The sequence below is a fragment of the Pelobates fuscus genome, chromosome 10, assembly GCF_036172605.1.
Source record: "Pelobates fuscus isolate aPelFus1 chromosome 10, aPelFus1.pri, whole genome shotgun sequence".
Classification (NCBI taxonomy): Eukaryota; Metazoa; Chordata; class Amphibia; order Anura; family Pelobatidae; genus Pelobates; species Pelobates fuscus.
The window spans coordinates 129,697,291-129,841,469 of NC_086326.1; the positions used below are offsets into that span (position 1 = coordinate 129,697,291).

Below are 144,179 nucleotides of genomic sequence, written 5' to 3' on the forward strand. Positions count from 1 at the left end.
TCGCGAGAGTGAACTCTAGCCCTGGAGACCGGGGCTAGAGTTCACTCTCACCACATGGACCACCAGGGATTCCCCACCAGACCACCAGGGATCGAGAAATGTCCCCCTTCCTCCCTAAACAAAGGTGAGAAGGGAGGGGAGACATTATGTATATTTTTAATAAAAAAAAAATCATTTTATCAAATTAAAAAAAACATTTAAACATTAAAAAGCCCACCATCCTTATCACACACATACCCTACACACACATACACTGCCCCCCCACACACACACATTGCCCCCACATACATAGACTGCCCCCATACACACACACTGCCCCCACATACATACACTGCCCCCATACACACACATACACTGCCCCCATACACTGCCCCAATACACACACACACCCTACACACACATTGCCCCCCACACACAAACTTCCCCCCATACACACATTGCCCCCCACTCACACACACTGCCCCCCTAACACACACTGCCGTCCTCACGAACACACTGCAAATGACTCTGGGAGAGGGTCCCGGCACTACTGGCACCATAACCACTACACTGAGCTGTAGTGGGTATTGTGTCTGGATTATTTCTCTAAATAATCTGCAAGTGCCCCTCCTGAGGTCAGGCTCTGGATCCGCCACTGCCTCCCACATATATACACAAATATAGTCAAAATCTTCTTCCTATAGTTCCTTCTGACTTTCTCCGGCTGATCACGATCAGGGCCGGATTAAGAGCCCATTGGGCCTGGTGCTGACAATTATGATGGGCCTAATTATGGAATCTGATCGACCAAAAACAGTCATACCTCCCAAGCCTCATGTATCTGATGGAGATGGTGCTGGAGGGAAACTCATAGGATGCAGCTATAAGAAAACACATGCTCTATGCTAATCTCTCTATAATTTATGCTTTTATCTTTCAAGTAAATCCAAAACCCCTAACAGCCGTGTCTAGTAAAGCAGGAAGTCAATGGGCGGGGTAAAAGGGTGGGCCACTGGTGCGACCAGACCTGCCAAAAGGGGAGAACATGACCAGGCCTGCCAAAAGGGGAGAACACGTGACCAGGCCTGCCAAAAGGGGAGAACATGCCCAAAAAGAGGACATGTCTGCCCAAAGAATTAGAAGGCCAGCCTGGCATGAATGCATGTCAGGCTGACTGCCAATCATGCAGCTGGCCAACTAAGGGCATACTATGCAGACAGCACCCTAAGCTTGGCATAAATGCATCTAATGATGCGCTCGCTCAACGCTTTCTAAGGACTGTCCCCTAGCACTCGCTGGTCCACTTGTCTCCTTACCTTCTTACTAGCAAGCAGACCCTCCTGGTATATAGTCTGGGACAGAGAAAAGCTGTGTGTAGTTAGTGTAGAAGAAAGGGAACATGCCACCGTGTTAGAGAGACCAAAGTCAGCATTACCTTAACCCCTTAAGGACCAAACTTCTGGAATAAAAGGGAATCATGACATGTCACACACGTCATGTGTCCTTAAGAGGTTAAAGGATCACTATAGGGTCAGGAACACAAACATGTATTCCTGACCCTATAGTGTTAACACCACAATCTAGCCCCCCTGGCCCCCTGATGCCTCCATAAGTATAGCAAAATCTTACTGTATTCAAGCCTGAAGCTGTAACTCTGCATGCTGTTAGACTCAGAAACACAAGCAGTCTGCTGACATCATTAGAAGAGGTGGCCTGATCCAATCACAGTGCTTCCCCATAGGATTGGCTGAGACTGACAAAGAGGCAGATCAGGGGCAGAGCCAACATGATTCAAACACAGCCCTGGCCAATCAGCATCTCCTCATAGAGATGAATTGAATCAATATATACTCGAGTATAAGCCGACCCGAATATAAGCCGAGGCCCCTAATTTTATCCCAAAAAACTGGGAAAACTTATTGACTCGAGTATAAGACTAGGGTGGGAAATGCAGCAGCTACTGGTAAATTTCTAAATAAAATTAGATCCTAAAAAAAATATATTAATTGAATATTTATTTACAGTGTGTGTATAATGAATGCAGTGTGTGCGTATGTGTGTGTGTATGAGTGCAGCGTGTGTGTATGAGTGCAGTGTGTGTGTGCATGAATGCAGTGTGTGTGTGTATGAATGCAGTGTGTGAATGCAGTGTGTGCAGGGCCGGTGCAAGGATATTTGCCGCCGTAGGCAAAAAACATTTTGCCGCCCCCTCCCCCCCCATATGTCCTGACTTCCCCTCCTCCTCCCTCAGTGGTCCTTACCTCCCCACACCCGTGTTCCTTCACCCCCCCCCCCAGTGGTCCTGACTCACCCCTCCCCTAGTGGTCCTTACCCTCCCCTCCCCTAGTGGTCCTTATCCCACCCCCTCCCTCTCATAGTGGTCCTTATCCCCCTTCTCCCTCCCATAGTGTTCCTTATCCCCCCCATCCCTCCCATAGTGGTCCATATACCCCCCCTCCCTCCCATAGTGGTCCTTATACCCCCCCTCCCTCCCATAGTGGTCCTTATCCCACCCCCTCCCATAGTGGTCCTTATACCCCCCTCCCTCCAATAGTGGTCCTTATCCCCCCCCTCCCTCCCATAGTGGTCCTTATACCCCCCTCCCTCCCATAGTGGTCCTTATACCCCCCTCCCTCCCATAGTGGTCCTTATCCCCCCCCTCCCTCCCATAGTGGTCCTTATACCCCCCCCTCCCTCCCATAGCGGTCCTTATACCCCCCTCCCTCCCATAGTGGTCCTTATACCCCCCCCCCCCATAGTGGTCCTTATACCCCTTTTTTTTGTTATTATTAATTTTTATTTTATTATTATTATTTTTTTATTATTATTTCTTATTTTATTTATATTTTTTTTTCGTCCCCCCTCCCTGCTTGATACATGGCAGGGAGGGGGGCTCTCCTTCCCTGATGGTCCAGTGGCAGTTCAGTGGGGGGGGAGAGGGGGGCTGGCAGAGCTGTACTTACCTGTTCTGCAGCTCCTGTCAGCTCTCTCCTCCTCTGCGCCGTCCGTTCTGCTCTTCTGTCAGCTTACACTGTAAGTCTCGCGAGAGCCGCGGCTCTCGCGAGAATTACACTGGGAGCTGACCGAGGTGCTGAACAGACGGCGCGGAGGAGGAGAGAGCTGACAGGAGCTGCAGAACAGGTAAGTTACAGCTCTGCCAGCCCCCCTCTCCCCCCAGTCTGTATTATGGCAATGCAAATTGCCATAATACAGACCTTGACTCGAGTATAAGCCGAGTTGGGGTTTTTCAGCCCAAAAAATGGGCTGAAAAACTCGGCTTATACTCGAGTATATACGGTATATTCATTGTCAGCCAGTCCACACAAGTTTTGTTCCCATACATCCCTCTTACGTTTCCATACTTAAGTAAGAGTATGTGAAAAGTAGTTAGGGTTGCCACCTTTCTTGGAAAAACATACCGGCCTTACTAATTTGCATTATTAAATATGTATGGGTGACATCACATGATGTAAATCACAAGGAGTGACATAATAGAAAATGCTGTAAAATCACCAAAAAACTACTTAGTTTGATTCTGCTGTATAGATGGATTCCTCCCAGTGCCCCCATGTCTCCCAGTACCCTCATGACTTCGTGCCCCATGTGTCGATTACTCCAGGTCTCAGTGTTCCTATGTATCAGTGTCTCAGTGCCCCATGTCTCCCAGTGTCCCCTAGTGTCGTGTCCCCAGGTCTCCCAGTGATCCTATGTATCACAGTGTCTCAATGCCCCATGTCTCCCTGTGTCCCCATGTATCCCAGGGTCCCCATGTCACTAGGACACTAGGAAGACGGGGAGACCTGGGGACACGGGGAGACCTAGGGACACTGAGACACCAGTGACACTGGGAGACTAGGGGACTCTGGCTGGGACACATGGGGACACTGGGAAAATAGGGGACACTTGAAGACATGGGGACACAGACACTAGAGACACTGGCTGGGGGACATGAGGACATTGAGACATGGGGGCACTGGGAGACAAGGGGACACTGAGACACCAGGGCCACATACACTAGGGACACTAGCTTGGAGACATGTGGACATTGAGACACTTGAGGCACTAGGAGACATGGGGACAGTGGGACACTGGCAGACTGGGGGCACCGGGAGACTAGGGGTCACTGTGAGACTAAGGGGCACTGAGACACCACGGACACTGGCTGGGAGACATGGGGACACTGTGTCCCCATGTGTCTGTGTCATAATGTCTTCCAATGTCTTTTAGTGTCTCAGTGTATGTCTCCTTGCAGCCTTTCCCCCATCCCTTACTTCTCTGAGCTGTAGGCTGTCTCTGCAGGGTGGGAGTTGCTGTCTGGACTCTCTGTAGCTGCACCCCTGCAGATCAGTGAGTATAGATAGGCAGGGAGGGATTTGCTTGAACTTCCTATCCCTGCCTGTCTCCACATACAGTGACCCCTGCTGGTCAGTGCTGGTATTGCATAGTAATCTCTTGTTTATACTGAGAAAAATACCAGCATTTGTATTGCCAGTATCACTGCAATATTGGCACCAGCCAGGCAGCCTCAAATACTGGCTGTGCCAATAAAATAAAAGCCAGGTGGAATCCCTAAGAGTAATGTGTGAAAAAAAAAATGTAAAAAAAATATATATATATATTTTTTTTTTTAATTTTTTTTTTAAATCAATGGGCCTATTCCATGGGCCTGGGCCTGGAGCTGCAGCTCCATCAGCCCCTATGTTAATCCGGCCCTGATCACGATCTTCCCATGATTACTTCTTGCTTGTGTCCGCCTGGCGTCATTGCGTCCTGTGTGTGATGACGTGATGCATTGCACACATTGGTGACTTGATGCTTATTGATCTGCAATAATCTTGGGGCTGGAAACACTAACCTCTGGGATTGGAGGACTGAGGTTAAAAATGGTAGATTCTGGGGTTTAAATTAAGTAGAATGGGGAGGGCTTACCCTTTCTGATCCAGGCCCTCTTACCTCTCTTTGATCCAGGCTGAAAGACTAATCTAAGTTCCACACAAAATTGCTATTCTTTATGGCTTCTTTCCTATATAAAATAAAAAGGTAGGGGGGCGGAGCCAGCTGAGGAACAGAGCGGACACGTTTTCCCCGAGCTCCGAGCAAAGACAGCCTCAAAACCTACTAAATTCCGTGAAAAAGGCAACTTTTATTGACGAAACCCATCATCAGAGGTGCAGGAAAAAGTATGGGTCGGAAAAATCAAAAACTCAAAGGTGATCGGACCCCGACAAGCCGAGACATCGGCGAACTACTGCGGGGTGCCCAGAGGGCCGCGTGGGACAAGATGGCGCTGGAGGGAGACGAGACCTCGTACTCATCGGGAGACAACCCATTCGATATGGCTGAGGAGCTACCCCACAATGCGCCCAAGAGACCCACGATCCCTAAGCAAGCCCTGGCCGAGCCGGTAACTGCCGCCCAGCTAAAGGACATGCTCGCCGAGCTGCGAACGAACATCGCAGCGGACATGGCATACTTCAAAACGGCGGTTGAAAAAGCCACCTCACGGATCACACTCCTGGAGGCCACAACGAGCACACAGGACTCCAGACTCACCGTGGTAGAGAGCCAAATCGCTGAAATAATAAAACTACAATTGACTACCACGGATAGAGTGGACGCCATGGAAGACCAAAAAAGGCGATACAACGTCAAACTCCGCGGCGTTCCAGACTCGATCGACCTGACGGACTTACCACATTATATCCGCAGGCTGCTCAGCACACTGCTGCCACCCAAGCAGGTGAAAGCGGTGAGATTAGATGGCTTATTCCGTCTGCCGAAACCATCCACAGCGCCCACAACCGCATCCGCAGACCTCATCATCTGATTTCAATCCATGACGGATAAGGCCCTCCTGCTCAAAGCTACAAGGGGAAAAACCCCATTACATTTTGAGGGCTCATCTTTAACGACATTCCCAGACCTCAGCCGGAACACCATTGCATGGCGCAGGTCACTGAGAGCGCTACTACAGCTTCTTCAATCAAAGAACGTTTCATACTGCTGGAGTACACCTAAACAAATGATGTTCACCTACATGAACACTGCCTATAAGGCACAAAGCTATGCAGAACTAGAAGCTCTCATGCGCAAGCTTGGTATCACAGGACTGCAGAGTGTGGCCGGTACGGAACTGACACACTTGGACCCCTCTGCCATCGAGGAATTCATACCCCGCACGACAAGATGCCCAGGGCCAGAGAGACTGACCTGAGAATGATAGCCCGTTTGGCTACCCTTCCTTAAAGGACTATCGGGTTCCTTCCAACTCCACCACCGATGGACGCTCAGACGCCTGATCTACCAGGCTCACTTGAACGCACTCTGTTCCTTAGCTGAATAAGTTTAACAAGTTGTTTTCTCATTTTATTTAGGATCAATATTTTTTATGTCTTACTTTTGTTTTTCTAATGGCCAACATGTTCAGACCGTCATGACCATTACCTGCAACGAGTTGGCTCCCGTTAACACTCACATCCTCTGCACTTCTAAGCATGGGCACACCGTGTAAGAAGCAACCCCCCCCCATCCTGCCCTAGACGATAGTGCAGCACAGAACGTGACTTCTTACTGACACCAGGAGGGAGGTTGCCCCTGACAGGAAACTACACGACCCACATAAGCGACAACACATAAGTACCCTGGGGAAAATACTAAACGAACCCCGCACCGACACCACTTTTTTACTCATTAAGATGTTCACATAGACAGCCTTAAACTCACTGGCACATTATTTACTCTTTCTCGCGCCTAGCTGACGCATAGGGAGTCTAGCTGCCCCACTCTCGGACCTACTCACTCACTGTACAAGATTATGACCCCCAAACGCTGTCATGCTGGCTGAGACCCTCTCACGTTTGTCCTATACTATGTTTTTATTGACTTTTCAAAAAACAAAAAACAGTGCAGTATGAATAACCTTCTACTTTACTTGTATGTATGCCTCGTAACATATATATATATGCCTTTTGAAATTTGTCTACCTCCTACTGCATTGTCAAAAATAAAGAATTAAAAAAAAAAAAAAAGGTAAAATGTCTGTCCCCAGCTCTACCCCTCTGTTCCTTGAGGACTCTCTGCTGGCAGACCTTCAGGCCCATGTCCAGGCCCAAGACACCTCTTTTTTTACTCTTAGAGAAGATGCAAGCAGGGCCAGACTTACAGTAATCAGGGCCCCCAGACAAACTTAGTTCCAGGGCAATATACACGCATACATATACATATATATATATTTTTACTACATATGGAATATTATAGAACTAAAATAAAAAAGAAAGTGTGCTGTGCCTTTAAGACCAAAAGCAATTGACAAATAGCCTATACAAGTGAATAAAAATCATATGAACATCAAAAATACATGAATAAATAAAGTGCACTGTGCATTTAAGTCAATAACTAAATGTTATAAATATCACATACATGTGTGATAACATAGATGACTTGTGCTAATACAAACTCAAAAGTGTTACAGTGCACTAGTGATAAAAAAAACCCTTAAATATGTGAAAGATAGGGTCAAAATTAATACCTCACTTTTGAGAAAGTTCTTGAAAAAGCTTCTGCCAGAAGTTCTCAAAAGAAAAACAAAACAAGAAATTCATAGGGCAATATGTATAAACAATAAATATTGTGAATATAGATTATAAACACTCACAAGAGTAGAGCAATTCCCAGATTTTACTAGTAACATGACGTAAAGTCATGATTTTATTAAAGACACGGAGGCGAGTATTATGCATAACTCTTTCTTTATTTCCTCAGCAGCAAAGATAGAGGAATATAAATATTATCAAAAAATGAAAGAAAAAACTGTACAGGCATAACAGGTAGCCAATCACATAATAGAGGAAGTAGCTATATAAGTCCTGTGTCTCCCACAATCCCCCTCTTTCTTGCGAAACCGAAGACCAGGTAACATAAAACGATGTCCCACTTGATCCAAACAGGAAACGGGAAACAAAACGATAACTTCAAGCTAAAAAAGATAGAGAAATATGGTAATTTCCAAACTCAAAACTGTAGACTTACCAAACATAACCGTGAGGAGTTCTACATGAAACAGGATTCTGGAATAGAAAATATAGAAGATTAGAAACCAATATAAAACTGTCAAAATCATCTAAGCATGATAAAATTACATGATATAGAAACATGATCTCAATACAGACCTAATTGACAACATACCTGTAAAGCATCGAAGCATCTCTTATCCCAAATCCTCACCGGGAGGGTGGGAGGGAATAATACTCGCCTCCGTGTCTTTAATAAAATCATGACTTTACGTCATGTTACTAGTAAAATCTGGGAATTTTATTAAAGACACGGAGGCTCATATTATGCAAGTTCAAAGCTGTGCTATCACTTGAGATGCGATGTGTTCAATTGGTCTGAAATAGAAATCTCTGAAGGTCGATTCTCGGGACCAGTCCGCTGCGCGCATGATGTCTTCCAGACGGCAACCAACTGTGGATGCCTTCGAGGCCATAGCACCTCGTACAGAATGAGGCGTAAAGATAGACGTGTCTATACCCGCTAGCGATAAAAGCCAACGAATCCAACGCGCTAGCGTCGGTGTCGATACTGGGCGATGAGGGGCCTTAAATGAAATGAATAGGGGATGTCGGTCAGATGAACGCAACGGTCGCGTAGCCTCTAGATAGGCCTTCAAACCATCCACCGGACAGAGTGCCGGACATAACGAGAATCTAGGATATACGAAGGATTTGGATGCCGACTTAGTCCTCCTAGATATGTTGAAAGTAACGCCTTCAGGAGTAAACACAAAGGCACCCCAATCAAGAGCCCTGACATCGGAGACTCTCTTACAAGAGACCAGGCAAAACAGCATAACCATCTTGGAGGATAGTTGTTTAAGAGTCAAGTCATGGTTAGGATACCACTCCGACAGAAACCGCAACATTATGTTGACGTCCCAAAAGGCCGAAAACCGCGACCTAGGTGGACGGACGAAGCAAATACCCTTGAAAAGACGGCATACAAAAGGATGTTTGCCGACGGGTAAACCTTCCAAACCTCCGTGACCGGCAGATATGGCCGAGCGAAAAACATTGATAGTCCTGTACGCCTTGCCTGAGTCGAACAGGGCTGTGAGAAACCCCAGGATCAAATGGAGAGGGGCAGATACGGGATCCACTGCCCGTTCCATGCACCAATCAGACCAAGACTTCCATGCAGCTCGGTAAGCTGATCGCGTGCCCGGAGCCCAGGCGTTATCGAGGAGCAAGAGAGTTGACTGTGGAACGTCAGGGACAAGCCAGCGTCCCCTGAAAGGAACCACGCTACTAGGGGCAACTGGTGCTGTAGCACCAATTCGTGCGAGTTCCCATCCGGATCCAGAAGGAGGTTCTGGAGGTTCGGTAACAGACGAGGGAAGTCTATGGACAACTCCATCAAACGAGGGAACCACGGACGGGATCTCCACAGAGGGGTGATCAGAGCCAGACAACAGTCGTGACGAACCAGCTTCGAGATCGTACGAGCAATCATGTTGAATGGAGGAAAGGCATACAGGCGGCCCGGAGGCCATTCCTGAAGAAAGGCATCCGTCGCCACAGCCGCCGGGTCCGGTCTCCAACTGTAGAACTTCGGCAATTGAGTGTTCAGTCGAGAGGCGAACAGGTCCATCTCGAACCGTCCCCACAGCCTGGTTAGGCCTTGGAAGACCGAGGCGTGCAATCGCCAGTCTCCCGAGTCTCTCAAATGCCTGGAGTTCCAATCCGCACCGGAATTGTCCAGACCCGGAATATGTTCCGCCGTCACCGAATCGTTGTTGAGAAGGCAGAATTGCCAAAAGTCCTTCGCCAGTAGAGCCAACATCTTGGACTTGGTGCCGCCCAGGTGATTTATGTATCGGACCGCCGATACGTTGTCCAACTTGAGGAGAACACAACAGTTCGCCCTTCCAGGGGTAAGGCTGCGAATCGCAAAGGCTCCCGCCAGAAGTTCTAGGCAGTTGATGTGTAACGACTTCTCTGCGTCGGACCATCTGCCCCCTGTGGAAATGTTGCCACAACGAGCCCCCCAGCCGTGCAAGCTGGCATCTGATTCTATGATCACGTCCGGAACGGAACCGAAAATCGCCCTTCCGTTCCAGGCTTCCATGTGTGCCAACCACCATACCAGCTCGTCTCTGGATTCCTCGTCCAAACAAATTCGGGATTCGTAGGATTGACCCGAACGTAGGTGTGACCCCTTGAGCCGTTGGAGAGCCCGGTAATGCAAAGGGCCTGGGAATATCGCCTGAATGGAGGAGGCCAGTAGACCGATGATCCTTGCCAACTGCCGGACCGACAAGTCCGAAGCACGAAGAGCTCGACGAAGCTCCTTCTGGATGGCTTTTATCTTGGACTCCGGCAAGTACAGGAACTGCCGTACGGAATCCACCTGGAACCCCAAAAACTCCATAGACTGGGCGGGTTTCAGGACCGACTTGTCCCAGTTGACCAGAAAACCTAGGTTCTGTAAGAGGTTGACCGTCCAGTCTAAATGCAACCTCAGGCATTCCAACGATTGGGACATGATTAGGATGTCGTCCAGGTAAATAAGCAGTCGAACCCCTCGGGTACGGAGGAACGACACCACCGGCTTCATTACCTTGGTGAAACACCAAGGGGCCGAGGAGAGACCGAACGGCAGGCATGTAAAACGCCAACGCCGTCCGTGCCAGGTGAAGTGCAAGTAGTCCCTGGACTCCACTGCTATTGGAACCGTGAAGTACGCATCCTTCAGGTCCAACTTGGCCATCCAATCCGACTGTCTCAGAAGGTCTCTGAGACAATGAATGCCTTCCATCTGGAAATGTTGGTAGCGCAGGAAGGCGTTGAGAGGGCGAAGATTTATCACTGGGCGGACACCGCCCCCTTTCTTGGGTACAAGGAAGAGATTGCTCATAAAGCCTGGAGTGGCGAACAGCAATTCTTCGATGGCGCCCTTCGAGAACATCTCCGCAACTTCCGCGGAGATCATCGCGTCCTGCTCCTGTGGGAGAGACAATTCCCTGGGGGTATACGTTTGAACAGGCAGGGAGACAAAATCTAGTTGATAACCCTTTTACGCACTGCAGAACCCAAGCATCTGAGGTTATAACTGCCCACTTTGGGTAGAATAAGGCCAGCCTCCCCGCCACCCGAACCCGATCGAGAAGGGAAGAAGGGGTACTCACCATAAGGGCGTCTGCCCGAAGACCCACCACGGGGGTATCTGGAGCCCCACGATCTCCCTCTAGCCGGGAAGAAGGGAGGCGTTTTCGGATCTTGGAACCCTCGAGAGGGGAAAAAGGAACCTCTGGTGGCACGGAATGAGCCTCGGAAACCACGGCCGGGTGGACGGTTCCTGCTACGCCCGGCCCCACCGAAAACCTTGGGCGCGAAGACGCGCTTCATATTTGCCTGCGCCTTGTCGATAGCCGTAAAGGTCTTAACATAGGACCCCATGTCCTTCACAAAGGATGTGCCGAACAACATCCCCTCATCGGCTGAGTCAGGTTCAGCTACGGTCATAGCGGCCAGTTTAGGGTCTATTTTCAAGAGAATAGCCTTGCGTCTCTCGGAGGACATAGCCGTGTTGGCATTCCCCACAAGGCAGATAGCTCGCTGGACCCACCCGATGGCCACATCTACATCCAGAACTGAGTCACCATTACGAGCGGCATCAAGAAGCTCGTACAGCTTAGACAGGGGGCCCAGCGTATCTAGAATTTTATCTTGGCACCCTTTCAGGGAGTGATCAAGACCCTGTTTAGGCTTCCACCCAGACTTATTCAGAAATTGGGCAATTTGAGGGTCAACGTCTGGGGTTTTACAGGCAGCGCCAGGGAGGGAAGGTCGTGGGCATTCGGCGCGCAATTTATTGCGGCCTTCCTTGGACAGAGGTGTGCGAATCCGTTTAGCCACATATTGGGCGATATGGTCCGGAGGGACCCATTCAGCAGACCTCGGGTGACGTAGGTCGTCCGGGTCGAAGAGGGGGTTACCCTGTGGGTCTAAAAGCCCCTTATTATCATCCCCAGTGGGGTCTGGTACTTTTCCTCGTGGGTTGGCAGAGGACCCAGCAGGGGTTACACCCGTAGGGGGTTGATCCTCGTCTGACTCGCCCTCAACATAGGAGTCATACTCCATAATATCGGAATCATCTTCCACACTCCGGTCGGTATCCGACCCATTATCCAGGGCTCTAGCCCGTTTCCATAACCTAGCCTTTTTAGCCCGGCCAGGGGCTCTTGTGCGCGTGGGATGCGCGCTATCTGCGACCGCCAGAGGCGTGTCAGTCATGGCAGGCAAGGCCTGCATTGAGGAGTGGGAGCTGATATGGCGAGATTTTGCCTTAGCCTTACGGGCACCCGGCACAGTTTGGGCAGGGGAAGGGGACCCCACACCCAGGGGGGTAGGGGTAGCCATGGGAGGCAAAAATACAGAGTGAAGCGACTGGGTGAAGGAGGATGAAACAGCCCCCATAGCGGAGGCAATAGCCTTCTGAAGGGAGGACGCCATGGTGGCCTCCAATAAGGCCTGGAACTCCTGAGAGGCCATAGCGCCCTCAGGGTTGTCTTTCGGGAAATCCCCAGAGGGGTCAGTAGGCCCATCCTTATTATCCTGCATAATGGCGGTAGTCACTAAGGGTAAAACTGCACTAAGGCAAACCTAAAGAAAATTACCAGACAAGGGTTGAGTAACCCAGCAGAACAGCAAAACTGATTATAACCCGATCGTTGGTGTAGCAGGGGAACCCGAGAAACAAGGACCGACCGCACGGCAGGACAGGGCGACACAAGTGACCGCCCAAAATGGCCGCCGCACGTGTCAGAGTGCGCTCGCGGACCGGCTCCTGGCGGGGGAAGGGGCGCGTGCACCTACCCGCGCGGGCAGCCCGCGAGAGGGGAACGAGCACACTCAGCCGCGGTCGCAGAGAGAGGACCGTCGCGGCAGATTAACCACGCCGAAAAGCGATCAGAGAGAACAGGGACGGGATGGAGGGGAAAAACACAGCCCGCGATGGCGGGCAAAGTCCCAGGGGAGAACACCCAACTACACCAACGATGTGGTCAAAAACAAACGCCAATTACAGAAGTATAATAATAATAAGAGCTATAAGCAATAACTGCAAAATACATGTAAATATCACAACACAAAATGCAATCAGTAGTAGAGCTCAGTAAGGTACTTAGCTGTCTGAGGAAGCAGCAAAGAAAGAGGGGGATTGTGGGAGACACAGGACTTATATAGCTACTTCCTCTATTATGTGATTGGCTACCTGTTATGCCTGTACAGTTTTTTCTTTCATTTTTTGATAATATTTATATTCCTCTATCTTTGCTGCTGAGGAAATAAAGAAAGAGTTATGCATAATATGAGCCTCCGTGTCTTTAATAAAATTAAGTCTGCTCTGGACTGTGTTGGCATCTCAAATAATGTATGCAGAAGCTTGAGGCTGTGATGAAAATATAAATTCTTTATTAAATACTCCAATGATTAAAAACAATTGCCAGGCTGGTAAGTCCTCTTCATATGTCTCCTCCTCACAAGTGTAGCTAAGTCCCAAATGTTTGCGCCGATTGTTTCCAGGCTCCAGGGGCTGAATACACTTTATCTTGTTCCGGGAGGCGGGGCTTACGGCCGTTGAACGTAATGACGTAATAACATGATGACGCGTTTCGTGGACGTGCTCGGCTTCATCAGATCTACCCACTTGTCCATCACAGTCTCAATTTAAGGCATAGAAAGGGGGCGTGGCTACCCGAAAAGTCCGTGAATTCTGCCTTATGATTGGTTGTCTTAGCCAAGCTAATTACCATACATAATAGATGCCATATCATACTTAAATCCAGCTTAAAGGGGAATATTCACTAAAATATTGCAAACATTCAAAAACCACAATATAGTGAATAAATAAGGATAATAATAGACAAACTACACTTACAACATAGACTTGTCTCTTTCTAGGAACAATAATATGTCTGTACTGTGTATTAAATGAAAATAAAATTATATATATATATATATATTTGAATATAAAACGCCCAAGTACCTACTTGTTAGAAGGAAAAAAGAAAATGAAATTAGTTATATTAATTGAACACATTACATGAATTACAATTTATAACCACATCCACTGTGCTCATATGCATAATATAGACAAAAACTGTATATTCAATTATTTAAAAAAATTATAAAAATATGTAACAAACTATATCAACATACTGTTACTAAAAGATGTTTTAAAAAGATACCAAATTCCTTATAAAAAATTAAAAAGATCAAATTCTATGTTAAGACCACGTGGTTCTAAGGTTTTCAACCTATGAACCCACATCATTTCTTCTCTTCCTATCTTAGAAATATGATCTCCACCTCTATATGATTTATTTACTACTTGAATGCCCAGAAATGTTAAACCCCTAGAATCCATATTGCGCTTTGTTTTAAAAAGTGCCGAGACACTATGATGAGTGACTCCCCTTAAAATATTATTTATATGCTCTCCTATTCTTTTGTGGAGTGGCCGTGTAGTACGGCCCATATATTGTTGCCCACACGGGCAAATTAACAAGTATATTAAATTTTTCGTAAAACAGGTGATAAAATCCTTAATATCAAATTCATTATCGCTATGTTTACTTCTGAATTTGTTTATACCTTTCAGGGTCCTGTTTTTGCTATACTTACATCCTGTACATTGTCCACAGGAGTAAAAACCTTTTCTATCGTTCATAAAATGTTTTTGTACTCTTTTCTCCGGATATTTATGTGTTCAGATTAAATTAAAATTAGGAGCACCCATAAAGGTTATGAAAGGTTTAGGTGGTAAAATTTTAGCCAATTCTGTATCCTCCTTTAATAAATACCAGTGCTTATTGATTATCTTTTTTATATCTTTATGTGCAATATTAAAATCAAATACTAATGGTGCATTGTTGAGATTTAGACTTCCAGCATCTAAAAGTTTTTTTCTTTCTATAAGTTCATCTTGAGTAAGTTTAACCGTTTCCTCGTAGCATCAGAAACTAGGTGTTCAGGATATTTTTTATCTAAAAACCGCCCTTTTAAAAGTTGCGCTTGTTTTTTAAAAACTTCAGTGTCAGTGCAATTTCTCCTTATACGTCTGAGTTGACCCTTTGGAATATTATTTAACCATGGGGTATAGTGCCCACTGTTGTATAATACGTAATTATTAGCATCCACTTTTTTGAAAAATGTTTTTGTTTTAATCACCATATTTTCAATATATATTTCCAAATCTAAAAACTCTATTTTAGTCTTACTATAAATACTAGTTAATTTACAATTAACTAGTATGAGTGAGACGCACGCGTCATACCGTAAATGACGCAGCGTCATCACATGGAATTGTATTATGCGGGGGGGCGTGGCTTGAACGCCGATGGAGATGGCCGCCTAACTGAGGAGCTCCGTCCCGCTAAGCCATAATAAGCGCACTACACACTGCATAACCTACCCGATGGGACGCACCAAACGGTCGGACTCTCACCCGACGAAGAGGGGCTCCCAACATTCACCCCAGTCGGGCACGCTAGACGGATACCTCCGCACGCCGGGCAGGCAACAACGAGCTACACCAGGCCCCAAGATGGCCGACGAACAGGCCGCGGCGCCACATGCACAAACGCCCGATCCACAGGGACCCTCATTGGCGGATATTAGAGCTGACATCAGGGCCCTCACTGCCGCAATGGTCACAAAATCTGACCTACAAGCCCTATCCGATAACCTGAATGAAGCGATCAGGTCAGAAGTTGCCACACTGCAACGAGATCTCACAGCCCAAGATGGCCGCCTACAAAACCTGGAAGGCACCCACCACAGCACGGTGGGACGACTCGACGCAACATGCACAGCAGTGACCAGACAGGGTAACATGTTACTCCAATTGAGGAGGCAAACGGAAGACCTGGACAATAGGGGCCGCAGGTCCAACATACGGATCCGCAATGTTCCAGAAGCCCCAGGTGAGGAAGACGTAGCAGCAGTACTGTCAGAACTGTTCAGCGTAATTTTAGGCCCAGAAGACCCAGGGGGGTCGGCGGCTGGGGATGTTGATAGGGCTCCCTACGCTGGGCCGCCGTCCCGCGGGTGGACTGGTGGGGGGGGGGGGCCGGGGGGGAGATATGTTATGTGGGTCTGCGGAGCAATGTGATACTGTTAGAAATGTAAATGCGCTAGGTACTATTTAGCCAGCAGAGTTATAAGACATGATTGGAATCGTAGATATTGTAGTTGCTTAATGTTGTTTACAGATTTGCTTGCTCACCTAGAGGTCTGACCTCGCAGGACGCTCTCCCCCTGCCCTCCTCCCCCCCCCCCCTCCTCCTCCCTCCCTCCTCCTCCCCTCCTCCTCTCCTCCTCCTCTTCCTCCCCTCCACACCCCCCCCCCCCTCCCCTCCCCTCCCTCCTCCGCCGGCGGATCCGGTGCAAACTGTGCGTACGCCGCCCCCCACCAGCTGTAGACGACTCCCGAGACCTCACGACTTCAATGACAGACGGGCGACGGGAGGGGACATGGCAAGATAACACGGAACGGGCTGATACTCCAGCCGTCGGACGCCTGCGGACAGGGGCGCCCCGCTTAATTAAACCTAAGTTAACTACATCCCTATTCGGGCCACATACCTAACACATCCGTAAGACATAGCACTGTGCACCCACACCGCTACAACTACCGCGGTACCGATAACTCCCGAGACAAAGACCGATTCACCTCACGTTACACCACCAGACATAACGGTGGACGACCACTCCAACAGGCACAAGCCACCTCCAACTTGATACCCGTGTAGACTACCCACTGGGAGACCCCTGCCGAAGCCTTGCTGGGCAAGCTACCCAGCGGTACGGCATTGTCTATCTCCCCAGATACACGGAGACACCCCGCACTGGGGTGACACCATACCCCTACCGGAACCGACCTCCCCCCCCCCCACACGCCCTACTGCCGACACAACAGATCACCTGGTAACGTCAGCTCCACACACACACGCACCCACACATTACTTTAAACACGACACATCACACACAACCAAACACTCACCAGCCACACTAATCTCAACTACATACCCCCCCCCCTCCCTTCACCTCCTGCCTGTATCCCTCTGACCCCCCCTTTATTTTCCTCTCCATGAGCTTCCTCTTCCCCCGTGTGTGCCCGGGTGCGCCAACCAGAGAAGTGTACACCGCCCCTGTGGAACCGGTGAGGTACACCTGGAACTCCATACCTGGAAACGCATAGATGGCTTATACGCCGTCCCCCCTGGTGGTCCGCTCGCAAAACTGTAGGGGTCTCAATGCTCCAGAACGAAGGTCCCACCTTCTACGTAGCCTCAGGCAACAGCATGTGTCAGTCGCTCTGCTACAGGAAACGCATCTCAAACCCGAAATGAACAAGCTGTTAAAAGATACCCACTATGTACACAATTACTTCAGCAACCATCCGACCGCACGCAAAGCTGGAACGGCGATCCTCCTAGCGGCCCACCTCCAATTTACTCCCATGGATATGCTGTCAGACGCTGGAGGCAGATACCTCTTCATTAAAGGGGAGATAGCGCGCAAAACATATACGTTCGCCACCGCCTATGCACCGAACTCCGGGCAAGCCAGTTTCCTCAGACGAACCCTGACCAGATTATCACGATTCACTGAAGGCACCCTAATATTTGGGGGTGACCTCAATATACCATTGGACCCTCGAATCGATACCTCCACAGGTAGCAGCAGTGTCCCAGACTCGGCGATTCGGACGATACGAAAGGCGCTCAGAGACTTACGCCTGATAGACGCGTGGAGAGCCCTGAAACCTGATACCAGGGACTACACCTATTATTCCACATTACATCGACGTTATACCCGAATCGACTACATATTCTTACAACAAGAAGGGCTGACCCATCTACGGAAAGCTGACATCCTCACCACGCCGTGGTCAGACCACAGTGCGGTACAGATAGATATCACATCACCCCTATTCAGGCCGAGCAGGACCTCCTGGAGAATGAACGACTCCCTACTCCTGGACGTGACCACGAAGGCTCAGATCGCGGAACACCTCAATCAGTACTTCGCCGAAAACAACACTGAGGGAATGTCCGCCATGACGCTCTGGGAAGCCCACAAGAGTGTCATGAGGGGACACCTCATTCAGATGGCATCCCGACGGAAGACAGAAGCCTCTGCGCAACTCAGGGACCTCACACAGAAGATCTCTGATCTAGAACTAACTCACAAACGAGATCAACAGATACAGACCTACAGGGACCTAATAACCGCTCGGAAACAATTAACGGATCTCCTCACCTCCAGATACGCCAGAACTGTAAGACGCTCAAGGGCGTTTTTCTACCTACATGCCAACAAGGGAGGCAAGCTGCTCGCCCGAATGCTGAGGGGTGCGCAGGGGAGAGCGCAAGTACACACCCTACGAACTACACTGGGAACATCGACACAATTCCCGGAAGAAATAGCAGATACTTTCAAGCGATTCTACACAGGTCTATATAACGTCCGAGAAGGAGACACCGAACCGAATATAGCCGCACGACGGACCGATATCAGGAACTACCTCGACAACCTGCCTCGTGACACTTTAACACCATTAGAAGCTGAAGAACTGGATGCCCCCATCACGGAGGAGGAGGTACGCCGAGCCCTGAAGACGACCAAATCCGGGAAAGCTCCAGGCCCTGATGGCTACCCAGTGGAATACCTCAAACAGTATGGACACATTCTAATACCGCACCTCACTGAGGCTCTCAACGGGGTAAAAGACGGACACACCTTTCATAGAGAGGCTCTGGCGGCAACCATAACAGTGATCCCCAAACCGGGAAAGGATACTGAGCAGGTAGGGAACTACCGCCCGATTTCTCTCCTTAACACGGACATTAAATTATTCTCCAAGATTTTAGCGATGAGGATCCATCCTCACATGCCCAGACTGGTGCACCCCGACCAAACAGGATTCATTCCGGGACGGGAGGCTCGGGACAGTACGTTACGACTGTTTACCATCCAACACCTAGCCAAGCACTCGTCAACCAAACTGTTACTGCTTTCCACGGATGCCGAGAAAGCATTCGATAGAGTCGACTGGGACTTCATGACAGAAACCCTACGAAGGACGGGAATGGGTACGGGCATGCTCACATGGATCTCGGCACTCTACGGTCAACCTACAGCTCGAATCAGGGTTAACGGGGCACTCTCCGAAAGCTTTAACATTAGAAATGGCACAAGGCAGGGCTGTCCACTGTCACCCCTGATATTCGCACTCACCCTGGAACCGCTACTGGAGTATATAAGGAGAAATGAGCAGATCACGGGCTTCCGGTACAAAACGACCGAACATAAAGTAGCCGCATATGCGGATGATATGCTCTTCTTCCTTAATAATCCAGTGGACACACTCCCCAAGCTCATGACCGAGTTCGACAGGTACGGCAGGCTATCTGGACTCAAACTAAACCTCCCCAAATGCGACATCCTGAACGTCACGACCCCGAAAGCAGATTGCGACAAAATAATCAGCAGGTTTCCTTTCCACTGGTGTAAGGACAAAATGAGATACCTCGGACTGTGGATACCAGATGCGACTAAAGAGGTCTATACCCATAACCACGCCCCGCTCCTGGCTAACATCCTAGCGGACCTTAAACGATGGAACTATCCCCACATATCCTGGCTAGGGAGGATCGCAGTCATAAAAATGAACGTCCTCCCGCGGATACTGTACGTCCTTCAGACAACCCCGCAGACAGTCCCGCAAACGTTTTTCGCAACACTAAAAACAGCGCTCATCCGATACGTATGGCGGGGAGAAAGAGCGAGAGTCAGCTATGACAAACTCTGCCTCCCCAGGACCTGGGGCGGATTGGCACTACCAGATATCAGAAAATATCATCAGGCAACAATCCTACAGAGGATCAAGGAACTACACACAGACTCACCACACAAAAGATGGGTGACACTATGGAGGGAAACGGTAGACAAACAACTACACACGCTGGTCTGGCACAAGGACGCAGATGCACAAACAGTCCTGGAAGCCGACTCGCCTATCGCGCACACCCTAAAACACTGGACCACCCTGAGGAAGGACCAACAAATCTCACCCAAACCTAGCCCCCTCATACCAATCACGTACAACCCAAACTTAGGAGACAACCTGCCACCAAGTGCCTGGCCGATGGCCAATCGAGCCGGATATATCCCAATTCACGCGGTCCTTCATAATTTGGGGAATACGCCAGCTCAGGGACATTGCGACGGTGGGCCCACCAACGCTTATGCACCAATTCCACTACGCCCAACTCGCACACTATTACCACAACATGCCGCGCAGGGGATCACTACACAGGGACCTAACTTGGTTCGAGAGTCTCTGCACGCAGACGCCAGAAACGGACAGCAGGGTGTCAACCATGTACCAAAAACTAGTAACGGGACATCGAACCCACAACTCTCTCTACAAACGGCAATGGGAAGACTGGACAGGGACTACGTTCACAACCGAACAATGGGAAAAAATACTGCTTCTACAACACAAAAGCACATCCAGCTCGCACCACCAAGAAACAAACTATAAGCTTTTATCCCACTGGTATCGCACACCGAGTCTGATACACCGCTATAACCCAACGATCCCTAACACCTGCTGGAGATGCGGCGAAGACCCCGGTACCCTACGACACATATGGTGGGACTGCGCTAAGATCAAACCGTTCTGGACCAGTGTTGAGCACGAAATAAAAGAGATCCTGGACGAGCCAACACAGCTGACTACGGAGGCAGAACTCCTACACCACACGGAACTCCCAGTGCCGGCCTACAGGAGATCAATCCTAAGACACTTGCTCAACGCGGCCAAGACTCTCATCCCTCTACACTGGAAGTCGGTGACTCCACCCACACTGGAACACTGGAAGCGAAAGGTGGAAGACATTAGGACAGCAGAAGCCAAAATCGCGGAACTACAGGGGAGATACGAAAAACACATTACAAGCTGGACACCCTGGATACTATACACGGCCTAAACGGCGGCAGGGATGATCGTACCCACTGAGGGGAAATGGTTCGAGAGACATGGAGGAGGGCTTGGGCACACCCCGGGGGGATTTGGCAACATCCTCCCCCCCCCTCCCCCTCTTACCCCCTCCCCCCCCCCGCCCTCACCTCACACCCCCCCACACCCTCCCTGATCTAACACACACAAGCAACCACACACACACACCGATCAAACCTCACCGTACACACGGGCATTATCGGAGGACGATACCAGGTTGATACACTATAACCCCCATTACGCCCAAACTGACAATGCCACGGAACAGGCGCGGTTGCCCACACCCCAACAATATATACACAGGAGACCACTCCCTTAGATACATGATAACCGCCGCTAACCATCGCCCGACAAACCACCTAAACCCAAGGCTGGAACACAAGGACGGTAGACATGGGCGGAGACACTACCGTCAGACACCGAGGTAACAAACAAGAATAAAACAAGTACCCAGCCCAGGCCTCTTAGGCTCTCCGGACTTGGGGACTAAAGTACACAACACCCGCCAACTACCCGGACATCCTAACACGTTGTCATAGGCAACGGGGCCCAACACGGACACTAGGCGGTACACCTCCGAAAAGACTAAAATTACGATTCACCATTCCCTCCAGACACACTTCCCAGAGGCAAGCCAGAGACCCACCTCTCACACCAGTCGACACCTCACTCCTCCCCCCCCCCCCTTCATCCCCCCCCTTCATCCCCCCCACCCCTTCATCCCCCCCCCTTCATCCCCCCCCCACTGTGAAATACGATCTGATTTGATCGCTAACACTCATAAACTCCTAGTGAGTAAAGTTTAACTAGTTACCATACCGTTGCAACATTACCTTTATCAGAAGCGAAAATTACTAGAAGATATTAGAGGCACTTTGTAATGGGGATCTGTGATACACTGGAATGAGCACTGCATACCACCACCAAACCACTAGATCCCAATTTTATTTATGTTATAACCTAATGTTATGCTTTATTATAAAAAAAAAGGAAACAATGAAAAAATATGTACATGTCTGTTTCATGGGACCTGCGAGTCCAACTAGACACTACTACTGTCGCTACACTGTGACCTGCACGTCACCACTATATGTTCGCATATTCAACTACCCCACTCTCTCAAATTACCTAACCCTTTTGGACCCTTGACAAGTTTTTATTGGGACCTGCGTGTCCGCGCTGTAAAACATCACATAATATGAAAACTACCCAATAAAAAATATATTTACAAAAAAAAAAAGAATTGTATTATGCGTTCCAGTGTGGAACACATCCGTGGCCGTATACGGAACGTCTGCGTCCTACCGGAAATGACGCAACGTCTTGTGGACATAATGAGTGAGAGATTTGGAACGCATCAGCGGCCATATTGGGACCGTGTGCGTTCCATTTCGAGAGGAACCGCACGGCAGTATTACAACAAATATGATTGTGCAGATTAGAGAATAAGATTCTAATAGTCCATGTTATTCAAGTCCATCATAAAAGTCAATAAAAAGAATATCTTTTCTTCTTTTATTTCCTTATTTTGAGTCCATATAGGGTAGTACCATTTAAATCTTCTTAGCAGGGATGGAACTCAAATGGCAGTGTTATTTCAGCCATATTGATTAATGGCAAAATTCACTTATGCACCAATTTCTCCACAACAAAAACCAAGAGATAGACAAAAATATGACACCAAAGATCACAATTCTCCAAATGAAATCACCACTAAGAATAGATATCACGTTCTGTCTTTCTGTGAACAATTTGACAAGACCTCTTTTTTAGAGATCCCGTCCAATCAAGAAAGGAATACAAATTGTCTCAGCATATCACCTATAAAAAGCCAAAAAAGAATCCTAGAGGTAGAAGAGCAGGAAGAAGAGAGCAAAAAAGGAAGATTTTAAAATCGAAACCCGACACTCCTCCTATAGGTATATTTAATCTTTCCCAAAAAAACCTAGACAAAACACAAATAAATATCTTTAAAAGAGGTTTAAAATTTGCCCCTACCAGACCACACAACTAATTTCTTACCTACATTGACATCAATAAATTTGTGAGAAATGCGACCCTCAAAAGATTTTTTATTGCTAAACCACAAAGTACATCCAACATACAAGATACTATACAACAAACTACAAATATAGACGACAAACAATATATAAGAATTAATTTAAAGAAAAAAATCAATATTCTATCCTACTCATCATAAATCTAGCGCACTAGATATGTTTGAAAGAAAAGTGTGCAAAGACTTAAAATATTTAGACAACAAAAATAAAAAAGACCTACCGATAGACCTAACCTCAATAAAAATGAAAGGCAAATCCTAAAAGACCTTTATAATGACGATTCGATTGTAATCAAATCAGCAGATAAGGGAGGAGGCCTTGTCTTTTTATCCAAAGAACAATACAAAAAAGAAGCATATAGACAACTTAATGATATAGACACTTATAACAGACTCCCGAACAACCCTACATCTGAATTAAAAACAATATTTCAGTCATTTTTGGAGAAAGGTATGAAATCTGGAATTTTAAATAAAAATGAATTTCAATACATTAATATACAACATCCTAGAATTCCGGTTATTTACTTTCTCCCTAAAATTCATAAAAGTCTTACCAATCCCCCTGGTCGTCCGATAGTATCTGGTATCCGATATCTTGCTACAACTCTATGTCATTAATACCAAATCATACCTTAAAGATACAATTGACCTTTTAAATAAATTGAAAAATATAAAATGGGAGAAAAAATTTAAACTGATTACCTGCGACGTTCAGTCGCTATACACTATTATCCAACATAAACAAGGATGCAAAGCTGTAAGAAATTTTTTAGAAAAAACGAATAAAATGCCCCAGGACCAAATAGAGTTTTTAATCGAAGGTATAAACTTAATTTTAAACAATAATTATTTTTGGTTCAAAGATGTTTTTTACTTGCAGAAGAGAGGTACAGTTATGGGCACCAGGTTTGCGCCCAGCTATGCCAATCTCTATATGGCCGAATGGGAGGATAGATATATATGGAGTGGTCATGGCTGGGCAAAAAACCTGGTGTCCTACTCGAGATATATAGATGACCTTCTATTTATATGGAGGGGATCTATAGAAGAAGCACAAAGTTTTATTTCTTTTTTAAATACCAACCAAGAAGGAATCTTTTTAACTTCAGAAATAAGTGAGACCCAAATCACTTATTTGGATCTTAATATTTATATTAAAGACAACATAATTAATACCAAAACACATTTTAAAGACGTACATGTAAACAATTATATAGACACCAATAGTTGTCATAATAAAGTCTGGCTAGACAGTATACCAAAAAGCCAAATGCTAAGACTTAGGAGAAACTGTTCAGAAACAACCATTTTTAAACAACAAGCAGAAACAATGAAAAATAGCTTTTTACAAAAAGGATATGATAAGAAAATCATTCAATCCACATTAGAACAAGTATTAACTATTAACCAAAAGGATTTATTATCTAAAAAAAGAGTTAAAAAACAAATCATATCTCTCCCAATAGTACTAAACTACAATAATAAAAATAAAGAACTTAGAAAAATTATAAACAAACATTGGCACTTATTAAAAGAGGACAATATCCTCAAAGATCTAATTCCAGCAAAACCAAAAATAGTATTTAGGGGAGCCCCTAACTTAAAGATGCACCTCACAAAAAAACTACACCAAGATAGAAAATAAAGCAAGAGTTATTTTTTTAAACAATACCAAAGGTTTTTATAAATGCAATACATGCGCAGCATGCAAAAAGACAAAACAAACATCCAGATTAATAACTACTTTCAAATCAAACAATACTGGTAAAATATATAACATCAAAGAGACTATCACATGCAACAGCAAAAATGTCATATATTTATTGGAGTGCCCGTGTGGCCTCCAATATATTGGACGAACTATTAGGCCCCTAAAAGTAAGGGTTGCTGAACACTGCAGAAATATAGAAAAGGGATATAAGAACCATTTTGTTTCTTCCCACTTCTGCACTCATAATAATAACCCCAAAGATCTCACTTTCATGGGGATCACCACCGTAAAAAATCACTGGAGAGGAGGTGATGACATTAAAAAAAATAGGACAGACAGAGATGGAATGGGTTTATCATTTAGATACTTTATACCCAAAAGGTTTAAATATTGAATTTGATTTGTTAAATTTTTTATGAATATCCAAAAAGAAACATTAATCTCTATAATCCATTATTCTCACTCCATCTCTTAATTTTCTCCATGTCCTATTTTTAGCATCACTTCATTTTATTATTTATGTATTTTTACGCATAATCACCTTAATATGTTTGTATTTTTTAAACTTTTTCCTTATATATTTTTTAGAAATGCCATAGCACACAATTCTATGTTTTACTATACATCCATACACTTTATAGATGTTTTTATACTATTTTTACTTATTAAGGTTTTACATGCACATATATTATACCATCATATATAGACCAATGTTGATTTGTTATTTTATGTCCTTTTATGTTTTTTTCATAATTTTGCCATTAATCAATATGACTGAAATAACACTGCCATTTGAGTTCCATCCCTGCTAAGAATATTTAAATGGTACTACCTTATATGGACTCAAAAGAAGGAAATAAAAGAAGAAACGATTGTATGTTTATTATATTCTTTTTATTGACTTATGATGGACTTGAATAACATGGACTATTAGAATCTTATTCTCTAATCTGCACAATCATATTTGTTGTAATACTGCCGTGCGGTTCCTCCCGAAATGGAACGCACACGGTCCCAATATGGCCGCTGATGCGTTCCAAATCTCTCACTCATTATGTCCACAAGACGTCGCGTCATTTCCGGTATGGCGTAGACGTTCCGTATACGGCCACGGATGCGTTCCACACTGGAACGCATAATACTATTCCATGTGATGACGCCGCGTCATTTCCGGTATGACGCGTGCGTCTCACTCAGCGAACACACCAGGAAGTCATTGTTTTATCGTATAACCTATAAAAAGGACACCCATGAAGACCCTCTCTTACACTTCTGAAGAAGCCTGACGGGCGAAACGCGTTAAGTGGGACTCTCTTACTTTATATATAGTCATTTTATTTTATATATGTGTTATTAAAAATTATATTTTAAAGCTATATATATATCTTTTTTATATTTTACTTCCTGGTTACCATATCCTTGGTGGGGATTGTACCACCCAAGCTGATTACACTAGAGCAAGTTTCTGCTCTAGGAAATGTGAGTACTATACCCTCCATTTATATTTCTACACATTTTATCAGTATATACTTTACCATTGGAGCTCTTTTTTTATTTCTTTTACAAACACCACCACTATTGAAAGTTTGGAAGTATCCGCTGTGACACAGATCCTTAGACGGGGATAATTCCGTCCAAGCCATATTAAGGTAGAGCTCCTGGAAAGCTCTACTAAATGTGAGTGCAAACTACTTCAACTTACTCCACAATTTTTTCCTTATTTTAATATACTACACTATGATGTATTTTCTTTGTTTTTATATCTGAGGGAAAACAATAATTGTTCACAATTCCTATGTACGTATATTTTATATATTAATTACTATTTGGGGCGCGGTTCCTTTCCTTCTTTTTTGTATCCTTTTGTTTCAAGGTTGGGAATCCTTGCATTAGGTACCGCAGCCTATTTTTATTGTGAATTGGAGTGAGCACCTATTATACCCCCTGTTTTATATATGTATGGTAATTAGCTTGGCTAAGACAACCAATCATAAGGCAGATTTCACAGACTTTTCGGGCAGCCACGCCCCCTTTCTATGCCTTAAATTGAGACTGTGATGGACAAGTGGGTAGATCTGATGAAGCCGAGCACGTCGGCGTCACGTTATTACGTCATTATGTTCAACGGCCGTAAGCCCTGCCTCCCGGAACAAGAGAAAGTGTATTCAGCCCCTGGAGCCTGGAAACAATCGGCGCAAACATTTGGGACTTAGATACACTTGTGAGGAGGAGACATATGAAGAGGACTTACCAGCCTGTCAATTGCTTTTAATCATTGGAGTATTTAATAAAGAATTTATATTTTCAGCACAGCCTCAAGCTTCTGCATACATTATTTGAGATGCCAACACAGTCCAGAGCAGACTTAATTGCTCTACTCTTGTGAGTGTTTATAATCTATATTCACAATATTTATTGTTTATACATATTGCCCTATGAATTTCTTGTTTTGTTTTTCTTTTGAGAACTTCTGGCAGAAGCTTTTTCAAGAACTTTCTCAAAAGTGAGGTATTAGTTTTGACCCTATCTTTCACATATTTAAGGTTTTTTTTATCACTAGTGCACTGTAACACTTTTGAGTTTGTATTAGCACAAGTCATCTATGTTATCACACATGTATGTGATATTTATAACATTTAGTTATTGACTTAAATGCACAGTGCACTTTATTTATTCATGTATTTTTGATGTTCATATGATTTTTATTCACTTGTATAGGCTATTTGTCAATTGCTTTTGGTCGTAAAGGCACAGCACACTTTATTTTTTATTTTAGTTCTCTAATATTTCATATGTAGTAAAAAATATATATATTTATATGTATGCGTGTATATTGGACAAGGGAGCCCCGGAACTAAGTTTGTCTGGGAGCCCTGATTACTCTAAGTCTGGCCCTGCTTGCATCTTCTCTAAAAGTAAAAAAAGAGGTGTCTTGGGCCTGGACATGGGCCTGAAGGTCTGCCAGCAGAGAGTCCTCAAGGAACAGAGGGGTAGAGCTGGGGACAGACATTTTGTGTGATAAGGATGGGGGGCTTTTTTAATGTTTACATTTTGTTTTAATTTGATAAAATGATTTTTTTTTATTTAAAATATACATAATGTCTCCCCTCCCTTCTTACCTTTGTTTAGGGAGGAAGGGGGACATTTCTCGATCCCTGGTGGTCTGGTGGGGAATCGATGGTGGTCCATGTGGTGAGAGTGAACTCTAGCCCCGGTCTCCAGGGCTAGAGTTCACTCTCGCGAGATCCGGAGCGTTGCCGTGGCCGAAGGACCTGGAGGAGCTGCAGACTGAGCTCCTCCAGGTCCTCTCTCTCTCTTCCTCCTCTGCCGGCGGCTAGCAAACAGTGCCTGCAGACCGGAGAGGGAGATCTCCCCTCTGGTCCATGAAGGCACATTGCAGGGCTGGAGCTTGGACAGCGCCAGCCCTGCATTAGCCGGCAGGGGAAAGGGAGAACCTCGGATTCTCGGGGGGGGGGGGGGTGGGCAATTGCCCCATTGCCCCCCGCCTGGATCCGCCAGTGGTTGGAGGGAAAGGAGGGAGGTTTTTATGCATTGGGCACCTATCTTCAGATGAGAGGAAGTCCCTGAGAGGGATGAAATGCGTAGGACTTGATTTTACCTTGATTTTTTGATGCCAGTTGTTCTTTACTTCTGTGTAAGTAAATACATTTTGTACTGCGCACTTGATCTATATAGTCATCTTATTTGGCTGCACTTTATGTATTATGAATAAAAGAGACCCACAACACCCAACTCCATGAATTGAGAAGGCATACATCTAAAGATTTCTGAAGGCTCTTTATTTGGCTTTAAAGTGTGAGTGACCCATTGGCACCTAAATATATGCCCATTTGTCTCCCTTAGCTGGACTCACCCTATATATTATATTTACATTGACTGAAGATTTGAGGAGATCTTCAGGTAACTCCATTGTTAGAAGGGAAGTTAAGTGTTTTAATATGCACTTTGGCTCACTTCCGTGCAATTACACTTATATGCACTTTATTTGATTGAAGCACTTTAACTGTGTGATATTGTGAAAGATTCTGTATTTTTTGTCATGAAGCTTTTTATATTGAAACCAAATTTAACATAGGTACTGTATTAGCTGTAGTCATTTACACTTTCAAAAAAAATGTTCTTTCGGGGGAAGCCAGTCACAGACTAAAGCAGACATGCATGTCCTCGGCTCCTGAGAGACATTGTGTAATTAAACATATTATACCTTGAGATTGAGAGACTGCTCTCAGACCTCTATGAGCAGAATGGGTTGTTAATCTAAACTTCGCCGGAGCAAAGTGACATTTTCTTTAAACATCTCCAGTCAATATTGACTATACATATAATAATAATGCGTTTTGTTTGCATATCAGATTCATGCTTATAATTTATTGTTTTAATTGTCCCACAGTAATCCAAAAATCTGTTATTTTCCTTTGTTTCTCCAGAGTTTGTTTACATTGTGCAATACGCTGTAGAATTATCATCTAATAATCTTTTCTTTGGAGGAAGCTGAGACGACTATATATTAATGTGCCTGTCCCATTTCTTCTCAACACTTTCTCCAGCAAGCACATTGGTGTGGAAAAAGGTATGCAATGCTTTATTAACACTCTATAAAAATTTATCTGATGCATCTAACAATTTTTAGTTATACAGACCTTTTACTTTATGTGTTTGTGTATTTTAATATTTAATTTGTTTATATATTTTAACCTATAGGTATAAAAAAACTTCAAATATGAACCATTTTTGGATTCTCGGTTTCATTGCACTTACTGTGCCATTTGTAGCAGCCAGTAACCAGATATGCCAAGATATATCAAACAATACCTGTGCTGTAATTTCATTTGCAAAAGATGGAAACACAGGACCACAGGGTGAAAAAGGCGAGAGAGGTACGCAGCTCAGGTTATAATCACTATCTATGGAACACTGATTTGATTTCAGCCACAAATGTCATCAGGAGGAATGATCGCAAAGTACAACTAATTACAACAAATATTGTTGTGCAACATTGCTCTGTTTGTCTCACAATTAATCATACATATCCTTTCACAGATGAATAGATACATATTCATATTTTGCTATCAATACTATAATCTAAAATACTTTTTATTGGTGGAATACGGGGATTTCAAAAATGATAAGACATCAACTCATCACATTGGTATCATTTTGTTTTAATTTAATTCTATTTAGGACCAATTGGACTGCAAGGCCCTCTAGGACCTCCAGGAATTCCTGGACCACCAGGACTAAAAGGAGAACAGGGATCACCAGGTCCAAAGGGGGATACAGGTGACAGTGGTGCTTCAGGTATGTGTAAAAGTTTATCTTTCCAACTTATTCAAACATATGTACCCATAATACATAATACATACTGTTATCTAGCATGGATGCAATATTTAAAAATAATAATAATAATAAGTCCCTTTTACTCCTCCTATGACTTGTTACAAATAATTCTTGCTCTGAATTTGTCTTAATTACTGTGGTTAATATACAATAGAAATCTAATATTAGAATAAAATACATGTGCTGCTGTACATTTCCATGTGCATAGTGGTATATGTACGCAGGGCCGGTGCAAGGATTTTTGCCGCCCCATATGTCCTGCCCACCATGTGACATCACAATGCCCCGCCCATATGCTCTGCCATATGGGCCAACGCCAGTCTTCACAAAGTGTCTTTTATCTGAAAAGACAGTGTGTTTACATTAAAAAGCCTACAGGCACAGGCTATAGACACCAGAACCACTACATTATGCTGTAGTGCTTCTGGTGACTATAGTATCCATTTAATGTGAGGTAAATTAGAGATTAGTGCCACTAATAATATATTGGATTGCCTACTTACCACCAGATGAGGACAAGAGGCTGGTGATGGGCTCAGTCTGGCTCCACAGGTCTTGTGTAGAAGAGGCTCTCTGGAGACTGTTTTTAACAGTGCTCACAACAATTAACGAACAGGAAGCAGCTCCATTTTTTAGGGCCCCTTACACAGCTCAAGGTCTGGGCCCCCAGGGCTTGACCGTGAGTATGCCTACAATGCCCACCCATAAATCCACCTACATGGCCCATCCATGAGTTGGGGATGTTTCATGTGTGCAATTTGTGTAAGGGATGTAGTGTGTTTATAGGGGATGCAGTGTGTGTTTGCATGTAAGGAATGCATTTTATGTTTCTGTGTGTGTGTGTGTGTGTGTGTGTGTAAGGGGTGCAAGGTTTGTTTCTGAGTATGTAATTGAATGCAGTGTGTGTCTGTAAGGGGTGCATTAATTATGTAAGAGTTGCATTTTGTTTCTGTGTGTAAGAGAATGAGTGTTTGTGTGAACGTAAGGGATGCATTGTGTGTTTCAGGTGTGTCTGTGTGTGAGTAGGAATGCATTGTATGTTTCTGTGTGTGTGGAGGAGGAGATGCATTGTGTATGTGTGTAGTGTAAAAGAAAGGGTTTGTGGGGTAGGATAGGGACTGAGAGGGGAGCAGCTCTTTATTCAATTTTAAAAAAATTCATAGTGCTCTCCCCTCCGGTCAATTATTGATTTCCCCTTCCCTTCTGTCCCTCCGTGTTCTCCCCTTCTGTCCCTTAGTGCTCTCCCTTGGCCCCCTGTCCCTCTGCAGTCCCCCCTTGGTGGTCTTCTCACTCCCCCATCCCCCCCTTAGTGGTCCTCCTTCTCCCAAACCCCTTAGTAGACCTTCCCCTACTCCCCCCACCCCCTTAGTGGTAATCTCCGGCCCCCCTCAGTGGTCATTATCCTCTCTCCCCCCCCTTAGTGGTCCTTACCCTCCTCCCCTCTCCTTAGTGGTCCTCCCTCCTTACCCCCCTTTGGTGGTTCTTCCCCCCCCCTTAGTCGTCCTCCCTCTCCCAAACCCCTAGTGGACCTCCCCTCCTCCTCCCTCAGTGGTCCTTACCACCCCACCCCCGTTCCCCCTGTGTTCCTTCACCCCCCTCCCCCAGTGGTCCTTACTCCACCCTCCCCTCCCCTAGTGGTCCTTACTCCCCCCTCCCCTCCCCTAGTGGTCCTTACCCTCCCCTCCCCTAGTGGTCCTTACTCCCCCCCTCCCTTAGTGGTCCTTACTCCCCCCCTCCCCTAGTGGTCCTTACTCCCCCCTCACCCAGTGGTCCTTACTCCCCCCCTCCCCTAGTTGTCCTTACCCTTCCCTCCCCTAGTGGTCCTTACTCTCCCCCCTAGCCTCCCCTAGTGGTCCTTACCCCCCCTAGTGGTCCTTACCCTTCCCTCCCCTAGTGGTCCTTACCCTTCCCTCCCCTCGTGGTCCTTATCCCCCCCTCCCCTCGTGGTCCTTATCCCCCCCTCCCCTCGTGGTCCTTATCCCCCCCTCCCCTCGTGGTCCTTACCCCCCTCAGTGGTCCTTACCCCCGTTGTCCTTATCCCCCCCTCGTGGTCCTTATCCCCTCCCTCCCCTAGTGGTCCTTACCCTACCCTCCCCTAGTGGTCCTTCCTCCCTCCTCCCCTCCCCTAGTGGTCCTTACCCTTCCCTCCCCTAGTGGTCCTTCCTCCCCCTCCCCTAGTGGTCCTTACTCCCCCCTCCCCTCCCCTAGTGGTCCTTCACCCCCCCTCGTGGTCCTTACCCCCCACCCAGTGTTTCTTACCCCCGTTGTCCTTATCCCCCCTCCCTCCCCTAGTGGTCCTTACCCTCCCCTCCTGCCCATGTGGCGTGGCCGGGTGGCGCGGAACGCAGGACAGGAACCTCTGTTTCCTGTACCCGCCCGCCGGCGGACTGAAGGGAAGCGCTCACTGAGTGCTCACTTCCTGTCATTCCGCCGGCGGCCGGGTACAGGAAACAGAGGTTCCTGTCCCGCATTCCGCGCCGCCCGGCCACGCTACATTGAGAGACCGGCAGGAGGGAGCACTCTGTGCTTCCCTCCTGCCGGTCACTCAAACCTGGCCGCCCTCCATGCAGCAGTGCTGCGCCGCCTGAGGCTTGCAAAAGCGCTCAGGCGGCGCAGCATGAGGAGCTGCACCGGTGACACCGGGCACTAGGTCGCCTTACAGGTAGCGCCGGCCCTGTATGTACGCCTAGGGAAACATTTCATAGGGATTTGACTCCATACTGAAATAAAATGTGCAAAACACCTTTATTTGACTCTTCTGAGTATCACAGTGTTCTCCGTTGCACTCGGAAAAGTGATACCACTACTGTAAACATAAAGAATGATCTGCCTGTTCCAACCACTGGGAACCCACTAAAATGTAACAGGGACTTATTTTTAGGGCTACAATCCAGTGGCTTATAGTGTCAATGTGTTTGGCACAATGTGAATTCATCACATGATATTGGTTATCATTTCAGCTCTTGAAGCACTGAAACTTAAAGTAGCCTCAATGGAACAACAACTTCGATCTGTTCAGGACAAGTTAGAGGTTCAGAAGAAAGGTTAGTAGTACAATATATAACATCACCAAATGTATTGTAAATTGTACTGTATGCACATTTTCAGTATAATGATTAAACAGTTACAGTGTATACGATTAATATTAGGGGCCATGACCTGACTGAGCATGGTGCAGGATGTGTGCTGATGGAGCTTTGCACCCCTAGCAGTTTAAAAGCTATAATGCCACCCCTTTTGCTCAAAAATGCTCTGCACAAAGAAGCCCACAGGCTCTGGTACAACACAGACAGGGTCTCCTCGCCACTGCATGGGTACCCTGGGAAATTGTATATCAACGTTCGACATATTGCTTCAGGGATCACAGCCACCCAACAGGGACATTTTTTACTTACCCTGCTCATGCAAATGGAGGATTTGAAGATTAGGAGTTGGAAGCAGAATAAAAGGTACATGGCCTACCTGAACTAGACACTATCTCTCTACCTGAAAACTTGGTCCCTCCATATTTTAAGCAAGGAAGCCCAGCTGAAATGCTCTTTGATCAGAACCATTGGTTGTTGGGTCAGCTGAAGCAAAACGGTAGGCCCTGAGATGTTATCTGTTGCCTACACTCCTATAGCCTGAAGGAGAAAATTATGGCAGCCACTAGAAATTCAGCTTCTATCATGTTCCAAGGTGCAGAAGTGTCTGTAACAAACTGAACCTCTTCACGGTTCTTGAAGTGGCCTGCAGGCCAGCTTCTTGTCCCAGGACTATGGCCCCTGTGATAGACCTTGGTTAAAGCACTGTAAAAAGGCACTGTTCGTGTCTTTTGGACTGCATGGTTCGGCATATGGATGTATCGAATGGATTGAACCCATCCTGTTCTTATCCTGAATGAACTCCTGAATAGTTGGACCACCCGTGGGAGTCGTGTGCTGCCAATTGACCCTTTTGATCTCATTAACACTTCAAAACCGCAACGTTCTAAGAGATCGGATGGGTGGTCGTTGTTCGTATGGACGAACACGTTGCGGCGGCCATCTTTCTCAGACGAATATAACCGAACATACGTGAAGATAGAAGTTCCAGCGGTGTTTGGTTGTCGAATGCATGGACTTATAATCGGACACTCGATGGCGCGAACACCGCTGGAACTTCCATATCCATGTATGTTCGGTTATATTCATCTGAGAAGAGCGGCATTCGGTGGGAACACACTCCTGAACAAGGGACACAGTCTAAGTGCACATATGAACTGGTTGCATTCATACTTTTACTGTACTTCGTACTCACGAATGGGACCGACCAAACACAGCCCAATTCCATGGAACTATTTTGGGCAGGAGCCTGGTGTGCGGTCGGTCTAAACTATATCCCCATGGCATTTCGGCTGCGTTTGCAGGATCCAAGTGCTTTGGGGAAATGTTGGGCACTCAGATCCAGGCTATCTGGGGATATAGGACTTGAGGGGGTACTCAATTGTTAAATGTATGTTTTTGGGGTGTGTTTGATCTGTATGTCCTGTAGTTAATGTAATTATGTGGATGTTTTACTGTAGTCTCCTTTTAGCTCTAGTGGAGAATGCCACTGGAATATGTCACGGTAAACCCCTTGCATGAGGATTCACATAAAAGGCCATGTGTGGCTCCCATTAAAGCAGTTCCACTTCACCCTCAACAAAGAGCCTCGTCTCATGTGTGGAGAGAACAGCTATATTCACTCTGTGGATTGCTTTAACCCCTTAAGGACACAACTTCTGGAATAAAAGGGAATCATGACGGAATATATCCGTCATCTGTCCTTAAGGGGTTAATCATTATACTCCCTTGAATTACAACTGGTGCTACCTGCTTTTTTACTCTCTGTATTTGGAGAGGTCTACCACTGGAAGCTGGATCCTGGTCTTGGGTCTAGGGTGGGTGGAGGACATGAGACCCCAACCAAGCTGTAATGCTGGCTGCAGGATTACGGTGTCCAGTGGAGTGCTTGGAAGTACTCGGGATGCTAGTAAGCATCAATTGGCCGAGGCACCCAGTCAGGGTGCCAGGCGGTCAGCCACAGTGTCCCTATTTCAAGACCTCTTGGATGTAACACAGGACACAAGGAGGGCTCTATGACCAGAGACTAAGGCACTAAGAAATAAGGGAATTGCCACTCGGACTTCCCTTTCAGCTTGCAGGGCAATTCCTGGCTAGTGATTTGGTGTCCTGATGACATACCCAGGTTTCTACAAGCATTTAATTTATGGAAATCCAAGTTCAGAATTGGTTGATCGAGGAACAGGTGATCCCAAAGAGATGATCATCTGTATCTCCCCTGTCCCAACCAGTGTATACTGATGAAGACTCACCTATGAGAAGATGGGGTGAATCAGATGGCACTGAAGAGTGATTTTGCCAACTCCAGAGCTGGGCAGGAATGGTTAGTGGTCCTGCTGCCTTGATGATAACGACTTGCCTTACTGAAAAGAGGTACGCTTTACTTTTGGAAGTGTATGGTGATATGCTGTTGCGATAGGGTATTTTTGACTGGGTTGGGAGGGTGGCTGATCGGGCACATTTGATCTGCGCACCTACTTGCCAGAATATGGAGTGGCAAGAAACCCCCTTTTGATGTAGATGGATATTGAACAGATGGTTCAAGAGGACTTAAAGGGACCCTCTAGGCACCCAGACCACTTCTGCGCATTGGAGTGGTCTGGGTGCCAACTCCCACTACTCTTAACCCTGCAAGTGTAATTATTGCAGTTTTTTATAATGTGTCAATGAAAATTTACACAATTGCAGACGGAAACCTGTATGTCTGAATCCCTAGAATTAAAGGATTACTATAGTGTCAGGAAAACAAACTCGACACTATATTGGGGGATCCTCAACCTCAGGGCCCCCTCCCGCTGGGCTGAAGGGGTTTTAGGCAGTATCTAGGCACCTCTGGGTGAACCCAAGGTTGCTGTGGCACTGCTCTGTTCATTGTGGTGCCATTTGGAAGGCGTTTGCCAGCGGTGACGTTGCGGCAGCGGAGATTGTGGGGCTGAGAAAGCTGGATCATATCAGTCCGGTACATGGGTGTCCGGTAGGCCCAGGGATTGGGTAACAGCTGGTACATCTTGTACCAAAGAGAGGGAGTATGAGGTGCCTTTGTGGTTTGTTATTAAGGCGAAGGGGAACCCCCATCTGTACCTGATGTTTCTCGATCATAGCTGGTCCGTTATGAGTTTCAAAGCCCGTCTTATCTGGAGGGTAGCCCAGGAGATATCTGGATATATCTAAATGGGATAGTTATGGAACAAAAGTGGTTGTGATGTTTGGTTCAGTGCACAGAGGATCTCCTCGTTAAGGAAAAAGTAGTGCAGGTGGCATACGACATCCCTGGGAGAGTACGGAAATGTTCCTCTCGGCCGAAGAGCCCTGTCTGCCCAGGATCAAGTTGAATAGTATAGAAGAAAAAGAACAATGCTAGGGTAGTACCCCTTTAAGGGGGTGGCTCCCAAGCAAACTGGTAAAGTTATAGAATGGAACACTGATCTTAAGTGAGAATTACCTAGAGCTTGTTAGAGACAAGGAATAAAAAATAATAATGAATGCTAGATAAAGGGGAGTATATAGGGAGAAAAGAAATGCTAACTGGTAGGAACACGATACCAAATCCCTACATCAACAGTGCTACATAGAAACTTTATTAACTGTTATGCAGAAGGGATACAATTGGTGCCAGTGTTGCAATAATGTTGCTTCTAAAACCTATAATAGGCTTGTCTTCAGTACATAGGTAAGTAATTAATACTGCCTGCTAATGTAAGACAAGCTTGTAGGCAATAATCCCCAAAGAAATAATATGTATGAAAGTCTATCTATCCAATAAACAGAATGATAGAGGAGACAGCATAAATAGTTAGGGAGAGTGTAGCCCAAGCTACTATAGAGGCAATAGCAAGAGGGGAGTATCTTACTGATACAGGAGAAACAGTGGACAACTTAGCATATGAAGTATGATCACTGTAATCTAATAAAATACTGCTATATGTGCCACTGTTCTCTAAATAATTCCCTATATTCTGCTAATAAACACCTTCATGGGTGTTCTACGCTAAGAAGGCTGCCTAACTGCTGTCCCTCTGTATCTAATAATCTGACTCTAAACTAAAGAAACATAAGGACTAATGACAAGTTATAGTAACCAAAAAGTGAAAGAAAAAGATTCCCATTTGTGCGTGGGGATGTGCACTGTAAAGTGCCAGAGTGAAGTGGATGGGAATCGCGCTAGAACCCGACGCGCGTTTCGGAGTACGAGACTCCTTCGTCAGGGGCTGAAATTTGACGCCCAAACCTCCCCCGGTATTTAAATGTAGGTTGGCCAATCAGAAGTAAGGTCATGACGTCGTCATTGTTGACATACAGTTTTGTCAATGTGTCAGCTTAATGTGGGCGGAGTTACATGTCCGTTTACGTCAGATGATTGACAGCATTCTCTTCGGTGAGGAGACTCCCTCTTTGTTGTACTAGATATACATGTGCGCTTATGATGTATCAATATTCATCAATGAGAGTATATAGCGATATTAAGCAGCTGCTTGGGTTGTAAAAATCCCTAAAGCCACTTGTAACGGACCGTTTCAGCAGACAAAGGGGTTAAAATCGTTTAGACGATAATCCCCTTTTCAGAGACAGGCATAGCTACTGTAGAATCACCAAAACTCACGAATTGGGCATCCTCCAAGCCATAGCTCCTGCCATACCCGGTGCTCTAGTTCCTTCACCCATTCCTCCAGGGGCTGCACTCCCAGGAAGGGCATCCGCAGGGCCACTTGCTTCTGCAACCGCTGCTCTTCACTGGGGAGACTCTCACCCCGCTGGGATTGTACATTATCCAGGGCCTGGTACCAGATGCCTTTCCTTAATGCATCCCGGAAATTCAGGTCCTCCTCCTCGTATAACACTGCTGGTTCCATCCTGTTGCTTTTAGGGTCGCTGTACTGGGACATGCGTTGCCCCAACTTGTAAATCTAAAGAAATGGTGTTCTGTAGCTGTCCTTCTGGCTGTAGGAACGATCCCACCCCTGCCACCAATTGTAACGGACCGTTTCAGCAGACAAGGGGTTAAAATTGTTTAGGCGATAATGCCCTAAGGTAGCACTCCAAACTCCCGAACTGGAACCTCACGAATAGCTGCTAGCAGACAAATAGGAAAAGCTCCCAAGCGGCTTACACTCCTGGCAATCAGTCTCTAACAGCATACAGTGAATCCCCCCAATAACGAGACAAGGCTCCGTGTTGAGGGTCAAGCAGTGGTCTAATTTACTCAGGGCTACCCGCCCAGTGTTTATGCAGGCAAATCGCCATTATACACGTGGGGACACAAAGACAGTAAAACACCATAAAATGCACAAAGTCACATTTTATACATAAAACATAGGCATGTAACATATCCCCAGATAGCTGGGATCTGAGCGCACAAAACTACCGAATAGCGCTCAGATCCTATTCACACAGTTCAACTGCCATGGAGCCAAAGTCTTTAATTACACGAATTGGCTCCATGGCTGTGCTATCTGGGTTAACATTCACATATACAAACTACCAAATTAAAATGTATTCGGTTAAATCTGCACGAATAAGAACCAGGGGGCTGGAGGCTCAGCGGTGCCTGCACGTAAAAGTGTCCGCTTTAAGTGCACTGATTCTGGGCTGAGCACCGCAGGCCGTCCGGGGAGCTCCACAACACCACCACCGAGCGGCCGCTAAGTGTAACCGCGGCCACCCAGTAACAGTCAATTAAGCTGCGGTTAACCGCAGCTTCAGGGAGGTAAATTTGCAGCACACTCCAGCTCCCAGGTGGTCGCGCATTCGGCTGTTTGTTCGGTAGATAAAATCTACCGAACACCCTGGCAGAAAGGCACAAATCAGCCTTTCTGCAGGGAAAATAAAGTCATTTAAAAGTCTGGTCCATAGTCCAAAGGCAGCAGGCGGGCAACCAGGCTCCTCCAATGCAATGTGGCGAGATTGCTCTCGTCACATCTCTCCCCTTTTCCAAACAGACTAACAGGGTATCTGACCTCCTGCCGGTCAGTGCCCTTGTTAGTCCAGCAGCCCACCCACAAAACAGAAACAGCAGTACAGCCCACCCACAATAAATGGTTACTACACCTGCGTAGAGGAGAACTTTGTCCATATCCAGGTGCCTCACCACGGCCGTGTGGGGGACTGGTAGGCTGCCTTGGTGGGTTGCTGAGTGGGCAGAGACCAGCGGTACTCTGCCCTGGTGCCAGCACTACCACGGGAGTGGTCTGGTTGGAGCCTGGTTGCTGGAGACCGACTGTCTCCCCGTTAGGTGCACAGCTCTGCTGCTGGAGACCGACTGTCTCCCCTTTTGGTGCACAGCTCTGCTGCTGGAGACCGACTGTCTCCCCTTTGGATACACAGCTCTGCTGCCGGAGGGGGAGACCGACTGTCTCCCCTTTGGCTAAACAGCCCTGTCGTGGGGGGGTAGTACCGACCGTCCCTACCCCCTGGGTGGTAAGTGCAGAGCCCACGGTCCCATCTGCACAGGTGTGGGGCTTACAGTCTCCCCCTGGTACATTAAGCTGTCGCTGGGGAGAGGGGGTAACAAGCTCCTCTCCCGATAGAACACTCTGCCGCTGGGGAAAGGAGACTGGGCTCTCTATTCCCTGTACATTACTAATCTGCCGCTGGGGAGAGGTGGTAACAAGCTCCTCTCCCATACATACTTCCAGTCTCTGTGGAGGGAGACCGACTGTCTCTGCTCCCAATACCGTCTCATGCTGCTGGGGAAAGGAGACTGGGCTCTCTATTTCCTGCTGGACACTGCCACTGTGGAATGGAGACTAGGCTCCCAATTCCCGGTACATCACTCAGCCGCTGGGGAATGGAGACTGGGCTCCCAATTCCCGGCACATCACTCGGTCGCTGGGGGATGGAGACTAGGCTCCCAATTCCCGGCACATCACTCGGCCGCTGGCCGAGTATTTCATTATACACATTTCTTTAGTTACTAAAAAATCACGCTGCTGCTGGGGGGCAGGAACAACTACCTCTGCCCCCAGTAACTCAGTCTGCCGCTGGGGAGGGAGGACGCTGCTCTCCTCTCCCTGCACTTCACACTGCTGCTGGGGAATGGAGACTGGACTCCCAATTCCCTGCAGGACCGGAGGAGAGACCTCGGTCCCATCTCTACCGGCCACCTGGGGTCCTTCCCAGTAACACTCTACAATATCTGCCCAGCTGAATGGGTCTTGATCTGGGTCTGTCACCTTACTGTCCTGCTGAGCCTTCCCAATGGAGTGGAAGAGATCTCGGTAGTCCTGCTCCAGTTCCCACTCCAGGGTTGCTAGGTGAGCCAGGTCTTGCTCTACCTCATGGGGTTCATCCCACTCATGCCTACCCTCCCTCTCATAGACAATGTCCTGAAGTCTGGTTTGCGCAGGGCTCCCGAAGCCAGGCACTGCAAAGGACTCCCATAACAAGCCAGGACCATCAAACTCCTCTCCCTCTGGCTTATCATGTTCGTCTGTCCAGGGTATATACTGTGTCATATACCACCAGAGCGCCTGGTAGGCATCCTCCAGCCATAGCTCCTGCCATACCCGGTGCTCTAGTTCCTTCACCCATTCCTCCAGGGGCTGCTCTCCCATGAAGGGCATCCGCAGGGCCACTTGCTTCTGCAACCGCTGCTCTTCACTGGGGAGACTCTCACCCCGCTGGTATTGTACATTATCCAGGGCCTGGTACCAGATGCCTTTCCTCAATGCATCCCGGCCATCCAGATCCTCCTCCTCGTATAACACTGCTGGTTCCATCCTGTTGCTTTTAGGGTCGCTGTACTGGGACATGCGTTGCCCCCAACTTGTAAATCCAAAGAAATGGTGTTCTGTAGCTGTCCTTCTGGCTGTAGGAACGATCCCACCCCTGCCACCAATTGTAATGGACCGTTTCAGCAGACAAGGCGTTAAAATCGTTTAGGCGATAATGCCCTTTTCAGAGACAGGCATAGCTACTGTAGAATCACCAAAACTCACGAATTGAATACAAGTGAATGCACCAAACTCCCGAATTGCATACAAGGGAATAAGGTAGCACTCCAAACTCCCGAACTGGAACCTCACGAATAGCTGCAAGCAGACGAACAGGAAAAGCTCCCAAGCGGCTTACACTCCTGGCAATCAGTCTCTAACAGCATACAGTGAATCCCCCCAATAACGAGACAAGGCTCCGTGTTGTGGGTCAAGCAGTGGTCTCATTTACTCAGGGCCACCCGCCCAGTATTTATGCTGGTCTCCCACCTGGTGGACACTCCCCTAGGGGACCAGATGGAAGACTGTGACAAAGGACAGACAAGTATAATTTTAGGACATACAGTCACAATACTTTCCCACAATGCATCCTGGCTTCCTCTCCTCTGCCCTGGAGATAATTGAGAAGTAATTCAATTATCTCCCAGGACAAAGGCAAATCGCCATTATACACGTGGGGACACAAAGACAGTAAAACACCATAAAATACACAAAGTCACATTTTATACATAAAACATAGACATTAGTGATGTCGCGAACACAACATTTTGGGTTCGCGAACGGCGGACGGGAACTTCCGCAAATGTTCGCGAACGGGCGAACCACACGAACCGCCATAGACTTCAATGGGCAGGTGAATTTTAAAACACACAGGGACTCTTTCTGGCCACAATAGTGATGGAAAAGTTGTTTCAAGGGTACTAACACCTGGACTGTGGCATGCCGGAGGGGGTTCCATGGCAAAACTCCCATGGAAAATTATATAGTTGATGCAGAGTCTGGTTTTAATCCATAAAGGGCATAAATCACCTAACATTCCTAAATTGTTTGGAATAACGTGCTTTAAAACATCAGGTATGATGTTGTATCGATCAGGTAGTGTAAGGGTTATGTCCGCTTCACAGTGACAGACCAAACTCCCCGTTTAACGCACCGCAAACAACCGCAAACAGTCCATTTGCACAACCGCAAACTCCCCATTTGCACAAGGCTGGATACCAAGCTAGCCATGTCCCGTTCCTTGTCCTCACTGATGTCATTGAAGGTCTCTTCCTCCACCCAGCCACGTACAACACCAAGGGTCCCCGAAAGGTGACAACAAGCCCCCTGTATTTTTTTTTTTTTTAAATGTACACTACTGTTACACCAGATATGAGTTGCACTGGTGTGACACTGTGCCATGGCAAGCCCTGAAACGCACACGTGTGAAGGAAACTGACTGCTATTATTTCACAGTCAAATGTCTAGTTTTTTTTTGTAATGTACACTACTGTAACACCAGTGATTGGCCCATGTCATGCCTATGCCCCCAAAACGATCGTGTGTGGGGGTGCTGGAATGACGTGGGCCAATGGGAGCCTGATTCATCTTTTGGCTCCCACTGCCCCTTTTAGAGCGAGCTCGTGACTCGAGCCGTGCTCCTAGTGCCAGGCGGGCCACGTGACCGATCACTGCGGTCAGTGCACGCGGCTAAGTCAGAGAGGAGATCAAGCCGCATGCGGCTCGTGTGGAGGCAGGAGTGATCCAGCCACGCGCGGCTTAAGCTTAGGAGCCAGGTCGGTCCCAGTATAAGGTAAATACAGCCACAACCACTTATCCGACCTGGCTCCTAAGCTTAAGCCGCGCGTGGCTGGATCACAACCACTTGGAAGCACCCAGGTATTACAAGTTATATTTTTTAATAATGGTGAGTGTCGGAGGTCGGATTATATATATACACAAACACGTATATAAATATAATAATTCTATGTATATATTTATGCAATATTTTTACATAATTAGGTAATTTTAATAATTTTTAATAATTACAATTTGCAGGACCTGCCTGACAACCCAGGCCGAAAGTCCAGGGAATTTAATTTGCTAGCCCTGTATTTAACCCTGTAACTTTCTATGACACCATAAAACCTGTACTGTTTTACTTCGCTGAACACAAATATTAGTGTTTCAAAGCAGTAAAATGTATTACAACGATAATATCGTCAGTGAAAGTGACATTTTTCTACACACAAATGGCACTTACCCGAACGAGATAATTGTTGTGATACATTTTACTGTTTTGAAACACAAATTTTTGTGTTCAGCGAAGTCTCCTGAGTATAACAGCACCCCTCATGTACAGGTTTTATGGTTGTAACTGATCAACGGGCACCCTGACTGGGTACCTTCATTGGAGGATGCTCCTAGCGCTTCCTGAGGGCTTCCAGCACTCCAGCCGACACCATAACCACCGTAGACTCCTTCAGAGCGCAAACCAGGAACAAGCTCTTGCAAGAGTTTAGGAGTGATTATAGCAAGGGAATATGCAGAGCATAGCAATCCCTTGTAGCAGATTCCCCTAATAAGAGGCAGGACTCAAATTGAGGGTGAAGAAGAACTGAAGCTTTTAAAGAGACACTGCTTTTATGCACATTTTGCACACACAGTACTGCCCACAGGGCCACAGGGTTTTGTAAAACAACCAATCAATACGTACAATACACTTAGACACTCCTAGCAATTACAGACAAAATACTCCCCTCTGCCTGTGATTTAATTACCTTACACAATGGGTTAATGTAATTATCACTGGCAGAGAAATAAAGTTTTTACACATGTACTATAACTTTAGAACAATACATACAATATTCAAAAAAACATTATTATTCAGCACACTTTAATTATAAACATAGTCAAAATTCAGCCAATTACATCCAGGGGTTTAAAACTTAGCTGGAGGTCCCTTTATGACAGACCGCAAGCACATTTTCCTGCCCAAAACAGTTCCATAGATTTGGGCTGTCCGGTCGGTCAATTTCACACTGAAAAAATGACTAAGCCCCATCGCCGAATGGGACTTAGTCTCTGCTGCTGCAAAATCATTGTGGGAGAAGGTAATGCTCAGCGGTGTTCGCGGAACTGTATAGCCGATTTCGGTTCCATGGATTTGGCTACACACAGCGCTGACCACATTGAATGAACAAAGATGGCCACCGCCACGTGTTCGTTTGCACGAACGGCGGCCCCCCAGCGTTCGGCAATTTACCTACAGCAGGCTCCCAGCCTGGGAAGTAAATTGATGGCACACTTCCACTTCTGGGTGGTCCGCCTGTGGTGTACCTGGTTCAGTAAGCCCCATTTACTGAACCAAGTGGAAAATAGCAATGAACAAAGGATTTTAACAGTCTGGGGACAAAGTCTTAAAGGGGCATTGTTCCCAAAAGTCACAATATGTCCCCAGATGGTTCTTAAAGGGGCATACACAGTCCAATAAAATTCCATTCACTGTCCTTAAAGGGCCAGTAGCCGCACAATAAAAATCTATTATGCCCAAATATGTTCTTAAAGGGCAATACATCACAGGGGCCGTAGTCACAGGGCAGGAGGCGGGCAAGCAGGCCCCTCCAAAAGCTCATGGCAAACTCCCTTAAAGGGGTGAGTTTGCTACAATGGTGTTTTTAAAAGTTACTGAGTCAAATATAAGGCTTGCGTTTCAGTTTTTTCACATTGAAATTAGCTAGATTGTTTACGTTGCCTTTGAGACCGTATGGTAGCCCAGGAATGAGAATTACCCCCATGATGGCATACCATTTGCAATAGTAGACTACCCAAGGTATTTCAAAAGGGGCATGTCCAGTCTTTCTTAGTAGCCACTTAGTCACAAACACTGGCCAAAATTGGCATTCAGATTAGTTTTTTGCATTTTTCCCCCCTAGCTGGCGGGGGGAGCATGAGGTACACTAATTACAATCACTGGGGGGCTACGATATTAGGTGAAATTGCGCACGAACATCGGCCATCTTAAATCTTGCGAGACTGCAAGATTCACTTCAGCCATCTTAATTTACCCAGATCATGATTTACAGTTACAACACTGTTCAGAGACAATTCCTGCGGATTACTAAATGCCTGTTAGGAGTTGTAATATATTTATAGTTGGTTCTGAAATATGTAGAATATGTATAATCACCAAGGGTGCTTTCCCTACACTAAACAGTCTTCTCGAGGGGTGGACCTTCCATCTTATTAAGGGGTGTAACCCACATGTAAATAGTGTCTCACAGTTCCATATCAAACAGTGCACACTAGGGTGAATCTCCAGACGGACTTTCCGCATCCGGAGGCTTATCAATAAAGGGCTGACCCGCCGTACTACTGAGGTAACACCCCACTCATACACAACATTAATAGGTAACCCCAAGCATATATATATATATATATATATATATATGCCCAGTAGTGTCGAGCGGATTTCAAATAAGGGTGACCCCCTTTTAAGCTTGGGTGACCCCCCCAAGCATTCTAAACCACGGAGACACTGTAATGGGGTGACCCCCCTTCTTGGTACCAAATATAGACAGCATGTCGGAACAGTACCGTACTAAATCACCTCAGTGGGCCCACTAACAGCGGGCTCGAATTGCCCGATACCCTGGGTGAACCACAGTTGTACGTGGAGGCTCGCTGTTTGTTCTTACATGTTTACTCCTGTATCTGAACCTATCTGAACCCATATTCCTCAGACTCAACTAACACACCTCATGAGCGACTCACCTTAGCCTCACACTCAAGACTTTCAGTCTATGATAAATGCTGCTGTTGCAGCCTCAGTAGAAAAAGTAATCTCCAAGATGATGTGACAGAGTCTTCCAGAGATGGCGGACCATGGTGTCCCACCTGCCAATTAACTTATGGGCTACGAGACCCCTAAAGACTGAGTACTCGTGTCCAAACAACACTGGAAGGGTACCAACATGGGCCCTCTGAGAACTAAAGGCAAGACTCCCTGAAATGGATCCCTGATATGTCCAAAATATTTTTTTGAGATGCCCCCCCTTTTATAACGGAGACTCCTGCAAATCAGCCGACAAAGGGGAGGACGGTACTTCCCCAACACCCACGATGTGCCTATGTTTAACCTCCGCACGATCAGACACCCGAGATCTTCGGAATGGGGGCTGCCAAACCATCTGACACATTTCCTACTTTTCTGGGTACGAAAGCCTATGGAAAAAGAGAGGCATGCTCAACTCAGAGCCGAATGCTCTCACCACCTTCTCCCCGATAACAAAGCACACACTACATAATTCTACACCACAGGGGTGACGTTAGGTCCCGCTCTGGTCGGAACTCCCGGAAGGGGCTTAAAGCATCAGATAACTACTCGACTTGCTCGGCCCACTGAATAAGATACTTTATTATGCGGACTTGACACTCTCACAGAGCACTCCTCTGGATGCCAATAACAAACAAGAATGGGTGCAATGAGCTATATACTTCCTGGGCAATACAAATGTGGCTGCATGGGCTGAATACCGCAAGGCAGCCCTTCTCAAGATGTACACAAAACTCGAGGAGTTAGGGAAAAGGATTAGGTCCATTGGCTAATAGTTTCTTGTTCGGGGAGTCATTTATAGCGGAAATGAAGAAACATTTGTAGATACCTCTTTTTCAACACTCTCATTCACAATGTAACCTCTGGCAGACTGTTTCCTTTTCACAGATTAGAAAGCAATCTCTACAGATGCATGGATCCTCCAGACGGTCAGAGGATATGTCATAGAATTTCTCTATACACCCGTAAAAACTGATCCAGTGTGCTTATACTTCATCAGAAGAATCTGTTCAATCCTTGGGGGTCACAGGTTTAATTCCCCAAAACCGCCTCAGCTGCGAGTATTGGAGGACCACAAAAACCTCATAGATGAGGAGATTTGCACCTTATTCACCAAAAGCACTGTGCAATTCGCTCCAGACGACACTGGTTATTTCAGCAATATCTTTATGGTCAAAAGGTAGACGGGAGACTATTAACCCATAATCAACCTACGCCTACTCAACAAATGTGTGGTGTATTATCACTGCAAGATGGAAGGTATCCATCTTCTGTGGGATCTGCTCCTCGCCTAAGATTGGTTCACTTGTCTGGATTTGAAGGACACATACCTTTCCATGCCAGTCACACCAGGGAGCACTCCATTCCTTGGTTTCAGTTGACAGGACCGACCGTGCCAATTCACGTGTCTACCATTCGGGCTCAGCCCATGGTACTTCAAGAAACTCCTAAAGCCAGTCATGGTGCACCTTCTCTCCAAGGGAGCCTGTTGCCTCATCTATCTAGACGAAATGCTGATATTCTGCGAGTCTGCGTTCAAACTCTTCTATCAAATGAGACGTAAAGTTCTATTTCTGGAATCATTGTGTTTTATGGGGAACAGAGAGAAATCGGCTCTGCCTCCATCCCGAGTAGTCTAATTCCTTGGATTTGAAACAGATTAATAAATTGTGTCCTATAACTTCCCACTTAGAATATTACCTCAATTAACAGGGAGATACTGCACAAGGACTCCATTCCCCTTCACTTCCTTGCCAAAGTGATGGGACTCCTTTCCTCTTCGATACAGGGCATCTTCCCAGGGACTCTGCATTACCGGGCTATGCAACAGCCGAAAGCCCATTACATAACACACCTATGATCACTGGGTGATGGTCTCCCCAGAGGTGTGAACAGAACTTCATTGATGGCTCCTACATATACCGGCATGAAGCAGTAGAGCCATCTTCAGATCCTCACAAGATTTCATAGTGGAATTGACCATCAGCCTCTGGGAATGGAGAGCTCACTGCACACATGCTTCCACTGGGGAAGAGACTGATGGCGGGATCATTTGCGATCTGTATCTAGCCAAGGACATGTCCGATGACTATTCTCCTCCACATGGACAATTTATCCACGATTCAATACACAAACCACCTGGGCGGAGCCTAATTTTGGGCTCTAACAGTAACAATAAGGGACATTTATCGTTTCTGCCTTCTACACATCAGTCTACGAGCAGAGTACCTTCAGGAGATCACCAACCTCACTGCGGACTGGTTTTCTTGCCAGTGATTGGTGACTGGACACCGCTGTGTCTACCATGATGTGAACTTTCCAGCTTCTGACCCCCAGTGTGAAGCATTTCTCCAACCTTGGCCAATGCAAGGGGCATAGGCTTTACCACCTTTCTCGAAGTTGGCAAGAGTCCTTCATCGTCTTCGCATCACAGAGATCTCAATGACGCTCAACAAGCCACTATGGCAGTCCAGCGCAGTACCCGGACCTATTGACTCTATATAGGACCATCCACCACTCCTTCCATAATTTCCCTACTTCTAACGAACCCACAAGGAGGACCTCATCTGCTAGCGCATACAGGACCGCTTGGAACTTATGACCTGGAGTCTCTCCTGATCAATTAAGGGACCAATCGCAATTGACTACAGACTTCTTATGGGGCTCATGGACACCGGGAACTAGATGTAGCTATGTCTCCTCATGGAACACTTGGAGTTACTGGTGTTTGGAGAGGAACAATGATCCCTCTACAGCACCTATCACTATGGTTTTGAATTTTTATCACAGCTTTTTTCATCTCGTAGTTCATACAGTTACATCGAATTGGTACCATCAGCGATCTCGGTGGTTCACATCCCTCAGCAGGGCATACCGGTTGGTCAGGACCTTTGATATGACGTTTACTGCGAGGTATCAAACTATTCAGACTCCAGTACCGAAATACACTCGGTTATGCGTAGATGTAGTTCTCTGCTTCCTGTGGGATTGGCCAGACGATTCAGATTTTTTTTCCCGAAAACTCTTGGTGATGCTCCCACTACTTTTATGTCTCATTTTCCATCCATCGAGTTTCGGAAGTTCACGCTTTCGATGTGAACGGTTTCTCCATATCTCTGGAAGGCATTTCCTTCACAGTGTCGCGATGGACCTAGATGGACTCTAAATCCATATCATATAAGTTTTTTGTATGATGGTTCACCATCTCTGTGTGGTCAACACTTTATTACGTTATGCAGAGGTTTCTACACCTCTTCTGTCTTCAGTATTCTCATTTTATAGACCAAACTTAACATACCAGATCCGACCACCACATTATCTAGGTGGGTACATAGGCTAGTGTCCCTAGCTGGCATGAAGACCTGTTTCGGCACTTATTCGGGGCACGGCTGCGTCTCGGGTGTTCACAGCGGGTGTTTCTCTTACCGATATCCTTCGGATTGGACACGGGAGGAGACTTTCAGGGTATTTTACTTCCATCAGACTTTACACTCATCACTTGTTTTTCTGTCACAGCGTTATAATGCAAAATATGAAATCTCCTGTCATGTTGTAAAATTTTAGATTATGCTAACGTAGTGTACCTATAATCTTAATTTGAATAATGACAGGAGGCAAGTATTTTGCATAACTTTCTTTACTTATTAGTGGGGTAATAGCTGCTTGATACAAGCAGATATTGGACTGTCATTTTGGGGTCAAAAAGGAATTTTTTCCTAGTTTGTTGCAAAATTGGAAGCGCTTCAGACTGGGTTTTTTGCCTTCTTTTGGATCAACAGCAACAACATATGTGAGGAAGGCTGAACTTGATGGATGCAAGTCTATTTTCAGCTATGTAACTATGTAATAATTACTCTTTATGTATGTGGTATTGCACACATTATTATTGTGCTCACATTTGCACATGGCCATGGTAATTACATTTTGCACATGATTATGTCCTCTCATTTGCTCTGTGATTTCATTATGCACTTGTATCCACACAATTATATGCTCACATTGTACTTTTTGCACACGATTTATGTGCTTATATTTTGCACTTATATGTACCCTTTTTGCACATTATGCATGTGGCCTTGGGCTCACATTAAGCACTTTAATGTCACATGATTAAAATACACTTTTAAGGATTTGTTATTTGCACTGCAGTATTAAGGGAATAGCAGCTGGTATTTGCAGTAGAGTATTAAGGGAATGGCAGCTGGTATTCATATTGCACAGATATAGTGTTTTTTATGGGATATACATTTTTATTTAGATTGGGGTTATGGGTTGTGTGCTTGATATTTTTTATATGGTGACACTATTGTATAATGTCAATATATTTTTAGGCTGGATATTGGTAGTAATGTGGAAGGATTGTATTTTTAGGTATTAGGGAATTGTGGTATTAAGTATAGACTGGAAAGCTTACACTGGAAGCAGAGGCGTAACTAGAAACCACTGGGTCCTGGTGCAAAAATTGCCCTGGGGCCCCCACATATGTCTACCCCCCACCCCATATGTCCCCACATCCCCCACACATGCAGACAATAAGATATACATGCAGACACACACACACACAGAGACCCATACATACATACACACACACATACATACAGTTGCAAGAAAAAAGTATGTGAACCCTTTGGAATGATATGGATTTCTGCACAAATTGGTCATGAAATGTGATCTGATCATCATCTAAGTCACAACAATAGACAATCACAGTCTGCTTAAACTAATAACACACAAAGAATGAAATGTTGCCATGTTTTTATTGAACACACCATGTAAACATTCACAGTGCAGGTGGAAAAAGTATGTGAACCCTTGGATTTAATAACTGGTTGAACCTCCTTTGGCAGCAATAACTTCAACCAAACGTTTCCTGTAGTTGCAGATCAGACATGCACAACAGTCAGGAGTAATTCGTGACCATTCCTCTTTACAGAACTGTTTCAGTTCAGCAATATTCTTGGGATGTCTGGTGTGAATCGCTTTCTTTTTTTTTTTAAATTCTTTATTTGTCAGGTCATGCACAAACTGGGTACAAAAGTGAGCACATTACTCATGGTAACATATACATAGGGAAACATATTCAATCGATTTTGCTTAGTCTCTGAGAAGGTCTAGGAAAGATGCCGGGTTAGCCATGCACAGTTTACATATCTGTTACACATATACAGAGGGGCGGCCACACAGGGATGCCGGGATGGACACATGTTCATTGTAAGCTGTCTATTTACATTCAGGTGGTTATATACAGGCATCATTGCTTTTGTGTACCAGAGCCACAGCCCCCATGCGCGGACATCCAGGCGGCCACACAGAGACACCAAAGATGGCCCCGCACCGCCGCCAAGACGGCCACACACAGCAGGCCACCTGTTCCCACCCCGACACCCGCTAGGGGCACCCCACTTGGCATGCACCTTCAGTTCTTCTGGTTGCTGTTGGTGGTGCTTTTGTCAATACCTGGCCATTGTATTTCAACGTTGCGTATTAGTGTCGTTCCCTATCCGCAGTTTGTACTTTAAGTACTAATGCCACGATCGAGAGTGCTTGAGTTTAGGCATGAGTTTTTCTTTATTTTAGTAGAGGTGAGATGCAGTATGAGGTAGTGAAAAATAAGGAGAGAGAAAGAAAGATAGGTGGGGGTGGGGAGAAGCTTAGGGGGGAGGAGCGGGACGGACTTACACTTTGCAGTTGGAGCTTGAGCTATTCGTCTGTAAATGCGCGCAATGTTCTTGTATGTGTGTGCGAGTCGGTGTTATGTCGTCTAATGGTCGGTATAGTCTTCCCAGGGTTCCCACGTTTTGATAAAGGAGGGGTACGTGTCTCTGAGTTGAGCTGTGAGTTTGTCCATGATATGTGCTTCTTTTATGTTTCCAGTAACTCTGTCCATTGGGGGTAAGTCGGCGTGCAACCACGTCTGTGCCATGGCTCGTCTGGCAGCTAAGTTTAGTTTATTGAATAGTTTTTGTTCCCTGTGTGTCAGAGCATCTAGTGGTTTTGCGATTAAGAATGCACCGGGGTCCGGTTGTATGTGTTTGTGTAGTACTTCTGTTTGTAGCTTGGCTATCTCGCTCCAGAAGGCGCTCGCTTTTGGGCAAGTCCACCACATGTGGAAGTATGTCCCCTTGTCCCCGCATCCCCTCCAACATGTGTCTGTGGTTGTTTTACCCATTCTGCAGAGTTTGACTGGTGTGGTGTACCACCTCATCAGGGTTTTGTAGCATTGTTCCTGGTGTAGGACGCAAATGGATGCCTTTGCTGCCGCCTCCCACACGTCCTGCCATTCCCCGCACTCAAGGGGTTGTTGTAGATCTGCCTCCCATTGTGCCACATATGTGGGTGTCTGTGTGTTTTTTGTTGGTGCGCTTAACTGTGTGTAGAGGAGGGTGATGAGGCCGGTACGTGGTCCCCCGGTTGTGCACATTGTTTCGTAGAAGGTAAATTTGGCCTGAGCTGCTGTGCGTATTTGTGGTTGTCCCGCAAAGTCACGCAGTTGCATATAACGAAAGAAGTCTTTCGTGGTTAGTGGGGCCAATGCTTTGAGGTCGTCAAATGTTTTGATGTGATTCCCCTGATATAGTTGGTGATAACGCTGTATGTCCGTATTTTCAATGTTGCGGAAATCCCTCGCCACTAGTCCTGGTGGGAATGCTTTATTACGGAGGTATGGGGTTAGTGGAGACACTTGGTGTGTTAGGGCATATTTATGTGCTGTTAAGTCCCAAATCCTGATTGAGTTCAGGATGGCCGGGCACCTCGTTCGAAGTTCTGGTCTGTCGGGTCGTGGCACCCAGATCCAGAACTGCGGGAGGTCGGAGCTCATGAGCAGGGTCTCTAAGTCGACCCATCTATGGGCATCTGGTGGTGAATGCCATTCGATGATTTGTGCAAGCTGTGCTGAAAGGTAGTAGAGGTAGAGGTTCGGGAGCCCCAGTCCCCCCTTGCTCTTTGGAGTATACAATGTCTGTCTGGCTATCCTGTGCCTCTTGTGCGCCCAGATAAAGTTGTCTATGGATGTTTGTAGTGTTTTGAGATCTCCCTTAGTTACTTTGACTGGTAGTGCTTGGAAAAGGAACAGGAGGCGAGGGAGAAGGTTCATCTTAACGCTATGGAGTCTCCCTATCCAAGAGATGGGTTTTTCGTGCCATTTATCAAGGTCTTTTATTAGGGTGGTCATGAGTCTCTGATGGTTTTCCGTGTAGAGGTCCCTGGGGTCGGCGGTTAGTTGTACACCTAGGTACTTGATTGGTCGGGGGCTGATGTGTAGGTTCGTGGCTCGTTGCAGCCAAGTCACTTCCGTCTCTGTCAACCCCAGTGGCATGCCCACCGACTTGTCCAGATTGATCTTATAGCCAGAGACCAGTCGGTACTCTTCCAGTAGGGTGATGAGGTTAGGTACTGAGCGTGTTGGGTCGGTGAGGGTAAGCAATATGTCGTCTGCGTAAGCAGAGACCACGAAGTCTGTCTGCGCTATAGTCATGCCCGTTATGTGGGGGTGGGCTCTGATGCGTTGAAGTAGTGGTTCAAGGGCTATTATAAATAGAAGGGGCGAGAGGGGACAACCCTGGCGTGTTCCGTTCGTCAAAGTAAATGGGCGTGTTTCAGCGCCCTGGATAAGCGTTTGCGCTCTGGTGTTGGTGTACAGGGCCTTCACAGCCGTTATAAAAAGGTCCGGTAGTTGTAGCTTACGCAAGACCGCGAACATGTAGTGCCACTGGATTCTGTCGAACGCCTTCTCCGCATCCAGAGAGAGGATCAGAGAAGGCGTTCGAGTCCTCCCGGCCCACCACATGAGGTCAGTGGCCCTTCTCGTGTTTTCATAGAGCTGTCTGGTGGGGACGAAGCCCACTTGATCAGCGTGTATGCATGTGGTAAGGAGGGGGTTTAATCTATTTGCAAGTACCTTGGCATAGACCTTCACGTCATAGTTTATGAGAGAGATGGGGCGATAGTTGGTGACTTGCGTGGCATCCCTCCCTGGCTTGGGGAGGAGTGTTATATTCGCGGTCGCCATGTCTGGGTTGGGGGCAGCCCCCCCAGTCCACTGTGTGTACATTTTCATTAAGTAGGGTGTTAATTCGTCCTTGAAGGCCCTGTAGTAGGTGCCGTCAAAACCATCGGGGCCCGGGGCTTTGTTCCCCTTGAGCCCTGCGATTGCTCTTTCTACCTCTTCCGCATCTATGGGCTCTTCCAGGGGTGCCATAAGGTCAGCCCCTATCTGTGGTAGCTGGGTTTCATCTAGGAAGGAGGACACCGTTGCTGCGTATGTTGCATTATCTCCTGCTAGTGTGGGGGAGTGGTTATACACAGACTCGAAATAGTTTGTGAATTCCTCATTTATCTCTTTAGGGGTTGTGAGGACCTGTCCATGTTTGTTTCTTATAGCTGTTATTAAGGTGTTGGCAGCTCTGGGTCTAAGGGCTCTCGCAAGGAGGGTGTCCATTTTGTTAGACTTTTCATAGAAAAGTCTTTTAGTCCTGAGGAGGTCTTTAGCAACGTCCTCTGTCATGAGTTCTCTGAGGGATCTTCTTGTGTTTGTCAATTCGCTAGTCGTGGCTGGGGTGGCTGTTTGCTTGTGTTGTGCTTCTAGTTTGCGTAGTTGGTTTTGCAGGTCTACTAACCTCTCGTGTTTTTTTTGTTTTTGTCGTGTCGCTATCTTTATAAGGAGACCCCGGATTACTGTTTTATGGGCCGCCCAGAGGGTGGTTGGGGATATATCAGGGGTGTCGTTGGTTTGGAAGTAGAGGACTATTTCTTTGAGGAGGTCCTCTTTGATGTGTGGATCCCTGAGGAGGGAGGCGTTTAGTCTCCACTTCCAAGGGGTGTGGTTGCTTGGGGTTTTTAGAGTAAGAGCAATGTCTGCATGATCAGACCACGATATGGGGTTAATCTCGGTGGTCTTAAGCCAATGCATGCCGAGTTTGTTTGTAAGGAACAGGTCTATCCGTGAGTAAGTGGTATGTGCCGCGGAGAAGAACGTGTAGTCCCGTTCTCCAGGGTGCTGGAGTCTCCATGGATCCAGCAGGCCTGTGCTCTGGATAAACTGGTGTAGGAGTTTATCTTGCGCTCCCCTGTTATGCGAACGGGGGAGGCGTGTGCCTCCACTACGGTCAGAAGCGGGACAGGGTGTGGCATTGAGGTCGCCTCCCAGGATGAGTATCCCCCTGGGGAGGTCCCTAATCAGGCTGGTTAGGTTCGTCCAGAACTGCGGGGTGGGGGTGTTTGGGGCGTATACATTTATTAGGTGATACGTATTAGCGTGCAGCGTGCCTGTGAGTACCACGTACCGGCCTTCAGTGTCAGTGTGTGTGCCCGTGATTTGAATGGGGCACCTTTTATGTATGAGGATCTCCACTCCGTTTTTTTTATAAGGAGCTCTGGAGGTGTATGCTTTCGTGAAAATATGGTTTGTTAGCTGCGTTTTAGCTGAGCGCGGTATGTGGGATTCCTGTATGAATGCAATGTCTGTTTGTTGTCTGCGTAGCTCCCTGAGAAGTAACCTGCGTTTGTTAGGGGCGTTAAGTCCGTTAACGTTCAGTGAGGTCAGTTTGAGGTCCATTTTGTGTCAGTGTGTGTTGTAAAGGTGTACTCACTCTGTGCCTTGTCGCTTACTGTAGGTCCGAGGCTCGCCCGTCTGCTTCCGTGTAATCTGTGTCCTTTCAGGCGTTGTAGCTCCTCCGAGGGGGAGGGGGGGGGGGGGGAGAGAGAGGAAAGCAAGAGAGTGGTAGGAAGAAAAGAGAAGATGAGGAGAAGGGGTAGTAGACGATAGGTGGTCTGCTACCTTAGAGAAAGCAAAATACAATTTAGTATTGATCTGCGTGTTTACCGTTCACAGTTCTACAATACAACCCCCTAAGTGGTGGGTCGGTATAACAGTGTATAAATACGATACTGTAACAAAATAATAATATAACAATTCCGGGTCTTACCAGTCGCCAGGAGCTATGGGGGTGTGCATCCACCGCGCCGAGGGATTCGCCTCAGGCGGGGTGGAGGCTCAGCCGCCTAGCACCCTAACGAGGCTCCCATTTAGAACAAATACAACCTTAGGTAGTAGGGTTCACATGCTGTAGTTGGTGGGCAGGGTGGGACTGGGGTAGGCATAGGGCCTGTCATTTTCCTTCTAGGGTTTTAGTATAGAGTTCGTACGTGGTTGGTGCTTGTGGCTGGTTTTTTTTAATATATCAATAAGCATTTTTACAATCATATGGTTATTTATTTATTCCTAGTTTTTCTTTTTTTTTTGTGCGTGTGCTTGTGCTGGGTCTTCCGTATCATGCCCGTAAGACATCGCTGTCCGATGGCTGCGGTTAGGCAGAGGTGACCAGGCTGCCCCCCGCTCTAGTTTGGCTAGCAGGCCTGCGGGCGTCCCCCTTTGCTGGTGGCTTATTGCCACGTGTTTGGGTGGTCGGAGTTCCCACATCACCCCCTGTCCGCACAGTAGGTGGGCTGGTGCTTGTAAGAGCAGCCAGGGCCCCTGAGGCACAACTCGTCTCCCCCCCCATCCCACCCCCCCCCCGCCCGTAGTGACATAGTGCAAATTACCCCCCCACTATCCTATGTCCCAAACATAATGAGCTATCTTAGGTGCAATAACAATATGCAGTATGGCAATGTAAAACTTATGGTAATCAGCTGAAGCTTGCGTGTTTTATGTCCTTCTTATCTGGAGTCCCTCGTGCTGGGGTGGTGTGAGCCACCAGCTCCCCACGCTTCTGGTAGCAGGGTTAGTCCCTCCGTGTTGCTGGTGGGGATATGGAGGTCCGCAGGAGCCGTGATGTCGACGCTCTTCAGAAAGGCATGAACGTCCATAGAGGGTAGGAGGACGGCAGGCTTCGCGCCATTAAATGCTATTATCTTGAATGGATATCCCCATGCGAACCGGATTCCCTTTGCTCTGAGGAGGTCTGTGATCGGTTTCCATTCTCGCCTTCGCTGTAACGTTGCCGGCGCTACGTCCTGGTATAGCTGCAGCTCTACTTCGTTCCATTTATATATTTGTGTTCTGTTGCGTTTCAGTATGGCTTCTTTGGTTTGGAAATAGTGCCACTTTATAATCACATCTCTGGGCGGGCTGTTGTTGGGGCCCTTGGCCCGGAGGGCTCTGTGGATTCTGTCGATTAGCCAGTGTTGATCTGGTATGTCAGGCAGACCTTGGCGGAGGCAGTGTATAAGGGTAGTCTCCAGTTCAGCATCTGGTACAGACTCAGGTAGGCCGCGGACGCGCAAGTTGTTTCTGCGCGCTCTGTTAGAAGATATCTTCTATCTCTAGTTCCATGTCCGTGATTCGCTGTTTCATGGCGTTGGAGGCTGCTGTGGAGCCGTTGTGGGCTGTAACTATGCGAGCCATGCGTTGCTCTATGGCCGTGGTGCGGGCCCCAATGGCGGCGATTTCGGCCTTAACTTCCGCCGCCGTTCGTGCGATCTCTGCTGCTAAATACCCCTTTACCTCTGCCAGGGATTGGAGGATGGCAGCGTTGGAGGCTTCTGGAGGGGCATCCGACCATGCGGGTGGACTCTCGTCTCCTCTCTGAGATGCAGCCTGGTCACTGTGTGCGCCACGTGCAGCGGGCCTCGGCGTGGTGAGCATGTCTGCTACTGAGACTGCCTCTCTGCGGCCGTACTTGCCGGTTTTGCGGCTGGACATCCGCGGGTACGGGGGTGCACCTCCTCGGGCTGAGTCAGGATCGGGATTTTAACGTGGTGAGTCGAGGTTTACAGCGGGTTACAGGGCGGTATTGGGAGTCTCGGGTGCGGAGCTCCTTCTCTAGGTGGCCATCTCGTTCAGCGCTCAAACCACGCCCCCCGTGAATCGCTTTCTTGAAGTCATGCCACAGCATCTCAATTGGGTTGAGGTCAGGACTCTGACTGGGCCACTTCAGAAGGCGTATTTTCTTCTGTTTAAGCCATTCTGTTGTTGATTTACTTCTATGCTTTGGGTCACTGTCCTGTTGCAACACCCATCTTCTGTTGAGCTTCAGCTGGTAGACAGATGGCCTTAAGTTCTCCTGCAAAATGTCTTGATAAACTGGGGAATTCATTTTTCCTTCGATGATAGCAATCCGTCCAGGCTCTGATGCAGCAAAGCAGCCCCAAACCATGATGCCCCCAGCACCATACTTCACAGTTGGGATGAGGTTTTGATGTTGGTGTGCTGTGCCTCTTTTTCGCCACACACATTATTGTGTGTTTCTTCCAAACAACTCAACTTTGGTTTCATCTGTCCACAGAATATTTTGCCAGTACTGCTGTGGAACATCCAGGTGCTCTTGTGCAAACTGTAAACATGCAGCAATGTTTTGTTTGGACAGCAGTGGCTTCCTCTGTGGTATCCTCCCATGAAATCCATTCTTGTTTCGTGTTTTACGTATTGTAGATTCGCTAACAGGGATGTTAGCATTTGCCACTGACTTTTGTAAGTCTTTAGCTGACACTCTAGGATTCTTCTTCACCTTATTGGGCAGTCTGCGCTGTGCTCTTACAGTCATCTTTACAGGACAGCCACTCCTAGGGAGAGTAGCAGCAGTGCTGAACTTTCTCCATTTATAGACAATTTGTCTTACCGTGGACTGATGAACAGCAAGGCTTTTGCAGATACTTTTATAACCCTTTCCAGCTTTATGCAAGTCAACAATTCTTAATCGTAGGTCTTTTGAGAGCTCTTTTGTGCGAGGTATCATTCACATCAGGCAATGCTTCTTGTGAAAATCAAACCCAGAACTGGTATGTGGGTTTTATATGGAAGGGCAGCTGTAACCAACACCTCCAATCTCATCTCATTGATTGGACTCCAGTTGGCTGACATCTCACTCCAATTAGCTCTTGGAGATGTAATTTGTCTAGAGGTTCACATACTTTTTTCCACCTGCACTGTGAATGTTTACATGGTGTGTTCAATAAAAACATGGCAACATTTCATTCTTTGTGTGTTATTAGTTTAAGCAGACTGTGATTGTCTATTGTTGTGACTTAGATGATGATCAGATCACATTTTATGACCAATTTGTGCAGAAATCCATATCATTCCAAAGGGTTCACATACTTTTTCTTGCAACTGTACATACATACAAACTCACAGAGAGACACATACATCCAGACACACACAAACAGACACACATATACTAACACACATGAAAAAAAAATTTCACCCTCCTGTTTCTTTCCTTTTAGGAGCAGTAGGACTTTCTCTGGGGTCCAGTGGTGGCTCAGGCTGATGTAAGTCAGTTCCCACTCTGACTCCCGCCTCTCCTCCTCCTGCGCAGCTACCGGTGGTTGCTGGGAGGAAGTGACCCGGGCAGTCACTTCCTCCCAGCGTCTGACCTCATCACAGGATGCCAGGTCGCTCTGTTAAAGTGCTGCAGCACTGACTGAGCCCCCTGGTAATACTTTGCCATCGGGTGGCCCTAACAGCATGGGGCATCCGGTGAACCCCTTCAATGCGGCCCCGGTGGTTCTACCACGCAGGCCGGGGCCACAACACATGGCAGCGGGCACCCGGTCGCAGAGGTCTGCAGGGTGGCCAAGCCCCCTAGAGTGACAGGCCCGGTCGCAGCTGCCACCCCTGCGACCTCAGTAGTTTCGCCACTGACTGGAAGTAAATTTTTTAAATAGTATTATTTTAAAAATTACTGCTGCATTTCTGTTCAAAGGTTAACTGTGTTTCATTGACCTTGTATGTATGTTAGAGTTACAATAAGGTTTAATCTGAATCAGATCTGACTTTAATTCAGTCATCTTTAATTATTAAAATGACCGCATTATACTCCAACCAGGGCATATTAGTAATGAAGATGTTTTTCACACTCCTTGTCTCATCTGCTGCAGCTATAATATAGTCTATTCTTGAATACACTTGGTGTGCACAGGAAAAGCAGGTATAAGCCCTTTCTTAGGGATGTCAAATGTGCCACAATTTACAAAAGACACCTGTTTCTCAAGATCTCACTGAAATTTATTGTCGTTTACATTCAAGCTATTCCTATCCACTAAAGGATCTAAAAGGCAATTAAAACCACCAGGATAAATGATATTACCTTGTCTAATTCATTCCACTTTAAAAAGTAATTTTATAACATGACAGGAGGCTTCGTATTTGCTTTAGTCTCTCTTTACTAGAACTCCACAGCAGGACAGAAAAAACAACCAATCAGAAAAAAGTTAGGTACTATAAAACCCCCTTCCCATTGCATCATTTCGTCTTTCTTTGCTGCTCCGCATCAGTACAGGTCAGAGTACCACTGCCTCCTGCTTCTAGTGGGTGGCTTTGGGATTTAGTGTGATTTATTTATGATTGTTATGAACTATGCTTGGTTGTGAGATTTATGTGCTTTTCTGGCTCTTTTATTTTCTTTGGGGAATGTTTCCTTTACATTACTGATAGTTTTTCATGTGTTTATTTATACAGATTACTGGTAGTTTGCTATGTGTTTATTTATACATAGAAACATAGAATGTGACGCCAGATAAGAACCATTCGGCCCATCTAGTCTGCCCAGTTTTCTAAATACTTTCATTAGTCCCTGGCCTTATCTTATAGTTAGGATAGCCTTATGCCTATCCCACACATGCTTAAACTCCTTTACTGTGTTAACCTCTACCACTTCAGCTTGAAGGCTATTCCATGCATCCACTACCCTCTCAGTAAAGTAATACTTCCTGATATTATTTTTAAACCTTTGTCCCTCTAATTTAAGACTGTAACGGCTTACCTTTGTTGGGAGTCTGTAGCGCAGATATATGCTCACCCTTGCAATTAAACACAGACCAAGGTGGTCAGGTAAGAACTCACCTGGCCTGTGAGTCTGTGCACGGGGGCTGTGCAGGTTAATGCTCCAAGACGCAGTACAGAAACGGATAAACCAGGAGAATAGTCGTGGGTAAGCCAGAGGTCAGTGGGTGCCAGAAATCAGGATGAGCGAGTAGAGAGCCGAGGTCAGAGGATGCCAGAAGTCAGGGTACAACGAAATAACAATCCAAGGTCAGGAGCACACTGGAACATGAAACAGCAATACTTGAACCAGAGTCAATGAACTGACACTGCCCTCAGGGAGAGGCAGTGTCTTATACCTGGCTGATTAGTGATTAGCCACAGGTGTGCTGAGAATGTTGAAGCAGCCACAGAATAACGTCCAGCCTCCAGTGCTGGATACAAGGCAAGATTAACTTCAGGCAATTTCTAGAGCTGTGTAGTGGCTCAGAGACAAGAGAGCAGGTCCAGGATTGCAGAGTACCCAGGTTCAAGTCCCTCATCGGCACTTCTGGAGCGACCTCGTCTGGCCGTCTGGATGTTGCGGTGAGAACCGTGACAAAGACTATGTCCTCTTGTTGTGGTAGTTTTTCTTCTTTTAAATATAGTCTCCTCCTTTACTGTGTTGATTCCCTTTATGTATTTAAATGTTTCTATCATATCCCCCCTGTCTCGTCTTTCCTCCAAGCTATACATGTTAAGATCCTTTAACCTTTCCTGGTAAGTTTTATCCTGCAATCCATGAACCAGTTTAGTAGCCCTTCTTTGAACTCTCTCTAAGGTATCAGTATCCTTCTGAAGATAGGGTCTCCAGTACTGTGTACAGTACTCCAAGTGAGGTCTCACCAGTGTTCTGTACAATGGCATGAGCACTTCCCCCTTTCTACTGCTAATACCTCTCCATATACAACCAAGCATTCTGCTAGCATTTCCTGCTGCTCTATTACATTGTCTGCCTACCTTTAAGTCATCAGAAATAATCACCCCTAAATCCCTTTCCTCAGATGTTGAGGTTAGGACTCTATCAAATATTCTGTACTCTGCCCTTGGGTTTTTACATCCAAGATGCATTATCTTGCACTTATTTACATTAAATGTCAGTTGCCACAACTCTGACCATTTTTCTAGTTTACCTAAATCATTTTCCATTTGGCTTATCCCTCCTGGAACATCAACCCTGTTACATATCTTAGTATCATCCGCAAAAAGACACACCTTACCATCAAGACCTTGTGCAATATCACTAATAAAAATATTAAAGAGAATGGGTCCAAGTACAGATCCCTGAGGTACCCCACTGGTCACAAGCCCAAGCTTCGAATATACTCCATTGACTATAACCCTCTGTTGCCTGTCACTCAGCCACTGCCTTACCCATTCAACAATATTGGAATCCAAACTCAAAGATTGTAGTTTATTGATAAGCCTTCTATGTGCAACAGTGTCAAAAGCCTTACTGAAATCTAGGTAAGCAATGTCTACTGCACCACCCTGATCTATAATTTTAGTTACCCAATCAAAAAAATCAATAAGATTAGTTTGGCATGATCTCCCTGAAGTAAACCCATGTTGTCTCTGATCTTGAAATCCATGTGTTTTTAGATGCTCAACAATCCTATCCTTTAACATGGTTTCCATCACTTTCCCCACTACTGAAGTAAGGCTTACTGGCCTATAGTTGCCCGACTCCTCCCTATTACCTTTCTTGTGAATGGGCACAACATTCGCTAACTTCCAATCTTCTGGGACTACTCCTGTTATCAATGATTGGTTAAATAAATCTGTTAATGGTTTTGCTAGTACACCACTAAGCTCTTTTAATAGCTTTGGGTGTATTCCATCAGGTCCCATTGACTTATTTGTCTTTACTTTTGACAGTTGAAATAGAACCTCTTCCTCTGTAAACTCACGTGTAATAAATGACTCATTTATCCTTTTTCTTAACTGAGGTCCCTTTCCTTCATTTTCATCTGTAAATACCGAACAAAAATATTCATTGAGGCAGTCAGCTAGACCTTTATCCTCATCTACATACCTTCTTTCTTTTGTTTTTAATCTAACTAATCCTTGTTTCACTTTTCTTTTCTCATTTATGTATCTAAAAAAAGTTTTGTCCCCCTTTTTTACTGACTGTGCTATTTTCTCTTCCGTGTGTGATTTGGAAGCTCTTATAACTTGCTTAGCCTCTTTCTGCCTAATCTTATAGGCCATTCTGTCTTCATCACTCTGGTTTTTTTTATAATTACTAAATGCTAACTTTTTGTTTTTTACTATTTTGGCCACATCTGCGGAGTACCACAGTGGTTTCTTGAATTTTTTGCTTTTACTGACAAGCCTAATGCAATTTTCTGTTGCCTTCAGTAGTGCAACTTTTAAATAATCCCATTTCTTTTGGACTCCATTTAAATTGCTCCAGTCTGATAATGACTCCTTTACACATATTCTAATTTTAGAAAAGTCTGTTTTTCTAAAGTCTAAAACTTTTGTTTTTGTGTGGTGTGACTCAGTCACTGTTCTTATATTAAACCACACTGACTGATGATCACTGGATCCTAAACTTTCACCTACAGTAATATCTGATACCAAATCTCCATTTGTTAACACTAAATCTAGTATGGCCTCTTGACGATTTGGCTCCTCAACGACTTGTTTTAGAGACAATCCCAGTAGGGAGTTTAGAATATGTGTGCTCCTGGCACAAGTAGCTATTTTTATTTTCCAATTCACATCAGGACGATTAAAGTCACCCATGATGATAACTTCCCCCTTCATTGTCATTTTAGCTATTTCTTCAACTGGTAGATTATCTAACTCTTCACTTTGTCCTGGGGGCCTATAAATCACACCTACACGAGTTACTGTGTGATTACCAAATTCTAACGTAACCCAAACGGACTCTATGTTCGCCTCACTAACCTTTATTAGGCTAGATTTTATGCTATCCTTTACATACAGGGCCACCCCTCCACCTTTCTTGCCTTCCCTGTCTTTTCTATATAAAGAGTACCCTGGTATTGCTATGTCCCAGTCATTTTTCTCATTATACCATGTCTCAGTAACAGTGACTAAATCTACACTATCAGTTGCCATTATTGTCACAAGTTCATGGATCTTATTCCCTAAACTGCGAGCATTTGTAGACATGACTCTAAGCTTATAATTTTTTAACACACTTGCTACAGGCACCTTCTGTCCTTGTTTTGGGGGACAATTGGATTGATGTTTTATCACCCTTTTGCCCCCCTCCTAGTTTAAAAACATCCTAGCAAAAGCTCTGAACTGCTCACTGAGAACATTTGTTCCCTTTTGAGAAAGATGCAAACCATCTTTTTTGTACAGTTTATTTCCATTCCAAACAGAGCTACCATGAGCAATAAAGCCAAATCCTTGCTCCCGACACCATTCACCAAGCCACAAGTTAAAGTCCCTAATACGCATCCGCCTGTCGTTCTGAGTGTTATGCACAGGCAGAACTTCAGAGAATGACAGTGTGGAAGCAACCTGCCGTATATCATTGGCAAAAACAGTAAAAACTTCCTTAACCTCTGAAACCTCATTGCAAGCCAAGTCATTTGTCCCTAAATGGACAAGTACATCCAATTCCCCTTCCTGCTTTGCTTGCTTAACAATATTACAGATACGTCTCCTGTCTCTGTGAGCAGTAGCTCCGGGAAGACACCTCACAAGACCACCATTGTCCATCTCCACACCTCTTATGATGGAATCCCCCAACAACAACTGCTTTCTATTCGGCCTCACCATAGTCTTCAAGCCTCTCTGCACAACACCACTAGCCTCAGTGCCTCTCTGCACAACACCACTAGCCTCAGTGCCTCTCTGCACAACACCATTAGCCTCAGCGCCTCTCTGCACAACACCACTAGCCTCAGCGCCTCTCTGCACAACACCACTAGCCTCAGCGCCTCTCTGCACAACACCACTAGCCTCAGCGCCTCTCTGCACAACACCACTAGCCTCAGCGCCTCTCTGCACAACACCACTAGCCTCAGCGCCTCTCTGCACAACACCACTAGCCTCAGCGCCTCTCTGCACAACACCACTAGCCTCAGCGCCTCTCTGCACAACACCACTAGCCTCAGTGCCTCTCTGCACAACACCACTAGCCTCAGTGCCTCTCTGCACAACACCACTAGCCTCAGTGCCTCTCTGCACAACACCACTAGCCTCAGTGCCTCTCTCCAGGACACCACTACACTCTAAAAGTGCAGAAAATGAATTATGTATACAGATTACTGGTAGTTTACCATGTGTTAATTTATACAGATTACTGGTAGTTTGCCATGTGTTTAGTTATACAGATTACTGATAGTTTGCCATGTGTTTATTTATACAGATTACTGATAGCTTGCCATGTGTTTATTTATACAGATTACTGGTAGTTTACCATGTGTTTATTTATACAGATTACTGGTAGTTTGCCATGTGTTTAGTTATACAGATTACTGGTAGTTTGCCATGTGTTTAGTTATACAGATTACTGGTAGTTTGCCATGTGTTTAGTTATACAGATTACTGGTAGTTTGCCATGTGTTTATTTACACAGATTTCTGTTAGCTTTCCATGTGTAAATGTCACAGATTTCTGTGAGTTTCAGGTAGATATATCACAGATTACTGTGAGTTTCCATATGTATATTTATATCACAGACTACTGTGGGTTCTATGGCTATGTATATGTATACATCACTGATTACTGTGAGTTCTCAGATTCCTGTGAGTTCTAGGCCAGTGTATATATATATCACAGATTACTGTGGGTTCTATGACTATGTATATATCACAGATTTCTGTGAGTTCTATGTCAGTGTGTATATAGCACGGCCAAACTCAGAGGTTCCCATTACTCATTTAATATGAAACCCAGGATTGGCCTGCTATGTCTGTGCCCCATTGATTGGCCTGCTATGTCTGTGCCCCATTGATTGGCCTGCTATGTCTGTGCCCATTAGAACGGCCTGCTATGTCTGTGCCCATTAGAACGGCCTGCTATGTCTGTGCCCATTAGAACGGCCTGCTATGTCTGTGCCCATTAGAACGGCCTGCTATGTCTGTGTCCATTAAAACGGCCTGCTATGTCTGTGCCCATTAAAACGGCCTGCTATGTCTGTGCCCATTAAAACGGCCTGCTATGTCTGTGCCCATTAAAACGGCCTGCTATGTCTGTGCCCCATTTATTGGCTTACTATGTCGGTGCCTATTTGAAGGGCCTGCTATGTCCATGCCTATTTGCTTGGCCAACTATTCTGTGTCCATTCATTTGGCCTGCTGGGCCTGTGCCCTTCTGACGGGCCTGCTCTATTGGAGCCGAACCCCTTTTGGCCGCAGGCCTGGGGGAATATCACTGAGGAAAAAACAGTGCCCACCAGTGACATGGAAATAGGCAGGTGTCCAGACAAGTACCATTGCCTTACTATCCAAGAGGACACCAATGTACGGCCATCTGAATAAGGTGGGAAGGGTGAAGGCCCTAAACCTCATGCCTGAAGGACAGGGTTTTGTATGAAGACCCCGGAAACATTCACGGTTTACTCCAAACCGGCGACGGCACATCTCCAAGGAGAACTTCGCACAGGCAAGGACCGGTACTCAGACACCTACAGGAGAAAGCGGTGTTTTTCCTTGTCTTTAACATCTACTGCGTATCTGCCTCCCGGAATCCTTATAGGTGTTGGTAGTTTTTTCCCGCGTTAGGTTAGCTCCTGGCCCTGTCCAGTGGGGCTTACTTGTATTACCTTCCGGCCTGCTATTTGCCTTCTATCCGAGATAGAATTGGTGTATTTACTCTTATCTACGTTAATTGTTGCTTTTTTGTTCTTTCATGACTTCCTTTTCCTTTTCGCTCGGGTCGTCGAGAGGCCTGACTTGACCTCCTCTGACCTCCCGGGCACTCGTGGATTGCGGAGAACGTCTCCAGCTTTCCTCAGACTACCAACGGTCTTCCTGGACCCCGCGCGCGCGCATGGGATCCGGATAGTCGGTTGATAGTTTTCCATCGTTGTTTCCGAAGATTGCCCTCAGCCTTATGCTGACATTAATAAGTGGTGTGCCCTGCAGTTGGTCACCCTGAGTCTCTAGGGACTCTAGTTTGGATCACAGGAGGGTGCGGCCCTCCATCACCTCGATCCGAGTATATTTATTTTCAGAAACAGAGGGCGAACCCCTCTCATATACAGAACCGGATACTGATTTGTTATTAGAGGGCACAGCCCCTCCCTCGACCTCAACCAGATACTGGGCTGGATACAGAGGAGAGGTTTGGAGGACACATTCTCATAGAGAGAACCGGTCACGGATGTAGACTCTGCTGTTGGTTATTAATGGGTGCGGCCTGCTCAGGCTAGCAGCGGGGCGCTATCACGGCATGCGATCACATTAGTAGAGAGCGCGGCTCTCTCATACACTCGACGCTCTACAGTACTGCCCATTTGTTCATCACACAGGCTTGTACCTGTGCAAGACATTGATGACTACATAGAGAGGCGTCCCTCCTGCATTCAATTAGAGCTGACGTCCATGCTACTGATTTCGTTATAGAGGTCTGCCTGGTCATGCAAGATATACATACTTAGACTGGATCCCTCTATTCTATCTACTGTAATGGATCTACTGGATCCGGACCGCTGTAACACACGTGAGAAATACTCACAGAGGTATAACGGGGGGAGACTCCCACTTATTTACACACACTCCCGGAGATGGTACGGCTAACGGATGGACCTCCGGTATTACGAGAGTGCAGGTTTTGGTATATTCTGCACCATATAATACAGAGAATTGCTTTCTGTTTTGGATATCCAGACCATTACGAACAAACTGCGCAGACAGTTTCTCCCATGTCAAGATATCAGGAGATACGGAGACCTTCATGGAGCAAACGGGCACTGCCTTGCTTGGATAACAAGATTAAGGAAGGCTTATTACCCGGTCTGAAGGTAAACCGTACGTATGGATCACATCGTAAGACCGGAAACCCCGGTTGTCTTGACTTCCCCGGTTATTAAGATCTTGGGATAAGATGGCAGGACTGCCCCGTCTCCTCGGAGCGCATACCTGGTGAACAGGGTTCGGAGATGGTGGACCCTCCATCTATACTCTATTTGTCCCTCACGGGAGCCGTTTTGTTGGATTCTTGCTAACCTACTTTTCAACTACCGTCGAGGAGACCTACAAGACTTTACGGAGGTACCTGGTGTGCCCCTACTCCTACACAAACATCTTTCACTCTTAGACGAGGACAAATCCGCATGGAAATCTGCGCTCCAGTTTGCACTTCCCATCCCTTTGAATATTTCTGGGATTCACTATTCCCTGAATAGTCGACCACCGTTCCTCTACACAAGTTCAGTTCGGAACCCTGAATGGACGTCCTTTTGGAGTCTTTTCTCTACCACATCCGAGGATTACACAGTCCATTTGGAATATTGGAATCACTTAGGATACGGCTAGTCTGACCACACTAAGAAAATCTTAATTAACCCCTTAAGGACCAAATTTCTGGAATAAAAGGGAATCATGACATGTCACACATGTCATGTGTCCTTAAGGGGTTAAACAGAACTTGCAATAAAGAAAGGATACACTTTAGATGACTCTTTACAGGAAGTGTTTATGAAGGCTGTGCAAGTCACATGCAGAGAGGTATGACCAGGGTTCATAAACAAAGTGAAAACTGCTTCATTAAACTAAAGCTGTTTTGGTGACTATAGTGTCCCTTTAACATTTATTAAAGATATCAATAAAAGTTTTTCCCACTGAGGAGCCTGCCTGGCGAAACGTACGTCGGGGCTAGGCAAGTACTTCTGGCAGCTGATTTTTTTTCCTTGTTAAATAAGGATCCAGACCTCTTTGTACCTTGTGATTATTATTTTCTAACTTGAAGGAGTACTTAGCCATCTACATAATAATTGTAGATTATGCTAGCTTTAGTGTACCTATAATCTTAATTTTATTAATGACAGGAGGCGAGTATTTGCTTAAGTCTCTCTTTACTAGAACTCCACAGCAGCACAGAAAAAACAACCAATCAGAAAAAAGTTAGATACTATAAAACTCCCCTCCCCATGCATCATTTCCTCTTTCAAGCTGCGACAAAAACAGAATAAAAGGCAGAGAACATCATGGGGAAGAAACGAAGTCCTAGACACGATGAATATAATGACGTCCACCATCCGAGAGTAACCGTCAAACTAGATAGTGTTGATGGACTGTAAGCTGAAACGAGAGAAAAAACAGAATCGAACAGGTTGATTATCCAATGAAATGTACTCTGAATAAACATGTAGGTACCCAATGTATCAACCAAATATGTAGATATCCCAACTCAACTTATGAAAATAAACATAGATATAAGAAACAGGCGACAGGTAGCGCACAGGTAGAGACAACAAACAAAGTTGCATACGTACCTGATTAATCCAATTTTTTTAACATAAAACAAGGGTGGGAAAAGAATGGGTGGGAAATACTCGCCTCCTGTCATTAATAAAATTAAGATTATAGGCACACTAAAGCTAGCATAATCTACAATTTTATAACATGACAGGAGGCTTCGTATTTGCTGTTTTAACGCTCAGTCCACAAATCCAACGCTGTTTGTTTCGCTGGTACCTATACTCGGGGTTACCCGAGCAATCCCAAATGGACTTTCCAACTGCGATAGATGACAATGCAGCGACCGATGGGAGCGCCAGTTGATGAAGTATCCCAAAAAACGGAAAAACCTCCTCTGCTGATAGATCCAATGTACATGGGGTTGCGACCTGTTACCTACCAGCTGGTCCATTGATCTGGCAAACTGAACCTATTAGCCATTTCCTCGCAGTCATAAAACTTCGAAGGTCATTTGCGGACTTAGAGCCGCGATAAGACACTGCCGCCATGTCTCAACTCTTGATGTATAAGGTCGCTCCACCGATCATGCCAGGGTCACCTGGCAATGTGGCCTAGCAGGCAGATCTTCAATCTCAAGTAATGCGTCTAAGACCACCACCCAATCGCAATAGAACCGAGTAGGACCTGTCAGTTCCTCCTGGCCTACTCGGTAAGATGTCTCCTCCGAGAATAAATATAATGCAGGCAAGAGAGCGATCAAACTAGCCGTATCCCAAGTGATTACACAGGTCACTTGGAATATTGGAATCTTCGGATGCAGTAGCTGTAAGGCTCCAAACGGGACGTCCATTCAGGGATCCGAACTGAACTTGTGTGGAGGAACGATGGTCGAACTATTCTGGGAGTAGCGAATTCAAGGAATAATCAAAGTGATGGGCAGAGCCAAACCGGAGTGCAGATTCCTAACCAGATATGTCCTCGTCTAAGAGTGAAAGGTGTCTGAGTAGGAGTCGGGGAACACCAGGTACCCCCATAAAGTCCTGTAGGCCTCCATGACGGTAGTTGAAAAATAGGTTAGTGCAAAACCAGAACCGAACGGCTCTCATGAGGGATAAATAAATTAAAGGCGGAGGACCCCCAACTCCGAACCCCGATCACCATGTATGCCTTCTGAGGAGATGTGGTAATCCTGTCATCTCATCCCAAGATCGTAATGGCCGGAGTACTCAATACCACCGGGGCTACCGGTCTTGCCATGTGATCCATGCAAACGATTTACCTTCAGACCAGGTAAAAGGCCTTCCTTAATCTTGTTACTCGAGCAGGGCAGTGCCCATTCACTCTATGAAGGTCTCCGTGTCACCTGTGACCTAAATATGGGAGAAACTGTCTACGCAGTTTTCCGCAATGGTCTGGATATCCAAAAACAGAAAGCAATCCTCTGTTTATATGGTGCAGAATATTCAAAAATCTGCACTCACGCAATACCTGAGGACCATCCGTTAGCTATATCCTCACCAGGAGTGTGTGCCAATAAGTGGGAGACTCCCCCCGTTACACCTCAGTGAGAATGTCTCGCGTGGGTTAGAGCGGTCTGGATCCAGTAGATCCATAACAGGAGATAGAATAGAGGGATCCAGTCTAAAATGTATATCATGTAACACTAGGCAGTCCTCTATAACGAAATCAGTAGTACGGACGTCAGATCCAATAGAATGCAGGAGGGACGTCCCTCTATGTAGTCATCGATGTCTCGCACAGGTACAAGCCTGTTTGATGAGCAAATGGCCGGCCCCGTAGAATGTCGAGTGTATGAGAGAATCGAGATGATGGAGGGTCGCACCCTCCTGTGTTCCAAACTAGAGTCCCAAGAGACTCGGGGTGACCAATCGCAGGGTACACCAGATACCAATATCAGTAGAAGGCTGGTGGCCATCTACGGCGAGAAACAACAATGAAAAAGAAAACTACCGATTGACCTCCCGGATCCCGTGCGCGCGCGCGGGGTCCAGGACGACCGTTGGTAGCCCGAGGAAAGCTGGAGACGTACTCCGCAATCCACAAGCGCCCGGGAGGTCGGGGGAGGTCAAGTCAGGCCTCTCGACGACCCGAGCGAAAAGAAAAAGAAGTCGCGAAAACGAAAAAATAACGTAGACAAGAGAAAGATACATAATTTCTAAGTCAGATAGAAGGCAAATAGCAGGCCGGAAGGCAAGACAGTTAAGCTCCACTGAACAGAGCCGGGAGCTAACCTAACGTGGGAAATAACTACCGATACCTCGAAGGATACCGGGAGGCAGATACGGAGGTAGATGTAAAAGACAAGGGAAAACACTGCGTTCTTCTTAGGTGTCTGAGCACCGATCCTTGCCTGTGCGAAGTTTTCCCCGGGGATGTATGACCGGGGTCCTTATAAAGAAACTCGCCATTCAGGTATGAGGTTTAGGGCCTACACCCTACCCACCATATTCAGATGGCCGTATACTGGTGTCCTCTTGGATAGTATGGCAATGGTGCCTGTCTAGACACCTGCCTATTTCCATGTCACTAGCGGGCAACGGCATTTCCTCAGTGATATTCCCCCCAGGCCTGTGGCCTGGAAGGGGTTCGGCACCAATAGAGCAGGCCCGTCAGAAGGGCACAGGTGGGCACAGACACAGCAGGCCGTCTTAATATGGAACAGACATAGCAGGCCGTCTCAATGGGCCCAGACCTAGCAGGTCGTTCCTATGGGCACAGACATAGCAGGCCGTCCTTATGGGCACAGACACAGCGGGCCGTTCTTATGGGCACAGGCATAGCATGCCGTTCTTATGGGCACAGACACAGCAGGCCGTTCTTATGGGCACAGACCAGCAGGCCGTTCTTATGGGCACAGACACAGCAGGCCGTACTTATGGGCACAGACACAGCAGGCCGTTCTTATGGGCACAGACATAGCAGGCCGTACTTTTGGGCACAGACATAGCAGGCCGTACTTATGGGCACAGACATAGCAGGCCGATCTTATGGGCACAGACATAGCAGGCCGTTCTTATGGGCACAGAACATAGCAGGCCGTTCTTATGGGCACAGACATAGCAGGCCGTTCTTATGGGCACAGACATAGCAGGCCGGTCTTATGGGCACAGACATAGCAGGCCATTCTTATGGGCACAGACATGGCAGGCCGTTCTTATGGGCACAGACATAGCAGGCCGATCTTATGGGCACAGACATAGCAGGCCAATCCTGGATTGTGTATTATTGTTATATTATGATAACATGTTATTCAAATAGCGCCCTCCGATTCCGTAGCGCGTTACAATGGGTATGGAGTGAGCAGTGGGGACCTCCGAGTTTCAGCAGAGGTCCCTAAAAATAGCAGATCCTCAGAGCATCCTGTGACATAGGACCTCTAGACGCCAACCCATAGGTAGCGTAACGCCGTATGAATAACCTGAACCGGGACTCGCAGTCCCTCAATGCCCAGCAGGCAAATAGTGGTATTCCATCCGTATTGGGTATAAGCGGAAGTTGTTCCAGTGACTACCATGTCCGTGAATGTAAGATACACTGAGCAATACTCTCCGTAAACTGCGAATTGGTATGCCCATGTTCACACAGATCTGTAGGAAATTTCTTATCATATTATAGATTACCCTCATCATACCACCTGAAGGGTATTGAAACCATGGGCACGTCCAGGAGTAGGGCTAACGATAGCCAACTCAATGAATTCCCCCGGGAATCTGGTAAAAAATTATGGTGTCAGCGTAGACTGGTCTCCCTTACCAGATTGAGTCAGAGCCAGGTCTGTAAGCGAGAAATATATGCCAGGGACAGAGAAATCATACCAGAGTAGTCTCACAGAGACTTCCAGCTGGGCAGAAAACAATATATACTGAGACGGAGATGAATCCTAGAGCTAACTGGCACTGTAAACCCTGTACAGAGTCTGTGTAACTGAGTTCATATATATCAGTAACTCACAATAACCTGTGACGTATCCCATCAGGCACTCACAGAAACCTGTAGATATACACTGACAGTAAAACTCACAGCGATCCGTGACATACACTGTCAGCAAAAACTCACATCAATCTGCGATATACACAATCAACAGAAACACTCAGCAATCCGCGCTATACACCGACAACAAACCCACAGTAAACCGTGATACACACTGTCGGTAAAACTCACAGAATCTGTGATATACACTGTCAGCAGAGCAAACTAACATGTGATATCCACTGTCAGTAAAACTAATATGTGATCTACGCTGTCAGTAAACCATAATGTGATATACACTGTCAGTAAACTAATATGTGATATACGCTGTCAGAAAACTAATATGCGATATACACTGACAGCAAAGCAAAGCTAATATGTGAGCTCCACTGTCAGAAAGACTAAAATGTGATATACACTGTCAGTAAAACTAATGTGATATACACTGTCAGAAAACTAAAATGTGATATACACTGTCAGAAAACTAAAGTGTGATATACCCTGTCAGAAAACCATGTGAGATATGCTGTCAGTAAAAACTAATATGTGGTTGTCAGAGAAAAACCAGAGCAAGAAAGAATATAGGCCAATAAAAAACTCACAGTATACTATATATCTGAAGAAGTGAAAAATGCCCTAAGACACACAGTAATCTGTGAGATATATGCTGCAAAAATATAGTACATAGGAGGAAGGGCATAGGATGCAGCACAGAGCCTTCCGTTCCACTCAAAACGGAAGGCAATCCGCCGGGGAAAAAGCAGGGTAACGATAGCCGTGATCCGACCACCGTGGGCGGAGGAGAGGCCGCGGGAAGGTGCACACTCCTCCACCCGGTCGGCCGCCTGCGGCTCTGAGAAGAAGTTGAGCGCGGCAGTCGGCCATGTGGTGGACGGGGCGGCCACGTGTGTGAGTGGAACGGCCGGCGGGTACTCGCGTCCGACCGCGAGCACCTCGGTTGCCGGAATGGAACTAGGGGAACGGGGAAATCAGGAGGCAGCCAGAGGCTAGTCTCCTGAAATCCCTATACCGCGCAGGCAGCCCGCGGAAAATGGCGGGCAAAGAGAGTGGGCAGTGAGGGGAGGGGGGGGAGACATGGCGAAACAGAGAAAAAAAAACCAAGAACTCCCCTAAAACTACCACATGAAAGGGAAGGAATCCCTAAGACGACAGGGGAAGCAAGAGCAAGGGAAGAAGAAATATATATATAAGCAGACAATGACACAATAAATAACATAATATATAGAAGTACAGAACACATGGTACTAAATAAAGGTACAGATAACAAATAAGTAAATATACTAAGAAATCAAATATAAATCCTAAAATATCATAATACAACCCAAAGCCACCCACATGAGCAGGAGGCAGTGGTACTCTGACCTGTACTGATGCGGAGCAGCAAAGAAAGAGGAAATGATGCATGGGGAGGGGAGTTTTATAGTATCTAACTTTTTTCTTATTGGTTGTTTTTTCTGTGCTGCTGTGGAGTTCTAGTAAAGAGAGACTTAAGCAAATACGAAGCCTCCTGTCATGTTATAAAATTTTATGTAGCTGTCAGGAGTTTCATTAGACAGAATCATGATAAGATTAGGTGCCCTCCAAGGCACAGTAAAGTATCTCTCTTACTAAGATATAGACAGCTCAGCTGTGTTACTTAAATCTGATTTATAGTGTATTATATATTATCTGTGTGCTCCAAGCCGGTATCTTGCTACAATTTCACTCACTACAGTGTGATATTTGATAGCCCACTTGGTGATGCTAATTGTTTACTTTTTTGTTACAAATTGTAGCTATTCTGTTATACTGTAGCTTGTGAGTCTAATGCAGAACACCTGTACAGTATTTTTCAGGTGTCTGATGTGGATAAATCTAGCCAGATATAATTGTCCACATAGATATATCCTAACAGACCACACAATACGAATACATTAGAGTTATCTCTGTATATACTCTGGTTTTGTTCTTTCACCCTTTTTTTTTTTTTTTTTTTTTAATTCTTTATTTTTTCTTGTGCATTAGATTTTACAACAGAGATACCTGTAGCGCCACGACAGCGTTTACAGGCGTTTCATTGGCATACAAAGTCATGGCATAACTTAACCGCACAATTTTTTGTTTTTAAGGATAGAAAAACACAGGCTATTAACACATTTAGGTTTATGAACATTCTGTGTGCTGGCTAGCTAATCCTGTCTATTGAGGCGGGTCACAGTGCTTTATTCATATTACAAGCTATGATTCCAGCCTGTACATTAGCAATTAGAGCCATTTTAACTTTGCCTAACTGGCTGAGAGTATTATCGCGGTTGCTCGTAAGTATGGTGTTAAACCGACGGCATATTGTCGTCAACTGAGCAAGTAATATATACACACATGGAGTAACATGAAGTAACTGGAGATTAGGTCTGCAATTTATGATAATCTAGGCATCATATTTAAGCATTTAAGGACGCATTAGGTGAACGACAGTGTAACATGAACGTATATGGCATGCGATTAATATTTAAGCAAATTTGCACAGTAAAACCTAGCATATCATAAACATCATTAATCAGTCTCAGGGAGGTCAGGCTTGGAAATATTGCGGGACATTGTCCTCTATGACTGCATAGCTTAGGTGGCGTGACAACGGCCCAGGCCACCGTGCTGCATTGAGAGTTCGTATAGGTCAGCCTACCCCTTCAGTCGTCTCTGGCAAGGCACATACTGAAAAGTCCCATGGGGCCTTGGCATCGCGGAACATGGATGCTGTAGAGACTTCTCCCGTGCCGCTGTTGCGTGTTCGGCGTCCTTTGAGTGTCGGGCTCTTGCTGGGTTTGGGCCTCACGCCTAGGGTTTGTTTCAGCTGGGTAGAGTTTCGCCGTCTTGGGGATGGGAGTCCTCCCTTGCCCCGGCGCCATGAGAGGGTTGGTGCTCGTAGGCCTCGAGCCCGGGATCTTGAGCGGCCCAGGGTCGCCCCTTTCGGGGTGGTGTGTGGAGCTTTAGTCGGTCGCTTGCGATATTTGTGAGCTGCTCTCCACCAGTGTGGCCGGCGCCTCTGGGGAATGCCCCCATTTGCTCTTTGTCCGGGAGGGCTCTGGACTTGACACTTCGGGGCTTGGGGCTTGGAGTTGCGGGTATCCCCAGACCTCCATCTGCTTCCGTCTCTGACCCCGGCGGGGATTCTTGGACATGGTGCATCAGGCAGCATGAGAGCCTCTAGTTTGGCCCAGAAGCTGTCGAAGATGATTGCAATGGAGTCTTTGGAGCGGACATCGGCTTCTATCATGGTATGGTGCGTGTGTTGCTTGTCCGGCACTCTCGTGTCGAGTTGATCCGCCATCTTGGCAGCTCCCTTCTCCGCTTTGTGTTGGGAGGTCATCGTGCCTGAAGCTTGTCGCAGGGTTAGGAGTGCTTCGTCTGGCGGGGACCGAGATGTCCCCCATCGGTCCAAAGGGGGGGGGGTGAGTTCGTTTCCTTCGCTTGCTGCGGTCGGCATCTGGCGGGAAGGCGGCAGTCCATCCCCAGTGCCACCGCTAGGCCTCAAGTTGCTGCCGCGGTTCCCTTTCGAGTTAGGTGCCATGGGTGGCATCAGCATATTCACAATTGCTTTCTCCCTTCAACGAGACTGGCAGTGGGTAGCTACCGGCCTCCAGATTCGCGTTAGGCTGTGTTTTTTGGCCCTCGTTGCGGGAGCTCGTGCAACGTGCGACTAGTCTCTTAGCCAGTTCGGCTCCGCCCCCCTTTCCCCCTTTTTTAATCTATTTCTATATATTTATAAAATATTTAGTTTAACTCTCATGCACTAAATTTTTTTGATGGATTTACATCCTATATGTTCAAATATAGGTTAATTCAGGGCATCTGTTTTTTGTGTTCAGTTGTAATTCCACTATGGTTAACCCCTTGTCCCATATGCCCTAAACATGGATCTTTGAGCTCTTTTAAAGATATACCCCCCCCCTCCCAATAAATACATGAATGAGAAAAAAAAAATCATTCAAGTAAAAAAAGGGAAAAAAAAAAAATTACCCGCGCTCTCTCCTTAATCCCTATGTATATTTAGACAAATGGAGGTTATTTAGTTACTCCAATGTCCATTGGAGGGAATGCCCGCCTGCCAACGTCAAGGCAGACCCCCTTAGCGGGTCATATACTGACCCTTCACCTTGCTTCCTTGAGCTTATAGCAAATATATCTCCACTGAGACAGAGAGGGGTATTTTTTATATCCACCCTTATATACTTATTAACACTTAATAGGGAACACATGGGATGGGCGGCTGCATTGTAACAAAGCTGTGTGATACAAAAAGAAAAGTCCTGCGCTCACTCCCATCACTCCTGGGCGGCAGCAATGACCACAGTACACATCAGCCCCAATATATAGTAAAAACCAAAGAAACAAAAAAAAGTTACCTGCGCTCTCTCCTTAATCCCTATGTATATTCAGACAAATGGAGGTCATGTATTTACTCCAATGGATATTGGAGAGAATGCCCGCCTGCCAACGTCAAAGCAGACCCCCTAAGCAGGTCCTACACTGACCCTTCACCTTGCTTCCTTGAGCTTCTGGCAAAGATATCTCCACTGAGACAGAGAGAGGTAATTTTTATATACACCCCTATATACTTGTTAACCCTTAATAGGGAACACATGGGATGGGCGGCTGCATTGTAACAAAGCTGTGTGATACAAAAGGGGATACAAATACAAAAAGAGAAGTCCTGCGCTCACTCCCATCACTCCTGGGCGGCAGCAATGACCACATGTGTTCCTTATTAAGGGAGACGTGAATTGGCCAGTCCTTCGTCTATCAGATCTTGGAGTATACCACGCATTCAAGCCGAACTCAGGAGAAGAAGTATTCCATTCCTAGCTACTGCCAGGAAAGCAGAGTTGTTTAGATTAATGCAGACACACTGACAACTCTGACGCAGGGGAAGGATCTAGCGGGAACATAAACATGCCCGATTTACAGACCATGATGAACTCTCTCCTATCACATATGGGCCAACTTAGAGATAAAATCTGTACGTGTCAGTGTGTGTCTGTGTATCTGTTTGTGTGTCTGTGTATGTATCAGTGTGTCTGTATGTGTGTGTTTATCTGTATGTGTGTCTGTGCCTGTGTGTCTCTCTCTCTGTGTCTGTATGTGTGCGTATCAGTGTTTGTCTGTATCTGTTTATGACTGTTTCTATGTAACTGCATGTGTGTACCTATGTGTCTGTGTATGTGTGCCAGTGTGTGTATATGTGAGTATATGTGCATACATCTCAGCATTTCGCCTACACTGCATTCATATGCCAATACGTGCAAACACACCTGTACATGCACTCACACACACTCCATACAAAAACATGCTTACATTCAAACACACAAACACTGCTCGGTGCTAAATACATAAAAAAAAAAAAAAACTGCAGGTGTTTTTTACATTTTTTTGCTGGGAGGGGTTGGTGGGGGGTTGCAGCATATCGGATCCGCCCCTGGTGCCAAATGCTCCAAGTACGCCCAGGGTTTTCTGACGGGTTCCACACTGGTATCCTAGCCTTACTTACCGGAATTGTGGAAAGTAAAAACTTGCCAGAGCAGAAATACAAGAATAGACCTTTCTGCATAGGAAAATAAAGTATTTAAATGCCGGTCCATAGTCAAAAGGCAGCAGGCAGGCAACCAGGCTCCTCCAATGCACAGTGGCGAGATTGGTCTCGTCATATCCTTCCATTAGTTCAAAAGTTTTCCTGCCCAAAACAGTTCCATAGATTTGGGCTGTGCGGTCTGTCAATTTCACACTGAAAAAATCACCCATTCAAACGTGCGTTCGAATCTTCGAACGGGACTTAGTCTCTGCAGCTGAAAACGGAGTGTAGGAGAAGGTAATGGTCAGCGTCAGGGCTTGAGTCCTGCAGGAACGCATGGGAACGGCGTTCCTGCACTTTTTCCAAAGCAGGAACGCCGTTCCCGTTCCCAGTCCTGCAGGACCTGCCCTGCTACCTGCACACAGGGGCCATCACACGCTGTGTTCCCTCTCCGGCTCTAACTCTCGCGAGACCACGGGTTACCATGGCAACGCTCCGCACAGGCGAGTCTCGCGAGAGTTAGAGCCTCAGAGGGAACACAGCGTGTGATGGCCCCTGTGTGCAGCGGCTGCTTCCCTCCACCGGACCACCAGGCGATCTCCCCCCTCCCTGACAAGGTAAGAAGCAGGGAGGGAGGGGGGGTTGGGGGCCCCTGCTGTTACTGTCAGATAACATTCTTCCTGGTGCTGTGGGCGGCCTCGGCAGATAACTGGCTGGCTGCTCTGAGTCTCAGACTCAGTGACTGATGCAGCAGGTAAGCTGGGGCCGGTATGCTGTCTGACTGGGGCGTGTGGTGCAGGGAGTGGGGGTGGGGGTGGAGCCCAGGGGGGGGAACGTGGAGGTGGAGCCCAGGGGGGGAACGTGGAGGTGGTAAGGCAGCCAGGAAGGAACCTTCTCCTCCTGCTCCGCAGGAAATCAGATCTCCCTCACTGCCTCTCCAGCAGGCAGCAGCCCTTCAGCACTGCCACTGTCTGACAGCAGGAAGTAGCAGACACTGAGTGTTGCTGTGCATCGTGCAGAGCAGAGTCCCCCCAGTCAGGCCAGGTCCAGATCATTGTGTATCCCCTCTTTGACCCAAGGTAAGCCAAAGTGAGGGGGACAACAAATAGGAAGGTGTATTGTTGTTGTTGTTTTTTGTTTTTGTTTGCATTGCATTGTTGTAGTATTTTAAAGTCCTTAATCCCCACCACAGTGAGTCCCTTGGCAATCCTGTGTGCTGCCCATCCCCCTTTGTGCATCCTTTCCTCCTGTTTGAACCCCTTTACCCCCTCTGTGATTCCCCCTTTCCCCCTTCTGTGCAGTTCTGTGATGTAATTCCAGTAAAATACAAGTTTAGCAGGCTAAGATTGCCACAAGGCATATGTATGTATATGTGTTTGTAGTATCAGTTAGTTAATAACACGTAGCTAAGATACTGTCATCACTGTACTGACCAGGTGCAGGAATGTAAGAACTGGAATTACGCGTCCCTCTCCTTTGTATCAGATGAGCCACGTGGTTAGACCGGATGGATGAGTTTAGACTCTATTCATTAAATAGGTTAAGGGTATGTGTGGGTGTAGTTAATTGTGGGAGGAGCTACAGTGCTATATAAGGAATGTACTCTATGTATTCAGTACTCAGACTTTGCTGTATTTTGGTGACGCTAGTCCCTCTGAGTCCCGATCGGTGATCCAATAAAGAATCTCTTCCTTCCTGAAGAAACCTGTGTCCATCTCTCTGTGCTTGGCTTCCGTCAGTTTCTCCGGTATCATTTGGTGCATTGGCCGGGAAGCTCATCGTTCAACGGTAGCTGAGAGGCAGAGGCGTGAGACGGTCTATCTTTGCCCACGTTCTCTACGGCTGCACCCCTGAACTTCTGCGTGGACCTCCCTTCGTCTCGGCGCCACTGGTCTGTTGTCCAGGAGATCATCGGCCTCTACGTGAGAAGTGCTGGGGTGTCCCCGTCGATGAGTGTGAACTCAGGTTCAGGAACGAGGAGGTAAGACAACTGCTGTTTTAGACGGCAGGACCCGCTAGGGGTATACCGATTGTGCGGTAGGCCCAAAGGGGTTTTTGAATCTGTATCTGCCCCCTCTGTCGGAGGGAAGGAGCGAAGGCGCACCGCTCGATCGAACGCTCTTTAGTCAGACCGTTTGATTTGGTTAGTCAGGCGGGGTCCAGGTGTAAGATAGCCCTAGCCGGACACCGGTGTCTTGTCTAGACTAGCGTTCTAGGGTGTATATTACGTTCGCTAGGTCGGAGGGACCGGGAGACTAAGCGGCGCCTGTGTAAATTCGGTTCGCTAGTTCTCATCCTATCTGGGCTAAGTGGGAAGGCGTGTAAATTTGGAACCCACTAGACTTTTGATAGTGCGACTAAGAGGCGCCTGTGTAAATTCGGTTCTCTAGCTCGCTATATATGTGGTGATTGGGCAGTGTGGCTAACCAAAACGGGTGTATATAGTTTTAGGTAGTCCATTCAAGGTACTGGCCAATAGTTTAGTTGGGAATTGTAAATGTGTTAACGATTGTTTTAGTAAAGTGTATATCTTGTTAGATAGCGCGAGCTCAGCCGTCTAGCGAGAGTGTTAATAGTGTGTTGCTGTATTATAGTGCACGGTACCATAACCCTGTATATTTACTGACATTATATAATAAGTACTAATCATTGTCGTCCATTGCATGTTTAACACCATAACCACTAATAATTGTATTGTGACCTTAACTTGTGCTTTGACCTATGCTAACCGTACTGTAACCGCTATTTGTAAAAGACGATGTTACTGGGGTGTGTTATAGACGGGTAATTCGTATATAGAGAATTATAGCGTGGGTGACTGTGTAGTTACGCCAAAGGGCATAATATTGATTATATAGTGACTGGTGTAGCAGCTGTGTGTGTACGGGAATTCCCTGAGTGTTTATTGTTATTGTGTACGTTTCACTTGGTAATCGTACCACGTGGTGCTGTTGCCAGAGGAAACGGGTGTGACTGTTGAATAGTACGCGTGTATAGTAATCGTTGTCGACGACGTTCCACTGTTAAATATGGGTGCGTCGCAGTCAACGATTCCGGATCCCTTAGGATGTATGGTTAAGAATTTTAAAAAGGGATTCAAAGTTTGTGATTTTGGGGTTAAGATGTCCCCTGTACGTTTGGTCACTTTGTGCACTAGGGAGTGGCCTACTTTGGTTGCGGCATGGCCGCCACGTGGCAGTTTGGATCCAACTCTGGTACAGCGCTTACACGTGGCTGTATCAGGTAGGCCTGAACTTTACGGCCAGTTTCCTTATATTGATTGTTGGAGACAGGCCGTAAATGACTCGCCAAAATGGCTCCAGACATGCCACGAGGAGCAGTGTCGCCTCATGGTAGCTAGGACTTGTTCGTCCACTAGGACTGGTGTTAGGCCCATTTTGGACACGCCCCCTGAGTCCGAGATCCCTTTGCCGCCCCCTTACTTTCCGGTAAGAGGAAGTGACGCAAATACAGGAAGTCCTGTAACCCTTCCCTCACTACCCTCATCCACTTCCGCTTCCTCCTCCAGTACAGGATCCACCCCCCCTCGTACTAAATCTCCCCTTCCGGAACCAGAACCCACCCCCATTAGAAACGAATATCCTGATTTGGCGCCACTTCAGACTTCCGGTCAAGCTTCATCTAGCTCGGCCCGAAGTGTTCTATTCACTACCTTTTCCCAAAACCAACCTCCCACATCCCCATACCCTATATCTCCCCGACCGGAACCCATGACTGACGCTTCCCTACGTAGCCCCATCCAAACCCGACAGTTGACTGGTGCCCAACAATTAAAGCACTATCAGATGCCTCTTCGCTTAAATCCCGGGTCAGCTTATATCGATGCCGCAGGTCAAATGGCACACGCTGACCCTGTCTTCGTATATGTCCCTTTCACCACTACCGACCTTTTAAACTGGAAGACCCATAATTCCTCGTATACTGAGAAACCACAAGCCATGACTGATCTGTTCACCTCAATAGTACAGACGCATAATCCGACATGGGCTGATTGCCAGCAGTTACTAATGACTTTATTTAACAATGAGGAAAGGACAAGAATAAATCAAGCAGCCATTAAAGCATTAGAAGATAGAGCCCGTGCTTTGAACCAAGCTAATCCAGCAGCATGGGCCGCAACACATTATCCCAACACTGATCCCGATTGGAACGTAAATGGTGCTGATATGGTTCAACTCAGAGCCTATAGAGACGCTATAATTGCTGGCATGAAAGCCGGAGGAAAGAAAGCCATTAACATGTCGAAGACAGTTGAGGTGATCCAGAAAAGCGATGAAGCGCCCAGTGTCTTTTATGACCGATTATTGGAGGCGTACCGCTTGTACACCCCCTTTAATCCGGAAGACGCAGACAATTCCCGAATGGTGAACTCCGCCTTTGTCAGCCAAGCTTACGGAGATATTAAGCGCAAGCTACAAAAGCTAGAAGGGTTTGCAGGTATGTCAATCACCCAACTAATGGAGGTAGCTAATAAGGTGTATATGAATAGGGAAACAGAAAGCAAGAAAGAGGAGGAGCGCAAGATGCGTAAAAAGGCTGATATGCTAGCGGTAGCGATCGCAGGCGTAGATAAACGGGGCCCAGATAGAGGCAATAATAGATGGAGTAGGGAGCCTTTGAGTAGGGATCAGTGCGCGTATTGCAAGGAAGAAGGGCATTGGAGGAACGAATGTCCGCAAAGAGAGCAGTACGAGAGGGTCCTACCCAGGGCAGGCTACGGAAACTTTAGAGGCAGAGCGAGAGGTAGAGGAGGTCCCGGAGGGAGTAATGGTTATAGAGGGAGTAATGGGAACAGAGGAAGTGTTAGGGAAGACAGGTATATTCCAGCAGCGCAAAGGTCTCGCGATAGAGAAGGTAGGGACTTTGTAGGATTGGCTGACACGGTCATGGAGGACTATTGATACCGACCGGGCTCCATCCCCCTTGGTCGAGCGGAGCCTATGGTCGATGTATCAATAGGGGGGAAAAGGAGTGCGTTCATGATCGACACTGGTGCTGAACATTCAGTGGTGACTAATCTAGTTGCTCCTCCATCTGGAAGGACTATTACTGTGATAGGAGCAACTGGAAGAAGTGCTGAAAGACCGGTTCTTAAAAGTCGACTCTGTACATTGGGAGGCCACGTAGTAAAACACCAATTCCTTTATATGCCTGAATGTCCAGTCCAATTGCTGGGACGTGATATGCTATCCAAATTACAAGCGCAGATTACGTTCCTACCAGATGGAACAACATCTTTAAAGTTTAATGGACCTTCAGGTATTATGACTTTATCCGTACCAAAGGAAGAAGAGTGGCGACTTTATACAGTGTTGACTAGCCAAAACCCTAGGAGTGATGAGACATTGTTTAACATACCAGGAGTTTGGGCAGAGAACAACCCACCAGGACTGGCCCGCAATATTCCACCAATAAAAATTGAACTGAAACATGGGGTTTATCCAGTGAGCCTAAGACAATATCACATTCCGCAGAAGGCTAAGAAGAACATCCAATCCTATCTGGATAAGTTCATACGGTATGGTATCCTAAAATTCTGTACTTCCCCCTGGAACACCCCATTGCTGCCTGTTCAAAAGCCCGGCACAGATGAGTATCGACCTGTGCAGGACTTAAGAGCAGTCAATGATGCGGTTGTTAGTATACATCCAGTTGTACCCAATCCATATAACCTGCTTGCTTTAATTCCGGGCGGGGCTACTTACTTCACAGTTTTAGACCTCAAAGATGCCTTCTTTTGCCTCCGAATTGCCGCAGAAAGTCAATGTATTTTTGCTTTCCAATGGGAGAACGCTGTAACGGGCTCAAAACGCCAAATGACTTGGACAAGACTGCCCCAAGGGTTTAAAAATTCACCTACCCTATTTGGTTCAGCCCTAAGTCAAGATCTATTGGATTTCGAGTCCATCCCAGGAGAGTGTGTATTGTTACAATATGTAGATGACTTGTTGATAGCAGCAGTTACAAAAGAAATCTGTCAGCAAGCAACGCACGATCTACTACACATTCTCTGGAAGGCAGGATACAAGGTGTCTAGAAAGAAGGCTCAGTTGTGTTTGCCAACTGTCAAGTATCTGGGGTTCCATATCTCTGAAGGTCAAAGAATTATGGGGCCAGAGAGAAAAGAGGCTGTCTGCCAAATACCAATACCCAAGAATAGAAGACAAGTGCGAGAATTCTTGGGGGCAGCAGGCTTCTGTAGGATATGGATTCCCAGCTATGCGATACTGGCAAAACCTCTGTACGCAGCTATCAAAGGTACAGAGCACGACCCCTTCCTATGGACCCAAGAACAACAAACGGCATTTGAAGATGTGAAGAAGGTTTTGATGAGTGCCCCAGCATTAGGTCTACCTGATCACACACACGACCATTCTACCTGTATGTACACGAGCAAAGAAGAATGGCTGTGGGAGTATTGACACAGTACTTGGGATCATGGCAAAGACCTGTTGCCTACATGTCTAAACAATTGGATGCAGTGGCCAGCGGACTTCCACCTTGTCTAAGAGCCGTAGCTGCAGCCGCCCTGCTAGTAGCTGAAGCCGATAAACTCACTCTGGGTCAAGAACTTTATGTACGAGTCCCACATGCAGTACAGACGTTGTTGGATTACAAAGGAAATCATTGGTTTAGTAATAGCCGTATGACCAAGTATCAAGCAATGTTGTGTGAAAACCCAAGAGTGCATTTAGAGACTGTAAACACCTTAAATCCAGCTACCCTTTTGCCACAACCTACTGAAAGTCAACATGATTGTTTGGAAGTAATGGATGAAGTATTCTCAAGTAGACCAGATCTTCGTGATTTTCCCATCCAGAACCCCGATGTTCAATATTACACCGACGGCAGTAGTTATGTGAAAGAAGGGATCCGCTATGCAGGATATGCAGTGACAACAATAGACAAGGTGATAGAAGCTCGGCCACTGGCGAAAGGAACATCAGCACAAAAGGCAGAATTAATAGCACTAACACGAGCGTTACAATTGGCTGAAGGTTTAAGAGTAAATATCTATACGGACTCTAAGTATGCGTTTTTAACCACTCATGCCCACGGAGCTTTGTATAAAGAAAGAGGACTACTGAATTCAGAGGGCAAAGAAATCAAGTACGCAGCTGAAATCCTACAACTATTGGAAGCAGTGTGGGAGCCGAAAGAAGTCGGTATTATTCATTGTCGAGCACATCTGAGAGGTGATGGTGATGTAACCAAGGGAAATCGGATGGCAGATAGTGCAGCTAAGCGTGCTGCTGAATCAGGAAGACAGGAGTATGTGGGGCATATAGCTGCTCTTATACCAACTCCACTGTCCCAATGGACTCCAGTTTATACAGCTCAAGAAGAGGAGTGGTTAAAGACTGAACCGGGAAAGTATCTGGAGAACAAGTGGTATCAGCTAGAAGATGGAAGAATAGTTATACCAGCATCACTAGCGGTAGAAATTGTCCAAAATTATCACAACGGGACACATTCTGGGAGAGACAGTACTGAAGAATCTCTTAGAAAACATTTCTACATACCAAGATTGTCCAACTTGACTCAGGCCATTGTACGCAGATGTGTAACGTGTGCTAAGAATAATGCAAGACAAGGACCAGTAAAGCCACCAGGAGTCCAGTTTATGGGGGGACTCCCCATGTCCGATCTACAAATAGACTTTACAGTGATGCCTAAATCGGGTGGACATCGTTACCTGCTGGTAATTGTGTGCACCTATTCAGGCTGGGTAGAAGCATGTCCTACTCGTACAGAGAAAGCAGGAGAAGTTGTGAGATTCCTGCTACGAGAAATAATACCCCGATATGGACTACCCTGTTCTATAGGATCGGACAATGGTCCAGCTTTTGTTCACCAGTGCCTACAACAACTGACTCATATGCTTGGTATAAAGTGGAGGCTTCATACTGCATATAGACCCCAGAGTTCTGGTAAGGTAGAGAGAATGAATAGAACTATAAAGAACCAGTTGGCTAAAATGTGTCAGGAAACCCAACTTAAGTGGAACGTTCTCTTACCCATAGCTTTATTGCGAATCCGCAGTACCCCTACCAGAAGGATGGGCCTCTCTCCTTTTGAAATCATGTATGGGCGACCACCTCCCGTACTTGGTAACTTAAGGGGGGACTTGAGTCAGTTGGGAGAAGGAATTACCCGGCAGCAGGTTGTAGAGTTGGGTAAGACTATGGAGGAGGTACAGAAATGGGTACAAGATAGATTACCTGTGAATATTTATCCCCCTGTTCATAGTTACCATCCAGGAGATCAAGTGTGGATTAAAGAGTGGAATAATGTACCGTTAGGGCCCAAGTGGAGAGGTCCTTATGTTGTTCTTTTGTCTACCCCTACAGCAATAAAAGTAGCAGAAGTGACTCCGTGGATACATCACTCCAGGGTTAAACCAGCAGCAGTCGATTCTTGGCAAGTTACAGCAGATCCAGAGAATCCCTGCAAGATCCGGTTAAAACGCACTACTCAGTCGGAGTAACGAGGAATTATTGTGGATTACAAATTTTATTGTTACAGGTGTGAGTGAGAAGGCCATAATAAAGCCTGTCCGCTTACCATCACATAGTGTATAAGCCAGGAAAGTCTCGAAGGGACACCTGTGAAGATGAGCAGAACTCCATTCCCTGCAGCCCTCACATCCTGGAAGCTGAGGTTCCATCGCACGGACGAAGACTGAGGATGACGGCGAAAGATGTGCTTTTGATAGTGTTTATTTATATGTGTTTTTATATTCAGGAAGGTAGAGGTACCGACATTCCTAGCTGTGAGGTATATGCAAACCAAGGTTAAGTGATGCCTCAAGTAATTGTGAAATATCAGAGGCATCAAAGGGGGGAATGTGATGTAATTCCAGTAAAATACAAGTTTAGCAGGCTAAGATTGCCACAAGGCATATGTATGTATATGTGTTTGTAGTATCAGTTAGTTAATAACACGTAGCTAAGATACTGTCATCACTGTACTGACCAGGTGCAGGAATGTAAGAACTGGAATTACGCGTCCCTCTCCTTTGTATCAGATGAGCCACGTGGTTAGACCGGATGGATGAGTTTAGACTCTATTCATTAAATAGGTTAAGGGTATGTGTGGGTGTAGTTAATTGTGGGAGGAGCTACAGTGCTATATAAGGAATGTACTCTATGTATTCAGTACTCAGACTTTGCTGTATTTTGGTGACGCTAGTCCCTCTGAGTCCCGATCGGTGATCCAATAAAGAATCTCTTCCTTCCTGAAGAAACCTGTGTCCATCTCTCTGTGCTTGGCTTCCGTCAGTTTCTCCGGTATCAGTTCATTCCCCCCTTTGTGCAGCCCCCTTCCCCCACTTTGTGCAGCCCCCTTCCCCCTCTCTGTGCAGCCCTCTCCCCCTTGTATGAATCCCCCTTTTTCCCTCTGTGCAGTTAATTTCCCCCTCTCCCCCCTCTGTGCAGTTAATTCCCCTTTGTGTGAATCTCCCTTTCCCCCCTTTGTGCAGCCCCCTTTCCCTCTCTGTGTGCAGCCCCCACCCCCTGTGTGAATTCCCCTTCCCCCTCTGTGCAGTTCATTCCCCCTTCTCTGTGCAGCCCCCTTGCCCTCTGTGTGCAGCACCCTCTGTGTGCAGCCCTCAGTGTGTGTGTTAGTGTGTGTGTCTGTTACTGAGTGTGTTAGTTTGTGTGTGTCTGCTAGTGAGTGTCAGTGAGTGTTAGTTTTTGTGTGTTTGTTAGTGTGTGTGTTAGTTGTGTGTGTCTGCTAGTGAGTGTCAGTGTGTGTGTTTGTGTGTCAGTGAGTGTGTTACTGTGTGTGTCTTACTGAGTGTGTTAATTTGTGTGTGTCTGTTAGTGAGTGTGTTTGTCAGTGAGAGTGTATGTATGTCGGTCACTAAGTGTGTCTGTCAGTAAATGTGTGTGTCTGTTAGCTAGTGTGTATGTGTCTGTTCGTAAGAGTGTGTGTGTGGTAAAAACCCCTTCAGCACTTACCTTTCTCCAGCGCCGGGCTCCCTTTGCGCTGGGGATCTCTCCGCCCTGATCCGCCTCTCAGCTCCGAATGCGCATGCGCAGCGAAGCCGGGAACGCATTGAAACTGCCCATAGGAAAGCATTACTCAATGCTTTCCTATGGACGTCCAGCGTCTTCTCACTGTGATTTTTCACAGTGAGAATCGCGGAAGCTCCTCTAGCGGCTGTCAGTGAGACAGCTACTAGAGGGTGGATTAACCCTTAGTGAAACATAGCAGTTTCTCTGAAACTGCTATGTTTTCAGCTGCAGGGTTAAAACTAGAGGGAACTGACACCCAGACCACTTCATTGAGCTGAAGTGATCAGAGTGCCTATAGTGGTCCTTTAAGTCTATGTGTATCTGCATGCACTGGCTTACATCACGCGGTCACAGGGGTCGCACCATGTGTTGCGGCCCAGGCCCGTGCAGAGTAAACGTGTGGGGGGGTTTCACAGATCAATTTTCGCACCGGGGCCCCATGGATCGTGTGTACGCCACTGCACACACACGCAGAGATCATCCAGCACACACACACACATCCTTCAGCTCACACACACACAGATCATCCAGCGCACACACACACACACAGATCATCCAGCGCACACACACACACAGATCATCCAGCGCACACACACACACAGATCATCCAGCGCACACACACACACAGATCATCCAGCGCACACACACACACAGATCATCCAGCGCGCACACACACACACAGATCATCCAGCGCACACACACACACAGATCATCCAGCGCACACACACACACACAGATCATCCAGCGCACACACACACACACAGATCATCCAGCGCACACACACACACAGATCATCCAGCGCACACACACACACACATCATCCAGCGCACACACACATCATCCAGCACACACACACACACACACATCATCCAGCACACACACACACACATCATCCAGCACACACACACACACACATCATCCAACACACACACACACATCATCCAGCACACACACACATCATCCAACACACACACACATCATCCAGCACACACACACACACACATCATCCAGCACACACACACACACACACATCATCCAGCACACACACACACACACATCATCCAGCACACACACACACACACACATCATCCAGCACACACACACACACACATCATCCAGCACACACACACACACACACATCATCCAGCACACACACACACACACACATCATCCAGCACACACACACACACACATCATCCAGCACACACACACACACACACATCATCCAGCACACACACACACACATCATCCAGCACACACACACATCATCCAGCACACACACACACATCATCCAGCACACACACACACACATCATCCAGCACACGCACGCACATCTTCCAGCACACACACACACTGCATTCATTATACACACCCTGCACTCACTACAAACACACTACATTTATTATACACACTACACTCACTACAAACACACTACATTCATTATACACACTCTGCACTCACTACAAACACACTACATTTATTATACACACTGCACTCCCTACAAACACACTACATTCATTATACACACTCTACACTCACTACAAACACATTACATTCACTATACACACTCTGCACTCACTACAATCACACTACATTCACTATACACACTCGGAACTTACTTCAAACACACTACATTCATTATACACACTCTGAACTCACTACAAATACACTACATTAATTATACACACTGCACTCACTACACACACTGCATTCATTATACACACTATGCACTCACTACAAACAGACTACATTCATTATACATACTCTGCACTTACTACAAACACACTACATTCATTATACACACTCTGCACTCACTACAAACACACTGCACTCATTATACACACTTTGCACTCACTACAAACACACTACATTTATTATACACACTGCACTCACTACATTCATTATACACACTCTGCACTCACTACAAATACACTGCATTCATTATACACACACTGCACTCACTACAAACACACTACATTCATTATACACACTCTGCACTCACTACAAACACACTACATTTATTATACACACTGCACTCACTACATTCATTATACACACTCTGCACTCACTACAAACACACTGCATTCATTATACACACTGCACTCACTACAGACACACTGCATTCATTATAAACACTCTGCACTCACTACAAACACACTACATTCATTATACACACTCTGCACTCACTACAAACACACTGCATTCATTATACACACTCTGCACTCACTACAAACACACTACATTCATTATACACACTCTGCACTCACTACAAACACACTACATTCATTATACACACTCTGCACTCACTACAAACTCACTACATTCACTATACACACTCTGCAGTCACTACAAACACTAAATTCATTATACACATTCTGCACTCACTACAGACACTAAATTCATTATACACATTCTGCACTCACTACAAAAACACTACATTTATTATACAGACTGCACTCACTACAAACACAGTACATTCATTATACACACCCTGAACTGCACTATATGCATAGGAGTGTAATTTTTTTTTTTAGGGGGGGGGGGGGGGAATCATGGGTGAGTTCCCACACTTTTTTCTCCAGGACTTGACCCCTGGTCAGCGTGTTGGTTGAAATGTGTAGCCGATTTCAGTTCCATGGATTTGGCTACACATACTGCTGACCTTGTTCGAATGAACAAAGATGGCCGCCGCCACATGTTCGTTCGTCGAATGGCTGCCACTTCGACACTTCGGCTGCATCCAAAGTGCCAATTTAAAGCTGCAGAACTGCTCCAATACAATTTAAAGGGGCAGCAAGAGTATTTTAAAATCCAATCTGCTAAAATAGTCTTTAACAGGCAATATCTTCCAGGGGCCATAGTCTTAAAGGGGCATTGTTCACCAAAGTCACAATGTGCCCACCGACGGTTCTTAAAGGGCCATACACCGTCCGATAACAGTCCATAAGCCCAAATGCTGATTTAAGAGGGTACAATCTCCCCGGGGCCATAGTCGCAGGGGTGGAGGCAGGCGCGCAGGCCTCTCCAGGACAAAGTCACAGGCTCCATCAAATGTTCCTAACAGTTCCAGAAACCTGTTGGAGATTAGATGTGAGGCAGGTACTGACATTAACATCTGGTGATCCTGCTCGAAGATTTCCCCATAATGGGATAGGTCTTCATGGTCTAATATCAGAAGTATCTGACGAGACACCTGCTAAATGCTGCGATAGCATTCATTTCCATCAGATGGTGCATGACTTATGTCGCTACAACTTGGCAGTGGTTGACCAAACTGGAAGAATTGTATGACATGGAAACTTTCACTGCATCTCTTCATGGAAGGTAGGAAAGATGTGCACAACTATGGGCTCCTAGGACAGACTACATGGGACTCCTTAGTTGGGGCGATGGGCGCTGCGGATGCCGAGACAAGGGCTCCATATCCGGCATTGCTTTCACCCCGTATTATTTCTCACTCTTTTAGTTTTCTTAACCTTTCCCCCTAATTCCTTTCTCATTTTTTTTTTTATAACCTTTTCTTTATCTTATAACCTCGCCTTTTATTCTATAAAATCCACAAGGAGTGTCACGGGTGATAGTGGAATAAATAGCAGAGGTCTCAGAATTGCTTTAAATGGATGGCGAGAGCGGTGCCTCTTACACGAGTACTCCACTAAGATTATTTGTTGTCCAATGCTTTCACCTCTGCAAAATTGTTCAGACTAAAGTATTTTATTTGTATTACCTTGAATAACTTGACATAAACACAAAATATGTATCCATTCTGCATATAATAACTTGGTTTGAGTTGACGACTTCTCAGTGTGTGTCTTGTTTGTTGACAAATATTTTTATAAAACAAAAATAAAGATTGTCAAACTTACAGAGGTATTTTAGATTTAGATCAGGGGTAGGCAACCTTTAGCACTGCAGATATTAAGGACTACGTATATAATTCTCATAAGTTGCTGGAGGTTGCCTACTCTTCGTTTAGCTGATGCCTTTATACACATTTTTATTGCATTAATTTTATATATTTTGTTACTTGCCATTTTAGATATGTAGAAACTGATATATTTGACATTTCCCAGGATATTTTTAGGTCCAGCATATATGACTATCCAGCAAAATAAGTTTATTGGAAACACCTGCAGAATATGCCAGAAATCTTAATTTCTTCAATATGTATTTTTTTTTATTTACAATTTGATATAGTTAAATCTTTTTTGTAATCTGAATAATCTATGATTCCAAGTTATGTCACAGAATGCTAGAAACATTTTATTGCTGTGTAATATTATTTCATAAAGCTAAATATTAAAGTTGATACATGTTTTATTTTCTTTAAGCCCTGGTCTTCTCTAAAGGAGCAAGCAGTGGTGACAAAATCTATATTACAAATGGCAAGGAAGCAAATTACAATGACGGAAAAGCAATTTGCTCTTCAGCTGGAGGACAGCTTGCTTCACCAACGAATGCAGAAGAGAACCAAGCTGTACTATCCTTGGATTTACTCAATAATAAGTCTGCATTTCTTGGTATTAATGACATTCAGACTGAGGGAACTTTTAGATACCCAAATGGAGTGATAATCCGCTTCTCTAACTGGTATACTGGTGAACCCAATGATACAAGTGGGAATGAGGATTGTGTAGAAATGTATAGTTCAGGATTATGGAATGATAGGAGTTGTGCAGAAATACGACTTGTCATTTGTGAATTTTATTAAAAAATACATTTTCTTTTGTTTATAAAAGTAAAATTTTTAGGATGATTTAAAATGATAACATTTTATAGTAAAATAAATGAGTACACTTGAATAATACGCTGATTAAAATAAATGCCAATTAAATCTTGGTTATTTGCACAATGATTAAAGTTACTAGCCTTTCTAATGAATAAATTTTAAGTATACAGCATCTATATTTGAATCATGATTTGTTAACAGTGGTAGAGTTGCTCTGCTCCATATTTTATCCACATGAGTAATATAATTGGAGTTGATTTTTTATTTATTTTTCCAAATACATGAATTGGTCTTAACTTTAGCATTTACATGGGCAAGTTAACTTGTAAACTACAAATTCCATAGTACATGTAATCCTATGTTTATTAAAAAGTTTTTTCCAATATGGTAATGTTGGAAGGGTTTAAAAGGGACCATATGGCTGCAAGTCAAGAAACCTAAACATATATGAGCCATATTTGTCTCTTATAGATGTCTGCAATTCTCATAACAATGAAATGGTAGTGCCACATCAGTTTTATACCCTCAGACACTTTTGATAATACACACAGATACAAATGGTATGTTTCTGCACTAGAAAGTTGCACTAGAAAGTTGTATTTGATGAGTTCTCCAAAGAAATCTTTATGTCTAATGAACAGCATGCATACAGCATTGCATATCAAATCCAAGATACCATTAGAAAAGTAAGATTAAACAGCTATCTATAGTGTAGACAACCCATCAATAAAAAAGGCTGAAAAAAGGAGTAGCAAGGATACAGGTGGATAAAGGTAAGAAAAAGACAGAAAGGCAAGTATTTGCTAAAACCTCTCACTGTCCCTAGGTTAACACAATATCCCAGAGACACAGATACCTGCCTATCTCTCAGCACACCTAAGATCTGAGGGCCAAGAAAAATAAATAAACCTCTATAAACAGAGAAAACAAACTTAAAGATGATAATAAATATATAGCATAAACGAGTATAGTGCCTATACTACTACTACTACAGTACTTCTGCCTATACCTCTGCACACTTAAAAGACTGTGCTGCCAGATAAATGCAAGCGGGTAGATCTATAATCCTTTATGATGGGAGTGTCAGGATTACAAGTTGATCCAGCACGCAGTACTGTGTCACACCTAGGACTAAGGATAATGTATAACGTATAACCGGACCTTAGAATGGCCGGACTTAAAGTCTCCAAGAATAGTCAAAATACTTGTGAGGTCAGGGACACAGAATCAGACACAAAGATGAGGGAAAGCCAAAAGTCAAGAATACCAGATATCAGGGAAGTCAAAACAAAGCCAAAGTCAAATACCAGAAAATCACGTTTAGGAATGAACTCTCGGATAACCATAGGCATGAAACCACGACGGGGCAATGAGCCAGAGGGGAATTTGATCCAATGGGCTGTAACCGGCCTTTGACCCCAAAGGCAATTACTAGGTTTCCATGTGCATGATTACTTTTCGGCACAACTTTTCCTGTCAGGATGGTAATGTTTCTTGGCACAACTTTTCCTGTCAGGGAATAAGAAACAGGGTTGATTCTCCTAACCACACGAAAAGGACCAAGGAACCTCGGAGCAAACTTCATGCTGGGAACCTTCAACTTGATGTTGCGTGAGGATAACCAAACCCGATCACCCACCTGTAAACTGGATTGGCACTCCACAGTTTATCCGCATGAAACTTAAAGCGAGCAGTTGCAGTTTCAAGAGCAGAGTGAACCTTAGTCCAGGTGTCACTAATAGAGGTAAGGTGATCATCCAGAGTAGGGATAGCCGTATCAGAAAACATCAGGGAGAACAGCAGGATGACGACCTATATTGACAAAAACGGACTATGCCCAGATGATTCATGGGTAGCGTTATTCCGTGCAAATTCGGCCCAGGGCAATAATTCAGCCCAGTTACACTACATGTGTCATGGTTGTGTCATGGTTGTGGAGGGCATTCAATAAACAGTTGGGCATTGAATTGTCATTTTCCTCTGCTTACCATCCCCAAACTAATGGTACGGCTGAAAGAGCTAACCAATCAACGGAAATACAGCTCAAGTGATTGGTTAGCTCTTTCAATGCCCAAATGCCCAACTGTTTATTGAATGCTCTCCAGAACCATGACACAAATTGGGAACACCTGTCAGACACTATTTTGAGGAATACCATGTAGCCTGACAATATCGCGTATAAATATGTGCACCAGGTCCTGAGATGATGGCAATTTTTTTAAGTGGAGTAAAGTGTGCCATTTTGGAAAAACGGTCAACTACCATGAGGATGGTAGTATACCCATTGGAACTAGGCAGTTCAACAATGAAATCCATAAATAAATGAGACCATGGGATACTGGGTATAGGAAGTGGCTGTAACAATCCACACGGAAGTTTATGAGGAACCTTTGAAACTGCACAGACAGAGCAGGCTTTTACATCATCTTTAATATCCCTCCTGAGTGACTCCCACCAAAGTGACCTGGAAATGGTGGATACAGTTTTATTAATACCCGGATGCCCAGCGGTCACATTGTCATGGAATACCTTCAGCACCTCTTTTCTGTCAGGCAATGTAATAAACAATTTATCTTGAGTTTTTTTGCAAGGTGCCTGGGGCTGAGCAGCCATGATAGCATGGAACAAAGGGGACGATAGAGAAAGGACAGTGGATGCAATAATACACTCGGGAGAAATAATAGGGGATGTCTCTTGTTCTAGATCCGAATCAATGTCAAATTGCCTAGACAAGGCGTCAGCTTTAACGTTCTTAGAACTGGGTCTGTAGGTGATAAAGAAGTTAAAGCAAGAAAAAAATAATGACCATCTGGCTTGTCTAGATGACAGTTGTTTGGCATCCCCAATATATGCCAGGTTCTTGGGATATGTGATCAGAATGGGATCCTTGGAACCCTCCAAAAGATGTCACCATTCCTTAAGTGCTAGTATGATGGCTAACAGTTCTCTATTACCAATGTCATAGTTACGCTCGGCAGAAGACAACTTTCTGGAGAAGTAACCACAAGGATGCAAAGAGGCATCCTTACTCTCTCTGAGAAAGAACAGCCCAGACCCCTGTCTCAGAGGCATCAACCTCAAGTAGGAAAGGTTTACTAGTGTCAGAATGTCTTAATAGGTCAGCAGATGCGAACATTTGTTAAATAAGCTCAAAAGCCTCTTTAGGCCATATAGTACAATTAGCCCCCTTGCGTGTCATATTGGTGATGAGGGCTATTACCGAAGAGAAACCTTTGATGAATCTCCTGTAAGTTATAGAAATCAGTAAGCCTAGAACAGCCTCTAGTTTGCGAGGATCCATTTGTAAACCAGAGGCAGAAATGTTATACCCCAAAAACTGAATTCGCATTTCTCCAGTTTACAATAAAGACCATTTTTAAGCAAAGTTTCTAAAACTTGTTTGACATGATCACGATGAGTTTGGATGTCGGGGGAATAAATAAGGATATCATCCAGGTATACAAGCACAAAACAGTAAATATAGTCTCTGAGTACATCATTAATAAAGTCGTGAAATACGGCCGGAGAGTTACATAACCCAAAGGGCATAACAAGATATTTGTAGTGCCCACTCCTAGTGTTAAACGCTGTCTTCCATTCATGATCTTCCCCAATTCTCACAAAATTGTACACACTCCTAAGGTCAAGCTTAGTGAAGATCTTAGCACCCTGGAGTCTATCAAACAATTTAGATCAGGGGCTCTCAACCCAGTCCTCATGACCCACTAACAGTCCAGGATTTGGGGATTACCTGGGTGTATCTAAGGTGTTTAGAAAAAGGGAAAAAAACACCTTAGACTCCATAAAGGGCAGAAATCACCTAACATTCCTAAATCCCAATAGATATGGATTGACACCTGACATATGACATATTGACACCTTGACATATGGATTGACACCTGTCCTCAGAGACCCTGATACACACTGACACAGAGCAGAATAGGGACTGTTCCCCCTACATAGGGTCACTTGGCAGGTATGGATTGACACCTGTCCTCAGAGACCCTGATACACACTGACACAGAGCAGAATAGAGACTGTTCCCCCTACATAGGGTCACTTGGCAGATATGGATTGACACCTATCCTAAGGATCCCTGATACACACTGACACAGAGCAGAATAGGGACTGTTCCCCCTACATAGGGTTAGAGGAAGATGGAAGGTCCTAAAGAATGATTTCAGGGAATTGGGTTGCAAACTTAAGGAAAGGACCTCTAAGGTGGTATTACCTGTGCCATGCACTACAGTGGAAAGACAGCGGGAGATTAGATAGGTCAATGTGTGGCTGAACTCTTGGTGCAGGAAGGAGGGTTTTGGGTTTTTAGAGCACTGGGCTGACTTTGCGCTTGGGTACAACCTTTTATAGAAGTGATGGATTGCACCTAACGAGGAGAGGGTCTGCAGTGCTGGGGGACAGGATGGCTTGAAGGTTGGAGGAGATTTTCAACAAGTAGTAGGGGGGAGGGTCATAGCAATTTAGAACATGGAGATAGGACAGAAAGGAGATGGGCTTTAGCTCAGTATAAGGGAGGTGGCGATGGGGGGGGGAGCGGCAAGCTCAGAACAGAGGAGGTGTATAATATTGATAATTCACAAAAAGTACAAGCGACTCATTTAATGATAATATTAAATGTATGCTTACTAATGCAAGGAGACTACGTAACAAAATGGGGGGATTGAGGCAATAGCATACACTAAACAATATGACCTAATAGGCATAGCTGAAACACGGTGGGATGAGACACATGACTGGGCAGTTAACTTAAATGGGTACACATTATTTAGGAAGGATAGGAAAAACAAGAAAGGTGGTGGGGTATGTTTGTATGTCAACCATGAGTTAAAGCCAAATCTTTAGCAAGTGGAATGTGATGAGGAAAATGTGGAAGATTTATGGGTAAATATCTGCTTGGGGAAAAAAGGGAAATCAGTTATTGGTTGACATATGTTATAAACCACCTACTGTTAATATTGATGAGGAACAACAGCTGTTTGAGCAAATTGAGAAAGCTGCAAATCTGGGTAACACGTTAATTATTGTAGATTTTAATTACCCGGACATAAACTGGGACAGAGGGACTAGTAGTTCAAAGGAAAAAAAGGATTTTGAACTTGGTAAATGACACCTTCATGTCACCACTTGTACAAGCACCAGGTCTTTACCTGGTTCTAACAAACAAACAATGTGGATTTTTTGTCCAACATTCAACTAGGTGAGCACTTTGGAAATAGTGATCACAATATAGTGCCCTTTGAAATAAACTCAAAAAAACAAAAGCACGCAGGGAATACTAAAACAAGGCCAATTTCAATGCAGTGAGGGGAAAAAAGTATTTGATCCCCTGCCCATGTTTGAACATTTGCCCACTGACAAATAAATGATCAGTCTATACTTTTAATGGTAGGTGTATTTTAACAGTGAGAGACAGAATAACAAAAATAAAAATCCAGAAAAACGCATGTCAAAAAAGTTATAAATTGATTTGCATGTCAATGAGGGAATTAAGTTTTTGACCTTTTCAACTGAGTACTTGGTGGCAAAACCTTTGTTCGCAATCACAGAGGTCAGACGTTTCTTGTACTTGGTTACCAGATTTGCACACATCTCAGGAGGGATTTTGTCCAACTCCTCTTTGCAGATTCTCTCCAAGTCATTGAGGTTACTAGGCTGACGTTTGGCAACTCGAACCTTTAGCTACCTCCACATATTCTCTGTGGGATTAAGGTCTGGAGACTGGCTAGGCCACTCCAGGACCTTAATGTGCTTCTTCTTGAGCCACTCCTATGTTGCCATAGTTGTGTGTTTTGGGTCATTGTCATGCTGGAATTCCCATCCACGACCCATTTTCAATGCTCTTGCTGAGGGAAGGAGGTTCTCACCCAAGATTTGACAGTACATGGCCCCATCCATCGTCCTGTCCCCTTAGCAGAAAAACACTCCCAAAGCATAATGTTTCCACCTCCATGTTTGACGATGAGGATGGCGTTCTTGGGGTCATAGGCAGCATTTCTCCTTATCCCAGGACCGGATTAACATAGGGGCTGATGGAGCTGCAGCTCCAGGCCCATGGAATAGGCCCATTGATATAAAAAAAATAAAAAGGTACCTTTTTTATTTTTACACACTACTATTAGGGTTGTTAACTTGGCCGCTATTTATTTGAGGCTGCCTCGCCAGTGCCGATATTGCAGTAATACCGGCAATACAATTGCGGTATTTTTCTCAGTCTAAACAGATTACTCTGCAATACCATTACCGGACAGTAGGGGTTGCTGTGTGTGTGGAGAGAGGCAGGGATAGAAAGTTACAGAATATACTTGCATCTCTCTACTGACTGATCCACAGGGGAGCAGCTACACAGAACCGAGAGTCCAGACAGCAGCTCCCAGCCTGCAGAGATGGCTTACAGTTCAGGGAAGCAAGGGAAGGGGTAAAGGCTGCAGGGAGACATGGGGACACTGAGACACTAGGGGACACGGAAAAACACATGGGGACACTGAGACATGAACACACACGCTGGGAGACATGGGGACACTGTGAGACAGGGAGACACTGGGAGACAGGGAGACACTGGGAGCAATCCATCTATACAGCAGAATCAAACTAAGTAGTTTTTTGGTGATTTCACAGAATTGTCTCTGTCACTCCTTGTGATTTACATCATGTGATGTCACACATACATAATTAGTTATGCAAATTAGTAAGGCCTGTGTAGAACATGAAAACACACATGGGGACACATCAGGACACCGAGACACTAGGGGACGCTGGGAGACATTGGGACACAGGCACACATGGGGACACTGAGACACTAGGGGACGCTGGGAGACATGGGGACGCAGACACACATGGGGACACTGAGACACAGACACTAGGGACACAATATCCCCAAGTGTCTCAGTGTCCCCATGTCTCTCAGTGTCCATAGTCTCCCAGTGTCCATAGTCTCCTAGTGTCCTTAGAGTCTCAGTGTCGCCATGTCTCTCAGTGTCCCCTAGTGACATGGGGACACATGGGGCACTGAGACACTGATTGTGATCCATAGTCTGTGTCCCCCAGTGTCCCCAAGTGTCTCAGTGTCCCCATGTCTCAGTGTCCCCTAGTGACATCGGGACACTGGGAGACAGACACTAGGGAACACTGGGAGCAATCCATCTATACTGTAGAATCAAACTAAGTAGTTTTTTGGTGATTTCACCGAATTTTCTCTGTCACTCCTTGTAATTTACATCATGTGATGTCACACAAACATAATTAGTTATGCAAATTGCAAACCCTAACTACTCTTCACATATTCTTGCTTAAGTATGGAAACTTAAGAGGCATATATGAAAAAACAACAACAACAAAAAACGACTTGTGTGGACTAGATGAAATGAAATGAGTTAAGGTAATGATGACTTTGGTCTCTCTAACACTGTCGCATGTTCCCTTTCTTCTACACACATCCAGCTTTTCTCTGTCTCAAACTGTATTCCAGGAGCTTCTGCTGCTAGTAAGAAGGCAAGTGGACATGTGAGTGCTAAGGAACATTCCTTAGAAAGCATGGAGCGAGAACATCATTAGACACATTTATGCCAAGCTCAGGATGCTGTTGGCCAGCATGCATGATTGGCAGGCAGCCTGACATGCATTCATGCAAGGTTAACCTTCAATTCTTTGGGCAGACACAGTACCTTCTTGGGCATGTTCGTCCCTTTCAGAAGTTCTGGTTACATGATCCGCGTCAGTGGCCCACCCTTTTACACCTCCCATTGACTTCCTGCTTCCATGGACACTGCTGTCAGGGGATATGGATTTACTTTAAATATGAAAGTATGAAATTAGAGAGATTAGCATATTTTAAGAGAATCAGAGTTTTTTTTTATAGCTGCATCCTATGAGTTTCCCTCCGGCAGCATCTCCACCAGATACATAATGCTTGAGAGGTATGAGTGTTTTAGGTCGATAAGATTCTGTACTTAGGCCCCTCATAATTGTCAGCACCAGGCCCAATGGGCTCTTAGTCTTTCTCTGCCTCCTCCAAACACATTGAGTTGAGGTCAAATGAGATCAGAATCAAGCTCTTTGGCCACAACACTTCCACCTAGTTCTCCTCTGAATCAGATATTCATTGGCAAACTTCAGACTGGCCTGCACATGTGCTTTTCTTGAGCAGGGGGACTTGCTGTGGACATGTGTCTTTTATACAAGTAATGAGCTGAGATTAGGAGCACTCAATTTAAGAGAGTGCTCCTAATCTCAACTTGGTACCTGTATAAAAGACCCCTGGGAGCCAGAAATCTTGCTGATAGTGATGTCGCGAACACGAAATTTTCGGTCCGCGAAAGGCGGACGGGAACGTCCGCAAATGTTCGCGAACGGGCGAACCGCACGAACCGCCATAGACTTCAATGGGCAGGCGAATTTTAAAACCCACAGGGACTCTTTCTGGCCACAATAGTGATGGAAAAGTTGTTTCAAGGAGACTAACACCTGGACTGTGGCATGCCAGAGGGGGTTCCATGGCAAAACTCCCATGGAAAATTACATAGTTGATGCAGAGTCTGGTTTTAATCCATAAAGGGCATAAATCACCTAACATTCCTAAATTGTTTGGAATAACATGCTTTAAAACATCAGGTATGATGTTGTATCGATCAGGCATTGTAAGGGTTATGCTCGCTTCACAGTGACAGACCAAACTCCCCATTTAACGCACCGCAAACGACCGCAAACAGTCAATTTGCACAACCGCAAACTCCCCATTTGCACAAGGTTGGATACCAAGCTAGCCATGTCCCGTTCCTTGTCCTCACTGATGTCATTGAAGGTCTCTTCCTCCACCCAGCCACGTACAACACCAAGGGTCCCCGAAAGGTGACAACAAGCCCCCTGTATTTGTTTTTTAAATGTACACTACTGTTACACCAGATATGAGTTGCACTGGTGTGACACTGTGCCCTGGCAGGCCCTGAAACGCACACGTGTGAAGTAAACTGACTGCTATTATTTCACAGTCAAATTTCTAGTTTTTTTTTTCCAGTGATTGGCCCACGTCATGCCTACGTCCCCAAAACGTTCATGTGTAGGGGTGCTGGAATGACGTGGGCCAATGGGAGCCTGATTCAACTTTTGGCTCCCACTGCCCCTTTTAGAGCGAGCTCGTGACTCGAGCCATGCTCCAAGTGCCAGGAGGGCCACGTGACCGATCACTGCGGTCAGTGCACGCGGCAAAGTCAGAAGAGGAGATCAAGCTGCATGCAGCTCGTGTGGAGGCAGGAGTGATCCAGCCACGCGCGGCTTAAGTTTAGGAGCCAGGTCGGTCCCAGGATAAGGTAAATACTGCCACAACCCCTTATCCCAATCACACACCTTTCCTAACGTCCTATCCCATTAAAAGCATATTACCATGTATTTAATAAAACAGATAGACCCCCTACTTCATCCAGGTTACCGATCGATGGTTCGATATTCTGAGCCCTCTCTGATTTACTGTACACGACTATTCGATATTCCCACAAATTTTATATAGCGTTTTATGTTTGTTTGAGACCACCTTAAAAATATTGGATATCGCTAAAAATCATGATTACTATATACTTTCTCTACAAACCTCTAAAACGAACCAAACTACTCATTAGACTTGGGCACTTCAGAAATATTCGTTTCGTATGAATGTATTCGTACGAAAAATAAATTAGTTTAGTCAGAACCTGAAATTCATCAATTCTTCCATTAGTTTTCGTACGATATTCGTTAATATTTTCGTTTCGGATAAACTCATTTGTTCATTCGGCACGATTTAATTGAACCAAATGAATTGAATACATAAAACTATGTTCCCTAATTAATCCCTAAATACCGAATAGCTTCAACCAAACTCAGTATAACTATTCGTATCAAATTTTGTACATTGATCTAACAGCATAGCATTGAATGTTGTATGTCATTTAATTTACGCCTAAAACTCCCGAACTCACTCCCGAACCGTCTAATGCGCTGCCAATCGCATGAAAATGTATTGGCACTATCAGTAAACTACCGAACACCACTTACTATAGTCATTCGGACGTCGAATGACATTGCAAATGCAATGCATTGCTTTTGCTTAGTTTCTTGGGCTCATGAATCATCATGCTTCCCTGACAGGTGGTACTGGAAACACAGTATCATTTTATAAGAGAGTGGGAAAGTAGGAGCCAATTAAATAGGCTTTTACATACTGCCAGACAAAACTGTAAAAAATAAAAGTATCAACTCAAGGCAGTCCTTCAATGCAAAATCTATCCAGATTTTCTATAGGCCAGCCATTCAGCCATTTTGGAGCTCAGCCAGCCCACCACTCTGTCAGCCATTTTAGGCACTTTGATAGGGACCTTGCCAGAAGTGGTCATGTCCTCCTCCAGCTCCTCAAGTGACATAACCATGGATATAGTGGAGGGGGGCATTGGCCAATCTGGCCAGGAGGAAGGAGAAGTAAGTTGGAGAAGCATGAAAAAGCAGAGAGAGCCAAGGATTTTAAAAGGAGTAGTTCCTGGGAGGAAGAATAAGTACGCTGATAGCTTTCGTGCAGAGGAGAATACAGTACTGGGAACTGTCAGGGTACCTGTGGTCTCTACCTCCGAAAGAGGTAGAGACTTAGCTGTTCCTCCATCCAGACGGTCTGATGGCTCCCTTCCCCGCGGTCTATCCGGTCATGCTAGGCCGGCCGCGAGGGAGTGACTGCCTTTTACAGCATCTAGGCAGGAAGTAGTCATCAGGACACTCCCCCGGAACGACCTGTCAGTCAATTGCTGCAGGACCAATCAAGACGCCTCGGAGGCGTGGTTACTGCTCTGAACAGGGTATTTAACAGAGCTTCTTTCATTAGCTCATTGCCCTGTCGTGGTTCTAGCTTGTTCTAGTCACTCAGTGCTTGTGTATTCTATTATCCCTTTTGGTTTTGACCCGGCTTGTTTACCTTACTCTGCTTATCTCTGTTACCCTTGATTCGGCTTGTCTCTCGCTTACCTGTCTTCTGTTACCCTCGACCTCGGCTTGTCTTTGACCATTCTATACTGTACTACTTACGTTAGTCCGGCCATTCTAAGGTCCGGTATACGTATCTGGCTACTGTTTGTACTCTGCGTGTTGGATCCCTGTCCCGATCCTGACAGAAACAAGCTTTTCCAGTACTACCAATGTATGTTTGGGGGAGCAGCCAAAAAGACTTCAAGAGCAAAGAAGGACAATCGGTGGCGGAGATTGTGGCAGCGGTGAATGCTGTTGGAGGGAACAACCGCACCCAGGAGGTGGTGAAGAAACGGTAAGTGCACTTATATTCCTAAAAAATAATTTTCTTTATGCCATGTTTTTTTTAAATTTATTTGTTTCCTCCATGTGCTTTTGCTACACACCCCACCAGTGGCAGCTATGCTTTTAAAGTCTTTTAAAAGTGAGGGTTGGGTCACTTAAGCACATAGAGGGAAAAAAACACCATGTGCAGCTCAGCTTTAAAGGAACACTATAGTGACAGGAATACATGTTTGCATTCCTGTCCCTCTCAGCAATGTAACTGTAATTAAAGGGACACTCCAGTGCCAGGATAACAAATCGTTTTCATGGCACTAGAGGTCCCCTCTCCCTCCCACCCCCCACCCCAGTGGGAGACCGATTGCGCATGCGCGGACGCTGGTGGGGTGAGACCTAATGCGCATGCGCGGCAATGCTGCACATGTGCGGCAATGCTGCACATGCACATTAGACCTCCCCATCGGAAAGCATTGAAAAATGCTTTCAATGCTTTCCTATCGGGGTTTCAGCGACGCCACTAGAGGAGGGAGGGGGGTAAATAGAGAGGGAGGGGTAAGATGAGAGGGAGGGGGGGTAAGAAGAGAGGGAGGGGGAGTAAGAAGAGAGCGAGGGTGTAAGAAGAGGGGGGGAGTAAGAAGAAAGGGGGGAGTAAGAAGGGGGTAAGAAGAGAGGGAGGGGGAGTAAGAAGGGAGGGGGGGAGTAAGAAGAGGGTAAGAAGAGGGGGAGGAGGGAGTAAAAAGAGGAAGGGGGAGTAAGAAGAGGGGGAGGGAAGAGTAAGAAGAGGGGGGAGTAAGAAGAGGGGGGAGTAAGTAAGAAGAGGGGGGAGGGGGGAGTAAGAAGGGGGTAAGAAGAGGGGGAAGGAGGAGTAAAAGGGGGGAGGGGGTAAGAAGAGGGGGAGGGAGAGTAAGAAGAGGGGGAGGGGGGAGTAAAAAGAGGAAGGGGGGAGTAAGAAGAGGGGGGAGGGGGGTAAGAAGAGGGGGAGGGGAGTAAGAAGAGGGAGGAGTAAGAAGAGGTGGGAGTAAGAAGAGGGTGAAAGGGGAGTAAGAAGAGGGGGAGAGTAAGAAGTATTGAAAACTGCAATATTTATTTACAGTTGCAGGGTTAAGGGTAGTGGGAGTTGGCACCCAGACCACTCAACGTTACTGGATGCTCATGCGCAATGCCTGTAGGCTCATGCGTCCTTTTGAGGAGGTGACAAACCTAGTCAGTCGCACCGAAGGCACCATCAGCGACATCATACCATTTGTTTTCTTCCTGGAGCATGACCTGCGAAGAGTGCTGGATCAGGCCGTAGATGAGCGTGAAGAGGAAGAGGAAGAGTTGTGGTCACCATCACCACCAGAAACAGCCTTATCAGCATCGCTTGCTGGACCTGCGGCAACGCTGGAAGATGATTGTGAGGAAGAGGAGTCAGAGGAGGAATGTGGCTTTGAGGAGGAGGGGGAAGACCAACCACAACAGGCATCCCAGGGTGCTCGTTGTCACCTGTCTGGTACCCGTGGTGTTGCACGTGGCTGGGGGGAAGAACAGGGGCGGACTGAGAACCCTCAGGGCCCCCGGGCAAAATAAATCAAGGGCCCCCTTACAGGCCCCACCCATACTCCGCAGCAAGCGCCACCCATGTCTCGCCTCCATGCACCGCCTCCAGCCACACCCTACACAATCTTTAGACACAAGGAACAAAAGTACAATAATCCCTTCGAGGCCACAGTAGAGACTACAATTGAGGGCTAATGGGCCATGGAGGGGGGGGTCTTTCTAGCAGAGGCTATCTCAGTGTCCTTTAGAGAGTGTGTTAGAAAGAATCCCCTCCAGGCCCTATTAGAGACTACAATGGAGTATAATAGGCTTGGAAGGGGGTCTTTCTAACAGAGGCCATCTCAGTGTCCCTGCTGGAAACAGTCGCCTCCAGGCCCCAGTAGAGACTACAATTGAGGGCTAATAGGCCATGGAGGGGGGGGAGCATTCTAGCAGAGGCTATCTCAGTGTGCTTTAGAGAGTGTGTTAGAAAGAATTTCCTCCAGGTCCCATTAGAGACTACAATGGAGTCTAATGGGGCCTGGAGGGGGGTCTCTCCAATACTGGTTCCTATTCACAATATAGCTACACAACATAGCTCGCTGATACCTAGGCCAAGTTGGCTCCTCTTACCTTAATTACTTTTGCTGGCTGGCAGTCCGTGGGCTTGCTGGAAGGCTGTGGGCTTACTGGCTGCGGCTGGCAGGCTGTGGGCTTGCTGGCAGGCTGTGGGCTTGCTGGCTACCGCCGGCAGGCTGTGGGCTTGCTGGCTGCGGCTGGCAGGCTGTTGGCTTGCTGGCTGTGGCTGGCAGGCTGTGGCTTGCTGGCTGTGGCTTGCTGGCTGGCAGGCTGTGGCTTGCTGGCTGGCAGGCTGTGGCTTGCTGGCTGTGGGCTTGCTGGCTGTAAGCCTAACTGGTGGCCTGTGGGCTGGCTGGCTGGCTACTGGCCAGCCTGTGGGCTGGCTACTGGCCAGCCTGTGGGCTGGCTGGCCGACCTGTGGGCTGGCTGGCTGGCTGGCCGGCCTGTGGGCTGGCTGGCTTGCTGGCTACTGGGGCACTTGTAGATTATTTAACCCCTTAAGGACACATGACGTGTGTGACATGTCATGATTCCCTTTTATTCCAGAAGTTTGGTCCTTAAGGGGTTAAAGAAATAATCCATGCACAATAACCACTACTGCTCTGTGTAGTCGTTATGGTGCCAGGAGGACCGGGCCCCCCTCCCAGAGTAAGTAGTCAAACCGTTTAAGAACAGTTTGACAAATTACCTGGGGTCTGCTGGGATATGAGGCTGTAGTAGGGTATAGGAGCAGTAGTGCAATGTGTAAGGGGTGCAGTGTGTGTGTGAAAGGTTCAGTGTGTGTGAGGGGGTCTAGTGTGTGAATGTGTAGGGTGTGTGGGGAAATGTGTGTATGAGGGGGCTGTGTATGTGTGTGGCAATGTTAGTATGGGGGGCTGTGTGTGTATGGGTGGGCAGTGTATGTGTGTGTGTGAGGCAATGTGTGTAAATGTGTATGGTGTGTGTGGGGGCAGTGTGTGTGTATGGGGGGCAGTGTGTGAATGTGTATGGTGTGTGGGGGCAGTGTGTTTATGGGGCTAGAGTTCACTATCACCACTGCGACCACCAGGAATCCCTGGTGGTCACAGTGTTGAGAGTGAACTCTAGCCCGTAGCTCCAGGGCTAGAGTTTACTCTCGCAAGAGCCGTAACGTTGCCGTGGTAACCGCGGCAACGATCTGTGCTCGCGCAAGAAGGACCCAGAGGAGCTGCAGGCTGAGCTCCCGGGTCCTCTCTTCCACCCTCCCCTGCCGGCTGCCCGCACGGTGCCTGCGGACAGGGGAGGGGGCAATTGCCCTCCTCTTACTTCCCCCTCCCCCTCTTCTTACCCCCCTTCTTACTCTCCCCCTCTTCTTACTCCCCTTTCACCCTCTTCTTACTCCCACCTCTTCTTACTCCTCCCTCTTCTTACTCCCCTCCCCCTCTTCTTACCCCCCTCCCCCCTCTTCTTACTCCCCCCTTCCTCTTTTTACTCCCCCCTCCCCCTCTTCTTACTCTCCCTCCCCCTCTTCTTACCCCCTCCCCCCTTTTACTCCTCCCTCCCCCTCTTCTTACCCCCTTCTTACTCCCCCCTCCCCCCTCTTCTTACTTACTCCCCCCTCTTCTTACTCCCCCCTCTTCTTACTCTTCCCTCCCCCTCTTCTTACTCCCCCTTCCTCTTTTTACTCCCTCCTCCCCCTCTTCTTACCCTCTTCTTACTCCCCCCTCCCTTCTTACTCCCCCTCCCTCTCTTCTTACCCCCTTCTTACTCCCCCTTTCTTCTTACTCCCCCCCTCTTCTTACACCCTCGCTCTCTTCTTACTCCCCCTCCCTCTCTTCTTACCCCCCCTCCCTCTCATCTTACCCCTCCCTCTCTTCTTACCCCCCTCCCTCTCTCTTCTACCCCCCCTTCCACTCTCTTCTTACCCCCCTTCCTCTCTCTTCTTACCCCCTCCCTCTCTTCTTACTCCCCCACCCTCTCTTCTTACCCCCCTCCCTCTCTTCTTACCCCCCCTCCCTCTCTTCTTACCCCCCTCTCCCTTTCTCTTATTACCCCTCCCTCTCTCTTCTTACCCCCTCCCTCTCTCTTCTTACACCCCTCTCTCTTCTTACCCCCTCTCTCTTCTTACCCCCCTCCCTCTCTCTTCTTACCCCCCTCCCTCTCTCTTCTTACTCCCCCTCCCTCTCTCTTCTTACCCCCTCTCTCTTCTTACCCCTCCCTCTCTCTTCTTACCCCCTCCCTCTCTCTTCTTACCATCCTCCCTCTCTCTTCTTACCCCCCTCCCTCTCTCTTCTTACCCCCTTATCTCTTCTTACCCCCCTTCCTCTCTCTTCTTACCCCTCCCTCTCTCTTCTTACCCCCTCCCTCTCTCTTCTTACGCCCCCTCCCTCTCTCTTCTTACCCCCCTCCCTCTCTCTTCTTACCCCCCCTCTCTCTTCTTACCCCCCTCCCTCTCTCTTCTTACCCCCTCCCTCTCTCTTCTTACCCCCTCCCTCTCTCTTCTTACCCCTCCTCTTCTTACCCCCTCCCTCCCTCTCTCTTCTTACCCCCCTCTCTCTTCTTACCCCCTCTCTCTTCTTACCCCCCTCTCTCTTCTTACCCCCACTCTGTTCTTACCCCCTCCCTCTCTCCCTCCCTCTCTGTTCTTACCCCCCTCCCTCTCTGTTCTTAACCCCCCTCTGTTCTTACCCCCCCTCCCTCTCTGTTCTTACCCCCCTCCCTCTCTCTCTGTTCTTACCCCCCTCCCTCTCTCTTCTTACCCCCCCTCCCTCTCTGTTCTTACCCCCATCCCTCTCTGTTCTTACCCCCCATCCCTCCCTCTCTGTTCTTATCCCCCCTCCCTCCCTCCCTCTCTGTTCTTACCCCCTCCCTCCCTCTCTCTCTGTTCTTACCCCCCTCTCTCTGTTCTTACCCCCCTCTCTCTGTTCTTACCCCCCCTCTCTCTATTATTACCCCCTCCCCTGTAGCGTGGCCAAGCTGCTCTCCGGTCCGCGGTGCCCGGCCGGAGTGATAGGAAGGTGCACACTGAGTGTGCACCTTCCTGTCAGTCCGGCCGGGTACAGGAAACAGAAACTCCTGTTCCGCGCGGAACAGAAAAAGAAACTCCTGTTCTGAGCAGCTCGGCCCCGCTACAGGGGAGGGGAGGTGAGAAGCTGCAGCCGCCTGAGGCTCTTAAGAGAGCGCTCAGGCGACTGCAGCATTTAAAGGGGCGGCCGGCCCCCTCAGAGTGTGCCGCCGGGCCCCCTGATGGCGGGCCCCCCTCCCGGCCGGGCCCTCGGACCATGTCCAAAGTGCCCGACCGGTCAGTCCGCCCCTGGGGAAGAACATACCTTCATTGACATCACTGAGGAGGAGGAACGGGAAATGAGTAGTTCGGCATCCAACCTTGTGCAAATGGGTCTTTCATGCTGTCGTGCCTGTTGAGGGACCCTCGTATAAAAAGGCTGAAGGAGAATGACCTGTACTGGGTGTCCACGCTACTTGACCCCCAGTATAAGCAGAAAGTGGCGGAAATGTTACCAAATTACAACAAGTTGGAAAGGATTCAGCATTTGCAAAATAAATTAAAAAGTATGCTTTACACAGCGTATAAGGGTGATGTCACAGCACAACGGGAATCTAACAGGGGAAGAGGTGGACGTAATCCTCCTCCTCCCACGACCACGCCGGCAAGGACAGGACGCTTTAAAGACGTGTTGTTGATGGAGGACATGCAGAGCTTTTTAAGTCCTACGCATCGCCACAGCCCTTCGGGATCCACCCTCAGAGAACGACTCGACCGACAGGTAGCAGACTACCTCACCTTAACTGCAGATATCGACACTCTGAGGAGCAATGAACCCCTTGACTACTGGGTGTGCAGGCTTGACCTGTGGCCTGAGCTATCCCAATTTGCGATAGAACTTCTGGCCTGCCCCGCTTCAAGTGTCCTGTCAGAAAGGACCTTCAGTGCAGCAGGAGGTATTGTCACTGAGAAGAGAAGTCGCCTAGGTCAAAAAAGTCTAGATTACCTCACCTTTATTAAGATGAATGAGCGATGGATCCAGAAGGGACTGACACTGGGCGATACATTTGAATGAAAAAGGCCTGATGAGATGAGCTGCCTTGGGCTAAAAATGGTCCACACGCTGCTGTATTTTAGCTCTGAATGCCGGTTGACTTGCGTGACTTATTCGCCACCAACTAGGGTTCAAGCCGCAATGTTTTAGGGCACTTTCTGCCTGGGAAACAAACATTAATTTTTCTGCCCGCTGCTACAGCAGCGGCTGCAACAATACCTAATTTTTCAGGCATGTGTACATGCCTAATTTTTCGGCCCTCTGGTGCTGCACTGTGGCTTCAAAAACCAAACCAAAAAAAAGGCACATAGTGACCCTATGTAGGGGGAACAGTCCCTATTCTGCTCTGTGTCAGTGTGTATCAGGGATTTGACTATCTTTATTCATATTCAAAAATTACAGGAAAAATTGAACAAACATTTACAAGAACATGTTATTTGGTATCGGCCAATAATGATTTCCTTCAGAAACAGCTTTCTCTTGATAGGAGACACCGATATTGCCTTATGCTGACTTTGTTTCATATATAATCTATACAATACACATACAGATGCATGTGTACAGAACTGTAAGTCATTGATATATCCAAAAAGGACATTTGGAACAAAACTAAGTAAAATATGACAGATGTATTCAAATGTAGTCAATTGAAAGAATGACAAATATTTATATGTTAAAAGCAGTTTTAGTTCTAAATTTTTACCTCCACTCCAAACACTAAGCCAATTAAGATAGAAATGTTCAAATTGTACATAAAGTTGTTTTACAAGTAAAGGCAGTATTTAAATTTACCAGTTTAGTCAACGTAAGTTGTGAGCAGTCCTTGTATCATGAGCAATATTTTCCTAGCATGGTAGACAGAGTGGATGGACTGAGCAAAAAAAATCTTATTAAACAATACAAAACCTGTACCAGCACGGAGTACTGATATAGGCTGAACATGGATAAAACAAACAAAAAAAAATTAAAAGGTTACTCACATAAGTCTTCACAGAAAGATCATATCCCAATAAAAATGGGAAATGTTTGAAGTTTATTTGAAAGCACACTAATAATCAGCCCATTATCGAACTAGTTTCATACATTTTAACATAAGTGAATCTTTATGTACAGCTGTATCTGAATTTATACTGAGCCAATTTACAATAGAAACATATTTACAGCTACCAGAACCTGCCATAGGTGGAAGGCACGCAAGTCTCTCTGGCAGTGGAGGGATTATGCAGACATTTTCGTTAAATACAACGTTTATGTATTTTGTGCTTTAGAGATGTTACCTGTAATTCACAGTTTGTAATTTTCCCATCAAAACAAAAAATATTGCCAAAGCAGATACAATCCAAGCAATGCTGACACATCATTCTTAAAAAATAAAAAAGGAAATAACAAAATTGCTCCTTTTAACAGAACATTTGGGCTAATGCACATCACAGAAACAATGTGAACCTCTTTAAAGCCACAAACTTAAGACAAAAAATACGTATACACAATGTGTAAGGATTTGAAAGAAAATTCAGAATCCTTACATGTTTACTTTATCGTTTGTTTGATTTTTGTGAACCATATATAAACTACAAGCAGCGTGAAAACTATAAAAACTCAAGTGGCCATGCAGAACAAATTAAATAGTATGCTTTACACAGCGTATAAGGGTGATGTCACAGCACAACGGGAATCTTACAGGGGAAGAGGTGAAAGTCATCCTCATCCTCCCACGACCACGCCATATCTGCCAAGTGACCCTATGTAGGGGGAACAGTCTCTATTCTCCTCTGTGTCAGTGTGTATCATGGTCTCTGAGGACAGGTGTCAATCTATATCTGCCAAGTGACCCTATGTAGGGGGAACAGTCTCTATTCTGCTCTGTGTCAGTGTGTATCAGGGTCCCTGAGGACAGGTGTCAATCCATACCTGCCAAGTGACCCTATGTAGGGGGAACAGTCTCTATTCTGCTCTGTGTCAGTGTGTATCATGGTCTCTGAGGACAGGTGTCAATCCATATCTGCCAAGTGACCCTATGTAGGGGGAACAGTCTCTATTCTGCTCTGTGTCAGTGTGTATCAGAGTCCCTAAGGACAGGTGTCAATCCATATCTGCCAAGTGACCCTATGTAGGGGGAACAGTCCCTATTCTGCTCTGTGTCAGTGTGTATCAGGGTCCCTGAGGACAGGTGTCAATCCATATCTGCCAAGTGACCCTATGTAGAGGGAACAGTCTCTATTCTGCTCTGTGTCAGTGTGTATCATGGTCTCTGAGGACAGGTGTCAATCCATACCTGCCAAGTGACCCTATGTAGGGGGAACAGTCTCTATTCTGCTCTGTGTCAGTGTGCATCATTGTCTCTGTCGACAGGTGTCAATCCATACCTGCCAAGTGACCCTATGTAGGGGGAACAGTCTCTATTCTGCTCTGTGTCAGTGTGTATCATGGTCTCTGAGGACAGGTGTCAATCCATACCTGCCAAGTGACCCTATGTAGGGGGAACAGTCTCTATTCTGCTCTGTGTCAGTGCGAATCGTGGTCTCTGAGGACAGGTGTCAATCCATACCTGCCAAGTGACCCTATGTAGGGGGAACAGTCTCTATTCTGCTCTGTTTCAGTGTGTATCATGGTCTCTGAGGACAGGTGTCAATCCATACCTGCCAATTGACCCTATGTAGGGGGAACAGTCTCTATTCTGCTCTTTGTCAGTGTGTATCATGGTCTCTGAGGGCAGGTGTCAATCCATACCTGCCAAGTGACCCTATGTAGGGGGAACAGTCTCTATTCTGCTCTGTGTCAGTGTGTATCATGGTCTCTGAGGACAGGTGTCAATCCATATCTGCCAAGTGACCCTATGTAGGGGGAACAGTCTCTATTCTGCTCTGTTTCAGTGTGTATCATGGTCTCTGAGGACAGGTGTCAATCCATACCTGCCAAGTGACCCTATGTAGGGGGAACAGTCTCTATTCTGCTCTGTGTCAGTGTGTATCATGGTCTCTGAGGACAGGTGTCAATCCATACCTGCCAAATGACCCTATGTAGGGGGAACAGTCTCTATTCTGCTCTGTGTCAGTGTGTATCATGGTCTCTGAGGACATTTGTCAATCCATACCTGCCAAGTGACCCTATGTAGGGGGAACAGTCCCTATTCTGCTCTGTGTCAGTGTGTATCATGGTCTCTGAGGACAGGTGTCAATCCATACCTGCCAAGTGACCCTATGTAGGGGGAGCAGTCCATATTCTGCTCTTTGTCAGTGTGTATCATGGTCTCTGAGGACAGGTGTCAATCCATACCTGCCAAGTGACCCTATGTAGGGGGAACAGTCTCTATTCTGCTCTGTGTCAGTGTGAATCATGGTCTCTGAGGACAGGTGTCAATCCATATCTGCCAAGTGACCCTATGTAGGGGGAACAGTCTCTATTCTGCTCTGTGTCAGTGTGTATCATGGTCTCTGAGGACAGGTGTCAATCCATACCTGCCAAGTGACCCTATGTAGGGGGAACAGTCTCTATTCTGCTCTGTGTCAGTGTGTATCATGGTCTCTGAGGACAGGTGTCAATCCATACCTGCCAAGTGACCCTATGTAGGGGGAACAGTCCCTATTCTGCTCTGTGTCAGTGTGTATCATGGTCTCTGAGGACAGGTGTCAATCAATAACTGTCAAGTGACCCTATGTAGGGGGAACAGTCTATATTCTGCTCTGTGTCAGTGTGTATCATGGTCTCTGAGGACAGGTGTTAATCCATACCTGCCAAGTGACCCTATGTAGGGGGAACAGTCTCTATTCTGCTCTGTGTCAGTGCGAATCATGGTCTCTGAGGACAGGTGTCAATCCATATCTGCCAAGTGACCCTATGTAGGGGGGACAGTCTCTATTCTGCTCTTTGTCAGTGAGTATCATGGTCTCTGAGGACAGGTGTCAATCCATACCTGCCAAGTGACCCTATGTAGGGGGAACAGTCCCTATTCTGCTCTGTTTCAGTGTGTATCATGGTCTCTGACAGGTGTCAATCCATACTTGCCAAGTGACCCTATGTAGGGGGAACAGTCCCTATTCTGCTCTGTGTCAGTGTGTATCATGGTCTCTGAGGACAGGTGTCAATCCATACCTGCCAAGTGACCCTATGTAGGGGGAACAGTCCCTATTCTGCTCTGTGTCAGTGTGTATCATGGTCTCTGAGGACAGGTGTCAATACATACCTGCCAAGTGACCCTATGTAGGGGGAACAGTCCCTATTCTGCTCTGTGTGAGGAGGAGGAAAGGGAAATGAGTAGCTCGGCATCCAGCCTTGTGCAAATAGCGTCTTTCATGCTGTCGTGCCTGTTGAGGGGCCCTCGTATAAAAAGGCTGAAGGAGAACGACCTGTGCTGGGTGCCCACGCTACTAGACCCCCGGTATAAGCAGAAAGTGGCGGAAATGTTACCGAATTACAATAAGTCGGAAAGGATGCAGCATTTGCAAAATAAATTAAAAAGTATGCTTTACACAGCGTACAAGGGTGATGTCACAGCACAACAGGAATCAAACAGGGAAAGAGGTGAAAGTCATCCTCCTCCTCCTCCCACGACCACGCCATATCTGCCAAGTGACCCTATGTAAGGGGAACAGTCTCTATTCTGCTCTGTGTCAGTGTGTATCAGGGGCTTTGAGGACAGGTGTCAATCCATATCTTCCAAGTGACCCTATGTAGGGGTAACAGTCTCTATTCTGCTCTGTGTCAGTGTGTATCATTGTCTCTGTCAACAGGTGTCAATCCATACCTGCCAAGTGACCCTATGTAGGGGTAACAGTCTCTATTCTGCTCTGTGCCAGTGTGTATCATGGTCTCTGAGGACAGGTGTCAATCCATACCTGCCAAGTGACCCTATGTAGGGGGAACAGTCTCTATTCTGCTCTGTGTCAGTGTGTATCATGGTCTCTGAGGACAGGTGTCAATCCATATCTGCCAAGTGACCCTATGTAGGGGGAACAGTCTCTATTCTGCTCTGTGTCAGTGTGTATCAGAGTCCCTAAGGACAGGTGTCAATCCATATCTGCCAAGTGACCCTATGTAGGGGGAACAGTCCCTATTCTGCTCTGTGTCAGTGTGTATCAGGGTCCCTGAGGACAGGTGTCAATCCATATCTGCCAAGTGACCCTATGTAGAGGGAACAGTCTCTATTCTGCTCTGTGTCAGTGTGTATCATGGTCTCTGAGGACAGGTGTCAATCCATACCTGCCAAGTGACCCTATGTAGGGGGAACAGTCTCTATTCTGCTCTGTGTCAGTGTGCATCATTGTCTCTGTCGACAGGTGTCAATCCATACCTGCCAAGTGACCCTATGTAGGGGGAACAGTCTCTATTCTGCTCTGTGTCAGTGTGTATCATGGTCTCTGAGGACAGGTGTCAATCCATACCTGCCAAGTGACCCTATGTAGGGGGAACAGTCTCTATTCTGCTCTGTGTCAGTGCGAATCGTGGTCTCTGAGGACAGGTGTCAATCCATACCTGCCAAGTGACCCTATGTAGGGGGAACAGTCTCTATTCTGCTCTGTTTCAGTGTGTATCATGGTCTCTGAGGACAGGTGTCAATCCATACCTGCCAATTGACCCTATGTAGGGGGAACAGTCTCTATTCTGCTCTTTGTCAGTGTGTATCATGGTCTCTGAGGGCAGGTGTCAATCCATACCTGCCAAGTGACCCTATGTAGGGGGAACAGTCTCTATTCTGCTCTGTGTCAGTGTGTATCATGGTCTCTGAGGACAGGTGTCAATCCATATCTGCCAAGTGACCCTATGTAGGGGGAACAGTCTCTATTCTGCTCTGTTTCAGTGTGTATCATGGTCTCTGAGGACAGGTGTCAATCCATACCTGCCAAGTGACCCTCTGTAGGGGGAACAGTCTCTATTCTGCTCTGTGTCAGTGTGTATCATGGTCTCTGAGGACAGGTGTCAATCCATACCTGCCAAATGACCCTATGTAGGGGGAACAGTCTCTATTCTGCTCTGTGTCAGTGTGTATCATGGTCTCTGAGGACATTTGTCAATCCATACCTGCCAAGTGACCCTATGTAGGGGGAACAGTCCCTATTCTGCTCTGTGTCAGTGTGTATCATGGTCTCTGAGGACAGGTGTCAATCCATACCTGCCAAGTGACCCTATGTAGGGGGAACAGTCCATATTCTGCTCTTTGTCAGTGTGTATCATGGTCTCTGAGGACAGGTGTCAATCCATACCTGCCAAGTGACCCTATGTAGGGGGAACAGTCTCTATTCTGCTCTGTGTCAGTGCGAATCATGGTCTCTGAGGACAGGTGTCAATCCATATCTGCCAAGTGACCCTATGTAGGGGGAACAGTCTCTATTCTGCTCTGTGTCAGTGTGTATCATGGTCTCTGAGGACAGGTGTCAATCCATACCTGCCAAGTGACCCTATGTAGGGGGAACAGTCTCTATTCTGCTCTGTGTCAGTGTGTATCATGGTCTCTGAGGACAGGTGTCAATCCATACCTGCCAAGTGACCCTATGTAGGGGGAACAGTCCCTATTCTGCTCTGTGTCAGTGTGTATCATGGTCTCTGAGGACAGGTGTCAATCAATAACTGTCAAGTGACCCTATGTAGGGGGAACAGTCCATATTCTGCTCTGTGTCAGTGTGTATCATGGTCTCTGAGGACAGGTGTTAATCCATACCTGCCAAGTGACCCTATGTAGGGGGAACAGTCTCTATTCTGCTCTGTGTCAGTGCGAATCATGGTCTCTGAGGACAGGTGTCAATCCATATCTGCCAAGTGACCCTATGTAGGGGGGACAGTCTCTATTCTGCTCTTTGTCAGTGAGTATCATGGTCTCTGAGGACAGGTGTCAATCCATACCTGCCAAGTGACCCTATGTAGGGGGAACAGTCCCTATTCTGCTCTGTTTCAGTGTGTATCATGGTCTCTGACAGGTGTCAATCCATACTTGCCAAGTGACCCTATGTAGGGGGAACAGTCCCTATTCTGCTCTGTGTCAGTGTGTATCATGGTCTCTGAGGACAGGTGTCAATCCATACCTGCCAAGTGACCCTATGTAGGGGGAACAGTCCCTATTCTGCTCTGTGTCAGTGTGTATCATGGTCTCTGAGGACAGGTGTCAATACATACCTGCCAAGTGACCCTATGTAGGGGGAACAGTCCCTATTCTGCTCTGTGTGAGGAGGAGGAAAGGGAAATGAGTAGCTCGGCATCCAGCCTTGTGCAAATAGCGTCTTTCATGCTGTCATGCCTGTTGAGGGGCCCTCGTATAAAAAGGCTGAAGGAGAACGACCTGTGCTGGGTGCCCACGCTACTAGACCCCCGGTATAAGCAGAAAGTGGCGGAAATGTTACCGAATTACAATAAGTCGGAAAGGATGCAGCATTTGCAAAATAAATTAAAAAGTATGCTTTACACAGCGTACAAGGGTGATGTCACAGCACAACAGGAATCAAACAGGGAAAGAGGTGAAAGTCATCCTCCTCCTCCTCCCACGACCACGCCATATCTGCCAAGTGACCCTATGTAAGGGGAACAGTCTCTATTCTGCTCTGTGTCAGTGTGTATCAGGGGCTTTGAGGACAGGTGTCAATCCATATCTTCCAAGTGACCCTATGTAGGGGTAACAGTCTCTATTCTGCTCTGTGTCAGTGTGTATCATTGTCTCTGTCAACAGGTGTCAATCCATACCTGCCAAGTGACCCTATGTAGGGGTAACAGTCTCTATTCTGCTCTGTGCCAGTGTGTATCATGGTCTCTGAGGACAGGTGTCAATCCATACCTGCCAAGTGACCCTATGTAGGGGGAACAGTCTCTATTCTGCTCTGTGTCAGTGTGTATCATGGTCTCTGAGGACAGGTGTCAATCCATATCTGCCAAGTGACCCTATGTAGGGGGAACAGTCTCTATTCTGCTCTGTGTCAGTGCGAATCATGGTCTCTGAGGACAGGTGTCAATCCATATCTGCCAAGTGACCCTATGTAGGGGGAACAGTCTCTATTCTGCTCTGTGTCAGTGTGTATCATGGTCTCTGAGGACAGGTGTCAATCCATACCTGCCAAGTGACCCTATGTAGGGGGAACAGTCTCTATTCTGCTCTGTGTCAGTGTGTATCATGGTCTCTGAGGACAGGTGTCAATCCATACCTGCCAAGTGACCCTATGTAGGGGGAACAGTCGATATTCTGCTCTTTGTCAGTGTGTATCATGGTCTCTGAGGACAGGTGTCAATCCATACCTGCCAAGTGACCCTATGTAGGGGGAACAGTCTCTATTCTGCTCTGTGTCAGTGCGAATCATGGTCTCTGAGGACAGGTGTCAATCCATATCTGCCAAGTGACCCTATGTAGGGGGAACAGTCTCTATTCTGCTCTGTGTCAGTGTGTATCATGGTCTCTGAGGACAGGTGTCAATCCATACCTGCCAAGTGACCCTATGTAGGGGGAACAGTCTCTATTCTGCTCTGTGTCAGTGTGTATCATGGTCTCTGAGGACAGGTGTCAATCCATACCTGCCAAGTGACCCTATGTAGGGGGAACAGTCTCTATTCTGCTCTGTGTCAGTGCGAATCATGGTCTCTGAGGACAGGTGTCAATCCATATCTGCCAAGTGACCCTATGTAGGGGGGACAGTCTCTATTCTGCTCTTTGTCAGTGAGTATCATGGTCTCTGAGGACAGGTGTCAATCCATACCTGCCAAGTGACCCTATGTAGGGGGAACAGTCCCTATTCTGCTCTGTTTCAGTGTGTATCATGGTCTCTGACAGGTGTCAATCCATACTTGCCAAGTGACCCTATGTAGGGGAACAGTCCCTATTCTGCTCTGTGTCAGTGTGTATCATGGTCTCTGAGGACAGGTGTCAATCCATACCTGCCAAGTGACCCTATGTAGGGGGAACAGTCCCTATTCTGCTCTGTGTCAGTGTGTATCATGGTCTCTGAGGACAGGTGTCAATACATACCTGCCAAGTGACCCTATGTAGGGGGAACAGTCTCTATTCTGCTCTGTGTCAGTGCGAATCATGGTCTCTGAGGACAGGTGTCAATCCATATCTGCCAAGTGACCCTATGTAGGGGGGACAGTCTCTATTCTGCTCTTTGTCAGTGAGTATCATGGTCTCTGAGGACAGGTGTCAATCCATACCTGCCAAGTGACCCTATGTAGGGGGAACAGTCCCTATTCTGCTCTGTTTCAGTGTGTATCATGGTCTCTGACAGGTGTCAATCCATACTTGCCAAGTGACCCTATGTAGGGGAACAGTCCCTATTCTGCTCTATGTCAGTGTGTATCATGGTCTCTGAGGACAGGTGTCAATCCATACCTGCCAAGTGACCCTATGTAGGGGGAACAGTCCCTATTCTGCTCTGTGTCAGTGTGTATCATGGTCTCTGAGGACAGGTGTCAATACATACCTGCCAAGTGACCCTATGTAGGGGGAACAGTCCCTATTCTGCTCTGTGTGAGGAGGAGGAAAGGGAAATGAGTAGCTCGGCATCCAGCCTTGTGCAAATAGCGTCTTTCATGCTGTCGTGCCTGTTGAGGGGCCCTCGTATAAAAAGGCTGAAGGAGAACGACCTGTGCTGGGTGCCCACGCTACTAGACCCCCGGTATAAGCAGAAAGTGGCGGAAATGTTACCGAATTACAATAAGTCGGAAAGGATGCAGCATTTGCAAAATAAATTAAAAAGTATGCTTTACACAGCGTACAAGGGTGATGTCACAGCACAACAGGAATCAAACAGGGAAAGAGGTGAAAGTCATCCTCCTCCTCCTCCCACGACCACGCCATATCTGCCAAGTGACCCTATGTAAGGGGAACAGTCTCTATTCTGCTCTGTGTCAGTGTGTATCAGGGGCTTTGAGGACAGGTGTCAATCCATATCTGCCAAGTTACCCTATGTAGGGGTAACAGTCTCTATTCTGCTCTGTGTCAGTGTGTATCATTGTCTCTGTCAACAGGTGTCAATCCATACCTGCCAAGTGACCCTATGTAGGGGTAACAGTCTCTATTCTGCTCTGTGCCAGTGTGTATCATGGTCTCTGAGGACAGGTGTCAATCCATACCTGCCAAGTGACCCTATGTAGGGGGAACAGTCCCTATTCTGCACTGTGTCAGTGTGTATCAGGGGCTTTGAGGACAGGTATCAATCCATATCTGCCAAGTAACCCTATGTAGGGGGAACAGTCCCTATTCTGCTCTGTGTCAGTGTGTATCATGGTCTCTGAGGACAGGTGTCAATCCATACCTGCCAAGTGACCCTATGTAGGGGGAACAGTCTCTATTCTGCTCTGTTTCAGTGTGTATCATGGTCTCTGAGGACAGGTGTCAATCCATACCTGCCAAGTGACCCTATGTAGGGGGAACAGTCTCTATTCTGCACTGTGTCAGTGTGTATCATGGTCTCTGAGGACAGGTGTCAATCCATACCTGCCAAAGGACCCTATGTAGGGGGAACAGTCCCTATTCTGCTCTGTGTCAATGTGTATCATGGTCTCTGAGGACAGGTGTCAATCCATACCTGCCAAGTGACCCTATGTAGGGGTAACAGTCTCTATTCTGCTCTGTGTCAGTGTGTATCATGGTCTCTGAGGACAGGTGTCAATCCATACATGCCAAATGACCCTATGTAGGGGAAACAGTCTCTATTCTGCTCTGTGTCAGTGTGTATCATGGTCTCTTAGGACAGGTGTCAATCCATACCTGCCAAGTGACCCTATGTAGGGGGAACAGTCCCTATTCTGCTCTGTGTCAGTGTGTATCATGGTCTCTGAGGACAGGTGTCAATCCATACCTGCCAAGTGACCCTATGTAGGGGGAACAGTCCATATTCGGCTCTTTGTCAGTGTGTATCATGGTCTCTGAGGACAGGTGTCAATCCATACCTGCCAAGTGACCCTATGTAGGGGGAACAGTCTCTATTCTGCTCTGTGTCAGTGCGAATCATGGTCTCTGAGGACAGGTGTCAATCCATATCTGCCAAGTGACCATATGTAGAGGGAACAGTCTCTATTCTGCTCTTTGTCAGTTTGTATCATGGTCTCTGAGGACAGGTGTCAATCCACACCTGCCAAGTGACCCTATGTAGGGGGAACAGTCTCTATTCTGCTCTTTGTCAGTGCGAATCGTGGTCTCTGAGGACAGGTGTCAATCCATACCTGCCAAGTGACCCTATATAGGGGGAACAGTCTCTATTCTGCTCTGTGTCAGTGCGAATCGTGGTCTCTGAGGACAGGTGTCAATCCATTCCTGCCAAGTGACCCTATGTATGGGAAACAGTCTCTATTCTGCTTTGTTTCAGTGTGTATCATGGTCTCTGAGGACAGGTGTCAATCCATACCTGCCAATTGACCCTATGTAGGGGGAACAGTCTCTATTCTGCTCTTTGTCAGTGTGTATCATGGTCTCTGAGGACAGGTGTCAATCCATACCTGCCAAGTGACCCTATGTAGGGGGAACAGTCCCTATTCTGCTCTGTGTCAGTGTGTATCATGGTCTCTGAGGACAGGTGTCAATCCATACCTGCCAAGTGACCCTATGTAGGGGTAACAGTCTCTATTCTGCTCTGTGTCAGTGTGTATCATGGTCTCTGAGGACAGGTGTCAATCCACACCTGCCAAGTGACCCTATGTAGGGGGAACAGTCTCTATTCTGCTCTGTGTCAGTGCGAATCGTGGTCTCTGAGGACAGGTGTCAATCCATACCTGCCAAGTGACCCTATATAGGGGGAACAGTCTCTATTCTGCTCTGTGTCAGTGCGAATCGTGGTCTCTGAGGACAGGTGTCAATCCATTCCTGCCAAGTGACCCTATGTATGGGAAACAGTCTCTATTCTGCTCTGTTTCAGTGTGTATCATGGTCTCTGAGGACAGGTGTCAATCCATACCTGCCAATTGACCCTATGTAGGGGGAACAGTCTCTATTCTGCTCTTTGTCAGTGTGTATCATGGTCTCTGAGGACAGGTGTCAATCCATACCTGCCAAGTGACCCTATGTAGGGGGAACAGTCTCTATTCTGCTCTGTGCCAGTGTGTATCATGGTCTCTTAGGACAGGTGTCAATCCATACCTGCCAAGTGACCCTATGTAGGGGGAACAGTCCCTATTCTGCACTGTGTCAGTGTGTATCAGGGGCTTTGAGGACAGGTGTCAATCCATATCTGCCAAGTGACCCTATGTAGGGGGAACAGTCCCTATTCTGCTCTGTGTCAGTGTGTATCATGGTCTCTGAGGACAGGTGTCAATCCATACCTGCCAAGTGACCCTATGTAGGGGGAACAGTCTCTATTCTGCTCTGTTTCAGTGTGTATCATGGTCTCTGAGGACAGGTGTCAATCCATACCTGCCAAGTGACCCAATGTAGGGGGAACAGTCTCTATTCTGCTCTGTGTCAGTGTGTATCATGGTCTCTGAGGACAGGTGTCAATCCATACCTGCCAAAGGACCCTATGTAGGGGGAACAGTCCCTATTCTGCTCTGTGTCAGTGTGTATCATGGTCTCTGAGGACAGGTGTCAATCCATACCTGCCAAGTGACACTATGTAGGGGGAACAGTCTCTATTCTGCTCTGTTTCAGTGTGTATCATGGTCTCTGAGGACAGGTGTCAATCCATACCTGCCAAGTGACCCTATGTAGGGGTAACAGTCTCTATTCTGCTCTGTGTCAGTGTGTATCATGGTCTCTGAGGACAGGTGTCAATCCATACCTGCCAAGTGACCCTATGTAGGTAGAACAGTCTCTATTCTGCTCTGTGTCAGTGTGTATCATGGTCTCTGAGGACAGGTGTCAATCCATACCTGCCAAGTGACCCTATGTAGGGGGAACAGTCCCTATTCTGCTCTGTGTCAGTGTGTATCATGGTCTCTGAGGACAGGTGTCAATCCATACCTGCCAAGTGACCCTATGTAGGGGGAACAGTCCATATTCTGCTCTTTGTCAGTGTGTATCATGGTCTCTGAGGACAGGTGTCAATCCATACCTGCCAAGTGACCCTATGTAGGGGGAACAGTCTCTATTCTGCTCTGTGTCAGTGCGAATCATGGTCTCTGAGGACAGGTGTCAATCCATATCTGCCAAGTGACCCTATGTAGAGGGAACAGTCTCTATTCTGCTCTTTGTCAGTGTGTATCATGGTCTCTGAGGACAGGTGTCAATCCATACCTGCCAAGTGACCCTATGTAGAGGGAACAGTCCCTATTCTGCTCTGTTTCAGTGTGTATCATGGTCTCTGACAGGTGTCAATCCATACCTGCCAAGTGACCCTATGTAGGGGGAAAAATTCCTATTCTGCTCTGTGTCAGTGTGTATCATGGTCTCTGAGGACAGGTGTCAATCCATACCTGCCAAGTGACCCTATGTAGGGGGAACAGTCTCTATTCTGCTCTGTGTCAGTGCGAATCGTGGTCTCTGAGGACAGGTGTCAATACATACCTGCCAAGTGACCCTATGTAGGGGGAACAGTCTCTATTCTGCTCTGTTTCAGTGTGTATCATGGTCTCTGAGGACAGGTGTCAATCCATACCTGCCAAGTGACCCTATGTAGGGGTAACAGTCTCTATTCTGCTCTGTGTCAGTGTGTATCATGGTCTCTGAGGACAGGTGTCAATCCATACCTGCCAAGTGACCCTATGTAGGGGGAACAGTCTCTATTCTGCTCTGTGTCAGTGTGTATCATGGTCTCTGAGGACAGGTGTCAATCCATACCTGCCAAGTGACCCTATGTAGGGGGAACAGTCCCTATTCTGCTCTGTGTCAGTGTGTATCATGGTCTCTGAGGACAGGTGTCAATCCATACCTGCCAAGTGACCCTATGTAGGGGGAACAGTCCATATTCTGCTCTTTGTCAGTGTGTATCATGGTCTCTGAGGACAGGTGTCAATCCATACCTGCCAAGTGACCCTATGTAGGGGGAACAGTCTCTATTCTGCTCTGTGTCAGTGCGAATCATGGTCTCTGAGGACAGGTGTCAATCCTTATCTGCCAAGTGACCCTATGTAGAGGGAACAGTCTCTATTCTGCTCTTTGTCAGTGTGTATCATGGTCTCTGAGGACAGGTGTCAATCCATACCTGCCAAGTGACCCTATGTAGGGGGAACAGTCCCTATTCTGCTCTGTTTCAGTGTGTATCATGGTCTCTGACAGGTGTCAATCCATACCTGCCAAGTGACCCTATGTAGGGGGAAAAATCCCTATTCTGCTCTGTGTCAGTGTGTATCATGGTCTCTGAGAACAGGTGTCAATCCATACCTGCCAAGTGACCCTATGTAGGGGGAACAGTCTCTATTCTGCTCTGTGTCAGTGCGAATCGTGGTCTCTGAGGACAGGTGTCAATACATACCTGCCAAGTGACCCTATGTAGGGGGAACAGTCCCTATTCTGCTCTGTGTCAGTGTGTATCATGGTCTCTGAGGACAGGTGTCAATCCATACATGCCAAGAGACCCTATGTAGGGGGAACAGTCTCTATTCTGCTCTGTTTCAGTGTGTATCATGGTCTCTGAGGACAGGTGTCAATCCATACTTCCAAGTGACCGTATGTAGGGGTAACAGTCTCTATTCTGCTCTGTGTCAGTGTGTATCATGGTCTCTGAGGACAGGTGTCAATCCATACCTGCCAAGTGACCCTATGTAGGGGGAACAGTCCCTATTCTGCTCTGTGTCAGTGTGTATCATGGTCTCTGAGGACAGGTGTCAATCCATAACTGTCAAGTGACCCTATGTAGGGGGAACAGTCCATATTCTGCTCTGTGTCAGTGTGTATCATGGTCTCTGAGGACAGGTGTCAATCCATACCTGCCAAGTGACCCTATGTAGGGGGAACAGTCTCTATTCTGCTCTGTGTCAGTGCGAATCATGGTCTCTGAGGACAGGTGTCAATCCATATCTGCCAAGTGACCCTATGTAAGGGGAACAGTCTCTATTCTGCTCTTTGTCAGTGTGTATCATGGTCTCTGAGGACAGGTGTCAATCCATACCTGCCAAGTGACCCTATGTAGGGGGAACAGTCCCTATTCTGCTCTGTTTCAGTGTGTATCATGGTCTCTGACAGGTGTCAATCCATACCTGCCAAGTGACCCTATGTAGGGGGAACAGTCCCTATTCTGCTCTGTGTCAGTGTGTATCATGGTCTCTGAGGACAGGTGTCAATCCATACCTGCCAAGTGACCCTATGTAGGGGGAACAGTCCCTATTCTGCTCTGTGTCAGTGTGTATCATGGTCTCTGAGGACAGGTGTCAATCCATACCTGCCAAGTGACCCTATGTAGGGGGAACAGTCTCTATTCTGCTCTGTGTCAGTGTGTATCATGGTCTCTGAGGACAGGTGTCAATCCATACCTGCCAATGACCCTATGTAGGGGGAACAGTCCCTATTCTGCTCTGTGTCAGTGTGTATCATGGTCTCTGAGGACAGGTGTCAATCCATACCTGCCAAGTGACCCTATGTAGGGGGAACAGTCCCTATTATGCTCTGTGTCAGTGTGTATCATGGTCTCTGAGGACAGGTGTCAATCCATACCTGCCAAGAGACCCTATGTAGGGGGAACAGTCTCTATTCTGCTCTGTGTCAGTGCGAATCATGCTCTCTGAGGACAGGTGTCAATCCCTATCTGCCAAGTGACCCTATGTAGTGGCAACAGTCTCTATTCTGCTCTTTGTCAGTGTGTATCATTGTCTCTGAGGACAGGTGTCAATCCATACCTGCCAAGTGACCCTATGCAGGGGGAACAGTCCCTATTCTGCTCTGTGTCAGTGTGTATCATGGTCTCTGACAGGTGTCAATCCATACCTGCCAAGTGACCCTATGTAGGGGGAACAGTCCCTATTCTGCTCTGTTTCAGTGTGTATCATGGTCTCTAAGGACAGGTGTCAATCCATACCTGCCAAGTGACCCTATGTAGGGGGAACAGTCTCTATTCTGCTCTGTGTCAGTGCGAATCGTGGTCTCTGAGGACAGGTGTCAATACATACCTTCAAGTGACCCTATGTAGGGGGAACAGTCCCTATTCTGCTCTGTGTCAGTGTGTATCAGGGGCTTTGAGGACAGTTGTCTATCCATACCTGCCAAGTGACCCTATATAGGGGAACAGTCTCTATTCTGCTCTGTGTCAGTGTGTATCATGGTCTCTGAGGACATGTGTCAATCCATATCTGCCAAGTGACCCTATGTAGGGGTAACAGTCTCTATTCTGCTCTGTGTCAGTGTGTATCGTGGTCTCTGAGGACAGGTGTCAATCCATACCTGCCAATTGACCCTATGTAGGGGGAAGAGTCTCTATTCTGCTCTGTGTCTGTGTGAATCGTGGTCTCTGAGGACAGGTGTCAATCCATACCTGCCAAGTGACCCTATGTAGGGGGAACAGTCCCTATTCTGCTCTGTGTCAGTGTGTATCATGGTCTCTGACAGCTGTCAATCCATACCTGCCAAGTGACCCTATGTAGGGGGAACAGTCCCTATTCTGCTCTGTGTCAGTGTGTATCAGGGGCTTTGAGGATGTCAGGATCGGGACAGGGATCCAACACGCAGAGTCCAAACAGGACAGGATACGTATACCGGACCTCAGAATGGCCGGACTAACGTACGGAGAATATAGAGAATGGTCAGAGACAAGCCGAGGTCGAGGGAACGAGAGGACAGGTAAGCGAGGAACAAGCCGGGTCAAGGATAACAGAGGTAAACAGAGTAAGTCAAACAAGCCGGGTCGGAACCAAAGGGATAACTGAAAATACCAGAGCACTGTGTGACTAGGCAGGCTAGAACCACGACAGGGCAATGAGCAAATGAGAGAAGCACTGTAAAATACCCTTGTTCAGAAGGGTAGACACGCCTCCGACGAGTCCTGATTAGTCTCCAAATAATTGAGTGACAGGTCGTTCCGGATTGGCGTCATGACGTCGACTTCCGGACGTCATGCTACAAAAGGAAGTGACTCCCTCGCGACCGGCGTTTATGTGACCGGGTGGACCGCGAGGAACATGGGAAACAGGCCGTCCGGATGGATAGACGTCTAAGTCTATACCTCTGCCAAAGGTAGAGACCTCAGGTACCCTGACAGTACCCCCCCTCTCAGATACGCCCACCGGGCGGAATGAACCGGGACGAGATGGGAAGCGGAAGTGAAACGCCCTGCGGAGACGAGGAGCATGAACATCCTCTTGAGGCACCCAACTCCTCTCCTCAGGACCATATCCCTTCCAATCGACCAGATATTGTACTTTTCCCCGGGAGATTCGAGAATCGATGATAGAGTTAACCTCATACTCCTCCTGACCCTCCACCTGAACAGGGCGAGGAGAGGAGACTGTGGAGGAAAATCTGTTACAGACTAGTGGTTTCAGCAATGAAACATGAAATGAGTTAGGGATGCGTAAGGCAGATGGAAGAGCTAGACGATACGCAACTGGGTTAATCCGAGTCAGCACCCTGTAAGGTCCAATATAACGAGGAGCGAACTTCATAGAAGGCACTTTTAAACGAATGTTTCTTGTACTCAACCATACTCTATCACCTGGAACAAACACCGGAGCCGCCCTTCTACGTTTATCAGCGTGTTTCTTAACCAGCATAGAATTGTGCAGAAGAATTTGTCGAGTCTGATCCCACAACTTCCTCAAATTGGCAACATGAACATCAACCGACGGCAACCCTTGGGAAGGAGAAGCCGAGGGAAGAATAGATGGGTGAAAGCCATAATTCATGAAGAAGGGGCTTGAATGAGTAGAATCACAAATGAGATTGTTGTGTGCAAACTCCGCCCAAGGAATCAAACCAACCCAATCGTCCTGGTGTTCAGAAACAAAACAACGTAAATATTGTTCAATCTTTTGGTTGGTGCGTTCAGCAGCTCCGTTAGACTGAGGATGATAGGCAGAAGAGAAATTCAATTTGATACCCAGTTGAGAGCAGAAGGACCTCCAAAAACGGGAAACAAATTGGGAACCCCTGTCAGACACAATTTGGGAGGGTATCCCATGTAAACGAAAAATCTCCCTTGCGAATATCTCTGCCAATTCGGGGGAAGACGGGAGTTTAGGCAGAGGAACGAAGTGAGCCATCTTGGTGAATCTGTCAACCACGGTGAGGATAACAGTCTGTTTTTTAGAGATAGGTAAATCGACAATGAAGTCCATAGCTAAACAGGACCATGGCTTCTCTGGAACCTCTAAGGGATGCAGAAATCCACATGGGAGCGTATGAGGTTGCTTAGTCTTAGTACAGACCTCACACGTATCGATGAAATCCTTAACATCCTTACGTACAGCAGGCCACCAGAAATCTTTGGAGATTAAAGCATACGTCTTGCGAATGCCAGGATGCCCAGCTACCTTGCTGTTGTGGAAACACCTTAACACTACCAGTTGGAGAGCAGGAGGAACGAAGTGTCTATCCCCAGGAGTCTGTTTAGGAGCTAGATGTTGTAACTTCATGATCTCAGCAAGCAACGGGGAATGAATACTGAGATTCGTGTTACATATAGTTACATAGTTACATAGTTAGATAGCTGAAAAGAGACTTGCGTCCATCAAGTTCAGCCTTCCTCACACCTGTTTTTTGCTGTTGATCCAAAAGAGAAAAAAAACAAAAAAAAAAACAAAAAAAAACCCCCCAGTTTGAAGCACAATTTTGCAACAAGCTAGGACAAAAAATTCCTTATTGACCCCAGAATGGCAGTCAGATTTATCCTTGAATCAAGCAGTTATTACCCTACATTGAAAGATTATATCCTTGAATATTCTGTCTTTGCAAGTATGCATCTAGTAGCTGTTTGAACATCTGTATGGACTCTGATAAAACCACTTCTTCAGGCAGAGAATTCCACATCCTGATTGTTCTTACAGTAAAAAAACCTTTCCTTTGCCTTAGACGAAATCTTCTTTCTTCCAGTCTAAACGCATGGCCTCGTGTCCTATGTAAAGTCCGGTTTGTGAATAGATTTCCACACAATGGTTTGTATTGGCCCCGAATATATTTGTATAATGTTATCATATCCCCTCTCAGGCGACGTTTTTCTAAACTAAATAGGTTTAAATTTGTTAACCTTTCTTCATAGCTGATATGTTCCATTCCTTTTATTAATTTTGTAGCCCGCCTCTGCACTTTTTCTAGTGCCATGATATCCTTCTTTAGAACAGGTGCCCAAAATTGCACAGCATATTCAATATGTGGTCTTACCAGTTATTTATAGAGAGGCAAAATGATATTCTCGTCCCGAGAATGAATGCCCTTTTTCATGCATGACAATACCTTACTGGCCTTGGCCACTGCTGCTGCTGTGTTAGCGATGATATTACATTTAGGAACTATCGAGGAAAGAACTGGCTCAGCTATAGTGGACGGTTCATATTGGCGGGATAAAGCATCGGCTTTAGAGTTCTTAGAACCAGGTCTATAAGTAAGCACATAATTGAAGTGAGTCAGGAATAAGGACCAACGAGCTTGCCTGGCGGATAGGCGCTTAGCCTCCCCAATATAGGACAAGTTCTTGTGGTCCGCTAGAATCGTAACAGGATGTAAGGTCCCCTCTAATAAATGTCTCCACTCCTTTAGAGCCATAATGACCGCTAACAGTTCCCTGTCACCGATGTCATATCTGCTTTCAGGACCAGATAGTTTCTTAGAGAAAAAACCACAAGGGTGTAACGGTTTGTCCACCTCTAACCTTTGTGACAGAACAGCACCTACTCCCGTCTCAGAAGCATCGACCTCGAGTAGGAACGGCAGAGTCGTATCAGGATGGACTAAAATTGGGGCAGAAGCAAAAAGTTCCTTGAGAGTCTTGAAAGCAACAAGGGCCTCAGTAGACCAGGACTTAGTATCAGCCCCCTGTTTGGTCATATTGGTAATAGGCGCAATAATAGAAGAGTATCCCTTAATAAAGCGCCTATAATAATTAGAGAAACCAATAAACCTCTGAATCGCCTTGAGTCCCTTAGGCAATGGCCAATCTAAAATAGATTGGAGTTTGTCAGGATCCATCTTAAAGCCCTCCCCAGAAATCACGTAACCAAGAAAGTCTATCTGAGACTGGTCAAAACTGCATTTCTCCAATTTACAGTATAAGCCATGTTGCAGAAGTTTGTGCAATACCTTTCTGACTTGTCTGTGGTGGGTATCAATGTCCCTAGAGTGTATAAGTATGTCATCCAGGTATACAATAACACAATCATGTTGAAACTCCCTAAGAACTTCATTAATCAAATCCTGAAATACTGGCGGAGCATTACAAAGACCAAATGGCATAACCGTGTATTCATAGTGACCATAACGGGTATTGAACGCTGTCATCCACTCGTGTCCATGCTGGATTCTCACCAAGTTATACGCCCCTCTGAGATCTAACTTGGTGAAAATTTTAGAGCCCTTTAAACGATCAAACAGCTCGGTAATCAAAGGAATCGGATAGGCATTTCTGATGGTTATCTTATTTAAACCTCGGTAATCAATGCAAGGTCTCAAAGTGCCATCCTTCTTTTTAACGAAAAAAAAACCAGCCCCGGCGGGAGAAGAGGATCTCCTAATGAATCCTTTTTCTAGATTCTCACGAATATATTCCTCTAGAACTGAGTTCTCTTGAGTGGATAGAGGATATACATTGCCCCTCGGAGGCATAGTACCAGGTAGAAGCTTAATTTTACAATCAAATGACCTGTGTGGAGGTAAGGTATCAGCCTTTTTCTTGTCGAATACTGCTTTTAAGTCCTGGTAGAGAGACGGTATCTGTCTCTCTGTAGACTGAATGGAAGTACCTGGTGTGTTTATTACAGCCAATGGAGAAACCCTGCGTAAACACCTCTCCTGGCAGCCCTGACCCCATGAGAGTATCTCCCCTAACTCCCAATCGATAATAGGGTTATGTCTTTTTAACCAAGGGTACCCCAGGACTATGGGGACAGAAGGGGACGAAATGAGCATAAGTGATAACTCCTCCTCGTGTAAGATACCAACAGTCAAGTTAACGGGCATGGTCTCACAGGAGATAACAGGCTCAAGTAAAGGTCTACCATCTATGGTGTATCCCTTAACTGGGATGGGATAGTGTGTTTAGTAGCAAAGGCTTGGTCGATAAAATTCTCAGCAGCTCCGGAATCTATCAAAGCCATAGTCTTAAGTACTCCCTTCTCCCAAGTTAAAGAAACTGGTAGCAGAAGCCTGTGATCTTTATAATTATGAGTAGAGGACAAAATAGAAACACCCAAGGCCTGTCCTCTAGAGAAACTTAGGTGCGAGCGTTTCCCGAGCGATTAGGACAATTCAGGCGTAAGTGACCTCTGACTCCACAATACATGCATAATCCCTCTCTTCTCCTGTACTGTCTCTCCTCCTCTGAGAGGCGAGTATTGCCTATCTGCATAGGTTCAGGAAACAGTGAGGTAGTGGAATCAGGACTTTGAAATGCGGGAGCTAATTTAAAGGAAGGTCTAAGGTTCCTCTCTCGAGTGTTTTGTCTCTCTCTTAAACGCTCATCAATACGAGAAATGAACGAAATTAAATCCTCCAAATTTTCAGGAAGTTCTCTAGTAGCAACCTCATCAAGGATTACGTCTGATAGCCCGTTCAAAAATACATCTATATAAGCCTGCTCATTCCACTTAACTTCTGACGCCAGAGACCTGAACTCTAGTGCATAATCCACAAGTGTTCGGTTCTCCTGTCTCAGGCGCAACAGTAATCTGGCTGCATTGACCTTTCTACCAGGGGGGTCAAAAGTTCTTCTAAAGGCAGCTACAAAGGCATTATAATTATATACTAACGGGTTATCGTTCTCCCATAGTGGGTTGGCCCATCTCAGAGCTTTCTCAATGAGTAAGGTGATAATAAATCCAACCTTTGCCCTATCTGTAGGATAGGAACGAGGTTGCAATTCAAAGTGGATACTAATCTGGTTTAAAAAACCACGACACTTCTCAGGTGAACCACCATAACGTACTGGTGGGGTAATGCGGGAGGAGGCACCTACAGTGGCTACCTCTAGGCCAGAACTTACAGGAGAGATAGAAGTAGTACGTGTCTCCTCTGGTGGATTATTGGCATGAGATAATAACGCCTGTAGCGCTAGTGCCATTTGATCCATTCTGTGATCCATGGCTTCGAACCTAGGATCAGAGATGCCAAGCTGACTGTTTGTACTTGCAGGATCCATTGGCCCTGTCGTAATGTCAGGATCGGGACAGGGATCCAACACGCAGAGTACAAACAGGACAGGATACGTATACCGGACCTCAGAATGGCCGGACTAACGTACGGAGAATATAGAGAATGGTCAGAGACAAGCCGAGGTCGAGGGAACGAGAGGACAGGTAAGCGAGGAACAAGCCGGGTCAAGGATAACAGAGGTAAACAGAGTAAGTCAAACAAGCCGGGTCGGAACCAAAGGGATAACTGAAAATACCAGAGCACTGTGTGACTAGGCAGGCTAGAACCACGACAGGGCAATGAGCAAATGAGAGAAGCACTGTAAAATACCCTGGCTCAGAAGGGTAGACACGCCTCCGACGAGTCCTGATTAGTCTCCAAATAATTGAGTGACAGGTCGTTCCGGATTGGCGTCATGACGTCGACTTCCGGACGTCATGCTACAAAAGGAAGTGACTCCCTCGCGACCGGCGTTTATGTGACCGGGTGGACCGCGAGGAACATGGGAAACAGGCCGTCCGGATGGATAGACGTCTAAGTCTATACCTCTGCCAAAGGTAGAGACCTCAGGTACCCTGACAGTACCCCCCCTCTCAGATACGCCCACCGGGCGGAATGAACCGGGACGAGATGGGAAGCGGAAGTGAAACGCCCTGCGGAGACGAGGAGCATGAACATCCTCTTGAGGCACCCAACTCCTCTCCTCAGGACCATATCCCTTCCAATCGACCAGATATTGTACTTTTCCCCGGGAGATTCGAGAATCGATGATAGAGTTAACCTCATACTCCTCCTGACCCTCCACCTGAACAGGGCGAGGAGAGGAGACTGTGGAGGAAAATCTGTTACAGACTAGTGGTTTCAGCAATGAAACATGAAATGAGTTAGGGATGCGTAAGGCAGATGGAAGAGCTAGACGATACGCAACTGGGTTAATCCGAGTCAGCACCCTGTAAGGTCCAATATAACGAGGAGCGAACTTCATAGAAGGCACTTTTAAACGAATGTTTCTTGTACTCAACCATACTCTATCACCTGGAACAAACACCGGAGCCGCCCTTCTACGTTTATCAGCGTGTTTCTTAACCAGCATAGAATTGTGCAGAAGAATTTGTCGAGTCTGATCCCACAACTTCCTCAAATTGGCAACATGAACATCAACCGACGGCAACCCTTGGGAAGGAGAAGCCGAGGGAAGAATAGATGGGTGAAAGCCATAATTCATGAAGAAGGGGCTTGAATGAGTAGAATCACAAACGAGATTGTTGTGTGCAAACTCCGCCCAAGGAATCAAACCAACCCAATCGTCCTGGTGTTCAGAAACAAAACAACGTAAATATTGTTCAATCTTTTGGTTGGTGCGTTCAGCAGCTCCGTTAGACTGAGGATGATAGGCAGAAGAGAAATTCAATTTGATACCCAGTTGAGAGCAGAAGGACCTCCAAAAACGGGAAACAAATTGGGAACCCCTGTCAGACACAATTTGGGAGGGTATCCCATGTAAACGAAAAATCTCCCTTGCGAATATCTCTGCCAATTCGGGGGAAGACGGGAGTTTAGGCAGAGGAACGAAGTGAGCCATCTTGGTGAATCTGTCAACCACGGTGAGGATAACAGTCTGTTTTTTAGAGATAGGTAAATCGACAATGAAGTCCATAGCTAAACAGGACCATGGCTTCTCTGGAACCTCTAAGGGATGCAGAAATCCACATGGGAGCGTATGAGGTTGCTTAGTCTTAGTACAGACCTCACACGTATCGATGAAATCCTTAACATCCTTACGTACAGCAGGCCACCAGAAATCTTTGGAGATTAAAGCATACGTCTTGCGAATGCCAGGATGCCCAGCTACCTTGCTGTTGTGGAAACACCTTAACACTTCCAGTTGGAGAGCAGGAGGAATGAAGTGTCTATCCCCAGGAGTCTGTTTAGGAGCTAGATGTTGTAACTTCATGATCTCAGCAAGCAACGGGGAATGAATACTGAGATTCGTGTTAGCGATGATATTACATTTAGGAACTATCGAGGAAAGAACTGGCTCAGCTATAGTGGACGGTTCATATTGGCGGGATAAAGCATCGGCTTTAGAGTTCTTAGAACCAGGTCTATAAGTAAGCACATAATTGAAGTGAGTCAGGAATAAGGACCAACGAGCTTGCCTGGCGGATAGGCGCTTAGCCTCCCCAATATAGGACAAGTTCTTGTGGTCCGCTAGAATCGTAACAGGATGTAAGGTCCCCTCTAATAAATGTCTCCACTCCTTTAGAGCCATAATGACCGCTAACAGTTCCCTGTCACCGATGTCATATCTGCTTTCAGGACCAGATAGTTTCTTAGAGAAAAAACCACAAGGGTGTAACGGTTTGTCCACCCCTAACCTTTGTGACAGAACAGCACCTACTCCCGTCTCAGAAGCATCGACCTCGAGTAGGAACGGCAGAGTCGTATCAGGATGGACTAAAATTGGGGCAGAAGCAAAAAGTTCCTTGAGAGTCTTGAAAGCAACAAGGGCCTCAGTAGACCAGGACTTAGTATCAGCCCCCTGTTTGGTCATATTGGTAATAGGAGCAATAATAGAAGAGTATCCCTTAATAAAGCGCCTATAATAATTAGAGAAACCAATAAACCTCTGAATCGCCTTGAGTCCCTTAGGCAATGGCCAATCTAAAATAGATTGGAGTTTGTCAGGATCCATCTTAAAGCCCTCCCCAGAAATCACGTAACCAAGAAAGTCTATCTGAGACTGGTCAAAACTGCATTTCTCCAATTTACAGTATAAGCCATGTTGCAGAAGTTTGTGCAATACCTTTCTGACTTGTCTGTGGTGGGTATCAATGTCCCTAGAGTGTATAAGTATGTCATCCAGGTATACAATAACACAATCATGTTGAAACTCCCTAAGAACTTCATTAATCAAATCCTGAAATACTGCCGGAGCATTACAAAGACCAAATGGCATAACCGTGTATTCATAGTGACCATAACGGGTATTGAACGCTGTCATCCACTCGTGTCCATGCTGGATTCTCACCAAGTTATACGCCCCTCTGAGATCTAACTTGGTGAAAATTTTAGAGCCCTTTAAACGATCAAACAGCTCGGTAATCAAAGGAATCGGATAGGCATTTCTGATGGTTATCTTATTTAAACCTCGGTAATCAATGCAAGGTCTCAAAGTGCCATCCTTCTTTTTAACGAAAAAAAACCAGCCCCGGCGGGAGAAGAGGATCTCCTAATGAATCCTTTTTCTAGATTCTCACGAATATATTCCTCTAGAACTGAGTTCTCTTGAGTGGATAGAGGATATACATTGCCCCTCGGAGGCATAGTACCAGGTAGAAGCTTAATTTTACAATCAAATGACCTGTGTGGAGGTAAGGTATCAGCCTTTTTCTTGTCGAATACTGCTTTTAAGTCCTGGTAGAGAGACGGTATCTGTCTCTCTGTAGACTGAATGGAAGTACCTGGTGTGTTTATTACAGCCAATGGAGAAACCCTGCGTAAACACCTCTCCTGGCAGCCCTGACCCCATGAGAGTATCTCCCCTAACTCCCAATCGATAATAGGGTTATGTCTTTTTAACCAAGGGTACCCCAGGACTATGGGGACAGAAGGGGACGAAATGAGCATAAGTGATAACTCCTCCTCGTGTAAGATACCAACAGTCAAGTTAACGGGCATGGTCTCACGGGAGATAACAGGCTCAAGTAAAGGTCTACCATCTATGGCCTCAACGGCCAAGGGTGTATCCCTTAACTGGGATGGGATAGTGTGTTTAGTAGCAAAGGCTTGGTCGATAAAATTCTCAGCAGCTCCGGAATCTATCAAAGCCATAGTCTTAAGTACTCCCTTCTCCCAAGCTAAAGAAACTGGTAGCAGAAGCCTGTGATCTTTATAATTATGAGTAGAGGACAAAATAGAAACACCCAAGGCCTGTCCTCTAGAGAAACTTAGGTGCGAGCGTTTCCCGAGCGATTAGGACAATTCAGGCGTAAGTGACCTCTGACTCCACAATACATGCATAATCCCTCTCTTCTCCTGTACTGTCTCTCCTCCTCTGAGAGGCGAGTATTGCCTATCTGCATAGGTTCAGGAAACAGTGAGGTAGTGGAATCAGGACTTTGAAATGCGGGAGCTAATTTAAAGGAAGGTCTAAGGTTCCTCTCTCGAGTGTTTTGTCTCTCTCTTAAACGCTCATCAATACGAGAAATGAACGAAATTAAATCCTCCAAATTTTCAGGAAGTTCTCTAGTAGCAACCTTATCAAGGATTACGTCTGATAGCCCGTTCAAAAATACATCTATATAAGCCTGCTCATTCCACTTAACTTCTGACGCCAGAGACCTGAACTCTAGTGCATAATCCACAAGTGTTCGGTTCTCCTGTCTCAGGCGCAACAGTAATCTGGCTGCATTGACCTTTCTACCAGGGGGGTCAAAAGTTCTTCTAAAGGCAGCTACAAAGGCATTATAATTATATACTAACGGGTTATCGTTCTCCCATAGTGGGTTGGCCTATCTCAGAGCTTTCTCAATGAGTAAGGTGATAATAAATCCAACCTTTGCCCTATCTGTAGGATAGGAACGAGGTTGCAATTCAAAGTGGATACTAATCTGGTTTAAAAAACCACGACACTTCTCAGGTGAACCACCATAACGTACTGGTGGGGTAATGCGGGAGGAGGCACCTACAGTGGCTACCTCTAGGCCAGAACTTACAGGAGAGATAGAAGTAATACGTGTCTCCTCTGGTGGATTATTGGCATGAGATAATAACGCCTGTAGCGCTAGTGCCATTTGATCCATTCTGTGATCCATGGCATCGAACCTAGGATCAGAGATGCCAAGCTGACTGTTTGTACTTGCAGGATCCATTGGCCCTGTCGTAATGTCAGGATCGGGACAGGGATCCAACACGCAGAGTACAAACAGGACAGGATACGTATACCGGACCTCAGAATGGCCGGACTAACGTACGGAGAATATAGAGAATGGTCAGAGACAAGCCGAGGTCGAGGGAACGAGAGGACAGGTAAGCGAGGAACAAGCCGGGTCAAGGATAACAGAGGTAAACAGAGTAAGTCAAACAAGCCGGGTCGGAACCAAAGGGATAACTGAAAATACCAGAGCACTGTGTGACTAGGCAGGCTAGAACCACGACAGGGCAATGAGCAAATGAGAGAAGCACTGTAAAATACCCTGGCTCAGAAGGGTAGACACACCTCCGACGAGTCCTGATTAGTCTCCAAATAATTGAGTGACAGGTCGTTCCGGATTGGCGTCATGACGCCGACTTCCGGACGTCATGCTACAAAAGGAAGTGACTCCCTCGCGACCGGCGTTTATGTGACCGGGTGGACCGCGAGGAACATGGGAAACAGGCCGTCCGGATGGATAGACGTCTAAGTCTCTACCTCTGCCAAAGGTAGAGACCTCAGGTACCCTGACAGAGGACAGGTGTCAATCCATATCTGCCTAGTGACCCTATGTAGGGGGAACAGTCTCTATTCTGCTCTTTGTCAGTGTGTTTCATGGTCTCTGAGGACAGGTGTCAATCCATACCTGCCAAGTGACCCTATGTAGGGGGAACAGTCCCTATTCTGCTCTGTATCAGTGTGTATCAGGGATCATTAGGATATGTGTCAATCCATATCTGCCAAGTGACCCTATGTAGGGGAACAGTCTCTATTCTGCTCTGTTTCAGTGTGTATCATGGTCTCTGAGGACATGTGTCAATCCATATCTGCCAAGTGACCCTATGTAGGGGGAACAGTCCCTATTCTGCTCTGTGTGAGGAGGAGGAGGAACGGGAAATGAGTAGCTCTGCATCCAACCTTGTGCAAATGGGGTCTTTCATGCGCCGTGCCTGTTGAGGGACCCTCTTATAAAAAGGCTGAAGGAGAACGACCTGTGCTGGGTGTCCACGCTACTAGACCCCCGGTATAAGCAGACAGTGGCGGAAATGTTACCAAATTAAAAGTCGGAAAGTATGCAGCATTTGCAAAATAAATTAAAAAGTATGCTTTACACAGCGTATAAGGGTGATGTCACAGCACAACGGGAATCTAACAGGGGAAGAAGTGAAAGTCATAATCCTCCTCCCACGACCACGCCATATCTGCCAAGTGACCCTATGTAGGGGGAACAGTCTCTATTCTGCTCTGTGTCAGTGTGTATCAGGGGCTTTGAGGACAGGTGTCAATCCATATCTGCCAAGTGACCCTATGTAGAGGGAACAGTCCCTATTCTGCTCTGTGTCAGTGTGTATCATGGTCTCTGAGGACAGGTGTCAATCCATATCTGCCAAGTGACCCTATGTAGGGGGAACAGTCTCTATTCTGCTCTGTGTCAGTGCGAATCGTGGTCTCTGAGGACAGGTGTCAATACATACCTGCCAAGTGACCCTATGTAGGGGGAACAGTCCCTATTCTGCTCTGTGTCAGTGTGTATCATGGTCTCTGAGGACAGGTGTCAATCCATTCCTGCCAAGTGACCCTATGTAGGGGGAACAGTCTCTATTCTGCTCTGTGTCAGTGTGTATCATGGTCTCTGAGGACAGGTGTCAATCCATACCTGCCAAGTGACCCTATGTAGGGGGAACAGTCTCTATTCTGCTCTGTGTCAGTGCGAATCATGCTCTCTGAGGACAGGTGTCAATCCATATCTGCCAAGTGACCCTATGTAAGGGGAACAGTCTCTATTCTGCTCTTTGTCAGTGTGTATCATTGTCTCTGAGGACAGGTGTCAATCCATACCTACCAAGTGACCCTATGCAGGGGGAACAGTCCCTATTCTGCTCTGTGTCAGTGTGTATCATGGTCTCTGACAGGTGTCAAACCATACCTGCCAAGTGACCCTATGTAGGGGGAACAGTCCCTATTCTGCTCTGTGTCAGTGTGTATCATGGTCTCTGAGGACAGGTGTCAATCCATACCTGCCAAGTGACCCTATGTAGGGGGAACAGTCTCTATTCTGCTCTGTGTTAGTGTGAATCATGGTCTCTGAGGACAGGTGTCAATACATACCTGCCAAGTGACCCTATGTAGGGGGAACAGTCCATATTCTGCTCTGTGTCAGTGTGTATCATGGTCTCTGACAGGTGTCAATCCATACCTGCCAAGTGACCCTATGTAGGGGAACAGTCCCTATTCTGCTCTGTTTCAGTGTGTATCAGAGGCTTTGAGGACAGGTGTCAATCCATACCTGCCAAGTGACCCTATGTAGGGGGAACAGTCCCTATTCTGCTCTGTGTCAGTGTGTATCAGAGGCTTTGAGGACAGGTGTCAATCCATACCTGCCAAGTGACCCTATGTAGGGGGAACAGTCCCTATTCTGCTCTGTGTCAGTGTGTATCAGGGGCTTTGAGGACAGGTGTCAATCCATATCTGCCAAGTGACCCTATGTAGGGGGAACAGTCTCTATTCTGCTCTATGTCAGTGCGAATCATGGTCTCTGAGGACAGGTGTCAATCCATATCTGCCAAGTGACCCTATGTAGGGGGAACAGTCTCTATTCTGCTCGTTGTCAGTGTGTATCATGGTCTCTGAGGACAGGTGTCAATCCATACCTGCCAAGTGACCCTATGTAGGGGGAGCAGTCCCTATTCTGCTCTGTGTCAGTGTGTATCAGGGGCTTTGAGGACAGTTGTCAATCCATACCTGCCAAGTGACCCTATGTAGGGGAACAGTCTCTATTCATCTCTGTGTCAGTGTGTATCATGGTCTCTGAGGACATGTGTCAATCCATATCTGCCAAGTGACCCTATGTAGGGGTAACAGTCTCTATTCTGCTCTGTGTCAGTGTGTATCGTGGTCTCTGAGGACAGGTGTCAATCCATACCTGCTAAGTGACCCTATGTAGGGGGAAGAGTCTCTATTCTGCTCTGTGTCAGTGTGTATCAAGGTCTCTGAGGACATGTGTCAATCCATATCTGCCAAGTGACCCTATGTAGGGGGAACAGTCCCTATTCTGCTCTGTGTGAGGAGGAGGAGGAACGGGAAATGAGTAGCTCTGCATCCAACCTTGTGCAAATGGGGTCTTTCATGCGCCGTGCCTGTTGAGGGACCCTGGTATAAAAAGGCTGAAGGAGAACGACCTGTGCTGGGTGTCCACGCTACTAGACCCCCGGTATAAGCAGACAGTGGCGGAAATGTTACCAATTTAAAAGTCCGAAAGGATGCAGCATTTGCAAAATAAATTAAAAAGTATGCTTTACACAGCGTATAAGGGTGATGTCACAGCACAACGGGAATCTAACAGAGGAAGAAGTGAAAGTCATCCTCCTCCTCCCACGACCACGCCATATCTGCCAAGTGACCCTATGTAGGGGGAACAGTCTCTATTCTGCTCTGTGTCAGTGTGTATCAGGGGCTTTGAGGACAGGTGTCAATCCATATCTGCCAAGTGACCCTATGTAGGGGTAACAGTCTCTATTCTGCTCTGTGTCAGTGTGTATCATGGTCTCTGAGGACAGGTGTCAATCCATACCTGCCAAGTGACCCTATGTAGGGGGAACAGTCCCTATTCTGCTCTGTGTCAGTGTGTATCATGGTCTCTGAGGACAGGTGTCAATCCATACCTGCCAAGTGACCCTATGTAGGGGGAACAGTCCCTATTCTGCTCTGTTTCAGTGTGTATCAGAGGCTTTGAGGACAGGTGTCAATCCATACCTGCCAAGTGACCCTATGTAGGGGGAACAGTCCCTATTCTGCTCTGTGTCGGTGTGTATCAGGGGCTTTGAGGACAGGTGTCAATCCATATCTGCCAAGTGACCCTATGTAGGGGGAACAGTCTCTATTCTGCTCTTTGTCAGTGTGTATCAGGGATCCTTAGGATAGGTGTCAATCCATATCTGCCAAGTGACCCTATGTAGGGGGAACAGTCCCTATTCTGCTCTGTGTGAGGAGGAGGAGGAACGGGAAATGAGTAGCTCTGCATCCAACCTTGTGCAAATGGGGTCTTTCATGCGCCGTGCCTGTTGAGGGACCCTGGTATAAAAAGGCTGAAGGAGAACGACCTGTGCTGGGTGTCCACGCTACTAGACCCCCGGTATAAGCAGACAGTGGCGGAAATGTTACCAATTTAAAAGTCCGAAAGGATGCAGCATTTGCAAAATAAATTAAAAAGTATGCTTTACACAGCGTATAAGGGTGATGTCACAGCACAACGGGAATCTAACAGAGGAAGAAGTGAAAGTCATCCTCCTCCTCCCACGACCACGCCATATCTGCCAAGTGACCCTATGTAGGGGGAACAGTCTCTATTCTGCTCTGTGTCAGTGTGTATCAGGGGCTTTGAGGACAGGTGTCAATCCATATCTGCCAAGTGACCCTATGTAGGGGTAACAGTCTCTATTCTGCTCTGTGTCAGTGTGTATCATGGTCTCTGAGGACAGGTGTCAATCCATACCTGCCAAGTGACCCTATGTAGGGGGAACAGTCCCTATTCTGCTCTGTGTCAGTGTGTATCATGGTCTCTGAGGACAGGTGTCAATCCATACCTGCCAAGTGACCCTATGTAGGGGGAACAGTCCCTATTCTGCTCTGTTTCAGTGTGTATCAGAGGCTTTGAGGACAGGTGTCAATCCATACCTGCCAAGTGACCCTATGTAGGGGGAACAGTCCCTATTCTGCTCTGTGTCGGTGTGTATCAGGGGCTTTGAGGACAGGTGTCAATCCATATCTGCCAAGTGACCCTATGTAGGGGGAACAGTCTCTATTCTGCTCTTTGTCAGTGTGTATCAGGGATCCTTAGGATAGGTGTCAATCCATATCTGCCAAGTGACCCTATGTAGGGGAACAGTCTCTTTTCTGCTCTGTGTCAGTGTGTATCATGGTCTCTGAGGACATGTGTCAATCCATATCTGCCAAGTGACCCTATGTAGGGGGAACAGTCCCTATTCTGCTCTGTGTGAGGAGGAGGAGGAACGGGAAATGAGTAGCTCTGCATCCAACCTTGTGCAAATGGGGTCTTTCATGCGCCGTGCCTGTTGAGGGACCCTCGTATAAAAAGGCTGAAGGAGAACGACCTGTGCTGGGTGTCCACGCTACTAGACCCCCGGTATAAGCAGACAGTGGCGGAAATGTTACCAAATTAAAAGTCCGAAAGGATGCAGCATTTGCAAAATAAATTAAAAAGTATGCTTTACACAGCGTATAAGGGTGATGTCACAGCACAACGGGAATCTAACAGGGGAAGAAGTGAAAGTCATCCTCCTCCTCCCACGACCACGCCATATCTGCCAAGTGACCCTATGTAGGGGGAACAGTCTCTATTCTGCTCTGTGTCAGTGTGTATCAGGGGCTTTGAGGACAGGTGTCAATCCATATCTGCCAAGTGACCCTATGTAGGGGTAACAGTCTCTATTCTGCTCTGTGTCAGTGTGTATCATGGTCTCTGAGGACAGGTGTCAATCCATACCTGCCAAGTGACCCTATGTAGGGGGAACAGTCCCTATTCTGCTCTGTGTCAGTGTGTATCATGGTCTCTTACAGGTGTCAATCCATACCTGCCAAGTGACCCTATGTAGGGGGAACAGTCCCTATTATGCTCTGTTTCAGTGTGTATCAGAGGCTTTGAGGACAGGTGTCAATCCATACCTGCCAAGTGACCCTATGTAGGGGGAACAGTCCATATTCTGCTCTGTGTCGGTGTGTATCCGGGGCTTTGAGGACAGGTGTCAATCCATATCTGCCAAGTGACCCTATGTAGGGGGAACAGTCTCTATTCTGCTCTGTGTCACTGCGAATCATGGTCTCTGAGGACAGGTGTCAATCCATATCTGCCAAGTGACCCTATGTAGGGGGAACAGTCTCTATTCTGCTCGTTGTCAGTGTGTATCATGGTCTCTGAGGACAGGTGTCAATCCATACTTGCCAAGTGACCCTATGTAGGGGGAGCAGTCCCTATTCTGCTCTGTGACAGTGTGTATCAGGGGCTTTGAGGACAGGTGTCAATCCATATCTGCCAAGTGACCCTATGTAGGGGTAACAGTCTCTATTCTGCTCTGTGTCAGTCTGTATCGTGGTCTCTGAGGACAGGTGTCAATCCATAACTGCCAAGTGACCCTATGTAGGGGGAAGAGTCTCTATTCTGCTCTGTGTCAGTGTGAATCGTGGTCTCTGAAGACAAGTGTCAATACATACCTGCCAAGTGACCCTATGTAGGGGGAACAGTCCCTATTCTGCTCTGTGTCAGTGTGTATCAGGGGCTTTGAGGACAGGTGTCAATCCATATCTGCCAAGTGACCCTATGTAGGGGGAACAGTCTCTATTCTGCTCTTTGTCAGTGTGTTTCATGGTCTCTGAGGACAGGTGTCAATCCATATCTGCCAAGTGACCCTATGTAGGGGGAACAGTCCCTATTCTGCTCTGTGTGAGGAGGAGGAGGAACGGGAAATGAGTAGCTCTGCACCCAACCTTGTGCAAATGGGGTCTTTCATTTGCCGTGCCTGTTGAGGAACCCT

The 144,179-nt window shown here is 46.5% G+C and overlaps 1 protein-coding gene across 1 annotated transcript; it reads left to right on the forward strand.

Annotated features, from left to right (window-relative positions):
* Positions 1 to 29,580: 29,580 nt before the first annotated feature.
* On the forward strand, positions 29,581 to 93,203 carry LOC134574801 (pulmonary surfactant-associated protein D-like). The gene is made up of 4 exons (XM_063433869.1): positions 29,581 to 29,737; positions 30,042 to 30,158; positions 33,158 to 33,241; positions 92,824 to 93,203. Exons 1-4 carry the CDS (start codon positions 29,581 to 29,583, stop codon positions 93,201 to 93,203), a joined length of 738 nt encoding a protein of 245 aa, XP_063289939.1.
* Positions 93,204 to 144,179: the final 50,976 nt, after the last annotated feature.

Excerpts from the sequence above, each read along its gene's own strand:
- LOC134574801 (XM_063433869.1), top strand. The coding sequence starts at position 29,581 with ATGAACCATTTTTGGATTCTCGGTTTCATTGCACTTACTGTGCCATTT. Across the intron at positions 29,738-30,041 it reads GGGTGAAAAAGGCGAGAGAG|GACCAATTGGACTGCAAGGC; the intron begins GTACGCAGCTCA and ends AATTCTATTTAG. Across the intron at positions 33,242-92,823 it reads GTTAGAGGTTCAGAAGAAAG|CCCTGGTCTTCTCTAAAGGA; the intron begins GTTAGTAGTACA and ends ATTTTCTTTAAG.